The sequence below is a fragment of the Cryptomeria japonica genome, chromosome 3 (assembly GCF_030272615.1).
Source record: "Cryptomeria japonica chromosome 3, Sugi_1.0, whole genome shotgun sequence".
NCBI lineage: Eukaryota > Viridiplantae > Streptophyta > Pinopsida > Cupressales > Cupressaceae > Cryptomeria > Cryptomeria japonica.
Genome location: NC_081407.1, coordinates 123,730,787 through 123,874,965, shown reverse-complemented (window position 1 = coordinate 123,874,965; position 144,179 = coordinate 123,730,787). Strand labels below are relative to the sequence as shown.

The 144,179-nt window shown below is 38.4% G+C and overlaps 1 protein-coding gene across 2 annotated transcripts; it reads right to left on the bottom strand.

Annotated features, from left to right (window-relative positions):
- Positions 1 to 48,259: 48,259 nt before the first annotated feature.
- LOC131038750 (dephospho-CoA kinase) lies at positions 48,260 to 137,028 on the bottom strand. Of its 2 annotated transcripts, none has more exons than XM_057971288.2 (4): positions 136,519 to 137,028; positions 110,234 to 110,385; positions 109,407 to 109,548; positions 48,260 to 49,033 (listed from the first exon to the last, which is right to left on the bottom strand). In XM_057971288.2, exons 2-4 carry the CDS (start codon positions 110,343 to 110,345, stop codon positions 48,592 to 48,594), a joined length of 696 nt encoding a protein of 231 aa, XP_057827271.1. In that variant the 5' UTR covers positions 110,346 to 110,385; positions 136,519 to 137,028; the 3' UTR covers positions 48,260 to 48,591. The 2 variants fall into 2 exon arrangements, with proteins under 2 accessions (XP_057827271.1, XP_057827268.1); XM_057971285.2 differs by having other exon boundaries at positions 110,234 to 110,346; positions 136,519 to 137,025.
- Between the last annotated feature and the right edge of the window lie 7,151 nt (positions 137,029 to 144,179).

Genomic DNA, 144,179 nt, shown 5'->3' with positions numbered 1-144,179 from the left:
CAAGTTATCTTCCACGGGCCCTTTGGACCTTTCCACTTTTCAGACTCTTCAATGTAAGGGTCGAATCTAGGGGTCATATTTTTTGGATGCTTCGATAACATTGATAGCTCCTGTCTCATCGCCTTTGGGGCCAGTGGAGGATAGTCTAAGTTTTGTTGACTATCCATAGAAGGAAGGATTTGTGGTCATCTTAAACATGCTTGTGCCTCCCACACCCAGGTTTTGGGCACTCGAAGCATTAGGAAGGGTCTAAGGGCAACTTGGCCATCCTTGTTTTGTTAGCAGCTTGTGTTCAAATGTAGCTTCGTTAGCTGCATTTGGTGTGTGATAGCTTGGTTATTGTTTCCCAGTAGGTTGTCTTTTTTGGCTACTGTTTGCTGATTTCCAATTGTGTGCTAAATGTCTCTTGTTTTAAAGGGTTGTAGGCCTCTTCAAAATATATTCTCTCAGTAATAAAAAACACATAAAACAAGTTTCTATTCTTTACCTAGCGCCTTTTCCAATAGAGCAAGGTAAGAAAACAAAAGATAAAGAACAAACTTGAACAAATCTTGGTGATTGGTTGATTGTCAAAGATTAATGTTGGTCACTTAGTCCAACATCATAACCTTGCTTTGCATCCATTTCCTAATTTATAGAATTTGTATGAGAATTATTGATGCAATGTAGGGATGGGGTTGATCCATTGCAAGGGGGAATAAGAGGGTACAAGTGGTTGCAAGGGAGGATAAGAGGGTTACAAGTGCTAGCGTATGATTGACACGCATAATTAGGACAAATATTGGAAAGAGATGGAGAGTGGAGATCTATCTAATCTTGGAGGTCGACAATTGAAAAATGATTTTTTTAAAGCCACGTGCATGTGTTTTTCTTAAACAAAGTGGTGGAGGAATGCACAAATGATTATTTAGTTGTCTAAACTTGATTTGTTTTGTTTATTAGTTCATTTTGTTTATTAGTTCTTGCATCCATTTGATTCAAACTTTTTAATGAATTTGTCCAATCAATGCATAGAACTAAAATTTCGCAACACAATTCTCTAGTCTGTTTAATTTTTATTTTAAATAATTATGAAATTGTCATTTCTTTTTTCTTATTTCTTTTTGGCTAGAGGAAGCAGAAAATTATCTTTTCTATTAATTATTTGCTGAAAACACATTTCAAACTTTTTATTTTTCTTTTTTTAGTTAAGGTTTATGTAACATCCAATAATATTTGAAGATCTTGTTTTGTGCTTTAATTTGATTAAAAAAATAATAAAAAATAAAGATAAAAGAAAATTTAAGATAAAAAAATATTTTACAAGATAGATATAGATATTACAAATATTTAAATATGTTTTTTTTGTTAATTTGTAGGAAACAAATTGTGTAAATGTTTTCATTTGAATAATAAATATGATTAAATAGAATTTAAATTATTGAAGTGATTTAAGATTGAAACATTTAATTGTAAATGACAATTAAAAAGAAATGAGATAGGTTATTGTTTAGCATTTTTTAATTATATATAATTTTAAAAATGTATATTTTATTATTACATATTATATAATAATCTCAATAATTTCAATTTAGTATTATATACTATTTTTATATAATTTTAACTATTAAATTTATTTTTATTTAATATTATATTATATTTATGTTGGATATAGGATATCTTTATTATTTATTTGTGTTTTATATAAATAAGAATCATATTTATTATTATATATCATGCTTAATAATATGCATTAATACTTAAAAATATATTCTAATTTTTACGTATAATATTAATTAAAATATTAAATATACTATTTGTATTATTTATTCATATTGTTTAATTAAATTTAGATACCTCTTTAGCTCTTTTTAAATATTTATTTATAACTCTTTTAAGTCATTTCATGCAAATATCTAAAATGTCATTTGCAACTAATAAATATATTTCAAATAATTCTATAACTAATAATACTCACACATAAACTCTTTGTTTCCCCCTCCCTATCTCTATCTCTATGTCTATCTCTCTTTGTTTATATTTATTTCTAACTATTTCCCTTCTATCTTTTTCTTCAAATGTCTCCTCTCCCTTTCTATCTATGTCTCATTATCTACATATCTCTTCGCTCCATTCCTCCCCTCTTTCTTTCTCTCTCCCTCTCTCTATGTATATATCTACTTATCTCTACTACCTATGTATCACCTCCTATATCTTTACCTTCTATCTCTCCATTTGACCCTCTCATTATCTCCCTCTTTCTATCTCTATTTCTCCACATCCTTTTTACTCTCTCCTTCTGAACACCTGTTTCTATCTCTATTTCTCATCCCTTTTACTCTATCCTAAAAATCTCTCTCCTCTTCTATCAACACTATTGGCAGGAACTTGATGCATTGCGTCCCTTGTTTAACTAATGATGAGGGAGATTTTAGAGGAATTAAATAAAATTATGTGTATTTAATCTGTGCGAATTAAATAAGATAGATTTATTTAATTAAGGTGAGAACTTTAGATGAAATGTTGAATTGGTTAAATTAATTAATTAAATAAAAACAATTTATTCAATTAATGTCGAAAAAAATGTTAGATTGGTTAATTAAATAAATTAACGTTAGAAGAATGATCAAAGTCATTAATGATAAAAATGTTATCATCATCACACCACAACTATCCCATAGATCCACTTCCAATGCCTGATTGGATGCAACATAGGTAGAGACGCATGTGACACAAGTAGAGGGGAAAATCTATGCTAGGAGAAGGATCATGCCAAAGGTTTTTTAGGCTCATAGGGCATGTCACACACACTAGTATATGTGATGAGGGCTTTGAGGGGATGTAAAATATGCACTATAAGAGATAATATTACAAATTACCATGTTGGCAAAACATAAGGAGCCTTCATGTATAGGTTGTACACTAGGGTTTTGATTGTTCTTGTCATCTAAATTGCACTTGTGAAAGTGAAAAAGATCCTTCAAATTCAAATAATACATTTTCTTTAAAACTCAAATGGGGTCTTTACTTCTACCAACATTGTAATTATCATTTAATTAACACACACAAGCACAATTTCTTTTTGCATACCACCCTAGTTTCACACTCACTAATTCCACAACATACAAACTTAATAAAATTCTAAAGACTTTGGTCATGTTTGTTATTGCTCCTAACTTCTTGACTGCTCGCATGCTCCATATTTATGTAATACATTTATAACGTGGAAATGTAGATTTCGAAAGTTCTTATGCAATTGCTAACCACCACGTTGTCTATGCACTCTACTTTTCCCCATCTTCCTCGGAGGAATTTCAGTCATCCGACGGAGACGAAGGTGCAACAAAAGGAGGCGATGGAGCATTCAGCATCCACCTCTCGATTCATAGCATCCAAATAGCAACTATGAAAATTGCAAGCAAAACCACAAAGTTGCTTAGGTACTTCCATTTAGTGGTGATGGACATTGAAGCAAGCACCCTGCACAGACAAAATTAACAAAGGAGTTCAAGTACCCCGCATAGACAACATTAACAAAGGAGTTCAAGCACTCTACATAGACAAAATTAACAAAGAATTTCAAGAAGCCTGCTCAAATTAACAAAGCTTTCACTTAAATTCATCAACATATTTATATTCATCACTTGAATCAACATTGTTAGCATGAACATCATTTTCAACTATCTCTTCATCAAGATTAATAAAAATAGGATCTTTAATTGGAATAGAACATTAACCATCATTTTTCTTAAGCATTTTGTGTCTTGGAGATTTAGGTTGAACTTCCTCCTTAGGGTTAGGCAAAGGTTGGACAAATGGGATCAGGTTGACATATAGAGTCTTCGGGGAGGAAATAGGTTGAGAAGCAAGTTCACAAACTCTAGCATGACGTCTTCATCGGCATTCTCTCGCACAACAGTTTATTTTAGTTTTAGCTAAAGGTTGTGACGGTTTGGGATCAACATGCATAGACTTCTTCTCTTCTTTTAAAGAAGGATGCAAAGGAGAAGGTTTTTTAGGTTGAAAGATGGGAGATGTTGGGTGTTTTCCTTTGTAATATGAAGGTGGTGGAATTGCACCACATAAAGGAGGAGTAGTAGGTGTAGGAAGAATACCGAGTTCATCATGAGGAGGAGGAATAGGTCTATTATGAAGAAGAGGAATGAGATCAGGATCTCTAGGCTTGCTCAAGGATAGGATTATCTCATTCTTCCACCTTTGATAAGATTGAAAAAGAGCATCACTTCGAGGCTTAAGAGGTTCAAATTGTTTAGACCAAAAGTAATCAAGATTAACATCTCCTTACCTAATCGTGGGTTGGTACATGCTATGGTTAGTTGTTATGATTTTGTCGCCAAGAGAGAATTTCAGGAATTTATGAATAGTAGAAGGGATCACTTTCATGGAAGAGAGCCAAGGATGTCCCAACTTCACACGAAATTGTTTTGATGTAGAAATAATAGAAAAATTAACATCTAAAGATTTAGAACCAACCTCAATGGGAAGGGTAATGAAGCCAATAGCGGGACAAGAGAAACCATCAAAGGTCTTAATCACCACATCAAATTTATCATATGTCACTTGATGCAATTGTAAGGTAGAAATATATTCTTCGGTTATCACATTTACCATGCACGCATGATCAATGAGCACACCTCTTGAAATCATGTTTTTGATCCTCACAATGATGTATAATGGGCCATTGGGTGCTTCAATAATCTCACTAGGAGGTGTCGATTTATTAATAAGATTCACCACATTATTATAATCAAGGCCAAGATCACTAGGAGAAAAGGCAAGATGCTCAGTCTCAATCACATTAGCAGAATGAGAAGGTAAACGAGTGGTAAAGATTCAAAGATTTTGATTTGGAGGAGCTACGGATTTGTTTCCTTTGTCATTCACACCAGCTACATATATTGTATTGTTAGCAATAAGGTCTTGGATCTTACTCTTTAGGGAATAACACTTTTCAGTGTCATGACTAGGTTGACGATGATATTAACAAAAAACTTTGGCATCATAATGAGGTGGCAAAGGTTTAGTTGTGTCAGTTGGTTTGATAGGAGGAAGTTTCAACATATCTTTGCTCGACAATTGTGTCATAGTGCTAGGCAAGGATTCTTTAAGGGGAGTAAATTCTTTTCTAAAATACTTAGATAAAGGAGGCACACATGTTGTCGCGACTGCTACTTGGGTATTGTTGTTATCATTGAACTTGATGTATCCTTTGTTCGGTTTAAACTTCGCAAAAGGTTGTTGAGCACTTTCATTCTTATCAATCAGAGTCATTGAAGGAGATGATTCAAATTGATTCATTTGAAGCTGATAGTTATGAAGTATTGGACACAACTGCGCAAAGGATAAGAAATAAAAATTCTTTGAACATCTTGATCAGGCATAGGATAAGAAATTTGAGAATACAAATGCTTATATCTACCAATAAAATCAATCACTTTTTCTTTAACACCTTGCTTACAATGCATTAATTAGTCAAAGTAATCTTAGGACCAATATTAATGTGAGATTGTTGAATGAAAGCATTGGTCAATTGTTGAAATGATGTAGTAGAATAAGGAGGTAAAGAACAATACAATTGCAAAGCTTTATCTTTGTAAAGGGGAAAATTTGATTTGGCAATTCACAACATAGAAAGGAGAAATCACCAAATCAATTTCGCTTGGAGCCTTTATATTCAAAAAAGGGAAGGGAATCCACTAGATTCAATCACAAATCAAACGATTGAATACTGAATGGATTTGTGAATGTTTTTCCTCTCTTTTGTAAGTTGAAATGTTGATTTAAGGTAAGGTGTTGGAAAATGAAAATAAAACTAATAAAACGATGAGATACAAATGCGGGATTGAGTTGGGCACCTGAATCTGAGCAGTATAAGATGAGTTAGATCTGACCCTCGAAAAAGATCCTAAAAACTCAGGACCAGGATGCGGCACCACGGTCCTCCGAACTTTCTGTGCTTCGAAAATGGTTGATTCGTCTCTGTGAATGAAGATTATTCTGAAGAGTACAACTCTATACCTATTTCCTCCTTGTGAAGTTTTTCTTGTCTCCACATGGAATTAGGGTTTCATGAAATAGGATGTTGATCTCCACTTCAATGCTTGAATCTTGACTTTATTGTTGCTTGAAGGCTTGAAGGAAGAGTGAAAATGCTCAATTGCTCTTGAATGCTTGAATGCTTGATCTCGTGTGAGTGTCGGATGCTTGATAGATGTCAAATGAGAGGGAAAATCCTCTTTATATACTTGCTCATTGAGAAAACTGTTTAATTTTTTGACATGAGCCGACATAGAGAGAGAATTCCCGCTCATATTTGAAATGTGAAAATGGGTTAAAAGGGCCCCAAAAATGAGGGGGACCATGGCATGACACCCTGGTCCTGCCCTATTTTGGGGTAAGGATCAAGGATCAAGTGCCTTATGCATAGGAAATGTAAAGAAAATGATGCAATATAGAAGGGGCATGAGCATAATTAGGTCCCAAGCAGGCCACGGGGCGCAAACGCTAAGGTAAGGACCTAATGCGGTCAAAATTGCAAAAGGGTGCAATTTTAGGATGCAACAATCTCTAAATGTTCTTGTAAAAAATTTAGCCAAAAGTCTTTGATCATAAGCAAAGTCACTACACAAAGTTTGAAATGTTTTCACATGAGTCAAATGATTACCTTTGAATTATAAAGCTCCAATTGAGGGGCTTCTACATGTTTAGGAGGAACGACACGAATAATGTCATTAGATAATGGGCTCGCTACATCAAATGTGGGCACATTGTACTTTGATTGGTTTATGGAAACTCTTTGTTCTTGCAAGGATGACACAGTTTGAGCTAGGCTATTAGTGGTTGCTTCGTTGGATGGGTTGGAATTGGACATGTTTGATTGGGATGGAGGAGTAACATTGTTAAATGAAGGAGCTTGAGAATAAGGAGGGACACTATAATAGGTAGGTATAGGAGATGATTGGGTGACAAATGGAAGACTCACGAAAGGATGGATGAAGGAGTTTTGATTATTAATATTTCACCCTTGACTAACATGCGTAGGAATAACATTTTGTGTGGAAGTAGCCATGATATTGGATGTGAAAGTAGCCACACTAGGCATAGAGGTAGGCATGGGAATAAAATGATTAACTTCAATGGGAGGATGAGTGTAACCAAGGGCTTCAACACAACTTTTCAAAGGCATGATATTAGTGTCAACAATATGAGCAAGACCACACTCATATCAATGCCAATTTTATCACTTTGAACCATTCTTTTTAATCCTTCAACCAATGGGATAACCTCACTTTTCGGGTATTGTTGACTCCTCCATTGTCGAAGATTTTCAAATCTATTGTCAATCTTCTCCAATTGGTCAATGGAAACCCTAGTTAGTGATTCTCACCCTCATGAGAATTATGTAAAGAATGGGGATAAATGACATCATTTGTTGGAATAGAAGAACTACCCACATTCTCATGAAACAAGTTATCCAAATTAGGCTCCATATCCTTAGTAATTAAATCTTGGGAAGCCTTAATTCTACAACTTCTTCTCACGAGAATATTATAGGTAGGAATAATACTAGTAAAACTCATGCATAAAGGAGGGAAAATTGAATTTGAATTTGAAAATTATGATTAAGCAATACAATTTTTTGTGAAAATGATTGACTAACCAATTAATTAAGCAATTTGATTTTTGAATTTGAAAGAGAAATGCATCTATATCATTGCATAACATTCATAAAAATCAGATTTGAAATTAAATTGAAATTTATGCAACCCTTGTGCTAAATTTTAGAATTATAAATTAGGGTTTTTGTAAATTCAACCACAAAATTTATATAATTCAATTTGAAAATGAGATCTAGGAAGGAAAATTTGAATTATAAATTAAATGAATAATCAAATCTGAAATATTAAATCCAAATTAGACAACTCACAAGCTCAATTTTAGAATTAAAAATTAGGATTTTTGTGAATTCAACCTCTAAATTTTTTAAATTCAATGAAAATTTAAACTTGCAAATGTAAATTTGAATTTGAAATTGTGTAAACACTCAGATCTGAAAACAATAATCATAATTGCAAGTGTAAGGAGTCGGGTTCACCAAAATGTAATGGTGAAAAATTAGGGTTTCTACCATTAGATGTATGAAAACCACTAATTTTTTGCTTAATCAAAAGAGGGTTCCATCCAATAGATCTAGTCACAAATCAACAAGGATTAGAACTGAGAAATCTGATTGGATTGGAGGTTTTTGATGGATAAACCTCTTTTGTAAGTTGAATTGCTTAAATTAGTGTAAAAGTGCTGAAAATGAAAGTAAAAATGCGAAAATAGTAAGCTATAGTCGTCAAATTGAGCCACGAACCTAGATCTAAGTAATATTAGCTGATGTAAACCTATTCCCAGAAAAAGATCCTAAAAAGAAAGGATCATTTTGCCCACGCCTTGGTCCTCCAAAATTTTCGCACTCCAATAGGGGATTGATTCGTCACTGTAAATAATGCTTATTCTGAAGATCGCATCTCTGTACCTGTTTCCTGCACACATAAAGAAGAGGAAATAGGTTAGGAATAGGGGCTTGTCTAAGTCAAACCCGGGTGTTGGAATTAACCATGAAATATAAATGAAAGATAATTGAATTGTAGTAATGGCAATGCTCTCCTTTTGAGGGAGATGTTGAATAATGGCTGAAAACACAAATTAGATACCTCCTTGTGAAGTTTTGTTTGTCTCCACATGGAATTAGGGTTTTATGAAGTCTTGAACAACATGGAACATGAATATCAACTCCAATACTTGAATCTTGACCTTATTGCTGCTCCTATGCTTGAAGGAAGATCGATTGCTTGCTCACTTGACTTCAATGCTTGATTTGCTTGAATTGATTGACCAATATGATTGTCGAATATGTGTGTGATCTTGGATTGTCCAAATGAGAGGGGAAAGCCTCCTTTTATACTTGCCAATCAAAAAACATATTAATTTCCGACGTGGGCTAACACGGAGCTAGGTTTCCCACTCAAATTTTGAGATGGCCAAGGGGCCCAAAGCAAGGCCCTTTTTGAGAGGACCAAGGCATGGCGCCTTGGTGCTATTAGGGACCAAGGTGCCATGCCTTGGATCTTTTAGGGACCAAGGTGCCACGCCCTAGTCCTACCCAATTTTAGGGGTCCAAGACAAAGTGTTGGATGATGCACAAAGTCATTATGAAGTCAAATTTGCATGATATGAGCAAAATCAGGGGCTCATCAGGCCTAGGGGCACAAATGCTAAGGTGAGGACCCAAATGTGGTTAAAATTGTAAGGGAGTACAATTTAGGACGTTACAATTACTCTCTTTTCACCTTCATAGCGATCAGTGCAACTGAGGGGTATAGAAGACGGAGAAAACAAACTGACAACAAATCACATTAAAGGTAATATCTTGGTTATAAGAAGTTGCACTAATACATTATTGCAATCAAATACAATATTGATTGCATATAGATAAAAAACCTTCTATTCTAGTTGTAGTTACACATGAAAAATGATTATGTCACCTATCTAAACAAGATGGGTTTCTCTGAGGTATTTAATAAATTCTTGGACAATTTACCTATTCTCTCTCATATAGAAGCCTTCTTGGTTAGTGACAGATGTATATAAAAATACATAAATTTTATATTTCAAGAAAAATATAGCATTATCACCATAAACCTAACATGTGCAAGTTGGCTAATAATGCATTTTCATATTAGAGTCAACTCTTGATAATTTGTTTGTTAAATGACGAATCTAATAGTTTAATGATTTTGTAATAAAATTGACAAGTGACAAATATAATAATTATGAATGAAGCTCTTATTGTGTTGAGAACACTACCCACATAATCCAAAAGGTACGAGTTTCTAAAATTCAATAAATCTCAAGTAAGAAATTATCTCTTTCTAATTGGAAGAAGTATGTTATTTTAGCTTGTTTTATAGTCAATGTAAAATAGACCTTAGTTAGGTAACACAAACATGGTAAATTCTATGGATGAATAGGCATAGAATATGATGGAAGGTACACTAACCTCCATTGCCTTGAAGGATGTTTCTACAAATATGCTTTCTCCTAAAATGTCACTATAAATAACATTAATTCAAATAACTTGAAAACAAAAAGGATGCTTAGAAATCCTTTAATAAATTGTTGAACGAGGTTGAATTTTGAAACATCACCATGCTAGTCTCTTGATTTTTTCTTTCTCATAGGTTTGTTTAATTTTTAGCAACTCTACTAGTAGCTTTGTGCTTAATCCACCACCTACACAAAACAATAAACACTAATAAGAATCTATACTCAATAGGGATGTTCCACAAAGATTATATTCTTAATCTAGTGAGAAATATAAATCAATTAGAAGATCTAAAATTGGTTAGTGAGTTTTACTACTCTTTAGCTCTTCTGAATGATTGTTTTTAGAAATAAAATATTATCATCAAATACTTAATTATCTTACTTATAAACTTCCTCTCATTATATTCAATGTTCAAAAAATTATGAGAATGTTCTGATATTTGTTTGGTTCAAACATATTCTATATTTCTTTGGATTTTCAAGAAATATCCATTGATGATTTTTTTTTATAAAATTTATAACTATAATATGTTGAAATACAATATATGCCACTTAGATCTTCTACATGTTGATAGTCATAGAAGGTCTTGCCTACACGTAAATTGCCAAACTTGTTTGGGATAGATCATTTATTCTATGTTACATAAATTATTGTGCCACTATAGTTCATTCAACATGTTCCTAAGCCAACAAAGTGATGCCCTTGGTTCTAACCTTAATGAGCTTTTCAAGGTTTTGAACACGTGCCTTAAATTTTTCCATGAATTTCAACACATGTTTTCTAAAGTTAACCTAAGAAACCAATATTTCATCCCCCCATGCCAAGATTGTATTCCTATAGTATCCAATTTATTCTTTGGCTACTCCACATGCAAACTTAACAAAGAGAAAATAACCTAGCAATACATTAACTACTATTCCCTAAAAGTGTAATGTCCCTTCCCTATTGGGGATATTTCTCAATTTTGCCTTAGAACCACAATTCCAATTAAAAATAATAAGTGTAATACATCTTAGAAGATAAGTTTGCTAATTAAAATACCGTTTATAAAAATTCCTGGTCTAGGTCCCACACACAATATTAGTCACTATAAATTGACATTAAATCATAAGCCAAGATAACATCTATTGTGACTAATCACCTGTATGCATCATGAAATCATATAAACACTACTCACATTAAAGATATAATTAAGGCAATAGCCATTCCAACATGGATTCTCGTAATAATCTCATTAGGAATTCATTGAAATGTTTGCAAATCACAGTCTCAAGGTTGGTTGCCCTTGTACTATAAGAGCATGGAAGGTTGGTCACTCTTCCATACCTTAGTTCACTATTGATCTCTAAAATTGCTTCTAGACACATAGCCTTATGGGAAACACAGTGTTGGGGAACCTGCGAGTTTTCATTGAGTAACCTTTGGGGTTTTAGAAGCCGACGCTTCTTTTTGTAAGAGAGAAAAGGGAAAGAAGGAACATAAAATTAATCTAATCTAAGGCGATGCGCCTGACTTGGAATTCCTATTGAACAATCGACACAGAGAACTTCATATACATGCAATTCTAAGGCACATTCAACAATCTACATGTTTTGGTAAACAATTCTTAAGATATATTCAAATATCCCTTGAAACATGAAGCAAGGCATACATGAACATCTACCAGAATGAATTAGTACATAACATGATTCAATTAGTAGAGTTTAGGCATACATTCCTAGAGTTGAGACTGAATATGAAATTGCATAGAAAACAATAAATACGTATTGAACAAAATAGCCCAAAAGGCCCAAGGCACAATTTGATTAGTTTAATTCAGAAAACAATAACAATCTTGAGGCTAAAATTCTGTCTAGAAATCTTATCTGTATTCTCCAAGTAAAAGTTCTCCCTCCTTGGCTCTTACAAGCATTCCTCAATAAAAAGAGGAGGGCCTAACTACCCGCTACTAGGGAAAATACAAAAACATCATGATAATACATCAACTGGCACAAAGTCATCATTTTGCAAAGTCATCAAATACCGTGAAGGCGATGACTGCTCTCGACCAGTTCTCAAAATGAGTCCACCTTTCTTTAATCAGATCAAAAAGGCATCCTAACTGTTCCTCTACAGCAAACTCTTGGACATATTCAGAACAACATGCCAAAAATGGTACGCAACCATTCATTACATGCTCATACTTCTCGAGGAGAGTCCCGGTTTCTGTTAATCAAGCGTGTGGAGCTTTTGGCAACAGGACAAGGAATCTCGCCTTGTGGTAAAACTATAACCTCAAAACGTCACACGGGGATGCCACGTGTCCTAAAAATATTAATTCCTTTAAACTGTGGACAAGCTCGAAGGGAGGAAAAAAGGCGACGCCGTGTGGCACTCAAGCGAGGCTCAACAACATAGAGGAAAGAAAGCCATTGAAAAGACACGTTACGCCAACACATGGCGAGCATGCATCAATTTTGCAGCCCAAAACTCATTCATCTACTTCGAAGAGAAAACTACAGACTGATACAAAAAGGTAAAAAGGGGAACCCTTGAAGAGGCGGTGTGAATTATAAATTCACATTCACCTTGGAGGTTGGTCATCCATTCCATCTCGAGGTGGCATACTTGATGAAAACATGAAGGTCGATCTTCCTTCACCTCTCATGAATTCGAAAGGCTGGTCGTCCTTCCTATTTGCAATCTATTTCTCTAAATTTAAAATACAATATTAAATAAATCCCTTACATATTTATAATAAAAATAAGCATTTAGATTATTCACAAAAAACACTAATTTTTGCAAATATTACTATAGTATGAACACATTTATACATGCTTATAATTTAACTCGATTTAGAGAATTTATCTCTAATTTATTTGGTGTTATTAATATTTACTTCTACTCTTATTTCAAATCTGATTTTCTTATTTCCTTCTTCATGATCATTCCATGCCTTCTCCTAGTGTAGATCCACCTATTTATACTTCTCAATAGGGATCTACAGAGTCACAAATTTGCAACTCTTTACAAGGGATACAAATCCTTCAAGAGAAGCGTACCTCCTTAATTACTCATTCCTCTTCAAAAACCAATTAATACCTTTTTAATTATGTTTGGGTAAAACACATATCCCTTTTCGATACAACTCCTTCAAGATAAGCACCCCTCCTTAATTACTCATTCCTCTTCAAAAACCAATCAATGCCTTTTTAATTATGTTTGGGTGAAACACATATCCCATTTCATTCTTTTGTCTTCTAGTATCTTTTGTCTTTTAGTGTCCTTTGTCTTCTAGCATGGTTGATGTGGTTTCTCTTATTTAAAACATTTAATCTTCTTTTTTCCCCTTAATGTTCTACGAGAGATGTATGAGGGGTGTTGGCTAAGGCGGTTGGTTAATTTCTTTCAAATTTTAAGGGCATTACAAAAAGATGGATGAAGAATGCAATTCTTAATAAATATACAAATGCACAAGCCTCAAGAACCTTGTGTGTGCCTTGATAGACTTCTAAATTAACACAAAATCCTCAATAGCTCATGCACCACATGAGTGTTGAGAAAACATGTGTCTCAACCTTGCAAATAGTTCCAAAATGTTGCTGGTCTTTTTCTACTTGTCGGTGCCTTGAAAATGAGAATATTAGTTGTCAAAAGATGCCTTGTCCATAGTATATTATGGAAGGCCCATTTTTAGAGATTCTATGACACATCTAATGACAACTGTAAGGGTCAAAAATAGGGGAGAAGACTTTGGACATGAGAGACAATTTTTAACTTGGATTCTTGCCTATTTTGGGAAACACATGTCAAGGAAGTTTAGCACATGGTTTTGTAAACCACAAATGGTTTCTAGGTTGTGAGAAGCCTATAAAATGAAGGCTTGAGGAGGAGTTTGATTCATTGAGTTTTGTTTGCAAGAGTGGGTGCTATGAGAATGCTGCTAGAAATTCCTCCAAGATAGAGTTGAGGTGAAACTCCTGTAATAACTTGCATTGCAAGTGTGTTGTAATCTATTGTTGATTTGATAATACATTATGCAAGTTTTGGAGTGTTGGGTTTTTCTCTTGTAAGGGTTTTCCCCACGGAAATCAGTGTGTTATGTGTTTATTGTTATTTTGTTTATGCTCTTATGTGTTTGTTGAAATCTTTGTAATAGCTATGTTGAAATTTGCATAGTCATCCTCTCAAGATTAGCGTAGGAAGTGTTTCCGCACACCTTTGCTTCCTTACAAGTGGTATCAGAGCCTAGCCAATTTTGGTTCTATTTGTTGGGTACAAGGTTTTTTGAGCTAATCAAGGTTTGAGTGGGAGCTTGTGCAAAGTATTGCATTTTTTATATTGCAATATAGTAAAGATGGCAAGCATATCAAAGAGAATGAACTTTGAAATGTGGAAGCTGAAGATGGAAGATTTGTTGATTGATCAAGATCTATGGGATGTAGTGGATGAAAATGTCCATAGGCCCAAAGATCCAACTTTAGTTGCATGATATGATGCAATGAACATTAAAGCTAAAGGTCCCATAAGACTATGCCTTGTAGACTCAATTATGATAAATGTCCATAAAGAATCTACTTCGAAGAAGCTTTGGAAGAAGCTAAGGGAGATATACCAAGCAAAATCGCTTGTGAATAAAATTCTTGAGGAAGAAGTTCTATTGCTTGAGAATGGAAGAAGGTGGATGAATTTCTGAGCATTTAGAAAGCTTTAATATGTTGGTGACCCAGTCGAACTTAGTAGGGTTGTTAAAGGATGAAGAAGAAAGGTGCCAAATCTTTCTATGTTTGTTGCCAGACTCATTGGAGAGCCTTGTCGTGGTCATAGGGAGCATCGCAATTGTTGTGAAGATGGAGGATGTTGTTGGTTCTCTACTTTTTGAGGAGATGAGAAGGAAGGTCTCTCTAAATGCCAAAAAGGCTTTGAGTGTTCAAGGAAGATCAAAAGAAAGAGGCAAGAACGAAAAGCAACATGGTCGTTCTAAGTCCAAGAATAAGGGGAGATCAAAATCCACTGGTAAGTCCAAGGCAATATGTTATAACTGTGGCAAACCCAAACACTTTCGAAAGGACTGTAAAAAAGAAAAGAAGAAGAAGAAGCAAGATTCTGATTCTGAGTTCGAGAAGAAAGATGTAGATGCTTTTATTGTAGCCTTGGCCACTCGTGCAGGTGACAATGCATGGTTGATAGACTTAGGTGCATCTTTTCACATGACTCCTAACAAAAACTTGTTTAGTAAGTATGAAAAGTTTGATGGAGGTAAGGTGTATCTAGGTGACAACTCTTTTCTTGATATTGTTGGCTGTGGAAGTATTCATGTGAAATTTTCTAATGGCAGAGTTAGACGATTCGATGGTGTCTTGCATATCCCAGGACTAGCAATAATTTTTTTATTTGTTAGCAAACTAATAGATGCAGGTGTGCATGTACAATTTTCTATAGCAGGTTTGAAACTGGTAAGAGGTGCTATGGTGATATCAAGAGGAAACAAATTGTGTTGGCATTGTGTTGTCATTGATGTCAACTGGTGAGTGATGTGTTGGCACTGTGTTGTTGCCAACCAGTAAGCATGTGACAGGTAAGAAAGAAAGGTTAAACTAATGAAGAAGGGCAGGCAACCGGTATGCAATTTGATTGATGACATTCATCAGGACTCCCACTGGATGAAGATGATGTTACCGTATGAAGAGAAGAATGACATAAAGTGTGCTGCCTCAAGATAGCAAGGAAGACAACACAGAAGGTTACCGGATCATATGTCTGGTTGAAGATATGTTTGCTCAAGTTCAGTAAAGTCATATTAGTGCAATGCTGAGAGCAATGTGATGACAACCAGTTCCCACCGGTTATTGGCCAATAGGTGACAAGGATCCACTCCCACCGGGTGCTTGGTAGATTGAGTGCAACGACCCATCTACTCCCATCGGTTAGTGGTAATACTTAACTTATCTCACAACATGCATGGAATGCATCATAACCCTCTGAGATAAGATAGTCAAAGAAGTTAAAGGCAAGTGGTTGAAGGCTTACAACGGATGACCCAAGTGGAACATGAGGAAGCTTCCTGTATATGAAAGCAGAGATATGCACCAGATCAACAAGAGAAGGCATGATGAGCTACCAGGACATAAGAGGAAGAGTAAGTTGTGGTGAGCTTGTCACTTTGACAAACTGGTTGAGATGAGGTCCGAACTAATGATGGAGAAGGAAAGGTTTAGCATTGCAGACATGGTTTCATTCTGGGATGTTGATTTCAACCGGGATGCAGATGGAGATTGGTGTTACCACAATTGGTGGCAGTTGAAGATTGTTTGCATGGTGCTCTCATGGATGTTACCGATATACAGGCAGTAGTATTGTCAACCAATGAATAGGAACGGAACAATGATCAAGCAATGGGTACAGATGATTGGAGAAGATCCAGGTGTTGCGGTTCAGAACATATGTTCATAACATTGGCATGTGTCTGTGATTGCAACCACATCAAATTTGGTGAACCAGAGAGCACGTTTGTATTTGATTGATATGTACTTTGTGAAGAAGAATGAATGCAAATCCGGTATGCAGATAGGTGTTGTATCAACCGGTAAACATGTCCACCGATAAGCATGCAAGGAACAAGCCGTCTAGGTCATCATGACCTATCCGACAAAATGGCGAAGTGCATGGTTTGAAGGTTAACACCGATTGTATGTTTGGTCGGTGCCTGAGCTTGAACCGACATAGTGAACTTAGGTGGATGCCGATGAAGATGATACGTAGGATCCCGATGGATAACATGCAATGGTGAAGAGTGTGTCGGTGAGGTTGTTGCCGTCTAAATCAGTATTAATGCAGACTGCGAAAATCACAGGTACAGTGCAGAGGATCGCAACTCGAAGTAGGTCGAAGGACAAAGATCTGATTCCTTGATGTCATGATTTGGAGTAAGAAACAACGAGATCATTTATGGTGATTGACAAAAGAATGGTCGATGTTTGCTAAATATAGTACAAACATGTATTGGAAGAAACAAACATGTCAGTGCTATTTGATTTGTTGCAGGTTGTCCATCTCAGAGATGAGATTAGATATGATATGATACAGATGGAGTTGGTGAATGAAACCCTAGCGCGCCAAGCTTGAATCTCAGTTTTGGTGGGATAGCACAAGTATAAAAGTGCATATCAAAGATGAAAGTCTATGATGTTGTGGTGCCAGATATTGAAGAAAAGAGTGTGAGTGTGCATCAGAAAGTTAATCGGTCAAAGAGTTCATCGAAGAACATTGAAGTGACTAAGTGCTTGAGAGAACTGGTAAGAAGGGGTTAACCGATAAGTAGTGTAACTGGTAACCAGGTGCATGGTCTGACAGTTCATCTAACTGGTAGAGTCTGAATCGGTAAGGCAACAATAGTGAGCAAAGAAGATTCAGAGAGGGTGAGCAGAGTACCAGTGGTGACAAGTAGCAGTGGGTCAGAGTGATCAGAGAACCGACGGAGAATATAAGTCTGGAAAGGCAGAGAACCGACAAAGAATAGAAGCAGTAAGACTGTGAAGAGTGAAACCAGTAAAGAGATATTTGTGAGAGTTACAAAACTCATTTGTAACAAGGTTATTACCATTGTATTGATTTGATAACACTCATTGTATTTCACTGAGTTGGTGCTTAGTGTAGGGGTTGGTGCTCCATTGGGTTGGTGCCCATAAATAGTTAGGGGTTGGTGTTCCTTGGGTTGGTGCCCTAAATTAGTAGGAGGTGGTGCCCTAAAACAGTAGGGGTTGGTTCTCCTTGGGTTGGTGCCCTAAACATTGTAATACAGTTGTTTATTGTGAGGCTGGATTGGAGCAGTAGACTCCAACAACATTTCTCACCAATGTTTTTCCCACTTTGGGTTTTCCTCGTATATCCGGTGTTGTGAGATTTGTCTTTATGTGTGCTTTCTTATTGATCATTTCCTTTATCTCACCGGTATACTCCCTAGTCTCTGAAATGCTAACTAATACACACAATCAAGTTTAAAAGGGTTAAGGTTTTTGATAACCATTGATTCACCTCCCTCTCAGTGGTATCTTGTGTTCTGTAATTGGTATCAGAGCCTAGGTTCCCTGTTAGATAAGCTTTCTCTAGCTTGGGTAGATTTTGGAGTCTGAACACAATGGTTAAATTTGAGTCAATCACTACATCGGTATTTGATGGTTTAAACTTTTCTGTTTGCAGTTGTAGAATGGAAGTCTACCTGTCCTCTTTAGACTATGATGTCTGGATGTCAGTTGAAAATGGCTACTCTAGTCCTGCTAGTGTCCTCCTACCGATCCTGAAATAGAAAGAAGATATAAGTGTAATGATGAAGCAATGAAGGCTATACTATGTGGGATTTCTAATGGTGTTTCTTCAAAGATGGACATATGCAAATCGACAAAGAGTTTGTGGGATAGACTGAAGAAACTTTATGGTTAAGAGCCTTGCACCGCTGAATCAGATTGTGGAAGCAAAAAGATTTATATAGAAGATGAATGTACAATTGATAAAAGTAGATCAATTAGTCGTTGCAGTAGAGATGAAGAGGAAACTCATCTATTTATGGCACAAGAGACACAAAGTGAGATGCACACATCTAAAAGTGATCACGCAGATCAATCCTACCAACAAGATGTGTTTGGCAGTGATGAAGAAGATGATGAAGAAGTTGAGGCTCAAGTTGATCTTGAAGGGGAGTTGGTAAGTGCCCTAGAAGAGTTGAAAAATGTTAAGAATGAATTTAAGAATTACAAAAAATCAGTTCATGAAGAATGCAACCAGTTGAGAACATGTCTTGAAGAGTCAAATAAAAATATTTGCATATTGACAACTCAACTAGAAAAAGCCAAAGGAATGACTAGTGAATTAAAATCAGTCTTTGATGCCAATAAGAGAAGATGTGAGGAGTTGGAGCTAGAAGTGGAGACAAAAGATAAAGAGTGTCAAAAGCAAAAAGGTGAAATGGAGAATCTCAGAAAAGACCTTGAGAAGTGCCAGGATGAGCTCAAGATGAGGATCTGGTATGATAGCAGCACTGAAGCCTTGGATAAAATGTTGAATCAACAAAGACACCCCAAGGATACCGAAGGAATTGGATGTGATTCCAGTAAATGCACTACAAGCAAGGATACCTCTAACCAAAAAATTCACTTTGTCTCCTCAAGTGGAAATAACAAAGGACAAACCTTCACTGTTAGAAATGCTCCAAAAAGGAAGATAGATCTAACTACAACCGATGAAAACATGAAGATGAAGACTGTCGCTACACGAAGGAATAATGCTGATCCAAATAGAAAAGGTAAGCTAAGAGAAGATGGATTCATCAGAAATGAGAGCATAAGAAGACAACCTAGAAGACAAAAAGATGTTGCTACACACAAAACTGAGAATAGGAGAAGGCCAAGACATATGTCTATTGTAAATGAGCATCCCAGGATCAACAACAAAGGAAGAAGGATTGGAGGAAGCGAGCCTGCAAGATCGCCACATGTCTGGTAGAATAAGTTTGTAAGTCATAAGCCCTCCTTCTCCGGTTACTGTTTTTCATGTAAAGGATATGGCCATAGAGCAAATGAATGTAAAATGACGTCTAGGAATAGACAAAATGTTTTTCCTAGGAATAACAATTTAGTGTGTCAAAGATGTAATGGTTTTGGCCATAGTAGTCATGAATGTAGAAAGAAGAATTTCCAGTCATATGGTAGTTGGTGTAACAGTCATGCTCAATATTGAAGTGGTCATAAAGCATATGAGAATCAAAGACTTGCATGGACCAAAAGGAGGAGTGTTCCTGCAAGATCAAGAAATCTATCGATTCTGAGAGTTGGCTACCATAGCATATTCAGGAGAAGAGTTCCATGTCAGATTAATAGAAGATCTCATGATCATTAGGTTGGCATGAACACAGTATGCTACTACAGTAATGTTCTTGGTCATACTGCAAAATCTTGTAAAGCAAGGGCCAATCAACAGAAGAAAATAAACTCTTCTCCAAAGGCTGCAAATGAGAAAAGGAGTGAGATCAAACAAGTATGGAGAATGAAGCAAGAGAACATATCCTTGGGTAGGTACTGTGCATTCAATGCACATGTGACATCTCCTAAGGCTTAAAGGAGATGTAGGACTTTAGGGGGAGCTACATACCGATCGCATTATTCGCCCCCAAATGAAAAGGACAAATGGAAGGACAAGCTGCTGCCGACACAAGGAAGAAGATGAGATGACGGTGTGTGTAGTTACTGCCTTAGCTACACATTTACATATGTGAGATAGATCATTGCTGCAACTGTCAATGAATGGCTTAAGCTGCAAATTGGCATCAGAGGCTTTTGACTCAGGAAGATGGAGGTCAGAGGAAGGTGTTCTAGTAGAGATATTGGTCCGGTAAAGTAAACGGGTATGTATAGTATGTTACCGGTATGGATATTGACCGGAATTGCAGATTATGTGAGTCAATGTATTCCAGATTCATTGTAGTGACTCTTGTGGCTTGGATTGAGGAAATTATGTTTTGGGCCATATTGGAGAAGTATTGTGTGAAAATGTGTAAGTCCGGTAGTTGACCTTATATGCATGCATCATTTTGATTTAACTGGTTTGGTGGTTGACATAAAATACTATTGCATTGTGGTCATGACTGATTATGTCACAAGTTGTGATGGATATCATGGAAGTGGAAGACCATCAGTAGATCATGTATGCTCAACTCTACCAGTACAAGGTGCAGAATGAAGCCTCGACTTAGGACCTAACAGACAAAGATGACCTGAGATCTATGGTTTAGGGAGAGTTGCCTGCAACAAGGGAGAAAAAGTACTCAACCATTTGTGAACAGAAAGGGAAAGAAGTTCTCAACACATATGTCAAAGGGGAAGATTTGACAAAGAGGGAGAGTTACCTGCATAGGGGGAGAATATACTATTGGTATCATATTGGTATCAGTGTTAGTGTCAGCGAATTGGTGTCGGAATAACTTTCTTCATACCAAAGGGGGAGAAGATGCAGTCCGATCGTAGCTAAGTCAAATTCACCGACACACCTTTCACAATGGTATCAGAGGCATCCGATCGATATCTGATTGGTATATGCAAGTGGCATCAGTTGACATCTGATCCCTCTATCTCAAGTGTTGCTTAATGAGAGGATGTCGAGTATAATGGTGAAATGGGGAGAAGCAACCGGTAGAAAGTTCTATCAGTTCCCTTTTTCATTGTTGTCAAAGGGGGAGAGGAAACCAATAGTATACCAGATACTACATGTGTTGACATCAATGCCAAAGGGGGAGATTGTTGGCATTGTGTTGTCATTTATGTCAACCGGTATAGCATGTTACTGGTATAGATTATCAACTGATGAGTAATGTATGTCAACCGGTGAATGATGTGTTGACAGTGTGTTGTTGCCAACAGGTAAGCATGTGACCAGTAACAAAGAAAGGTTAAACTAATGAAGAAAAGCAGGCAACCAGTATGCAGTTTGATTGATGACATTCAATAGGACACCCACCAGATGAAGGTGTTGTCACCGAATGAAGAGCAAAATGACAGGAAGTGTGCTGCCTCAAGATAGCAAGGAAGACAAGGTGGAAGGTTACCAGATCATATGTCTGGTTGAAGATATGTTTGCTCAAGTTCAGTAAAGTCATATTAGTGCAATGTTCGAAGTAGAGAGAGCAATGTGATGACAACTGATTCCCACTAGTTATTGGCCAACAGGTGACAAGGATCCACTCCCACCGGGTGTTTGGCAGATTGAGTGCAATGGTCCATCTACTCCCACTAGTTGGTGGTAATACTTAACTTATCTCACAACATGCATGGAATGCATCATAACCCTCCGAGATAAGACAATCAAAGAAGTTAAAGGCAGGTGGTTGAAGGCTTACACCGGATGACCCAGGTGGAACATGAGGAAGCCTCCTGTATATGAAATCAAAGATATGCACCGGATCAACAAGAGAAGGCATGATGAGCTATTGGGACATAAGAGGAAGATTAAGTTGTGGTGAGCTTGTCACTTTGACAAACCGGTTGAGTTGAGGTTCGAACTAATGATGGAGAAGCAAAGGTTTATCATTGCAGACATGGTTTCATTCCTGGATGCTGATGTCAACCGGGATGTAGATGGAGATTGGTGTTACCACAATTGGTGACAGTTGAAGATTGTTTGCATGGTGCTCTCATGGATGTTAACGGTATATAGGCAAGAGTATTGTCAATTGGTGAATAGGAACAGAGCGATGCTCAAGCAACGGGTACAAATGATTGGAGAAGATCCAAGTGTTGCGGTTCAAAACATATGTTCATAACATTGGCATGTGTCTGTGATTGCATCCACATCAAGTTTGGTGAATCAGAGAACACGTTTGTATTTGATTGATATGTACTCTGTGAAGAAGAATGAATGAGATCCAGTATGCAGATAGGTGTTGTATCAATTGGTAAACATGTCAACCGATAAGCATGTAAGGAACAAGCAATCTAGGTCATCATGACCTAACCGACAGAATGGTGAAGTGCATGGTTTGAAGGTTAACCGATTAATGTATGACCAGTAGGGTAAGATGAACTGGTAGTTAACACCGATTGTATGTTTGGCCAATGCCTGAGCCTGAACCAACACAGTAAACTGAGGTGGATGCCGATGAAGATGACATGTAGGATCCAAATGGCTAACATGCAGTGGTGAAGAGTGCATCGGTGAGGTTGTTGCCGACTAAGTCAGTATTAATGCAGACTGCGAAAATCACGGGTAGAGTGCAGAGGATTGTGGCTCGAAGTAGGTCGAAGGACAAAGATTTGATTCCTTGACGTCATGATCGAAGCAGGACATCAGGTTGCAGATATGATATGGAGTAAGAAACAACGAGATCATTTATGGTGATTGACAAAAGCAAGGTCGGTGTTTTCTAAATATAGTAAACGTGTATTGGAAGAAACACACATGGCAATGCTATTTGATTTGTTGCAGGTTGTCCATCTCGGAGATCTGATATGGATGGAGTTGGTGAAGGAAACCATAGTGCGCCAAGCTTGAATCTCTATTTTGGTAGGATCGCACAAGTATAAATGTGCAGATCAAAGATCAAAGTCTATGATGTTGTGGTGCCGGATATTGAAGAACTAAGTGTGAGTGTGCATCAAAGAGTTAATCAGTCAAAGTGTTCATCGAAGAACATTGAAGCGACTGAGTGCTTGAGTGAACTGGTAAGCAGAGTAACCGGTAACTAGGTGCATGGTCTGACAGTTCATCTAACTGGTAGAGTTTGAACCGGTAAGGCAGCAACGATGAGAAATGAAGATTCAAAGAGGGTGAGCAGAGTACCGATGGTGACAAGTAGCAATGGGTCAGAGTGATCAAAGAATAGACAGAGAATAGAAGTCAAGAAAGGCAGCGAACCGACAAAGAATAGAAGCAATAAGATTGAGAAGAGTGAAATCGGTAAAGAGGAATTTGTGAGAGTTACAAAACTCATTTGTAACAAGGTTATTACCATTGTATTAATTTGATAACACTCATTGTATTTCACTGAGTTGGTGCTCAGTGTAGGGGTTGGTGCTCCTTTGGGTTGGTGCCCATAAAGAGTTGGGGGTTGGTGCTCCTTGGGTTGGTGCCCTAAATCAGTAGGGGTTGGTGCTCCTTGGGTTGGTGCCCTAAATCAACAGGGGTTGGTGCTCTAAACATTGTAATACAATTGTTTATTGTGAGGTTGGATTGGAAAAGTAGACTCCAACAACATTTCTCACCGAGATTTTTCCCACTTTGGGTTTTCCTCGCATATCCAGTGTTGTGAGATGTGTCTTTGTGTGTTCTTTCTTCTTGATCATTTCCTTTATCTCAACGATATACTCCCTAGTCTTTGAATTGCTAACCGATACACATAGTCAGGTTTAAAAGGGTTAAGGTTTTTGATAACCACTGATTCACCCCCCTCTCAGTGGTATCTTGTGTTCTACAAATTGGGTACATTGTACCAGCTTGATGCATGCACAATTGAGTGCAATAGCACTTCTAATAAGACTGTGAAAAAGACTACTTCATTGGAAAAGTACATGGTTTCTTTTTCAGCAGATGGTCATGGTTTTTGGGTACCCAAGGGTGTCGTGTCTAGTGAATCAAAAATGTCTGCATAGAAGACCATATTATGGCACCAAAGACTAGGCCACATAGGTGAGAAGGGTCTACGGACCTTGAAAAATAAGAATCTTGTTGATGGATTGAATGATTGCAATTTTGATTTTGATTTTTGTGAGCATTGAATTTATACCGCATTCAGTTTTACTTGAGTTCTCATAAGTCTTCATGTGTTTTGGATCTAATTCATTCAGATGTATTTGGTCTAGTTAATGTTTCTTCTATTTGTAAATCAATTTATTATGTTTTTTTCATTGATGATTTCAGTAGAACATGGGTTTATTTTCTTAAGAGTAAAGCTGAAGTTTTCGGTCGCTTCAAAGAATTTAAAGCAAAGGTTGAGTTGCAGACTGGAAAGAAGATAAAATGCTTGAGGATAGATAATGATGGTGAATATTTCTCTGATGATTTTGACACATTCTGTAAAGATTGTGGTATCCGGAGGCATAAGACAACTCCGTATTCTCGGCAACAAAATGGAGTTGCAGAAAGAATGAATAGGACTTTGATGGAGAAAGCTAGTAGTATGTTGAGTGGTGCTGGACTAGAACAAATGTTTTGGGTTGAAGCTATAGCCACTGCCTTCTACCTGATAAATAGGTCTCCTACTTCAACTTGTTGATAAGACACCAATGGAAGCATGGTCGGGCCACAAGCCTTCACTTAGACATCTAAGAGTTTTTGGTTGTGAGGCATATGCTCATGTGCCAAAGGAGAAGCAGCCAAAATTGGATAACGAAGATGTTAAATGTATATTTATCAGATACAGTTATGGTGTGAAAGGATACAAGATTTGGGATCCTGTTGCACAAAAGGTATTTTATTCAAGAAGTGTTATTTTTAGAGAAACTAAGCCTTCTTCTGTTACAATGTAGCCATAACAAATAAAAGAAAAGAAAGATGTGATTCAACTACCTGCTACACCTAAGAAAGTTGAATCGAGGCCCTTAGAAAGACAAGAACTTGAGGAGAGCTCCATGAGTTCTGAATCATCAGAGGAAGAAGAGGAACTTGAACCTGAGCTTGTTCAAAGGTCTACTATTCAAATAAAACCACCTGAAAGGTATGGATATTCTCTTGATTATTGGAGTTGCATATTTGCTTTGAATGCTAATATTAATGAATCGATATCTATAGAAGAGGCTCTTGGTATGAATGATTCAGAGTTCTGGAAAATAGCCATGGATGAAGACATGGCAGCTCTTAAAAATAATGATACATGGGACCTTGTACCATTGCCTGAAGGATGAAAACTTGTTGGTTGTAAACGGGTGTTCAAAAAGAAGATAGGTTCAGATGGAAGCATTGAGAAGTACAAAGCACAATTGGTTGCAAAGGGTTACTCCCAGTTTGAGGGAGTAGATTATGGTGAAAGTTTTTCTCCTGTAGCCAAAATGACATCCATTTGTTTTTTGCTTTCTATTGCAGTTGTTTATGACCTAGAGATCGGGCAAATGGATGTGAAAACAACTTTCCTTCACGGAGATTTGGAGGAAGAAATTTATATGACATAGCCAGAGCACTATGTGGTGAAAGGTAAAAGTCATTTGGTATGTAAGTTAAAGAAATCCTTGTATGGTTTAAAACAGAGTCCTAGGATGTGATAGCAAAAGTTTGATACATGTGTTGAGTTTGGGATATGTGAAGTCTAAATTTGATCACTGTGTATATTTGAAATTTGATGGTGATCATTTCCTGGTTATTGCCTTGTATGTTGATGACATGTTGTTATTGGCAAAGGAAAAGGTTTGATTGCAGAATTAAAATCTCATCTCTTAGCAAAGTTTGTGTGATGGATGAAAATGGAATCAAGTAAACTAAGACCTAATTCCACTCTCATGCACACATTGGAATACGAAAGAGCCCAAGGAGATAATTCACTTTGACTACTTTTTGCAAAAGAGAGAGAGTCAATGAATATATTTAGGGTTTCTATTCCTTTGCTGCCATGAGGAGGAGATGTGCAAAATGTAATGCAATGATCAACTATGCTAGGAGATGAGCAAAGATGCAGATATAAGCTGAAAATACTGAAAATTGCAAATCTGAAACTGAGAGATTGATTACAGACCAAGAAAAGGAACTCAGAGGTGCACCTGTTACTGAAATTTGAGGCTAATTGAGCAAGACTAGGACACCACGCCCTAGTCCCTGATACCACAGAGAGATGTACATCTAGAATTTGGAATATGGATCTTAAGACTCTGAAATGTTGAACTACGAGAAAAAGTTGCAAAACCTAGAGGACCAGGACACCACGCCTTGGTCCTGGAGCAGGGCGCTACGCCCTGGTCTCAAAAAATTGAGATCTGCCTCTAAGACTGGGTCTGCACCTATGTGTTCCATCGGTCCTGAAGATCGTGCATCCATCCGATTTATGTACCTGCACCTGCAACTTGAAAAAATGGTGTCTAGGTGGCTATATAGGGTTTTGCCTTAGTCAAACCCCTTGTTTTGGTGAGTTACACCTCCACAAATAATCGATAATGTACTAAAAATGTGTGTACAAGATCCTAAATGAACAAGAAAGTAAATCTAGAGTTCTACCCTACGCTTGGAGAGTAAACCCTAAATGAATGTAAATGTAAATGCAAATGCTTCAAATCACAAATGCAACAATGGATCTAAAGCATGAATGTAAAATCTGAAAAATGATTGTTATGAAACTCATACAAAGATATGAAAATAAAATGAAATCATACCAAACCCTAAGGTAGAGGTACAAGCCAATCAATAGTCGGTGATCTCCTATTATTCTTCAATATCTTCACAACTTCAATTGATGATGAATTTGGTTGATGTAGACTTGATAGATGCTTGATTTGCTGATTGAAGACTTCACATAAACCCGCACTTTCACTTTAGAAGAGGCTCCTTCAAAATTGCTAGATGGATCCTCCAAATGAGGAAAGAAATGGCTATATCTATGAAACCCTAACTTTGTTTTTGATTATAGGCCGACCTAGAATCAATATAATTTCGTAATCCATTGGATTTAAACATAAAAATACCTCCAAAACATGCTCCCGAAATTCAAGGAGAAAAAGTAGGGACTAGGAGGCATCATCCTGGTCCGACCAACTTGTTCCCAAATTTTTAGGGAAGCAAGGTGTCGTGATTCTAAAGTCAATTCTAGGAGGATGCGACGATTCAAGGTGCTTAGATATGCGAAATCGGGCCTTGAAGGTCGTAATAGGACATAATTAGGACTTTTGATGAATTAATTAATTGAAAGAATAAAATAAAAGGGGGCACACTTTGGGTAAAAGAGCCCAATTTTATGATGTGTAGAGTGATAAAATAAGACTTTAGATTTAATTAAATTAATTAATTAAATGCTTAAAGAGAAATTGAAATACAAGATGCAAACACACTAAGGCGGGTGCTAACCTAAGCGTGGAATTGTACAACCCAAATAAGGGTGTACAATTCACGACGCTACAATTTGAAATGAAAGATCTTGGTGCAACAAGACACATTCTAGGGATGGAGATTAGAAGAGATAGACAAAACATAAAGCTTTGGCTAGGCCAGAGTATGTATGTTGGTACTATTATGAGAAGATTCAATTTGTAGGATTTTAGACCATTGTGTGTTCCTGTTACAACATGAATGAAGCTTTCTATTTCACAATGTCCTACATCCCCATTGGAGATGGAAGAAATGAGTCGAGTATCATACCAGAGTGCAGTTGACAGTTTGATGTTATGTTATGGTTTGTACAAGACCAAACATTGCCCAAGCAGTGGGAGTCCTTTATAGTTACATGTCTAATCCAGGAAGAGCACATTGGGATGCAGTAAAAAGAGTTCTCAGATACTTGCGGGGCACCTTAGAGTACTCTATATGTTTTCATGGAACAAGAAACGAACATTCCTTGGATATTCAAGGCTATGTGGATTCAGACTGGGCTGACGATGTTGATAGCAGAAGATCCACTAGTGCATGTGTTTACATTATTTGGTGGTGCAATCAGTTGGATGAGCAAGCGACATGTTGTGGTCGCTTTGTCCACTATAGAGGTAGAGTATATGGCAACTACGCATGCCTGCAAGGAAGGCATTTGGCTTAAAAGATTGTGTTCAGATATAGAGTTCAAACATGGTGTAGTGACAATTTATAGTGATAGTCAGAGTGCAATCTGCCTAGCAAAGAACCCGACATTTCATGTTAGGACCAAGCACATTGATGTACAATATCATTTCGTGAGAGATATGGTTGAGGATGGCAGGGTAAAGTTGGAGAAGGTAGAAACTTTGGCAAATGTTGTTGATTCATTAACTAAGCTTGTGAGCACAAAGAAGTTTAGATGGTGTTTGGAGTCTATGGGCCTCTCAGCCCCTAGTAGTTGAATTCATGATAGTATGGATCCCCTGACTCTTACAAGGTATTCGACAAGTGGGAGAATGTTGAAAAAACATGTGTCTCAACCTTACAAATAGTTCCAAAATGTAGCTAGTCTTTTTCTACTTGTCGATGCCTTGAAAATGAGAATATTAGTTGTCAAAAGATGCCTTGTCCATAGTATATTATGTAAGGCCCATTTTTAGAGATTCTATGACACATTTAATGACAGTTGTAAGGGTCAAAAATAGGGGAGAAGACTTTGGACGTGAGAGACTATTTTTAACTTGGAATCTTGCCTATCTTGAGCAAAGCATGTCAAGGATGGGCAACACATCTCAAGGAAGTTTAGCACATGGTTTTGTAAACCACAAATGGTTTCCAGGTTGTGAGAAGCCTATAAAATCAAGGCTTGAGGAGGAGTTCAATTCATTGAGTTTTGTTTGCAAGAGTGGGTGCTATGGGAATGCTACTAGAAATTCCTCCAAGATTAAGTTGAGGTGAAACTCTTGTAAGAACTTGCATTGCAAGTGTGTTGTAATCTATTGTTGATTTGATAATACATTATGTAGGTTTTGGAGTGGAATTTTTCTCCCGTAAGGGTTTTCCCCACAAAAATCACGGTGTTATGTGTTTATTGTTATTTTGTTTATGCTCTAACCCGTTTCTTGAAATCTTTTCAATAGCTATGTTGAAATTTGCATAATCGTCCTCTCAAGATTAACGTAGGAAGCGTTTCCGCACACCTTTGCTTCCTTACAATGAGTAAGTTATTGTGTCATCACATGCCATCACATATGACCTTATGTATCATATAACCTTATGTAAGTCATGATTCCATTGCAGACCATTAGATACAAATTTTAGATTTTCAAATATTTTTTACCATAAAAACCAAAAGGAAAAAAAAGAAAAATAGACAAGAAATCTAACTATGAACATAAGAACACATCAAAGATTTCTCAACCATAAAATATCAACATGAAAAGAAGGAAAAATAAGAAAGAAATCTAACTATGAACATAAGAACACATCAAAGATTTCTCAAAAAAAAATGAAAAAGAATGATTATAGAAGCACAAAGACTTTTAGATGAAAATCTGCAAATCAAGAGTGCAGAGGGTGTAGTCTTAAACCGTGATTAATCCATGCTTTAGCAACCAATTAGATTCAATTTTTTCAAAATATTTGTTCTCCATTTGTAAGTTGTCAGTTAAACTGCATTTTTTTTTTAGAGATTATTGTTGAGGGTTTTATCTGGCGCTTTCTGATTGGGATTTGATTTGTCTCCGTAGGTTGTCAGAGGCTGTGCACATGTTTCTATGCGAGAGAACGCACATCTTACAAGGCCTCTAACTACGTTGCAGATTTGTCAGAACGGGATTCCTAGTTAGGTGACCTTTTCTGTCATGTTCCAAAAGACCAAATACTAATAGATAATTTAGCTCCTGAAATTATGGCTCCATGATCATATCATCTCCAACTGTAAAATTCATTCAATTCAAATATGGACAGCATTTTCTCCATGATTTTGGGGAATACTGTCTAGAAGCCGCATTAAACGGTCGCTGTAGATCGTGACCAGCAAATTATTGAGAATTAAATTTCATTTATAATAATAAAAGATAGTGGTCTCCATTGGTTGGATATCTCATCAAGTCTTCTTACTTTGTAATCAGTAATCAAATTTGAAGACCAAAATGGTCACGTAACAATGTTACAAATAAGACAAATCTCATCAAGTCCTTTGCGATACTATATGTTCCAAATTTGATAGTCACTCTCTGTTAGATGAAATGTTTTTATAAGGTTTTGTTCATTTCAGTAACATCTAATTTACGTTTCTTCAAAGTGAATATAAACTATAATATAAAAACTTTATTATATAGTTTATTAAGATCTAATTGATGATTACATTTATCATTAACTATATAAATATAGAAATAAAATTAAAAAGGTAAAAATGTTTTTAAGGGTTTATATAATTGGGTTTGGTATCTAGGGGTTTGTAAAAAATAGTATTAAGGTTCAAATTTTAGTAATCAAGTGGTTCACCACATTTCTCAAAGAATGTAAAGTACCTCTCAATTTTAACAAGATCCCCTTCTAAATAGTAGAATTGGGTAAAACCATCATGCTTGAATTGTCCTAATCATACAACCAACTAGCCTCATGTCACAACTAAGATTAAAACCAATACAAGAAGTTCGTTGCATTTATGACCATAGAGATGTATACAATTGTGTCATATTATATTGCATTTACTATCAACAAGTTTGCATCAATATAATTACAAACCAAAAAATTTAATATCATGTTTATCTAAAAAGAGGGATAATTGCACGAACAAATCAATTCACTGGTTTATACTAAAATAGATGTCCAACCTACCACTAGAGGGAGAGAGGGGAGAAATATGTAGGCCACTCTTTATGCCTTAACCCACAGTTTCAATTCTTGCATACCTCATTTTTAACAAGACATGCAATATCTACCAAACCAATACCAGACTATTCATCATAACAACAAACAAGGAAATTGAAATTTGTAATAGGATATAGATTTACCTCCAATCCCTTTCCAACCCCTTCAATGTCATAAAGAAATATGTTTTGAGTGTCATTGATAACATTGACATATAGATAACCATATAAGTAGATTTAAACATTATTCATCAACCCATAAATTAACAAGGATCCAAAAGCAATTTGAGCATGGCACTCCTAATGCACACACTAAGGAACATAATGAGCACATAACCAACATGCAAGCCATGTCTAGGCTAGGGTTGTAAAATGTCCTGGTGCCCTTAGCAAAGAAAGGGAATGAATTTAATATAAAATTTGATTTGTTGGCCAAAATTTCTAGTTTTCCAAAAATAACCTTTTTCATCTTATGGAATAGGCTTTTGTCAATTTTGTGAAGATATGAAGGAGAAGGTGACTTATGAATTCAAGTAGCCAAGTCTTGGAAGCTTCTTTCAGTGCCTACAAAAAATGGCTTCTTTGCCAACATACACAAAGTGATAGCATCGCAACATTGTAAAATTGGATGCTTCTACATGGTCATGGTGTGATCTACAACAGTCAATAAAATGAACTAGACATTGGATCAAAATCTTATTTGTTGTCTTGGAGAAGGTGACTTGTGAATTCCAAGTAGCTAGGTATTGGAAGCTTCTTTCAATGCCTACAAAAAATGGCTTCTTTGCCAACATACACAAAGTGATAGCTGTTATCAGTTTAACCTGCACCCCTGTTTGCTAAGCTATCAACTCAACAAGCTTGTGACACATGGGAACCCTCCTAGGCCTGCGGGTTGCCTAAAAATTGGAGTGAACCTCCAGAGTAAGCTGGTTCTTTTCAAATTCTGCACCTAAACTAACAACTTCTTCAAGGAAAAGAGTAAGGAGGAGAACATGTAAAACTGAAATCTAAATCTAAGGTGATTTGCACCAGATGATATTTTGAAATCCAACTAAGCAAAAGATACACAGTATAACAGTGATAATAAACCTCTTTTACACTAACCAACAACCCATGATCTTTGCATCAATACTTCATAAGAAGGCTGGATAATCACAATCCTAAGAGGAAAAAACCCCTTTCACAACCTAAGACTGGTAATTACTAAAAAACACAGCTTATGACCTGCAAGAACATATATGTTTCTGTGCAAGGCATCAACAGAAAGTGCAATTTTAAGGGGGGCAAAAAGCCAACCACAAAGAACTGACTAACACTAAAGACACAATAACAGAAAAGATTAGAAGTAGAGAGGGAAGCCAAGCTATTATCCCTGCCAAATAGGTATCACCAAGCTTTATAATTTCTGAAAATGTGTTACAAAAACATTCCTTCCTGCAGAGAGAACTCAGAAATTACAGTCTGCTAAAAAGATGAATGAAGAAGACCCCTAACCAAAATGAAGGCTTCTAGTATATATGCCTTTTCCAAGGCAGTCAAAAAGACTCCACCTCCTCTTCTTAGGTCGAGCAGACTCAAAAAACCCACATTTAGGGCCCCAAACATGTCTGAAAAGGAATGTACTTGGGCCAAAAGGTCAAGCCACCCATTCTACCACCATAAAACCCCTTAAATGCATCATAAATGACTCTGAAATATCCCTGACAGGCCTGCAAGCCTTCATAAATGCAAAAAATATCTCTCTTTGACCTCCTAATAAATGAAAATAAATATCTGTTAAAGTGATTTTAAAAAAAAATTATTACCTAATTGAACATTTGTTTGATTTTTTTTTTTTATATATTAAAGTAAAAATTTTAATAACATAAAAACAATAAAATTATTTTATTAAAGTGATAAACAAAAAAAAATCACTTTAATGAAATAATTTTATTAACTTTATTTATTAAATAATAAATGTAATTTAGAAAATATATTTAATAAAGTGTTTTATTTAACACTTTAGTAAATAATTTCCTTTATTATATTTAATACATTTTTACTTTAAATATAAAAAAAACAAAAAACAAGTGTTTAATTAAGTAATGATTTTTTTTTTTTTTTTAAATACTTAAAAAAAACATTCATTAACATTTATTTAAAATTGCATATTTTTAAAGTGATTTATAATATCACTTAAGAAGTATGCTAAGAGCTTATTACATGGTCTCTGTTTTCACGTGGCATAGAAAGGAGAAAAAATAAAAATGTAAAGGCAAACATGCCTCAAGGCAATTCGATGATATTTTTTAGGGAAAATATAACCCTAAAATTCTCGTTTCACTCCTCATTTTGCATTCGACCTTTGTTGGAAACTTCACTTGGAAGCTCTACTAGGCGCCGCTAGGGTTTGAACAGGGCATGAAAGGAGGAAAATATTAGTCGTTTGTTGTTGCTAGGCGCTGAAATGAGTGCTGGGCCTATGGGGCGCTTGCAACCTGATCTCCCTTCTGTGTATTTGTTGATTTCTGGGCACATTTTGGGGAGCCGCCGTGGAGATTTTCCTGTATTTTCTGAAAACTGGGCGTGGCCTTTTTGATGTCTTCATTCCCCTTGGCAAACTCTATCGTGAAGTAGCCGCCATGAGGGTTCGAGTGAGAATGAAGGGCATTTCGAGCTTTGAAAACAAACACTCAGGCCGCCATGTACATGCCACATTCTGAAGGTTTTTTCGAACTTTTGGAAATGACTTTCTAATTTCAATAAATACTAGGCATTTCATCTTTATTTTCTGTTGTAGTGTGGTCTTCTTGCTGGGCGCCATGTCTGATTTCTGGGTTATTTTTTCCCCTTATTTCTGAACTGGGCACTTTCTTCTTTGGCTGCCATACTGCTGTCTTCTAAGAACGAAAAATCTGCAGATTTTTTCCACCTTAATTGTGATCTTAGGTGCATATCACTTCCTAATTATGAAAGTCGATTCTATTGAAAGAATTTCCTTTTTGAAAAACTATTTCTGCCAATAGTTCAACTTTTATGACTGAAATGTGCTTTGATTTTCTGCGAAAATTTGCTCCTTCCTGGTTTTCATTTGCATATTGTTGTGTATTTCCGCCATTAATGGCTGCTTCTGGAAACCCTCCTTTTCCATTTTTCTGTTCTGGTTCTGATGTTCTGAGCATACCCTTCCGAAATTAATGGTTTTATCTGATTTTTCTTTAAAAAAAATTTGAAAACCATATTGCTGTGTATATCTTTGAATGACTGTTTTAGGAGATTTTCACTTTGTTTCCATTTTTCAATTTGATCTTTCTCAATTCTGAAGATGACTTTTTGAGCATAATTCCTTTCGAAAATAATGGTTTAATCAGATTTTTTCTTAAAAAAAACTAAAAAAATGTGAAAACCATATTGCTGTGTGCATCTCTGAATGACTGTTTGGACTGAAAATGGTGGAAAAAACATTATAAACCCTCCTTTTGTCATCTGCCATTATGTTGTGCGTTAAAATATGTATTTTATGAAAACTGTAGCTGCATATTTCTACAAAATACTCTTGAATCTGAATATCATTTGCAAGGACACAGCTGTCTTGGAATTGTCGAAATATCTGATCAATAATGCCTCTTCCAGTTTATCATAAAAATTTTCAAGCTTAATGCATAAAATATCCTCTTAATGATCATTTGTAAATATTTGCACATTTTGTTCATGCTCCTCGCATGCATTTTCTCTTATACCCTTTGGAAAAAGCATATTAATGTCGTTTGAAGATCCGTGCACTTGCTGTCATGGAAGATACGTAGTTGCAAATAATCAGATAGAGATGCACCTTGAATAATTCATTCATTTCCTGTGACATGTACTTAGCTGTTAGCAGATTATGTACTTCCCTTTGTGACATGAACAGCTCACTGTCATAACTGGAAGTGATGCACTTCATTTCCGCATTTTTATGCATAGATGCATAGGTGAAACAAAGCTTATTGCTCGATATTTTGATGGCTGCTGCTACCTTTGTGAATTGATCATTGTGATTGTATCTTTGATTATATGCATCCCTTCCATAATTGTGTTTAATGATATCTTGCATTGTGTTAGAAAATGTCTTCGTTATGATTCTGAAAATGCATTGTATTCCTTACTATTTGTTGCCTACTGAGTCTGAAAAACTGAATGTTGCATTTTCCATACTTAGTGTACAGCTTTATGTATGCACTGCACATCTCATTAGCATGCATAAATACCTTGTCCACGTCCTTTAAAAAGGACAGTCTTATCATGCTTATTGGCTGATCATGTGATCGCATACTTGCGTTTTGTTACTCTTTTTCTATCACCAGCTCTGATATAACTTAATTGTATGAGGCCTTGCTATTGTTTCACATGAGCTGGGCTGAACCCTTGTGGGAGCCTCATTCATCCCCACTCATTTTTGTTAATTTCATGACCAGCAAGCTGTCCCTTTTCCTAATCCTGCACATGAAGCAAACATGTTAGCAAAAATATGCATATGCATGGTGATTTTCCTTTGATCTGATATTTGCCTTTCGAGATGATCCGTGATGCTAGTTATATGCATCTGATGCATGTAGGGATTTTATATATATATATGCGTGCATTAGTACACATGTTAGGAATGTAGTCAGCCATTGCTTAGAACAAAATGTTCTAACGCATTGCATTTTTTAACTCTTTTGCAGATACTGGAAGGAAAGCAGATAAGGACCAAGGTGAAGCAGCAAGACAAAGGCAACGTCGAGTCTACTTCAACTGTTCCAGTCATTCAGGCAATGACTGGTTCCATTCTCAACATGCCTTCTTCATTTTTTGTACTTGTGTATACATATCTGTATATTTCTTTTTTGCACTTGATGCATGTAGCTAGTCTCACGACTCTTTGTGTGGGACACACGTTTGAATATTAATAAAATACTTCTCCTTTTGATGAGATGTCTCTTTCTTTTGTTGTTACAGACTAGAAGTATTTAAAAATACCATCTTTAGCTCATTCCTTAGTGCACTTGGAAACACAAAAATAGAGAAGTAGTACACACTTGTTACATTTTGTAAAACTAGCATATCTTAACCTATTTTTCAGCTAGAAGCGAAAAATAGGTAACATTTTTGGCGACATCTGCTATATGTTTGCCTGCTAAACATCTTGACCAGCTGCCTTTAGAAAATTCATTGGGCACAGAGTCACTTGTAACCCTTGTGAAAACTGAAAAAACTCATCATAACACTGCAAAACTCTCTCTTTCCCCCTTTAAACCTGTCCTAACCTATTGAGTATAGGTGTGGGGTGACATCTGCCATATGTTTGCCTGCTAAACATCTTGACCAGCTGCCTTTAGAAAATTCATTGGGCACAGAGTCACTTGTAACCCTTGTGAAAACTGAAAAAACTCATCATAACACTGCAAAACTCTGTCTTTCCCCCTTTAAACCTGTCTTAACCTATTGAGTATAGGTGTGGGGTTCATGGAAGTGGTCTTGACACCCCACTATCATGAATTCTACATGTGTATTTGATAGATTAGGACAGGTCAGCAACAAGGCACCTTTGAAACACACTCTCTTGCACTACTGAAACTCAGATTCAAGCTGAAAACTTCACTAAAAGCACCTCTAGAAGACTATTGTGAGCCGTCCCAACTTTATGAGGTGGATATGTATGATGTGTGGCAGTGGAAACATGTATTCACTGTTTCATATGGTAGGTATCTTCTTCATCGAACTATGGCAACTTACAGCAGTCTTACCTCCGCAAAAACTGAAACAACTAACAACTAACTGCGCATGAAGCGCTTAGGGAAAACAAAACAACAACTAACCAACTGTGCAGCAGCACTTATTCAACATCAAGAACCTACTCTATTATATACAAGCTGTAATCATACCTCAAAAACAATGCTTGAGGTGAAACTCGTTGACTGGGATTGGTTCCATGTTGCCATCCAGCTTGGAGAGCTGGAAAGCGTTGTGCTGCTTACATTCAGAAATAATGTAAGGCCCGCTCCAAAACGCATCAAACTTGGAATGTTTTCCAGGCTTGCTTTTGAGGGTGTCCCATTTCAACACCACATCTCCTCCTTGGAAGCTTCTTGGAGACGCTCTTTTGTCAAAGGATCGCTTCATCTGAGCCTGATGCTGCTCTATCTTGTTCATAGCATCCTTTCTAGTCTCTTCTAGCTCAAATAACTGAGCTAATCTCACTGTTAGGGGGCCTTCCTCCAGTGTGTCCAACTGATTTGCCAAGTCCAGTGCTGGGAGCTCGAATGAGATAGGGAGCCTTGCTTCCCTACCATAGACCAGCATAAAAGGTGATTGTCCCATGGACCTTTTTGGGGTGATCCTATCAGCCCATAAGGCTGATTTTAACTGAGTATGCCAAACCCGTTGGTTACCCTCCATGGTTTTCTTAATGATCCTAATCAGATTCTTATTAGTCGATTCTGCCTGGCCATTGCCTTGCAGATAATAGTTGGAAGACGTATTTAGGTAGATCCCTGTCTTGACAACCCAATCAAAGATTTTAAGACCAACAAAAGCGAGCCCATTGTCTGAAATTATGGACTTCGGAACCCCAAATCTGGTAACCAGATCTTCGTAGAAATTTAGGACAACAGTCTCGTTTGCCTTTTTGAGTGCCACTGCTTCAGTCCACTTGGTGAAATAATAAGTGGTTGTGAGTATCCACTTATGGCCAGCGCTGGATGAAGGGTTTATCACCCCAATAAAGTCCAAACCCCACCTCATGAAAAGTTGTTCCACCTGAATTGGCTGCAAAGGTAAAACTGTCAATCCCATTTTGCCAGCAAACAAGGCGCATTCTTTGCACTTTCTGACCCATATGTGTGCATCTCTGAATAATGTGGGCCAATAATAGCCACCCTTCATCACCTTAAGAGCTGTTGCTCTTGGTGAAAAATGGCCTCCAGCTGATCCCTCATGAAAATCATGCAGCAGCCTACTTACTTGGTCAGGCCCAATGCATCTCAGCAATACACCATTAAAATCTTTATGGAACAAGATGCCATTAAGAAGTGCATAAGGTATGGACTGCAGTCTAAAATACCTTCTTTTAGCTCTGTCCAACAACTTAGGACACTCACCAGTTTGCAGAAAATGAGTCATTTCCTGTACCCAATCAGCAGTAGGAGTCCAAACCTCTGCTTGCTCGTCATCTTGCAGTGTTAGAACAGCTTCCTGTTCATGCTTTGGCGAACTAGAAACACCATCAGCAAGCTGTTCGCATAAACCTTTGCCTCTAACCAGCTTGGTAACTTGAATTTTAACGTCATATTCCATCACCTTGGTTACCCAACCAGCTCTCTTGTCATTGAGGTCCTTGCTCAATAGGAACTCTTTTATGCTCGGGTGAGCAACCATTAGATTAATGCTATTGTTAGACAGCATGTGTTTGAATTTCTTCAAACTCCTGATAACAGCAAGCACATGTTTTTCAACAAAAGTGTACCTTAGCTCGTAGTCCTTCAATGCTTGGCTGAAGAAGGCTAGAGGCTATTCCGAGCCTTCATCGTTTTGCTATACCAACATAGCTGAGATAGAATCTACATTACCATAGGCATACAAAGTGAAATCTTTAGAAAAATCAGGATTTAGAAGTGTAGGAGCAGCAACCAATGCTTCTTTAATCAGCTCAAAACTTCTCTTGCCCTCCTTGGTCCAGCTATAAGACATATTCTTTCTCAACATGGCAGTCAAGGGATTCAGCAAATCTGCAATATCAGGGATGAATCTCCTGACGAAATTAATCCTTCCTATGAAGCTCTGCAAACCTTTCTTATGAGCTGATAAAGGAAGGGCCAAAATGGCACTTATCCTCTCAGGATCAATGGTAATACCGTGCTTGGAGACCACGTAACCAAGCAATCTGCCCTCATGGACAGCAAATACACACTTTTTGGGATTAAGTGACACCCCAAATTCCCTGCACCTTTCGAGAACCTGCCTCAAGTGGTTAAGATGATCCTTAGCCTCTTTGGAGAAAACTGTGATGTCATCAAGGTATACTAAAACAGATTTGTACATTAGGCCTTGAAAGGCCATATCCATGGCTTTCTGAAAAGTTGCCCCAACGTTAGACAAACCAAATGGCATCTTCTTGTAAGCCATAGTCCCCCATTTTGTGGTGAAAGCCGTCTTAAACTGATCTTCCTCCTTAACCAATATCTGGTTGTAACCAGAATAACCATCCAGCAAGGAAAACCTCTCAGATCCTGAAACAACTTGGAGAATCTGCTCCATGGAAGGCAAAGGGTGACGGTCTTTCAATGAAGCTCTGTTTAGATCCCGGAAATCTACACACAGCTTAATCTCTCCATTCTTTTTTCTAACCGACACAAGGTTGGAAACCCATGAGGTATGTTTGATAGGGAATATTATGTTACTCTCAATCAGCTTGTTTAATTCTTTCTTCATAAGAGGTTCAAGCTTAGGATTCAATGGCCTTTGCTTCTGCCTGACAGGTTTGGCGTTAGGCTCAAGCTCTATAGTGTGTTGGGCAAAATGAGGATCAAATCCTTTTAGGTCGGTGTATTCCCATGCAAAAACGTCATTGAAGTCTCGGAAAAGCTTAACAAATGCTTCCCTTTCTATTGTTGTACATAACTTACCTAGTTTAAGCAACTTACCTCTAAAGACTTCAATCTCTTCATAATGGTCCTGCTGAACTTGTATGCTAGCCTTAAGCTTTCTAGCTTCATCATCAGTATTGAAAATTGATTCCAAAGTGACCAAACCCTTTGGCATCTTATTGCTTTTTAGCTGAATGATCTAGTCACCATACTGGTGTTGTATTCTCTCCTGGTTAGTATGAGAGAACTCAGCTTCCTCTCTCAGGAAATTTACAATCTGCTAGTCACTCTCAAAAACTTGCCAATGTACGTCATTATCTGGTACAGCAGGCCTAATAATAATCTTTACCATCGCTACCAATTTCCTTGGGAATATCAAACTCTGCTCCTATGGCTGCTAATCTGTCAGCACACTTATTCTGATTTCTGGGTATGGATATCAGATTGAAGGCATCAAATCTTTCTAAGAGGTCCCACACCCTATGCTTATAAGACTTGAGCAAATCATTCTTTGTAAGACAAATGTTCCTTACCTGATTAGCAACTAACTCGCTGTCCCCAGACACTTTCAGATAGTTAATACCTCTTTGTCTTGCCCATTCCAAACCATGGATAAGAGCCTCGTATTCAACAACATTGTTAGTACAGCTAAAGCAAAATATGAAAGCTGAATAGTATCTCTCACCCTTTGGGGAAACAAGCATGCATCCACCACCGGCACCAACTTTGTTCTTTGAGCCATAAAAAAAAAGCTCCCACAGCTCACAATCTTGTTGATCATCACGTTGTTCTAGATTTTTCTCTATATCAGGCATGAAGGGATCAGCCTCAAGTATCATAAAAACACCAAAATCGATTTCTTCATACTGTTCACATGGAACAGCAGCGTGGGTCTGAGCTGCCCACTCATCAAGAAGGATATCAGGTATACCTTCTGTGGGTGTATTGCCTTCTTGAACTGCAGATTGCTCCTCATACTCACTTGCAATCAAATTGGCATTAAGGGGGGGTGGATTGTAAGGCTCTATATGATCTTTGGCTATAGGTTCCGACCTCACAGTGACCTTTGTGCCATACCTGGTCCTAAACAGCATATGGGACCAATCTGAAGATAAGTAACCTCCTATTTTTGCAGTAAAATCTCTTGATAAGCATATAGCGAAATAAGGAGGCAACTCTATAACGTAAATGTCTTGTGGGATAGAGAAATTTGGGCAAGCATGAAGGGTTAAACTCAGGTTTTTAATAACTCTTACTGTGTTAACAGCAGTCCCGTCTAATTGGACAACTCCTTTTTCTAAAGGCTCGTATTCAATCCCCAACCTATCTACAATCTGCTTAGGCATGACCGAACTGCTAGCACCTGAGTCGATCATGCAGTTATGGACTAATTGATCTCCAATGATTAAAGATACGTAAAAGGGTGGGGGTTTAACTTTTGAAGCTTGTTGTTCTTTATCATTTGTAGTAGCATTGGTCAACACAGTCTTGGGTTTATCTTCGTTAAGTTCTTCAAACATATCTAAATTTGACAAGGCTGATTGGAGTAAGTCCCTTTGGCCGGGGATACACAAGGAATCCCACATAGTCATGGATACACTTGCTTTCTTCATATAATCAAGAATATTGAAAGATGCACTTGACTTAGCTTGTATCTTAGGGGCAACCACATCACCTTGAGCAGCAGCTGTTTGGACTGATGGATTAGGTTGCTTCTTGCCTACCAAGGGCTGACTTGTTGGCGATTGCCTGACATTTTCAGTAGTTGATAGGACAGCAGCACTCTGATCCAAGTTCGGCAGCTGATGTATCTGGGTTTGATTATTATCAGATTGTTGCCCTCCTTCTATGGCTCTCTTCTTGGACCTTGTATAGACCATAGCTGCTGAATTAGCTTGGTTAATCCCACAAAATTCTCCTCCTTGCCAATGAAGAAGAGCAGTCTCAAGTTGTTGATCCCCTTGCTACTGTATAGAATCTTCACGGGGCGTATCCAATTGCCCACTTGAATTATTTTGGACCATCAAGGCCTGGTTAATCACCCCATTTGCACAAGTGCTTTGGTTATGGGGCAAATTGCAGGGAAAACAACAGTCAAAGTCCTGTGCCAGATTATTTTGAATGCGCATGAGCTCCTTTGAAGAGCTAGCAGCATTGGGGTTATAAGCTTGATAAGGCCTTGGATTATAGGCTTGCCTTGGGCCTTGATTATTTGGCTGATAAGGCGGTCTATTCGACTGGTTCTACTGATAATTAGACTGAAATGGAGGTTGGTAAGGCCTGAAACCTTGATTCTGCTGCCTTTTCAAGCTTACTATCTCGCTGCCAAACGTTTGCAGCAGTCCCTTGATCTCTTGCAAATCACTTGATTGCGCCGGAAAGTTGTTCTCTTGTCTAACAGACTGAGAACTTGGTGTCGGTAACGCTGGTGCAGCTGGGATGATAGCTATAGGAGGTATTTGCATTGCTATCGATGGCTGGATGGTAGGAAAAATTGGTAGAGCAGGTCTTGGAGCAATTTTACCAGCCTGTATAAGGCTGTTCTCAGCTCTAATAGCTATAGAATAGGCCTGGGGTAAAGAAGTGCCTCCCATCGATTGCACCATCACTGAGATATCGCTATTCAAAACTCTTAAATAGTACAAGAAAGCGTGGTCAGCAGTGGGTCTTATTGTTTGCGGGATTCTATCCCAAGTCTTCTGAAAACGGTGGCTGAAATCTGACATGACCTCGTGGGGAGCCCTCTTTATTGTTGACAGCTGCTCCATTAGCGACAAATGGTCTGATTTGTCCTCGAAGAAACTGCATAATTGGTCACCCAACTGGTCCCATGTCGCTATAGAATTGATAGGAAGGCCTCTAAACCATTGCAAGGCTTTACCCTTCAAAGATGCTGCAAGCAATCTGACTGCAACATTCTCCTCTGTCACATGGTGAACAGCGCATAGGTTTGCAACGTCCTTTATGTGTTCAGCTGGAGTAATTTGATCTTCGCCATGAAAATACGGTAAGCTTTTCAAAGCAGCCACGGGAATATCATCATGTTGTGTTAAATTCAATGGACTGCCTTGGTTAAAGGCAACAAATGGCTGATTTCTGCCTGCTGGAATCATGATTACTGGGATTATCGGTAACACAGTATGAGCCCTGACAACAGGGGGAGTAGACTTGGCTCTCCTGGAATAAACACGGTTCTCTTTTTGTTTCTCAACTACTCTCCCTCTTCTTCTAGGAGGGGATAACTGCAAAAATTCGAAGGATGAAGAATTGCTCCTGGTTTGTATCCTTCTCATAACCAAAAGTGCAATGGCTTTACTAAACCAGAAATCAGAGTCGCCAGGTATGTTGTAAGAATGTCTCTGAAAGACTAAAAGTACTGCTGCACACACCAAACAACACCATAAAACATCTGATAAAAACTAAAAATTACACTCTTAGTCCCATCGGGCGTGCCAAAAACTGTTATCACTTGAACGTGCACCCCTGTTTGCTAAGCTATCAACTCAGCAGGCTTGTGACACATGGGAACCCTCCTAGGCCTGCGGGTTGCCTAAAAATTGGAGTGAACCTCCAAAGTAAGCTGGTTCTTTTCAAATTCTGCACCTAAACTAACAACTTCTTCAAGGAAAAGAGTAAGGAGGAGAACATGTAAAACTGAAATCTAAATCTAAGGTGATTTGCACCAGATGATATTTTGAAATCCAACTAAGCAAAAGATACACAGTATAATAGTGATAATAAACCTCTTTTACACTAACCAACAACCCATGATCTTTGCATCAATACTTCATAAGAAGGCTGGATAATCACAGTCCTAAGAGGAAAAAACCCCTTTCACAACCTAAGACTGGTAATTACTAAAAAACACAGCTTATGACCTGCAACAACATATATGTTTCTGTGCAAGGCATCAATAGAAAGTGCAATTTTAAGGGGGGCAAAAAGCCAACCACAAAGAACTGACTAACACTAAAGACACAATAACAGAAAAGATGAGAAGTAGAGAGGGAAGCCAAGCTATTATCCCTGCCAAATAGGTATCACCAAGCTTTATAATTCCTGAAAATGTGTTACAAAAACATTCCTTCCTGCAAAGAGAACTCAAAAATTACAGTCTGCTAAAAAGATGAATGAAGAAGACCCCTAACCAAAATGAAGGCTTCTAGTATATATGCCTTTTCCAAGGCAGTCAAAAAGACTCCACCTCCTCTTCTTAGGTCAAGCAGACTCAAAAAACCCACTTTTAGGGCCCCAAACATGTCTGAAAAGGAATGTACTTGGGCCAAAAGGTCAAGCCACCCATTCTGCCACCATAAAACCCCTTAAATGCATCATAAATGACTCTGAAATATCCCTGACAGGCCTGCAAGCCTTCATAAATGCAAAAAATATCTCTCTTTGACCTCCTAATAAATGAAAATAAATATCCGTTCCAGTGATTTTAAAAAAAAATTATTACCTAATTGAACATTTGTTTGATTTTATTTTTTTTATATATTAAAGTAAAGATTTTAATAACATAAAAACAATAAAACTATTTTATTAAAGTGATAAATAAAATAAATCACTTTAATGAAATAATTTTATTAACTTTATTTATTAAATAATAAATGTAATTTAGAAAAAATATTTAATAAAGTGTTTTATTTAACACTTTAGTAAATAATTTCCTTTATTATATTTATTACATTTTTACTTTAAATATAAAAAAAACAAAAAACAAGTGTTTAATTAAGTAATGATTTTTTCTTTTTAAATACTTTAAAAAAACATTCATTAACATTTATTTAAAATTGCATATTTTTAAAGTGATTTATAATATCACTTAAGAAGTATGCTAAGAGCTTATTACATGGTCTCTGTTTTCACGTGGCATAGAAAGGAGAAAAAATAAAAATGTAAAGGCAAACATGCCTCAAGGCAAGTTGATGATATTTTTTAGGGAAAATATAACCCTAAAATTCTCGTTTCACTCCTCATTTTGCATTCGACCTTTGTTGGAAACTTCACTTGGAAGCTCTGCTGGGTACCGCTAGGGTTTGAACTGGGCATGAAAGGAGGAAAATATTAGTCGTTTGCTATTGCTAGGCACTGAAATGAGTGCTGGGCCTATGGGGCGCTTGCAGCCTGATCTCCCTTCTGTGTATTTGTTGATTTCTGGGCACATTTTGGGGAGCTGCCGTGGAGATTTTCCTGTATTTTCTGAAAACTGGGCGTGGCCTTTTTGATGTCTTCATTCCCCTTGGCAAACTCTGTCGTGAAGTAGCCGCCATGAGGGTTCGAGCGAGAATGAAGGGCATTTCGAGCTTTGAAAACAAACACTCAGGCCACCATGTACATGCCACATTCTGAAGGTTTTTTCGAACTTCTGGAAACGACTTTCTAATTTCAATAAATACTAGGCATTTCATCTTTATTTTCTGTTGCAGTGTGGTCTTCTTGCTGGGCGCCATGTCTGATTTCTGGGCGATTTTTTCCCCTTATTTCTGAACTGGGCACTTTCTTCTTTGGCTGCCATACTGCTGTCTTCTAAGAACGAAAAATCTGCAGATTTTTTCCACCTTAATTGTGATCTCAGGTGCATATCACTTCCTAATTATGAAAGTCGATTCTATTGAAAGAATTTCCTTTTTGAAAAACTATTTCTGCCAATAGTTCAACTTTTATGACTGAAATGTGCTTTGATTTTCTGCGAAAATTTGCTCCTTCCTGGTTTTCATTTGCATATTGTTGTGTATTTCCACCATTAATGGTTGCTTTTGGAAACCCTCCTTTTCCATTTTTCTGTTCTGGTTCTTATTTTCTGAGCATAGCCTTCCGAAAATAATGGTTTTATCAGATTTTTCTTAAAAAAAAAATGTGAAAACCATATTGCTGTGTATATCTTTGAATGACTGTTTTAGGAGATTTTCACTCTGTTTCCATTTTTCAATTTGATCTTTCTCAATTCTGAAGATGACTTTCTGAGCATAATTCCTTTCGAAAATAATGGTTTAATCAGATTTTTTCTTAAAAATAACTAAAAAAATGTGAAAACCATATTGCTGTGTGCATCTCTGAATGACTGTTTTAGGAGATTTTCACTCTGTTTCCATTTTTCAATTTGATCTTTCTCAATTCTGAAGATGACTTTCTGAGCATAATTCCGTTCGAAAACAATGGTTTAATCAGATTTTTTCTTAAAAAAAACTAAAAAAATGTGAAAACCATATTGCTGTGTGCATCTCTGAATTACTGTTTGGACTGAAAATGGTGGAAAAAACATTATAAACCCTCCTTTTGTCATCTGTCATTATGCTGTGCGTTAAAATATGTATTTTATGAAAACTATAGCTGCATATTTCTACAAAATAATCTTGAATCTGAATATCATTTGCAAGAACGTAGCTGTCTTGGAATTGTTGAAATATCTGATCAATAATGCCTCTTCCAGTTTATCATAAAAATTTTCAGGCTTAATGCATAAAATATCCTCTTAATGATCATTTGTAAATATTTGCACATTTTGTTCATGCTCCTCGCATGCATTTTCTCTTATACCCTTTGGAAAAAGCATATTAATGTCGTTTGAAGATCCGTGCACTTGCTGTCATGGAAGATACATAGTTGTAAATAATCAAATAGAGATGCACCTTGAATAATTCATTCATTTCCTGTGACATCTACTTAGCTGTTAGCAGATTATGTACTTCCCTTTGTGACATGAACAACTCACTGTCATAACTGGAAGTGATGCACTTCATTTCCGCATTTTTACGCATAGATGCATAGGTGAAACAAAGCTTATTGCTCGATAGTTTGATGGATGCTGCTACCTTTGTGAATTGATCACTGTGATTGTATCTTTGATTATATGCATCCCTTCCATAATTGTGTTTAATGATATCTTGCATTGTGTTAGAAAATGTCTTCGTTATGATTCTGAAAATGCATTGTATTCCTTACTATTTGCTGCCTACTGAGTCTGAAAAACTGAATGTTGCATTTTCCATACTTAGTGTACAACTTTATGTATGCACTGCATATCTCATTAGCATGCATAAATACCTTGTCCACGTCCTTTAAAAAGGACAGTCTTATCATGCTTATTGGCTGATCATGTGATCGCATACTTGCGTTTTGTTACTCTTTTTCTATCACCAGCTCTGATATAACTCAATTGTATGAGGCCTTGCTATTGTTTCACATGAGCTGGGCTGAACCCTTGTGGGAGCCTCATTCATCCCCACTCATTTTTGTGAATTTCATGACCAGCAAGCTGTCCCTTTTCCTAATCCTGCACATGAAGCAAACATGTTAGCAAAAATATGCATATGCATGGTGATTTTCCTTTGATCTGATATTTGCCTTTCGAGATGATCCGTGATGCTAGTTATATGCATCTGATGCATGTAGGGATTATATATATATATATATATTAGTACACATGTTAGGAATGTAGTCAGCCATTGCTTAGAACAAAATGTTCTAACGCATTGCATTTTTTAACTCTTTTGCAGATACTGGAAGGAAAGCAGATAGGGACCAAGGTGAAGCAGCAAGACAAAGGCAACGTCGAGTCTACTTCAACTGTTCCAGTCATTCAGGCAATGACTGGTTCCATTCTCAACATGCCTTCTTCATTTTTTGTACTTGTGTATACATATCTGTATATTTCTTTTCTGCACTTGATGCATGTAGCTAGTCTCACGGCTCTTTGTGTGGGACGCACGTTTGAATATTAATAAAATACTTCTCCTTTTGATGAGATGTCTCTTTCTTTTGTTGTTACAGACTAGAAGTATTTAAAAATACCATCTTTAGCTCATTCCTTAGTGCAGTTAGAAACATAAAAATAGAGAAGTAGTACACACTTGTTTCATTTTGTAAAACTAGCATATCTTAACCTATTTTTCAGCTAGAAGCGAAAAATAGGTAACAATAGCATCACAACATCATAGAACTGGCTGCTTCTATATGGTCATGGTGTGATCCACGACAATCAATAAAATGAACTAGACATTGGATCAAAATCTTATTTGTTGACTTGGAGAAGGTGACTTATGAATTCCAAGTAGTCAAATCTTGGAAGCTTCTTTCAGTGCCTACGAAAAATGGCTTATTTGCTAACATACACAAACTGATAGCTTCGCAACATCTTAGAACTGGATGCTTCTATATGGTCAAGGTGTGATCTACAATAGTCAATAAAATGAACTAGAAATTGGATCAAAATCTTATTTCTTGTCTTGTGCACATATGCAGACCTAAAATTGGAGCCAATTATCTCTATTTTATCTAGCATTTTAGTGTGCGGGTTGGTCTTGTATATTTAGCATTCAATTCAATCTACGTAATACGTTACTATAGTATTTTATTTGTTAGGATATCATCCTATTTGTTTTCACTCTTCCCTAATGAACTTGCATATTCAAACTTCTATTTTGTTTGAACTCCATTCTTTATATTGCAAATTTGTTTGAATAATTTAGAGAGCTGCATTTATATGATTTGACTTGCATTATATTTTTTTATTTTTTTATCTTGGATTAGTATGGATAATAATTTCTACCTTCTCCTATGACTGGCAAACATAGATCCATGGCTATTACAGTAAATAATGAGTGCAAAGATGAAATATAAAATTTTCAAATGTTAACATGCATAAGACAATGTGTTGGAATTTGAAGCATCCAATTCATGTTGCTATTCACAAACCATTCTTAACAACCCAATTTTAATTCCAATTTTCTTTTCTCTTTCCTCTTTAACTGTCTTGTCAGCACTTGGCAGGAACTACACTGCAGTGCAGCCCTTGTTTATTATGTAGTGTGATATTATTTGATTTGAGTTCAAGGCACTCTTATTTTCCATTAATACTTTAGTTAACTTGCATGGCATATGACACTATTTAAAGAAGAACTATCTGTCGTTTGCATTGGCACTTTGACAAATATTTTCCTTTGGAATCCATTGTAGAACTGTCTGTTACACCCTGCAAAATACCTTATCTCCTCCAGCAGCAAAAGGAAACACTTGAGACTCCTCAAAATCAGAGGGAGGACCTACGGGTCCATACTAAAATCAGAAAGGCTATCGCACCAGTGATTGTCAGCACCCCTCTTCTTGATCGCATATATTCTTTCCATGTTAATGGACCAGTAATCTTAAGTGAAATATCATGGATTTGATCTTTTGTTGCTTCTAATGAACCTGAATTGTCTATTACAATATCAGCTTTTTCTCGTTTCAAATCCAATGGCATTTGAGAATTTATTCGATTCAATGCCTGTTCTTCAGAGATTCCGTCCCTAGCTATAAGCCGTTGAAGTTGAGTTTCAGGTTCAACCCAAACAACTATAATGGGCTTTGTGAGCCAGTCCATTTTCGCCTCAAATAATAAAGGAACATCAAGAACAATTGTTTCAGATCCCTTTAACCAAAGTTTCGCTATTTCCCAGTAAATGCCAAAACCAATATATGGAGCCAATGCCCTACACAAGAAGACAAGGTTTGAGCCAAATTCTGAAGTAATGTGACTGCTGAACTTCGTTTGTAAGAAAATTACTCTATGAACCACAAAGGCAATTATAAGCAACAAAAAAGATAAAACTCAATCAACCTCAGCAAGCAAACTGTGTATTAGGATGCTTACAGAAGGGTACGAGGCTGGATAAATTCTCAAGCACTTCATATTCAAATAAAACTTTTGCAGCCTAGAAAATGACACCTCTAAAACAAAGGCCCTCATTATGGATTAAGAATTTCTAGAGGAGACTTAATCATTCAGAGTTTGCAGGAACTGATCTTATTCAAGTCTTGGAGACCATAACAGTATCAAAGACCCAATAGTGCTTTCAGTACTTGTGTTCCTGCAAAAGGAGCCTTTTCATAACTTGCACTTTTGTCAGGTTTTAATGTGTTTTGCCTTAACCATTCAGCCAAGAACAAATATAAGTGACAAAAAAGACAAACTCAATCAACGTCAGTAAGCTGACTGTGTACTAGGACAATTCTAAAAGAGCGTGAGGCTGATTATATTCTCAAGCACTTCAGATTCAAGCAAAACTTTTGCAGCAGAAAATGACACCTCTAGAGCATGGTCTTCAATATGGAATAAGGATTTCTAGAAGTGACTAAGTCACGAAACCCTTCAGAGTTTAGAGGAACTGGTCTTGTTCAGGTGTTGCAATCCATAAAAGCATCGAAGCTCAATTCACTTTTGGAACTTGTATTCCTGCATGTCTTCATAATTTACATTTTTTGTCAGATGTGACTGTGTTTTGCCTTAACCATTCAGCCAAGAACCTGGTGACAGATTACTTCTCTTATTATTTGAATGAGACAAAAATCGTTACAAGAACATTAATTTTTAAAACTTCATAAAATAAATACTCATTCGTGAAATGATCCAGCTATCGTGCCTAATATGAGAATTACTAATATTCTCAACACAATAATATCCAGCAACCACCAGAATTATGAAGATAGAGATCAGATTAGCATATACCATACAACAGAAGGTTAATTCATATATTATGCTATGTTACACCAAGTAATGTGGGGATATGGAAAATGTTTGACTGTCGTAGAGACCCCTAGATTCAGTGGATGTGCGGGGGACGTCGGCCTCAAAAAGTGTTCTTAAATTTATGAAAATTCCTGGAACCATTAAATTTGTACGCTATACAGTCTTGCATTATTTTCCCAGAACGATTTTTCTCTACAATGTTAGCTCACAATTATCTGACATCAACTATTTATCTTTGCAATCATTTCTTTGACCATATATGTTTAACAAAACTAACTAATTTAAATTGCTAGATTAGCCTCTCGATTATCTGCTAGCTTTTCTAATTTCTAGTATCGAGCTGACACTTCTTATTGTTTTGTAGTTTTCTCATACCATTGTTTGAAACTATACTAAATAGCTTTTGACAAAAGAAGTATTTTCTCCTAACAATGAAAATTAGTCAAGTCAACCTTTAAGGAGCACTTCGCCATTGTAATTTTATTATTTTTTAAAAATCATCAAATCGTTGGTGGAAAATGCTTTTGATTTACTGCTCTACAAATTAACAGACACCAAAAGGGCGCAATTCTGTGTGTCCAAGACACAAAATTGGACCCCTAGGAGAAAACTGATTTTGGTAACATGCCTCAAAAATTATTCGCAAGTCATTATTAAAGCATGCAGAGAATTAGGCATTTAAAAATGATGATAAAAGCACAAATATGAATGTTATAACAAAAAATCAAACAACTGTTTTTGATATTAAATTTAAAAGCAGCAAAAACTGGGTGCTGGCCCTTACATACAACAGCCCAGAGAGCGTAAAGTCAATCAAATAACCAGTAGCAGCGCATTAACAGCACATTAATCGCAACTACGAAAAACAAAAACAAAGACTAGCAGTGACGACACTTCCACAACAAGACAGGCGAAAAGAAAAACCTGTCAAGCCAAAAACACAACCCCAGCTCAAGGAGAGGAGAAGTACCCAGGCCTTGATACAGAGGGGTTTGGGGTAGGAGGGAAGACTTCCCCTTCTGCCTGCGATGAACAACGGTCCAAGCAATACTATCACGAGGATCTAAAGCAGAAAGATCAGGTGGGGAGATCCTCGTAGTGAAGCTATCCACCATGGAAGTAGGTTGCTGTAGCAAAGTGGCAGAAGATGTCAGTGACAGAACAGCATTGAAAGCAGGTTCAGCAGGAGTAGAACATGGCTGTGGAACAGGAGTGGGGGCCTCAGCAGAGGAGGCCAAAACAGTAGAAGTGAGAGGACCAATAGGAGCATCTACAGCAAAGAGGGGCGCAACCTCCTCCTGGGAGAAGGCATCAACCTCCTGAGAGGGGCCAACCATGACTGTCATGTGATCCACAATAGCATTCTTCTACCAAGTAGCAGCACCCTTATGACAAGAAATAGAACAGTCTGAAGCAAGATGACCTGTTGAGAAGCATTTTCGGCAGTGAAAGGGGAGGCCCTCCCTCATAGTCCAATCATTGAGAATCAAACAACTGTTAGTGAAAGAAACATCTGCAATAACAGAGGTCATGCTGTACTCTCATTATTCATACTTTCCCTTGTTTCTTCACTAGCATTAGTTTCATAGCATCCTTGTCTTTTGGTTGAATTTTGCTTGTCATGGTTGGTTTTCTCTTTCCATCTTTGAATTGGAAGGCACTTTTCCCTGCCAGTAGAGATGTTATTTGTGCAGATGAGAGAGAGTGAGAAGACCTATAACTGCAGTAAAATTGTCGTGTGAGCTACAAGGGGAATAACTTCTAGCTGATTAGGGAAATGAAGTTTTGGAACAGAAGGTTAAAGTATAAATAAGATAACGAAATAGTGGAAAATTTTGAAGATAAATGGATTAAATATTGAATTTTTCTGTCTGTAATTGAATCCAACATGCCATGGTTTGGGATGAGCTGCCCCTTTATATTTCTGAGTTTGCCTCTTTTTATGTCTTAGGCCTTAAGGGATTTATTTGTTTTACTGAGATTTTTTTCCCTTCATCAAGTCTGATTTTGTCACCTTTTGTTCCCTGATTTTTTTCTTTCCACAAACCATTTACCTTTTTGCAATAAGTCCCTGACAGGCCATAAGAGTTTATACAAACTTGAAGGCAGTTTATTTCAAACATTTCAGTTGGATTGAGGATCATTGGCCTAAAATTCATAATCAGCAGCAATAAGTTCATTATTGATCCGTATGGATCATTAAGAAATTTAAATATGTATTTTTTTGAACTGTAAAATGAATCCATGAAGACACGCGGAACATAAACAGTCTGGAATTCTGCAGGGTCATTTTTGACTTGGGACAAATCTGCACCAATCAATTCAAACACACAAATGCAGAAAGGACCTGGGTCAAATCCACACCCACAGGAAGACCTCCAACAATGCAAAACAGAGTAACACTCCGGGACGAACAGCAATTATAAATTTGTGGGAAGGATGTCTTTACTTGGAAGAATTCATTAAATGTTTTATTGATCAAAATAGGGAGGATTCAGCTGGTTCTTTGGTACAAATAAGGGCTGAGACAATTGTTTATGCCATTGGTGGGCTTAGTGGCAGATTGCATCTGTAGCAACTCATTGTACTTGGTAATATTGTGGTAGGAGGGCATTTACCGCTACCAAAACTGGTTTTTCCCTCTTTGAGAGTTTCCAGGGTAAAATTCTTGAGTTCATATTATATGGATTCTTTCATTCCAGGAATGTTATTTTCCTATTTTAAAACAATATCTCACTCTTTTAAAACTGCCATTTGATAAATCAAGTCGAACAGTATATTTGAATATTTAAGGTTCTTGAACTCTACATCAATTTGACAATTAGGGAGAAATCATCCTCCTCCCTATACCTCTACAGATACCTTAAAAGAACACAAGTAATCACAAAACAGTAATTGTTTCCATGCCATTCCATATGATACGATAGATACAAACAAAGAACCACAGGTTAGATGTAGCATACAATACCCCATCCAAACATATGTTTTTCTTAGAAAAACGCTCGATAATTCAAATGAGAGAGCTTCAATTGAACACAAACCAAGAATAGCAGTTAATTCAAGAAATGCAATGATTTTTTCTGCTATATTAGGCTAAGTTTTTTGGGGGATTAGAAATTAAAAACTATGATGAAATTTAAAATTGAAATGTTTTGTCTTTTGAATAATTTTTAGTCTTTTGAATTGTTAGAATATTCATATTTAACACCGATAAAAACAAGAATATTCTTATTTAATACATACTATATGTTGTTATATATTGTGATGTATAATCCAAATTGGGCCATAGAACATTTTGAATTTAGATTAATTGATTCCACTAAGTACACTAACTAGCTTAAATAAAAAATGCCTTAAGGCACTCTCACACTCCTAGGACACCATTTCGGCAAAATAATGGGTTATGTAGGATAATAAATGAAAAATCAAGCATGAGTGAAGGTAATGTGTGATCCAGGCATCCTGGAGCCATAAGCAGCTGAAAACAATCCACACATGATGGATTCAAATTCAGATGAACTTGTCAAGCAAGTTCAACTCAAGACAAACCCACATTACAAAACAGAATACACAGACATGCTTGTACCCATCCCAACCCATCCATATGGAAGAAATCTATCTTTTTAAAAGCTTTTTCCAATTGGGATCTTTCTTCAGTCCAATTGATATGTGCCTTGAGGGTCATCTGATTCATCTTTGCGCAGAGTTTTGACTTTGTATCATGTGCAACTGAGTAGAGTGAATTGTAGAAGCAGTTTATAAAGGAAGGCAAGCATAGGAAACCATTGTCAAAATGTTATCCATTACCCCAATAATCTTGGAGGAATCAATAAGTCAAATTGGCTTGTAAATATTGTTGTGAAATATGGATCGAAGAATAATGACAGCGATTCTGGAAGACTGATTGCCGTGAGTTATTGATCGTCTCCATCATTGAATCCGGTTTAAGTACAAGAGGAAAGGTTGCCTACGTAGGGAAATGTCCATACATGGCAGTTGCCACGTATGGACATGCCCCTACGGAGGCAACTGTTCATAACAATTAGTTTGTTTATGTTTAATTTCCGAACTGTATGCTCTGTTAATAAATCACTCTCCAGATAATAACCGATTTACCATCAGTTAGATTCACGAGGGCTATATCTTAACACTCCCTCTTAGTAGGAGTGGATCTAAGTAATTTTCTTGGGAGCATATTCTGTCATGACTTCCGACACAATTCGGGACAACATTTAATATAGTCTTGTCATGACAATAAACTCAATATCATGATATCCGGCTCAGTCCGGGACAATCACTTAAGAAGTCAATCATGAGATTATCACATACTTTAGGATCAAGATATCCTGGACACAGTCCGGGACAACAACTTAATGTAGTCAATCTTGACACTTGGTCAACTATTGTCAAGATTGTCACCTTGAAATAGTAACCTTAAACATAAGAAGATCGTCATCTTCTTGAACACAGTTAGAATATTGCAATATACATTTTAATTATTTATTCATGAACAAATTACACATCGTAGGAATTTCATCCTAATAATCTCAATTATAATCTAGTCATACCAAGTTTACTTCTGAAGTATTCTATCTTCAATCTTGCAAGTGGCTTGGTGAAGATATCAGCATTTTGTTCTTCAGTATTGATGTACACTAGTTTTATGACGTTTCGATCTACCATATCTCTTATGTAGTGATAAGGGATCTCAATATGTTTGGATCGATTGTGAAAAACTAGATTTACTGAGAGCTTGATACAGCTCTGATTATCACAGTGAATTATTGTTGAATTCAGAGTTTTTCCAAATAATCCAAACAATAACTTTCTTAGCCATACCGCTTCACGAGCTCCCATGGAGGCTGCCATATATTCTGCTTCGGTGGAGCTTTGTGCAACTGCTGACTGTTTTCTGCTGAACCAAGATATCATAGCAGAACCAAGACTGAAGCAACACTCTGTAGTACTTTTACGGTCAGTGGTACTTCCGGCCTAGTCAGAATCAGAATATCCTTCAAGTTGAATCTCAACATTTTCATACTTTAAGCCAAGTCCGATTGTGCCTCGTAAATATCTTAGAATGTGTTTAGCAACCATTAGATGTATCTTCTTAGGTTCACACATGAAGTGACTTAATACATTTGTAGCATAGCAGATATCAGGACGAGTATTTACCAAATACATGAGTGAACCGACGATTTGTCTGTAGAGTGTGGGATCTGTAGGTTCTGAATCTTCTGCCTCAATTTTCAGCTTGTGCAAATTAGTTTCCATTGGTGTAGCTAATGGCTTACACTCCATCATCCCAAATCTAGTTAGAATATATGTGGTGTACTTTCCTTGATTTAGGAAGATGTAGTTTTTCTTCTGCCATACTTCTAATCCCAGAAAATAATGTAGAAGCCCTAGATCCTTCATATCAAATTCTGCTGCTAGATCTTGCTTACATTTCTCAATAAGATTATCCTCTCCTGTTATCAAAAGATCATCCACGTAAAGGACCAATATAATCATATTGCCATTTGAAGTCTTGAAGTAGATGTTGGAATCTGCTAGGTTCTTGGAGTACCCTAGTTTGGAGAGATAGTTGTCTATCCTTGCATACCAGGCCCTAGGTGCTTGTTTTAACCCATAGAGAGCTTTCTTTAGTTTACAAACATAGCAATTTTTATCACGTATGGTGAATCCTTCTGGTTTTTCTATATATACTTCTTCTTCAATTGAACCATTTAGGAAGGCAGTCTTTACGTCCATTTGGTGAATTTTCCATCCTTTGGATGCTACAATTGCAATGATTGTTCTTACTGACGTATACCAGGCAACTGGGGCAAATGTCTCTTCATAATCAATTCCTTCTTTCTAAGAGAATCCTCTGGCCACAAAGCGAGCTTTATGTTTTTCAATGTTGCCATTAGACGCATATTTGATCTTGAATAACCACTTGGATGAGACAACTGATTTGTCTTTTGGTCTAGGCACTATATCCCAAACATCATTCTTTAGTATAGATTGATATTCTTCAACCATAGCATCTTTCCAAGCCTGTTTTGATAAGGCTTCTTTGACATTTGTTGGTTCAGAATTTGTGAGTTCGGTTAGAAGTGCAGCATAACATTTTAGAGTTCTTGTTCTCTTATTTTCTTTGGAAATTTCATTTGGTTCTACATTATTCTCTTCAATCATTTTCCTTGCCCATAAAGGTCTTTTCTTGTTGTTGAGTGTTTCAATATTTTCATCAACAAGAGGTTCAGAAGCTCTTATGATGTCCTCCCTCTCAGTGTCTGAGGGTTCGGAATTTTCTATGATATTCTCCCTCTCAATCTCAGTTATGTGATCTTCTTCTTCTTTAGTAATGTTATCATCCTCAGGTTCTTTGAGTGTAGTGTTTTCTTCAAACTTTACATCTCTACTTATCTCAACAGATTTTTTCCCTGGAATGTAAATGCGATATCCTTTAGTATTTTCACTATAGCCAATGAAGATACCTCTTTTTCCGGTTCTAGTTTTGTCCTCTTTTCTTTAGGAACATGTATATATACGGGACAGCCAAATATCCTTAAATGACTTAAGTCTGGTTTGTTCCTTGTAAAAGCTTCTTCAGGAGTTATGTTTTCTAGAACTGAGTGCGGACATCTGTTTTGAATGTAGACTGTTGTATTTGAAGCTTCTGCCCAGAATGAAGTGTGTAAGTTTTGGTCATGCATCATGGCTTTTGCTGCTTCAATTATGGTTCTGTTCTTTCTTTCTGCTACTCCATTCTGTTGTGGATTATATGGTATAGTATACTCCCTCTTAATCCCAATAGAATTACAAAAGTCTTTGAAGTTGTCAGATGTATATTCTCCCCCATTGTCGGATCTTAACACCTTAATTTTCTTCCCTAAATGGTTTTCTACTAGTGCCTTGAATTCTTTGAACTTAGATAGTACTTCATTTGACTCTTTGCACTTTAGAAAATATATCCATGTTTTTTGAGAGTAGTCGTCAACAAAGATTATATAGTATAAGGATCCAGTTAGGGATGGTGTTGACATGGGACCGCATAGGTCTGAGTGAATTAGTTCTAAAATAACTTTTGATTTGTGCTCGCTTGAGGGAAAATAAACTTTCACATTCTTTCCCAAGGCACATCCTGAAGTAATCTTCTTTATGTTGGATAGAGCACTATATCTTAGGTGTCCTAATCTTTTGTGCCATAATTCATTATTATTTGAAACTTCAAGATTTAGTGCTTCCTTTTGATCACTGCATAGTTTGTATAGGCTACCATCTCTTGAACCTACTATTATGGCATTTTTGATATTTGTATTTTTAGGCCAGAGTAGAACTTTATCTTCATTGAAGGTAACCCGATATCCTTGATCAGCTAGGCCTGAGATTGAGACTAGATTTCTTTTTATTCCAGGTACAAACAAAACATCCTTTAATTGTAGAGATACTCCATTTCTTAGTTTGATAGTACAGGTCCCAATTCCTTTCACAGGATATGTGGAGTTATCTCCAATAGTAACCTCTTCACTTGAGTGCCCGTTAAGTGTTTCAAACTGATTTCTAAATCCAGTTATATGTCTTGATGCTCCACTGTCTACGATCCAAGTGTTTTTATTTGTATTTATTTCGCTTGATAGGGCTAAGAAGAAAAGTGAGTTTTCTCCTTTGACTTCGGCTAGAGTAGCTTGTGTTTTCTTCCTTTCTGGACAATTTCTGTGAGTGTGCCCATATTTGTCGCATTTGTAACACTGAATTTTAGACATATCTCTTTCCTGATGGTTTTTATATCCTCTCTTCCGTTTGGAGAACTTTTTCTTTTTGTTGAAGGTATTTGTATTAAGTGCTTGGATTTCTCCTTCTTTATTTGGCCCTAATCCTCTTGAGATTAGTCGAGATTCCTCTTGAATGCACTCATTCTTAAGTTGTTCAAATTTGGGTAAGGGGGGTGTTCTGCTAATACATTGAATGTAGGATTCCCATGAAATTGGTAATCCTCTTAGGGCTATGAGAGAGATTTCTTGATCATCTACCTCATTTCCAATAGTTTGTAATTGGTCTTTTACTTCAGATATCCTTGAAAAGTATGTAGATATTGTATCATCTTTATTCATCTTTATGTTTAAAAGTTGTTGTTTCAAGGTTAACATTCTACTCGCATTGTTAACTTCATATGTATTTTTAATGGTTTTAAATACTTCATATGCTTTAGGCAGTCTGGCTATAGATGGAAGAATATGATCTTTGACTAAGTCAATAATTATTTTCTTTGCTTTATTATTACGCCTTTTCCAGGTAGATTTCTCTGGTTCATCATTTGGCATGTCTAGATTTTCTTCTATGTAAGACTCTAATTCTAGTTCTTCAAGAATGGCAATGATTCGTATCTTCCAGGAAACGAAATTGGAGGCTCCTTCGAGTCTATCTTCCACTCTCATATTACATGACATTTTGAATATTTTCTTAGTCGGATATATCCTCTGCGTATATAGCCTCTGCGTCGATTTGTTATTTACTTCCGATAAATGCTTATGAGTAATATGGCTGTCTAATTTATTCTCTTAATATGTTGGCTCTGATACCATGTTGTGAAATATGGATCGAAGAATAATGACAACGATTCTGGAAGACTGATTGTCGTGAGTTATTGATCGTCTCCATCATTGAATCCGGTTTAAATACAAGAGGAAAGGTTGCCTCCGTAGGGGCATGTCCATACGTGGCAACTGCCACGTATGGACATGCCCCTACGGAGGCAACCGTTCATAACAATTAGTTTGTTTATGTTTAATTTCCGAACTATATGCTCTGTTAATATATCACTCTCCAGATAATAACCGATTTACCATCAGTTAGATTCACAAGGGCTATATCTTAACAAATATCACATTATGATAGTGGCATGAGGGTGCCAAACTTCATTCTTCTAGAGTTCATTTTGTTTCTCTGGATGATAATTTCTTGAGATAGCTCTGTTTTACTAGCATGTTTCAGCACAAGCCTTCAGCTCATGTATGCACCTCATACAACAATTTCAGCATTTAAGCATTATGATTCTCATTGTCAAAATGCTACCCAGTATCAAAATAGTCTTGGAGGAATCAATAAGTCAAATTCTATGCTCCATAGGGACCCATCCCCTACCTTGTTACCCCCGTCCCCATCCCCGAAATGTTTTGGGGACTTGGGGACTTGGGCACTTGGGGTTCTATTGCCTAATATAGTCCCTTATACTAACAGGGACTCAAACTCGAGCTCCAATTTTGATATAGACCTACCAATTGCATCAGCTAATTAGGGACAACCATATATTTACTATGTTTTTGTCATTTTATAGTTGAAACTTGGAGCCTTTGAGCATTAAGTTCTAATTCTTGTATAATATGTATGCACAACAATGAAAGCATTAGAATTTTGTTAATTTGTTTTTCAATGCTCATGTGAAATCTCAATTCATGTATAATGTTGTGTATTAAGATTCTACAATGTCTATGATGAATGCTTTAACAATGTTATGATATGAATATTGAAATTTCTTTAAAAAAAAATTTTAAAAATCTATTTTTTAATAGTCGTCCCCTACTATCCCATTAAAGAAAGCCCCAAAAGTACCCATATACTGAAAACACATCCCACTATGATGCAGAGGCAAATAACTTTAATCAGATTTCAAATGAACACATTTCATATACTAGTTCAACAATGACCACAACTAGGTTCATCCCAATACACCCTAGACACTAGTGAGCACATGTCCTTCAAATTCAATGCAACACAACCAACCTTGGACTGTTCTGACTCCCTCTCAACACATTTTAATGGTTCACAAACATTCACCTCACAAAACAACACGAAGCACCCTTCCCACTTGGATGCTCCTTTATTTCCTAATCCAAAAATTGCATTTTAGGCCTAATATAAGTGCAGATTAACAACTTGATTCAACGTTTCAAATAATAGGCTTGTAAGGCCTTCTACAATCATGCCAAGAACCTATCACAACAATACTACCATTATCTTAACCCAAAAACACCAATACTTGCATTAAAATCCTCATGAATTGGGTTCTTGACTGTTACACCAACAATTTCAGATTTTCTGTCAAGGATAACTTCTACAAAACAAAATATTAGGCCATTTCCTTTGGAGTAATTGTAGATAACATAAAAACAGAACTTTTAACCAATTCTTAGCAATTTTGGACGGTTAAAACAAGAGATATTGATTTATAAAGCTTGCTGGAAACCCTAGGCAGGGTTCCAGACTGCAGTCACCAAAATGGTCATAACTTATTCAAATCTTAATGAAATTTGATAAAACAAAAAGAATATGAAAATAGACTCATTTCTTCATCTTTTCCCATTGGTTTCCAGTCAATATCAGTCCATACAAATCCATGCCATTCATTTTTGCAGACTGTTAACACACAGAAAAGTACAATCTTTCAACTTGTCTATACAAAAAATGCAATATCTTTCAAAATACTGGATGAAATTTAATGAGACCAAGGGCAATGGAAAGTAGATTCACATGACTTTCAAGTCCAATAGGTCTCGGGTCATTAAATTCACTATACAATCCGTACCAAATGAAATAGCAGCAATATTGCAGGAAAACACAAGGAAAATTGCTCCAAATTGACTCTCATCTTCATTCCAAAGTTCATCAACCCCTGGGGTCGTGGTTACAAGACATATTTATGCCATAACGATTAGTTTTTCAACCCCAACCAACCTATGTTTACTGGTACAACTAGTAAATTAAATATAGGAAATAATAATGTACATGACAATGCATACCAGACACGGTAGTAAAATATATCTTTATTCGCACATTAAATTATTACAGAGAAGAGACCAAAGATGATCGGCCAAGGATTACAATAGATCTGACAATACCATGCCCCTTTCTTGGCAGTACACGACATATTTAAAGGACTCGATGGTTGCCGAGAGGTACACAACCGTCAACCAACCGACACATAACTACCCGAGACTGACAACCCACTCAATACAATTAATTAATACATTGTCGGATAACAAATATTATCAAACATAACAACAGGCAATTTATGCCGACAACATCATCCCCCCCAAAAGAAAAGTCGTCTTCCAGACGACAAGCAAACATCAAGTGATATTCGAGAAGACTAACGACAGACAGCGACTTCGACTTGACACCTCCAACTTGTAGTGTACCTGCCAAATCAAATGGATGTTGGCGGCATTATTGTACATGGGAAAAACATTAGTTAATTATGTGTAATTGTTTTGGTTAGTTGGCAACCGAGGGGTGGAAGTTGCGGTGCGACGGTTGGCACTCGCACCCCCTCGGTACCCTTTTATACTTTGGAATGTAACTTGTAAAAGACACTTGTTATGAATAGAACATCTGGTATACTTTGTCTGATATTTACGGCATTATTCTGCGTTATGTTCTTTATGTCTTAAGTTATTCACCCGAGAGGGCAAACATTTGGCACCGCTGCCTAAACGAACTCGGGAACGGAAGACGCGGATGGCACACAGACATAATGGGCCTACCCGTTGGTGAAGTAAACCCGGAGGCCGACGACGCCCGAACAGAACTGTACACAGGGGAAGACACGACAACGCGAGAATTTTCGATTTTGCTCCAGGTAGCCATTCAGACATACGTTCGACGAGAAGCGGAGGAGGCAGAAATCCCACCAAGTGCCGTGTGGACAGCGCTGGAGGTTAGCCCGGCAGTAAACCGGTTAATGAACCACCTCCCCCGGCTGCTTGCACAGGCATCGCTGGCACAGCAGGCCCACCTGGAGGAGATTGCCCAGGAAGAGCGACGACAACAAATCCTGCAACGCTACAAAGAGAACAACCGACAAGACACGGAAAGAGATGGCGCCAGGCCAGGAGGGAATTGAACTGTGAACTTCTTATTCTCAAATAAAAGTGTCATTGACACGAGTTGTACTTGAGCAGATGAATTAATAAAAGACATGTTTAGATTTAAAAATTGAGAGTTATGGAAATGTGCGACAATTAATGCCAAACCTATTGAATAAAGATAGGAATAGAAAACCGGAAACGAACGAGTGGGAGGCCGCGCAGAGGGCTTTGATTTTGGAGCAACAAGTAGAACGTAGACGGAGGCTGAGGCAACTTGCCGAAGGGGGGCCCGAGGGGAACCAAGGAGGTGTCACGGAAGGTGCAGAGGCCGACGGAAATTTCTACGCGTCGCCAGATCATCGTAGGACGCAGAGCCACGAAGAATTTCTAGAAGAAACAAGGTTACGGCGAAATCTAGTCGAGGAGACTCGGGATCAGTTTAGGAACTTATCCCTCACGCCACGGAGTGAAGATCACCAACGGGAAGCAGGAGTAGGAGCGTGTCAGAACGAAGGGGAGGGCAACAGTACGGGTGTAGGTGCCACACGCGACAGGCAAAACACCGTACCTCCAGGACACACCACCAACACTACCGGAGGTAGCAGCGCAGAGACACAGACACAACCGCCTCTAGGAAGACGACCAGGGATGGCGAGCAAACAAAAGTTACCAAAGTTCACAGGGGACGGCAAGGAAGACCCCTTACGGCACTGTCGTACATGTGAGACCATTTGGTCCGCCAACGGAGTAACAGACCACGATGACTGGGTACAGCAGTTCCCAGCCACGTTACGTGGAGTCGCCATAGATTGGTACTCCGATGTAGATTAGCAAAAAGTGGCCACATGGGCTAACCTACAGAAGGAATTCATGGAGGAGTTTCGGTTGCTCCGTGACGAAAACGAAATTGTAACAGAGATATATAGTACCAAGCAAGGTACTAAGGAGACAGTACGGGCATACAGCAGGAGACTAAAGGAATTGTTGGGTAAAATGGAGAGTCAACCAACTGAGGGCTTAAAAAAACGATGGTTTGTGGAAGGATTGAAATCCTCCCTACGGAAAAAAATGAAGATTGTACCCCCGACGTCATATGACGACGCCTATAACAGGGCGATGGATCTAGAAAGCGAATACAAAACATCAAGGAAGAAGAAAAGTAATAAATATTCATCTGACGATGATGAAGATTCTGATGGAGAGAGCAGTAGCAGTGGCGAATCGAGTAAAAAGGTACACGCGCTCCAGAAGGACATGGAACGAATGCTGAGAGAATTCAAGGCCATGAAAGGGAGTACAAGTAAGACGGAAGAAAATGAAGTGTGGTGTACAAACTGTAGGAGTGACGGACACACAAAGGGTACTTGCCCGAAGAAGGCATTCTGTGAGATTTGCCAAATGATGGGACACTCCACCAAGGAGTGCCCATACAATATGAAAACATGAAGTATGAACCAGGTGTTGTTCACGGAGCAAGCCACAACATCCGCACCAGCGGGTACGGGCCAGTAGACTAACACAACGGCATCATCTGGAGGATACCGGGATAATAGACGCGGCGGTGGAAGAAATAATAACAATAACAACAACAAAAACCGGATTCAGTACGATGCCAAGGGCCGGCCAATGATTCAATGTAGGGCCTGCAATCAGTGGGGACACTTCGCCCGCGACTGCACGAAGGAAGCCAACCCTCAGCACCTCTGTCAATGGTGCGGGCCAGGCGACCATGAGGACGCAAATTGCCCGAAGCCTGGTGTACACCTTCTAAACATAGAACCTACGAAGGCAGAAGTATTGGCAATCACAAGGGCGCAGGCTAAAAAGATTGCCTACCCAAATCCCCACATGGAGACCAAGAGAGTGCGGGAGGCCAGAGACGAGATCACAAAGGAAATGGCTGCACAAGGATAGAACAATCACCAGACAGCAAGTCCACCACGGACGAAGGGAGAAGAGGAAATCTTACGGCAAATATTGCAGGTAGAGGTACCCATGAGAATTCAAGACCTCCTGGAGACTATGCCGCAGCTAAAAACGGCTATTTTAAACTCTGTACCCCCACAAGTAAAAATGAGGGAGGTCGTGAGCCCCACAACCAACCCTGTGTTTAGGGAGGTCGTGAGCCCCGCGGTCGACCCCATGTTGTTGGTAGTCAACAGCGGACGCTACCCGGGGGTGGTAGAAATGGGTATACTAGGGACTACCTTAACAGACACTATTGTGGACGGAGGGTCAGGAGTAAATGTACTCCCAGAAGTGACATGGAAAAAATTGGGAAAACCTACGTTGTGGCCCCCTACGTTCAACCTGCTAGGGGCAAACCAACATGGGATTAAACCCCTTGGTACCCTCATGGGCCAGCAGGTGATGGTCGGCACGCAGCCATTCGTGCTGGATTTTGTGGTAATCCCCCTGAAGCAGAAAGGATATGACGCCATCCTGGGGCGGGGGTGGCTCATTGCAGCAAAAGCGAATCATAACTGGAAGCGGAATACCCTTTCTTTGGAAAACGTCGGGAGGAAGTACGTAATCGATCTTCGTACGCAAATGGTGAGCGAGGAGTTAGCCTCTTCCTCCGACTCGGAATCTGAGGGACACCAGTTAGCGAAGGGTGGAAATAGATGCCGCATGGAGCCCAGTGATGAAGGGGTGTTAGAACTGGAGGCATGCTCAGGGGACGATGGGGACTCCTTGAATGGCCTCTTCCATTGGCAAATGGGAGATTATGAACTATTTACACCCTCGTGCAACGTATTGAGCATCGAAGAAGAACCAGATATATTTCCTCCAGAATATGGCGAGTATAAGGAAGGGGAGGCAGCAGTGAATGAGACGCCGGCACACCAATTCCTGAAGGGGGAGCCTATTAAGTACCAGGAAACCAAGTTAAAGGAAATGAATCTTGGGGAGACAAGTGACCCCAAGAGCATCCTTGTTGGAGATGACTGGAATCCGGTGTTGAAGGCTGCAGCCTTCAAAATTTTCCTTGAATACAAGGATGTCTTTGCATGGACATACAAGGATTTGAAGGGCGTGCCCCCAGAGCTATGCATGCACCGAATAACATTGGTACCGAGAGCCCAGCCAGTGAGGAAGCGGCCGTACCGAATGAACAAAAATTATGCTGTACGGGTGAATGACGAAATTGAGCGGATGTTGGAAGCGGGCATAATCTTCAAAGTGCAGACAAGCGAATGGGTGTCCCCCATTGTGATTTCCCTCAAGAAAGAGGCCAATCAAATCCGGATCTGTGTAGACTTCCGGTGCCTAAACGCTGTCACCATTAAAGACCCGTTTCCCATACCCTTCACAGACAGCATCTTGGAGGAAGTAGCGGGACATGAAATCTATTCCTTCATGGATGGGTTCTCTGGTTACAACCAGATATCCATCGCGGAGGAAGATAAGCTGAAAACAACCTTCGTGGTGGAGGACGGTGTGTACGCATACAACCGAATGCCCTTCGGTCTATGCAATGCGCCTGCCACCTTTCAGCGCATTATCTTGCACATCTTCGACAAGATGTCGGCGGGGAACTTCAAAGCATTCCTGGATGATTGGTTGATTTACAGCGAACAGGACATCCACTTAAAAACTCTCGGAGAGCGCCTAGAGAGGTGTCGGAGGGCACGGTTGGCCCTCAACCCGAAGAAATGTAGATTCATGGTACCACAGGGAAGATTGCTCGGACACATTGTGTGTAAAGAGGGATTGAAAATGGACCCAAACAAGATTCGGGTAATAGTAGAAATGGAACCTCCTACGGACGTCACGGGGGTAAAGTCCTTCCTTGGTCATGTGGGGTACTACAGGAGGTTCATCAAGAACTTCGCTGAGGTGTCCCACCCGTTGGATAAATTGACAAGGAAAGGGGAACCATACATTTGGGCAGAGCCACAGAGCAAGGCCTTTGAAGAGCTGAAGACAAGGTTGATGGGAGCGCCCATACTGGCATACCCGAATTGGGATAAGGAATTCCACGTTCACGTGGATGCCTCAAACTATGCCATCGGGGCTACATTAGCCAAGTAGGAGGACACGGGCTGGACCACTCTGTTTATTTTGCCAGCAGGTTGCTCTCGAAGGCGGAGAAAAACTATAGTACCACAGAACGTGAAGCACTCGGTATGGTCTATGCTGTACAAAAATTCCGTCATTACTTCATGGCCACACCATTCACATTTTACGTAGACCACCAGGCACTCATGTATTTAGTAAACAAGCCCATTATCCAAGGGAGGATAAGTCGTTGGCTATTGCTACTACAGGAGTTCACATTTTTAATTGTGGTAAGACCAGGGCGAAGCCATGTTATCGCCGACCAGCTGTCCCGGATTAAGTCGGGGGAACCTCCAGAGGGAGTAAATGACGATTTTCTGGATGCACACTTGTTCCAAATAGCCGTACTCCCGACATGGTACAGAAAGATTGGAGAGTACCTATCAACGTTCCGATTTTTGGAGGGTATGCCTCCAAGGGAACGAAGAAAGCTCACATTAAGGAGCAGGACTTTTTCGCTCATTAACGGGTTACTCTACAAAATGGGGCCGAACCAGATATTAAGGCGTTGTGTCATGGAAGAAGACGTCTCGAGTGTACTAAGGGAGGCACGCGAAGGGCCCGCAGGTGGACACATGGGTCCAGACACCACAGCCCGAAAGGTGCTTCTCGCAGGACTATGGTGGCCAACGGTACATCACGACGCCAGGGAGTGGGTCGTGAGGTGCGACACTTGCCAACGGGCGGGCAAACCTCTGAAGCGGGACTACATGCCCCTCAACCCGTCGCATGCACAAGAACTCTTTGAGCGATGGGGACTTGACTTTGTGGGACCTCTTAAGGCCAGCCGCACACGACGGTGCCGGTACATTATAGTTGCGACAGAATATTTGACCAAGTGGGTGGAGGCAAGGGCTCTCCAGGATAATTCGGCAGTAAGCACAGCGAAATTTATTTATGAACAAATCATTACGCGATATGGTATACCTATTCAGTTGACCAGTGACTGGGGAGGCCACTTCGTGAACCATTTCATACGCCGGTTGACATCAGACTTCAAGATTTTTCACTCATTCTCAAGTCCGTACTACCCACGTGCCAATGGCCAAGCAGAGGCCACAAATAAAATAATAATGTCGGTGATATATAAGTCTTGCGGAGTGGAGAGGGATGACTGGGAGGAGCGCCTACCGTCAGTACTTTGGGCATACCAAACAACTTACAAGGTAACTACTGGACAAACTCCCTTCCAGCTAATGTATGGACAAGAAGCCGTGGTACCAGTTGAATTCATGGTGCCAAGTCTACGGATTGCCATCGATAATCGCCTTGGCGACATGGAAAGCCTGAGGGAGAGGTTGTACGCGTTGAACAAATTGGACGAACGAAGGATGATGGCTCAGTGGGCGACAGAAACAGCCCAGCAAAGACGGAAGATGTGGCACGACAAGCATCTCCGGCGAATGAATTTTACTCCCGGACAGCTGGTGTTAAAATTCAACGAGAAGAACGAAATTAAACCTGGGAAGTTCAAAGTCCGCTAGTTAGGGCCCTTCCGGATACGTGAGGTCAATACAAACGGGGCGATAAAGTTATGGACGCTGGACGGGAAGGAGATACCAGACGCAGTCAACGGGTCGAAATTAAAGATCTATCACGAACGGAGGGAACCGGGCCCACCCCCCAGTCAGTCAGCTCGCTAAAAAATTGAAAAATTGAAGAATGAAAGAGAAAAAAAAAAAAAAAGAAATGGCCACCGTACGGTGGGACCACCGTGCGATGAAACCACCAACGGTGACACCACCGTGTGGTGGAATCACTGACGGTGACCCCACCAACGGTGACACCACCGTGCAGTGGCACCACCGAGCGGTGACACCACCGAGCAGTGGCACCACCGTGCGGTGACACCACCGACGGTGGCACAACCATGCGGTGGAATCACCGACGGTGACACCATCGTGCAGTGGTCACACCGTGCGGTGGGAGCCACCGAAGGCCGCGCAAAAATATAAAACGCCGCACAAAAACAAGACAACCGCACACCGCACACCGCCGAGGAAAGGAAGAAGACACCAGGCCGCACACCGCTGGGTAAAGGAAAAAGACACCGAACACCGCCGAAGGCACATCACCACGCGACGCGAAGGGTAAAGGGAGAGGCGCCGCGCACGGCACGGCCCAATCAACACGCGCAGCAGCCGCACCACCAAGCACCGCACGGCCAGACCAAGCCCGCACAACCCCATGCCGCCACGCCAAAAGACACCACACAGGCCACGCACGGGAGAAAAAGAAGCAGCCGCACGGCGATAGCCAAAAAAAAAAAAAAAGAGAGGGTCGTTACGAAGGGTGGATTTTTTCTAAACAAATCAGTTACAGCGAGATCCATGGATTCAGCAAGGAAAAGAAGCTGGAAGAAACAGCTGCACGCTTCTTCCAGTAGCAGCCAGAAGGATAGGGGTAGCAATATCAGGATTTTAGCGTCAGGAGTACGTGTTGCAGGCGGCACCATGGATGCCAGCGCTCAACAAAAACAAAAACAGAAAGCACCACAGGCTGCCGCAAGTGCGAAAAACACAGTGACGCCACAGAATGTTACTTTCGAGGGCCTGAATGGATTGGAATGCCGAAAATGGTGGCAGGATACCCCCAATAATGACCTGGTAAAGCAAAACCTCCGGAAGGCACAAGTAGAGTGGGCTATTCGGATGCCCGTGTTCCCCATCCAGGAGTACGAGGGTGCCCTACGCTTCATGGTGGACACCTTCGACAGGCATACATGCACCAGCACATTTGAATACCTCTGGAGAGATGTCACTATATCCTTCAAAGCAGGGGATTTCACGAGGGTATTCGGCATTTCGGGCAGCCAGGGCAAGAAAATAGACTTGAAGGCCAAAAAGATGACACAGGAGGAGGAGGAGCGGTGGATTAAATTAGTCTCTCGGAATTTGACCACAGCGGAGTTGGACAGCGTGGCTAGAGCCACGAAGAGTCACGGAATCCGTAAGACTTTTGTTGCGGAGGGCCACTGGAGATGCATTATGGATGTCATCAAGAGCAGATTGATAGGGTCGGGTAGGGCGTCGGACATTGCTCTCCCTCAGATTATGCTGATGAATGGGCTGATGAATGGCATCGTATATGACTGGGCAACCTTACTGGCAGAGCGTATGTATGAGTTTCTGACGCTCCAGCATCGCACATTCTATATGCCTCATTACGCTATAGAGTTATTCCTGGAGGCCACGCAGGAAGTAGTGTCGGAGGACGAGTTGGAGGTACGGCCGCAGGGGCCGTTGATAGCGGGAGAGCCTCCAATAATGTACTGGAGGCACTTGGACATTGGGCACTCTTCCGCGAAGCAGAAACGGGCGGTGGATAGAACCTCGGCCTCAGGGGAGCCTGACAGCGGGAGGGAGTCCAACAACAAGGAGGATTCAGAGGAGGAAGATGAGGAGGACGATAGCAGTCAGGCAACGGAGGAGCCTATACGAGTCCGGTTTGCCCCACCTCTGTTACCGATGGGCACGACTGTGCCAGCATCTGGAGTAGGCGGCACTTGTATTTTGGCCTTCGGGCAGAGCCATACCCCTGTTACGCTTGGTCCCCTCCAGCACGAGCATCAGGGAGCACCGTGTTGTGACGTTTTCACACATCGCCCCATTGCAAATGGGGACCCTTGCTTTTATTTTTGCTGTTTAGGGTTTGCTTTTTGGTCTTTTAGGGTTTTGTTAGTTAGCCTTTGCATTTTGAGTGTCGCCCAGGTGATCACATGGATAAGCAAGTCCGGCTTGAGTGATGTCTTGATCCTGAAATTTGGCTAAGTCTGGAATGTCCTGAAAATTTGGCTAAGTCTAAAAGTCCTGATCCTGAAATTTGGCTAAGTCTGGAATGTCCTGATCCTGAAATTTGACTAAGTCTGGAAACTGAAAAACCTCCAAAAACTAGATTTTGCTATATAACTCCTGGAGGTCTGAAACCACTCTCAAACATCCTGAAAGTATATAGGGAATATAACTTAAAGTATAAGTGACATTTCCTCACTTATACTTAAATGTTATATTCCATAAAAATTATCCTGATGGAGAGTTCAAAAAGTCAAATTTCGCTCTTGTCCTTCACTGAGGATCCAGAGCGAAAAGCGCTCCTGTCCCTCTCCAAGGGTCCAAGGCGAATCGCTCATGTCCCTCACCAAAGGTCCAGAGCGAAAAAGCTTAGTGGAGTCATTCCTGACCTTGTTTGGACAAATTGAGACATCAAAGGCATGAAGGAGGACGTAATCAACCCATTGAAGATAGTTTTGAAAGTTAACAAGGCATAAATGAGCTCATAAAGGCTAGGGCGCTCCTGTCCCTCTCCAAGGGACCAGAGCGATTTTCCCTCAAGACAAGTTTTTGGCAAAAGGAAGGCAAGTTTCGCGTTTGAGGTGGGTGAAGGAAGACGCAATCGATCTGTTGAAGATAATTTTCGAAGCTAGCAAAACACAAGTGAGCTTATAAATGCAAAATCGCTCCTGTCCCTCTCCCAGGGACCAGGGCGAAAAACACATTAGCTAACCTTCCTCTCCAAATTCGGACGAATCCAAGTCAAGACGCAAGGTCAAAATGATGTTTAAAAGGTTTCACGGAGGAGTGAAGTAACAAAGGCCATCAAGTTGATGAAAAATGGCTAGGGCGCTCCTGTCCCTCACCAAGGGACCTGAGCGAAATTTTCAAAATACTTAATTACCTAGCATTGTGAAATACTATTTCTTGCTTCCAGGACTCAAGATGAAGGGGGGAATGATATTCTACGTCTAGAAAGTGATTCAAGGTTGATACGATTAAGAATTTGTGCAATAAACTAAAAGGCGCTCCTGTCCTTCAGTCAAGGACCAAGGCGATATTCATTAAAACAATCATTTCCTTCCAAGACCACGCCAAGGCAAGGTTGTGCAAAGTCAGAAATGCCTTTAAGAAGATGGTGAACAAAGAAATTACCCCAAGAATCAATAATCTTAGGCTCAAATACAAAAATCGCTCCTGTCCTTCACTGGAGGACCAGGGCGAAAATCCTTAGAAGAGCTCGTTTTGTCTTGAGAGGGCGAATTGAACATGCATAGGACGAACAATAATGACCATTGCCTACCTCACAACTTGCATTGGCGGTTGGAAAAGACAAAAACAAAGGGCAAAAGGCAAAATCGCTCCTGTCCCTCACCAAGGGACCAGGGCGAAAATGGTTCTAAGGAGCATTCGTTCCAAAAATTGAATAGATCAAACTCAAGATTTCAAGTAAAATGCCATTTTGGACGTCCAGGATGAAGTGTTGAACGTGAAAAACAAGAATTGCAAGGCTAAAGTGTAAGGGCGCTCCTGTCCGTCTCCCAGGGACCAGAGCGATCTTGTTGATGTCCATTATCTTGCCATGCCTAGGCGCCAATATCATCTATGACACATTAAATGCCAATTTCGATAAAACCTTGAGATATTTTGAAATTAAATTGACATTTAATAAGTGCGCAAAACATTTAATAATTAATTTATGCCTTTAAAAAATCGAAACTTTAATTATAAAGGCATTTAAAATTAATTATTATTAATTTAAAAATAAAATTGGGGCGCTTGGGGTATTATTTAATGTTTTTATAAAGTCGGCCTCTTCTTTTATTAAATTTTTATTTATTTTTGGCCTATTTTCCAAGTCGGCCTATGGGAAATTGCAATGGTAAGCGCCTATATAGTGGGGGTATCTTGAGCGATGTTAATCCATCATTCACTCATTCACTCAAGTGCGATTTGGAGAAGAGCAACAAGGTGCGAAATTTGGTCTAGGAAGAAGCGATTTTTGTTGAAGGCCAGAGGTGGAGCGAATTTTCCTCAAGGCGTTGAAGGCTAGAGGTGGTGAAGTTGATAGAAGAAGCACATTTTGAAGACTTCGATCCACATTTTGCCTAGCAAACTTGCTTAATTTTGCATCTTTTCTTAGATTTAGTTCTCAAGTGGAGGTATGGCAAGATTCTCCTAGTCTCAATTTTCAATTTCAAGTGGCTTAGTTAAATTTAGGAAATGATAATTCAAAGATTTATCATGAGGTTTCCTAATTTAAAACTTAAATCCTCTTTCTAGTCTATATTTCCACGTTGCAAAACATGTTACTAATTTTGAAATGTTGTGTAGGTATCAAGATGGCGACTCCCAAACTCGAAGGATCTACAAGTCGGAAGGCTCTCATCAAGGAAAATCAAGCCAGATCAAGGACGGTCTCCTCCAGGACGATCAAGCAAGGACAAGGGCGACCTCCTCCAGTCTAGCATCGACAAGGACGGCCTTCTTTGGACTAACGTCATCAAGGGCGACTTCTCCAATCTAGTATTCCAAGGCAAGGTACATCAATCGTCCTGCACATCAAGGACACAAGAAGTCAAAGCAAAGGGTTCATTGAAGAAGTAGATAGTTCCAGATGAATTAACTAAAGCTAGCTTCTCAACAACATTAAGTTGAATATCTACCAAGTTACAAGTGTCAGACAAGGTGGCATCCCAGTCATCGCTCATCCAGTCGAATTGTTCCACCTCCACATGTCCAGATTCAATGTAACTAACTCATGGAAGGTGGCACAAACTTCTATGTACCTACCCCGGTTATTCATTGGTGGAATTTTCCAGAGAGGACATGTGTCCAAGCAATACAATTTTATCATTGGTCAAGCATTAAATGTTATGTAATGGTTGTAACAAACCCTAATTAGGGTTTTCATTATTGAATCTTGGCCATTGATTTCGAATTGATCTAAGCCATCGAATTGTATTGAGGGCATTATATAAGCCCTGGCATTTCATTTGTAAAGGCAATTAGCAATAGTTAGAATATATAGAAGCAGTTAATAGAAGACAGATAGAGAGTAGTTAGAAGGTGATTAGAATAGCAATTAGGGTAGAGTAGAGAGAGAAGGCAAAGATTGTTGCCAAGATGTTGTTGTAAGAGACTTGTAACTTCATTGAAGAAATGGTGAAATTTATGGGTTGATTCGACAATTTGCATGATCTTTATACTTCTCATATTTGATTTCATGTTATTAGATGAGTGGAAGAAATGTGCTTGATTGATGGTGAAATTCGTATATCCATACTACTAGCAGTTTGTTGATTGCAAACTTGCCTTACGTAGTCAACTGGAATCATTCAGCTTAAGCTTAACTTCAATTGTCGCTTCTTTATTGATATGCATCAACCTGATGGTGTCTATGTCGGCAGTGATGATTTGAACATCATAAAGCTTTCCTTCGACGATCGCACTAACCTTGTGGAGATGTTCTTGTGATGTCAAAACAAGACTTAGTTAGAATTTCATCAAAGATCAATCATTGCTCCTACATTCCTTAGTATTAGGATTAGATCCTCTCCTCGCCCTCATCTTTTTTCCTTTTTTTCAAATCAAAGCTAGTAAGAGCCTGTGTTCCAGCAATATTCAAAGCAGATCTGACGTTCAATCATCAAATGTAAGTCCCCCTTGTGATTCCAGCAAATCACATCATACCACAGAGAGCTTATCCACACGTAGAGACCCTACATACAAGAACCTTGAAGTCATCCCGATTGATCCTTTTCGTGACATCTTCAGCATTCGGAGGCTTTACTCAAGAGAGGATAAGGTACCTTTAGGTATTTTATTCTGTGTTTGATAGTGTACAAAATACACGTCAACACACCGTCGGGCCCAACCACAGCGGCACTTACCGAGGACATGGCAGAGTCAAGGACGGAGGAGTCGCCACATCGGGTAGTGGGCGTTGAGGAGCAGGGGCTGACGGAGGTGGAGGATACCGAGCCTCATGTACGGTTGGACGTCGTGGGTAGTGACGTCGTGGTGACTGTTTTTGCTTCGTTGTTGGAGGAGCCAACGACAGCGAACCATCCCCCGGTCACGGAGATGCGTGCTGACCTTGAGGCTATGCAGAGCTGGCTCACACAGCGGTTTCAGATGACACTAGCACAGCCGGAGGGCGCTGTTGTATTCTCACCGTGTCGAGAGACTAGAGCGGAGGTAGTCGACTTGGATGACTCGTCAGGGGAGGCACATGGACTCACAGTTGGGAACGAGGCAGGGGAGGTCGCCTCTGCTGGGCAGGCACCGGGAGATGGTACACCTTCGGTGGCGGAGGCGGTACCTTCACAGCAAGATACAGCAGTGACCGTTCCACCAGGGATTTCCCAGTCTTCGGCACAGACGGGGGAGGATGTTGAGACCTATCTAGCTGACATGGCTAATATGGTGACGCGAGGTAGGCGGGTGGTGGCCACCGCCCAAACGCAAGCATTGCAGCAGGTGGTGGTGGAGCTAGAGCAGGTCTTACAGTTTATGAGGGTGGGCTGCCCGACAGCCTTTGCTACCTACTTTGAGGGATGACCGACTATGGAGACAGAGGAGATGCTCCAGGCTTGGAGGCTGCGTCAGCCTGTTGTGGAGAGTCGGGTGACGGCAGTTGTCCGCGAGATTGAGCAGGTCTACCGGGATGCCTATTATACATTGAGGCGTACACAACAGGAGTCTGCAGTTAGGGAGGCTGCCCGCGTAGCGTTGGAGAGAGAGGTGGCCAGTCAGCAGGCCTCATGGGCAACTGAGAGGGCGCAGTTGTTGGCACAGCTAGAGATGGCCCGCACAGAGACAGCTGAGACACGGGCAGCGAAGGCCGAGGTAGAGACTCGTCTGGTAGCCGAGCAGACACAGTTGGTCTGCGTGACGGAGGCAGTGGATACAAAAGAGGAGTTGCTGGAAGCCGCACACATGGTGAAGACAGCTTTAGAGAAGGTACTGGTGGCGGAACGGGATGTGATTGCATGTACTCAGCAGGTGTATGAGCTCCGTGCCCGCTTGGCGACCCAAACACCGCCATCTCACACTTCTGCTTCAGGGACGCTTTCTCAGCCCCCTCCCTAGTCTTTTAAATATATTGTATAGGTTGCATTATCTCCATTTTTGTAAGTCGCCTGGAGACGACTTTTCTTTTTGGGGGGGATGATGTTGGCGGCATTATTGTACACGGGAAAAACATTAGTTAATTATGTGTAATTGTTTTGGTTAGTTGGCAACCGAGGGGTGGAAGTTGTGGTGCGACGGTTGGCGCTCGCACCCCCTCGGTACCCTTTTATACTTCGGAATGTAACTTGTAAAAGACACTTGTTATGAATAGAACATCTGGTATACTTTGTCTGATATTTACGGCATTATTCTGCGTTATGTTCTTTATGTCTTAAGTTATTCACCCGAGAGGGCAAACAATGGAGGTTTGGGGGCAACGCCCCCAAAGGGGTCAAGGGGCAGAGCCCCTTGGGGGGCTCTGGGGGCAGCGCCCCCGCTGCCAACACCAAATTACAACCTTCAAACCCACACGGAACTCCATGGCGTGCATCAATTTTTTGCTTTTTTAAGACATCAGGAACGAGGCCAATGAAGTCAAAATTTTGATGAAGGCGTATTCTCCCGTACGGGTATTGTGTTTTTTGACTTGTTCTCCTTCCATATGGGCTTATCCTCCTTACATACAGACTTGTTCTTTAGTACAGGCTTGTGCTTCTCTCTTGGTTGTATGATGCATTGGTGTGTGGCTTGAGACTCCCTTCATCCAACTCAACACTTCCACCATACGATACAATACTTTTGTTGTACAGCTCAAGAATTATCTTGTACGATGCAACTTTTCCTTCATACGACCTAGCAATCCTTGCGTACGGTTCAACTTTTCTCTCCCACGGTGCAACTCTTCTTCCGTACAGCCTAGCAATCCTTGCGTACGGTTCAACTTTTCCTCCGTACGACATGTTTATGGTTTTTCTATATGGCCTTCTCTACACTCGCCCGCCGTACGACATGTTTATGGTTTTTCTGTACGGCCTTCTCCACACTCGCCCGTACAATGTACTCACGTACGAACCTTCTCTTCTTCACGTATGGTATACTTATGGGTTTTCTATACGGCCGCCTCCACACTTGCTCGTACGGCCACACAACTTTTTGAGCGTACCACTTACTCGTACGGATTGGCCTAGGGGTACCAACTGTACGGGGTATGGTATCAATGCTCTGCAATTTGGCTCCCTTGACCGTACGGATCTCCAGCACTCTGCTTCTCTAGTTTGTACGGTGTAGCTAGGGCTCTTAGCTTCGTGTGGTAACCTCATCACGTCGACGCAACCTGGACTCTCAGGAGCCAACTTGCTCTTGTCTGCTCTGAACCGTACGACATACGATATGGACTTAGTCAATCGTTCGACAACTTTACTCTCTACGTATGGTGACAATTCTTCAAAAACTTTACTCTTGGCGTAAAGTGACAATCCTTCAACAACTTCACTCTTGGTTCCTATGGACCGTACGCTCCATGTACTCTCGACTCTTATGGGTTGTATGGTCAACTTACTCTAGGCTGATTTGAACCATACGGCTGAATTACTTTCAGCTGATGTGAACCATTTAGCGTATAGTATTAACTTCTTCGGGGCATCTCCACCAGGCTCAACAGCATCCAACTTTTGATCCTCGCCCTATGAATCTTCTTCGTACACCTTAGATACTTGCCCATTCCCACTCAGCGGCCTCTATTCATACGGTACAGGCTCACTTGGCAACTGTTCGTACAGCCCAGACACACCAACGCCGGATGTGCACAGATGAATATCGTACAACGGACTTTGCACTTCCTCATGTTGGCCAATTTGTAGCATGTTACAGCCGGGGTGGAAGACTTCATAATCCTCCATCTGCCAGTGAAATAATCCATTCAGAGAACTCGTCTCATCCTCAGAGCAATCTTCTAGTTTGAGCACCCCTTCATCGTTGGGTTTCATACCTTTCCTTCCTCCGTCCATACCTAACTCTCCACCCTCAGATTCAGAGTCTGAGGGTGCCAGTTCTTCACTCACCGCCTGGTTCCTCAAGTCAATGACATGCTTCCTCCCATCACTCTCGATTGAGAGTGTGTTTCGCTTCTAGTTATGATTCGCCTTGGCAGTAACCAACCATCCCCTCCCGAGGAGTGCATCATACACCTTCTGTAACCGGATGACTACAAAGTCCAAGAAATTTTTTTGTGTTCCAATCATTACTTTTTGTGCCATCAATGTTCCCAACGGTTGGATGTCGTGTTGGTCAGCACCTACCAAGTGGAAGCTTGGCGGCCAAAGATTCGGCTTCCCCATACATTTTCACGTGTCTTTTGGTAGTACGTTTACTCCCGAGCCTCCATCGACAATGGTGTTTGTCAACTTCTTCCCCATTATTTCCATCTCGACGACCACCAGCTTCCTCCCGATGCTCACCATCAACAACATTGGATCATTGGACTCATTTCCTTCGGCTGATGGTTTTCTCGTCAGTTCCTCCTCATGTGGCTTACATTGTTTCTGGGTAACTATGTCATCACTGACTGTATTGGCAATTGCCATTCTCAGTTATGGCATAGTTTGAAGAAGGTCTGCCAACTTGATGGGTACGGTTGTTTGTAGCACTTGTTGGACTATGTTCTTCTCTAACTCCTGCAATGACATACTTGCAGTTCCATTGGAAGTTACTCGTTCCTTCGCCAACACTTGTTCTACTTCATCTTGTTCCTTTTCCGTACCAGAGTTTGAATACATCACCTTCTTTGTTTGTGCTCTTGTGAATGCCAAAACTGCGGCCTCTTGTTCCTCCACGTCCAGCATATTAATACCCTTCTGATTCGGGCAGTTAGTGTCTTCGTGGTCACCTGGTCCACACCATTTGCAAAATAATTGTATGTTGTCTTTCTTGTTATGGCAGTCTCTCGTAAAGTGTCCCCATTCACTATATTGTCAGCATTGTATGATAGGACATCCTCTGGAGTCGTACTGTATTTGGTTTCGCCCTCATTGATTTCCATAACCACTTGGCGATACATTTTGTGATTTCGATGGGATGGACTCTCCCTGTGTGAAGAGTACTTGTGTACTTCTCATCTTCAAATTGTACGGGCACTCCTTGATTGAATGCCCCAGCACTTGGCAAATTTCGCAAAACATATTTCTAGGACAATTACCTTTCGTGTGCCCCTCCCTTTTGCACTCAATACACCATAGTTCATTACCTTCTTTGCTGGTTCCTTTCTCAACCTTCAATTCTTTCATCATTCTCGCCATATCCCATCGAAGGGCTCGTATGGTTTTGGATTCTTCGTCACTACTACCTTCGGTGCTCTCATCATCATCGATCCTCTTCTCTCGGGAGGAGGTTTTATTTTCACTCTCGATGTCCATCACTTGATTGTACACATCGACGTATGAGGACGGAGGCACTACTTTCATCTTCTTGCGCAGTGAGGGTATCAATCCCTCCGTGAACCACCTCTTCAACTCGTCAGCTGGCTGGTTCTCCATCTTGTTCAATAGTTCTTTGAGCCTACGGTTGTAAGCACATACATTCTCATTTTTCCCTTGCTTAGTATTATAGATTTCGGCCACGATCTCATTATCATCCCTCAAGAATTTGAATTTATCCTGGAACGCCCTCTTCAGATCACTCCATCTCGTCTTGTGTTGGGCGTCGAGGCCTGTGTACCAATCAATGGCAATCCCCCGAAGGGTGGCCGGGAAATGCCTTCAGCCAGTAGTCCCTGTCATCTTGGCCATTTGCCTCCCAAATGGTTATGCATGTTTTGCAATGATGTACCGGGTCCTCCGACCGTCTCTCGTGAACTTCGACAGTTTCTGCTTCTCCTGGGTGTTCAACATTGTTCACTCGGAAGGTACGTGTGTATTTGCCTTGTGTGCCGGACCTGGGTGGACTGTTTCGACCGCTACGTTCCAATGCTTTCCCTACACTCTCGGTCACGCAGGCGTCCTCTACACATCCACCTTCAGTGTCCCCAACACTTTGAGTACTTCCAGGTGTGTCGGACCTGAGTGAACTGTTCCGACCGCTACGTTCCTGTGCTTTCCTTGCACTCTCAGACACGCGCGCGTCCTCTACACGTCCACCTCCAGTGTCCCAACACTCCGAGTACTTCCAGGCTTCGACTCGTCTCTGTGCTCCCTCCGGCCGAGGGTCGTTAGATCACCTAATCGCTTGGTCTTGACCACCCTGTGGCCTCTTCTCACCTTTAATGGGATCTATGGACATGAATCACTCAAGGCTGACCCGATTTCTTTTAAGGCAACGGCGCCAAAATGTTTACTGGTACAACTAGTAAATTAAATACAGGAAATAATAATGTACATGACAATGCATACCAGACACGACAGTAATATATATCTTTATTCGCACATTCAATTATTACAAAGAAGAGACCAAAGATGGTCGGCCAAGGATTACAATAGATCCGACAATACCATGCCCCTTCCTTGGTAGTACACGAAATATTTAAAGGACCCTACGGTTGCTGAGAGGTACACAACTGTCAACCAACCGACACATAACTACCCGAGACTGACAACCCACTCAATACAATTAATTACTACATTGTCGGATAACAAATATTATCAAACATAACAACAGGCAATTTATGCCAACAACAACCTACAACTACCCTTTAACAACATATTAAAAAGTTCCATTACAACTTTGAAAAGTTGTCATTACAATTTTGATAATATTTGAACAACTTTTACATCTTTTACCCTATTGGCCTAAAACTTCACAAAATGATCCCATATGTGGTCCAAAATGGCCTTATTTACATCAAACCTTACAAAAAAGACAAAACTTCAAATTTTGGCCCTTGAAGGCATGATAGGCCTTTGGGTGCTCCTGCACCATACTCCCAAGGAAAGAAATCTCAGTTCCATATGAGATTTGATCTGCAAATTTGTCAATGTCTTCCATCTTGGACTCCTTCAACCTACAAATCTGATTTGTTTTGCATTCCTAACTTTCCCTGGATCTTTCTTCTTCTTCTTGCACCGTCTCTAAGTTAACATCTTCTCAACTTCAAGATTCCAAAACTCTAGTTCTCGTTCATATGCCACATTACCACTGTCCATGTCTTCTTCTTCATCATTTGAATACAATTTGTCAGCATATTCATCATCCATAAAATCACAAAATACAACCAGTACCTCTGTTGTTTTTGCAACATCTTCACCATATTGTGCTCCATTTGCATAACAATCTTTATACACTGCATTCACTTCTCCTTCTTCTTAATATGTTTTTCCCTCTTTATCTTCATCTGTTGCACCTATAAACACACACTCACAAATATTGTTAGAAACAAAATTTGGAGTCTCAATGGACTCATTTTCGTCATCTTTTTCCTCTTCCTTGGATGGCTTTGGCTCTTCCATCATCTTGATTAAGATTTTTATCTTTATTCTCAATTGTTGCCTCTTTCTTCTTTCCACAATTTCCTTTATTGGCCACTTGACAATTTTGTTAGTAGTGATGTTCCAACTCCACGCACTTGTTACTATACTCTATATTCTTTCGTCAATTTTTTTAGCAGTTGTTCCGAATCTTGTCTTATCTTGTTGAATGTTGATTTGGTTTACCTTCTCATCTTTCTTTTTCATCTCACACCTCTCTCTTCTCATCGCTTGTTGCTTGCTTGGCAACTCCTTACTCTACAAGTCCCCACGAACTAGTCTACAACTATCCTCTACCCAATAGGATTCTAGAAGATGCATTCTCCAAGACCTCTTTTACCCACTTCCTCTCAATGGAAGAAATCTGCACACCTTCTACCCAATTTCATCACTATTGGAGGATATAAGTCATCGACTCTCTTTCATTCTTGCAACAAACTTTCTCTCACAACTCTCTTGTCCTGGTGCATACCTTGCACTCTTAGGGAAGTCTGATACCAATTTGATGAAGAGGCAGACTTTAAAACAACCAACATCAATCTAGGGTACTCATATAACCCATCAACCTATAATTGGTGAACGAGGCCTTCATTGATTCAACTTGATTTAACTCTTGTAATAACATGCTTATCAATTCTTTTCCAACAGACCAAGAAACTCTCATGTCAATCATACCAATGATCTTTACAAAAATAAACAAGAAATTCATTGAAATCCTCAAACAACTAGACTTTCAAACTGCCATGTTGAAATCTGAAAATAACAGTCATTAAAAACTCACAAAAATGAATGAATCAAACCCTGTCCTTTGGAGGCATTGTAGATAACATCATTATAGACCACCTCACCAATTTTTATGGTTTTCCAATGGTGGAAGGGCAAGTTATGGATTAAAAATTTAAACATGTCCACTTGAAACCCTAGGTAGGGTTCTAGACTGTTTTCACCAAAAATGCAATAGCTTCCTTATTACTTAGTGAAATTTCATCAAACCAACACCATTTGAAAGGTAACTCAATTATCTAACCATTCCATGCATGTGCAGGTCCATAACAGGACGTACTAGGCTGTACAACATGTTTGTGCAGACTGTTATCTTCACCAAAACCTGTCAAACTGGGCAGCCTTCACCAAAATGGCCATATCTCACACGAAACTCAGTGAAATGTAATGAAACAAAAGGCATTGGAAACTAGAAACAAATATCTTTCCATCCATCTGTTATACCACTTGAGATGAGGACATAACAGGTTGTACAATGAAGTGTTTCAGATTGCAAATAGTGTAAAACTTCATAAAAACAATGTAAAAACGCTTCAAGAACAAGTTTCTTCTTTATTCCATCTTTCTTCAGCCCCCAAATTCGAGTTGGCATTACATATTTATGGTTTTACAAGCATTTCCAACTACTCAACCGACCACCAACTGCCCATAACTAAAACAAATGCAACTTTTGCAACTTTTACATGACAACAATTCAACAATTTTTGCAACTTTTACACAAATGACCCAAAACTTTGCAAAATGACCCCAAATGATGGAGATTGGTCAAAAATGACCTTATTAACATGAAACAACCCAAAACAAGACAAAAACTCAAACTTTGCCTCTTGTAGGCATCAGGTCCTGAGGGTGCTCCTGCACCACACTATCCCCAACCGTCCCTATCCCCAAAACTTGGTGGAGCATAGGTCAAATTGGCTTGTAAATCCCTTATCATGATAGTGACATGAGGATGCAAAACTTTATTATTCTAGAGTTCCCACATTCGGTTTTTCTGAACAAGGTAATTTCTTGTGTTAGCTGTGTTTTACTAGCATGTTTCAATTCTTACGCCTTCAGCTCATCTATGCATCTACCATAAACAATTTCAGCATTTAAGCATCATGATCCTTAGGCAATTTATGATTTATTTAAGTAATGTATTTACAGGACAGTAAATACAATTTACTAAAAGAATTATATATAAAATAAGATGCATGTTGATAAGATTGCCATGGAATATTTGAACTTATTACAGATCAGATTGGTTAGCCCAACTTGAGGTTTATTAAAATTTGAGTAATATTAGAAAAGCACAACCAAAAAATTTGCAAGGTTGAAATTGGCTAATCATTCACACAATATCATTGGCTCAAAAGAACCACCTACTTCTAAATGGGGTGAAATTAAGAAGCAAACCCAAAAAGTGATTTTATCCAATTATAATGAAAAGGAAGGTGTAATGTCCCCTACTTGGTTTAGACATGTTTTAACCATAAATAATCTATTTCAATATACTTATGACTCAAGCTAAATATATTAGGTGACATCTCCACCTTAACATGAATCCAAACAGTGATATTCCACTACTCAATCAATCATCTATTAACAAATAAATTGTTCATCTATCATAACTCTTAATGCAAGTGTCAAACCAATTGTAATTTCCCCTACATGGAAACATCTCCTTTCCTAACTTCTTAAACACTAGCAGTAGTAACAAAGATAAACATATTCTCCTTCCTTTTATTGTTTTATGAACTTCTACTGATCACAATCTAATATTACCATTTGTCTGATTAAGACACTATGTATATATATAAATATATAATCTTTATTCTGGTTTGAACATAAAAACAAATAAATATATTATCTTATATTATAAATCATTTATATATTTTTTAGTTACGTATTTATGAACTACCAATTTGTTAATTACCCTTTTGTATAATTCACTAATACCATGTAAGTTGTTAGTACTTAGTATATTGGTGTCTGTAAAGGCAGACAAATCTGATGCACATCAGATCTGGTCTGCCACTATATATTAAATATGACTGTCATACTTATTGCAGTCTAGTTTAATATTACTATTAAATTATATATAAGCATTACCAATCTTCATATAGTAAACATTCTTATTAAAGACATCTCCATGCATACCCCTAAGGACGAGGATGTTACTGTCTGTAACTTAATTGTTACTGCCTGTAAATTAATAGCAGTTCTGATCTAATATGTTCGATGGCTGTAGATAATATACGTATCTTTTTTCCTCCCCTTTATCCCTCTTATTGACTTCGGTGATTCCTTCTCTTCCCTTTATCTGACCGTAACCTTCTTTTTATCTGTCATGGCTTTTTTTTCTTTATTTTACCTCCCTTCCCTCCGTCGTCTCTCCTTAGGGAAGATCGGGCCCCTTTATCCCTATGGAAGAGGCACATTCTCTCTTTGGAGGGTGGCACCGATTTGCCCAAAAGCTGCGTGCCTTTTCTTCACACCCCACCAATCACGTGGGTTGCAGCCCAAATACTTACTAATAATAAGGCCACATAGATAAAATAACATTTGATTATAAATAAGCCTTTGACTTATATTATAATAAATATATGATCACTACCAATTGGAATTTGTAAATAACATTTTTGTAATAACATATGAATTTATGGAATGATGAAAATAATTAAATATAATTAAACATTTAGATTATAATTATGAATAAATATTATATAGGGAGCTATATCTATATTTCAGAATTTGAACCTGTGTTTTTACAATCAAGAATATGTAAATTATGTTTATAATATAATGATTTATTTTTTATTTAAATATTTCAAGAAAATTATTAGTAATAAATAATAATTAAATAATAATATTTAATTAATAAATAAATTTAAGTAATCATTCATTAATAGATATTTTATTAATTAATAATAATAATTGCTTCGTTTAGGTTATGTATAACGATCAAGGAGGGGACATGACAGAAGGTCAAGTAATTGGCAATACTTTAGGCAATGAGAAGGCCAAAGTATGCAAAAAATTAAAAGTGAATCCTAAGAGAAGATTGTCTCAATAGAATAAGATTCTGATTTACACTACTACGATATCTTGACAAAGTACATTAGAGGATTTCCAATTTAAAGAGATCTGTGATGCTAACCAAGCCTAAAGTTATAAATGAGACATGCTCTTGATCCTATCATCTAGAGACGGAAAAGAAGAAGAGTCCATCACCATCATTATCTACAACAAAATAGAAAGGTGGTTCCAAGTCAACAGGAAAAGGTTAAAAAAAAGGTAAGCATGATGTTGCTACTACTTTACAAAGAAGGAAAGGAAGAATCATTGCAGGCATTGTGAGGTGAGTGATTATATAGAAAAGAAATGTTGGAAAATATATTAAGAATTGCATCCTATAAATGTTGGAAATTACTTCCTTGGAAGATTAAAAAAAAAGAGGGAGTGCCTCCAATGTAGATGAGATAATTGCTTGTATTTCCATGCGAAGAGAGGTATGCTTGAGTAACAATGAGGTCAATGATAAATACGAACATACCAAACTGTGTTGTATCAAAATTCAAATTTAGAAGATAAAAGTTGATGCTCTTTTTTATTTGTGTTCATGTTGTCATTTTATGACACCCTTGGTCCATCAGTGAGAACCGATCAGAGATATGTTCTATGGACCAGTGCTGCCTCAGTTGATCAAAGAGAAAACAATGAAATCATGAAGTGTGAAGTGTTGTCTTGTCAGAAGGAAGTTCCTAAGTCTTCCCTTCCTTGACCCCGGAACTCCGAAACCCCCAAGTTCCCAAGTTCCTAAGTCCTCAACCCCGGAACCCCGAAGTTCCCAAGTTCCTAAGTCCTCAGCCCCGAAACTCCGGAACCCCTAGTGTAATATTCCCTCTTATTTTTTTTGGATTTCAAGCACAACAACATTACAATGCACCCGTTAAAGTTAGGAAATATAATTCCAATGCCACTGAAAGGTAACCCTTCCACTTTCTGATCACCAAGAGCCCAATGTGGGAAGGTGAGAGCATACAGTGACAAGGGGTTCATTAGCTTTCTAATCTGTTGGAAATTACAATGCAATTACAAAACTGGGCGGCAAGCCAACCCCTTCCACTTTTCAGTGGGATGAAGAACACAAACTTGGCAGTAAACCAGCCAAGGCAACAAAGCATAATAGAACCAAATCACTCTACCGCTTATACAGCGGGAGGACTTTTAAATGAAACTATCATTCAACCACATATCTCAGCGGGAGGACAATATCACTCAACCACTTGCTCAGTGGGAGGACAAAACTGAATTACAAACATACAGGCGGCTAAGCCATCCTCTTCCACTTAGCGAGAAATACAACATAGAATGAATTGGTCAGTACTACTAAAGCAGTTCTTACAATGATAGAAATGTGAAAGGAGGTAGAGTGAAGTACATATCTTATGAATTCACTAACACATTCTAACCAATAATACTACTTGCTGTTCTGAAATCAAATACAAGGAAAACGCAGAACCAACCATCCCGAAACCCACTAAATTGCTTGTAACTCACTCAAAATCCCATAGAATCATGCCAAATCAGAAGCAAATGAAGCGTATGACATAAGAAAACAAAACAATACCTCGAAACTGCAACTAAAGAGCACCAATAGCAATGCACACATCCCAATGCAATTTTGAAAATGGCGTTTTTGCTAAATAGTTCGATTTGCAACTAAAAATTGGAGAGTTCTCCAAATGCCACGCCAATATAGGAGACTTATCGTCTCTCCGGTACGCTTCCAACGAGCCCTCACCCAGAATGATGCATTCAAGTTTTCAACACACAGGCAACTACGAGCAAAATACACTTTCAGCCGGCACACACCAGCAACACCAAAAAACCAGAAGCACACAAATCTTCACCAACACACCCAAAAATCACCAAAAAGCTCACAACTACGCACCACAGCTAGGAGTGATGTCTCACACTCGAAACCGAAAGGAAGGATCTAGGAGGTATTCACCCTCGAAGAATGTCTGGATTCATTCCGACAGCATAACGATATATTTTCTCTGGATATCCAAATGAGGAGCCCAACCTCTGTTTATATAGATTTTCCAATCTGAAATTCAAATGAAACTGCCTCCCAATTTCGCCTCATTCCAATTGCATTTCATTTCATGGTGGACCCAAAGTAGTGCCCACTTTCCTAAGTCAAAATCACGCCAAGGAGAGGGGCCACAATTTTTGGCATTATAAACTTTTTAAAATATAAAGAATGAAGTCTCCTTTTAATCTCCAAATAAATTGCCCAAGCATGATTTAGGAAAAATATCATATTTTGCACAATTTCCCACAGCATCAATAAGTAATAAAATAATAAAATAATAACCTTAGGATAAGGAATAATATTGAATTAAATTGCTTATAGTTCCAATACTGATTATTAACAGAATCCAGATGAGGCTAAGCAATGAGGATCATTGAATTGTGTTGGGACAGGACCAAATCCAGGACTGCCAAAAATAGAATGCCCCAAATTGCTACTTACTAAAAATAGTAAGTCATGAAATAATGCTCCAAAACTTGTTATCTTCGCAACCAGAGAAAGAGCTTGGCGAGCTTAGCAACTCTGTACCATCCTGACAGCCAAACCCTAACTTACTAAAAATAGTAAGTTCACATTCCACCCCTGACAAGTCTGGTTGGAACTCCAAGGAACATGGAAACCCTTAATTCACCTTTCCACACAACCTACGGGTCTCTGGAATAGGCCAATGGACCACTGAATGCAACATCACAAGGAAAGGGACATTACACCTAGGTTCCCAAGTTCCCAAGTCCTTAACCCTGGAACCCCCAGGTTCCCAAGTTCCTAAGTCCTTAACCTCGAAACTGCGAAACCCCTAGGTTCCCAAGTTCCTAAGTCTTCTTCCTCGGAACTCCAGAACCCCCAGGTTCCCAAGTTCCTAAGTCCTTAACCCCGAAATCCCCCAGTTCCCAAGTTCCTAAGTCTTCCCTTCCATGGAACTCCGAAACCCCCAGGTTCCCAAGTTCCTAAGTCCTCAAGCCCGGAACTCTAGAACCCCGAAGTTCCCAACTTCCGACTTCCGACGACTTTCAACACTTCCAGATGGCCTGATCAACACTCAAAGCTCTTAATGCTCCAACAACTCTTGCGACTTGTACACCTTTTTTCGTCGAGCTACAGGGGCATATTTAATGATTTTTGTAGGATTTCCATCAAGTGGAGTACAAGGCCATGCTTATTTATGGTTACTTAAGTCATTCCTACATGCTCTGACTTTAGAATGTCAAACAATCCACCTTCTGGAAGTCCCTTTCTTCTTGGGATTGCGTTGTCAGGGTATGGCCATGTTGCTTGCATGTACACAATGTCAGGTGCATGCACTTCCCTGCATTCCCTGACTGACATTCCTCTGCACACACAAGGGTCAAGGCTTCTCTTCCTTGACCAATGGTCTCTCCTCTGCGACTAGTTTTCTATATAAAGGCTATTAAGCCTCATGGTAAAGGGTTCTCTCCCTGCTGGCTTGAGCTATTCCTATGCTCTCTCACTTCTCTTGAAGACTTGTAATTATCTTGCATTTCTACAACTGTAAGTTTGGCCATTGGCCTTTGGATGAATTGAAAATATCATTCTTGCCTTCCTTCAACTTATGCATACTATATATGTTTCCTTACTTTCGTCGTAGGTGTATGTTTTGTGGCAATTCTCTCACATATATGTCGTGTTAACTTGTTTTTTAGTGTGACTTGTGGGAAATCTTCTCCCCTTTGACATTCCACAAATTCTAACCTCCATACATGCGTTGGGGTCACTCATGCAACTGAAGTTTGTGCATCTGCTAGGTATTTCGATTGATTCTTTGTGTCATCTCTGGGTGGGGAGAGAAACATCTCTTATCTTGGTGCATCACCTCCTTTCATTTTAAGCATTCCTCTCTTCCCTTTTCCTCTGCAAGTTGTTAGGATAGGTTTAGAAGTAAGATTTGGAGTGTTGAGTTGGTTCAACACGTGCACTTGGATTGAGAAGGAAGCCGACCTTCTCTGGAGATTCAACCCCCTTGCGCAAGGTCCCACACTTCGGGGTTGTTTCCATGCTTCACAAGGTTGCTGAGTTGATAGCTCAACAAGGGTGCAAGCTTTTGTGACAACAGTTCACAAATAAACTTAAATTCTTAAAAGCTAGTAGTCAATCTTTGCTTGATTACATATGACATCCTAATCCTCATTCATTAAATTGGGTGAAACCAAGACTAGAGATCAAAGATTAGAAACACTAATATAAATTTTAAGCTATAGGTAAATGACTAGTCACCCTCTAGACATGCATTTTTAGCATTTACTCATTCATGTATAATTTAGTTTTCATGTGTATCATGCATATTGAATGAACATGGTCAGTCTCACGGCTTATTGTGTGAGACATGCATTCTATCATTTTAATAAAGATTACATTCTTTCCGAAAGACTTGCCTAATCTTTCTATGCTTCGTACATTTATATCAATGAAATACTTTTACTTTGCAATCTTTGTTTTTTGCATTCTTTTGAGGTTATTTCATTTGTAATGAAATGCAACATAGAGAGGCCATTAAATATCACTTGCTCAAAAAAAAAAAAAAACTTAGTGGCTCTACCTGATTGAGCCTGTAGGTAAAAATCTGGTAACATTTTTGGCAATTTCTGCTAAATGTTTGCCTGCTAAACATCCTAACAAGCTGCCTTATACTATTCATTGGGCACAGAGTCACCTGTGACTTTTGTGAAAACTGGAAAAACGCATCATAACATTGCAAAACTCTCTCTTTTCCCCTCTGAACCTGTCCTAACCTATTGAGTACAGGTGTGTGGTTTATGGCAGTGGTCTTGACACCTTACTGTCATGAACCTTACATGTGTAATTGATAGATTAGGACAGGTTAACAACAAAGCACCTCTTCTAAAACACATTCTCTTGCACTACTGAAACTCAGATTCAGACTGAAAATCCGACTAATAACACCTCTTTAGAAAACTGTTGCAAGTTATCCTAGTTTTATGAGGCAGATATGTATGATGTGTGATAGTGAAATCATGTATTCACTGTTTCATATGATAGGTGTCTACCTCATAGAATTGGGTGACTTACAATAGTTTTACCTCCGCAAAAATTAGAAACAACTAACAACTAGCTAAGCTGTGCACGAAGCACTTAGGGAAATAGAAGCTACAACTAATCTACCTGTGCAACAACACTTATTTGGCATCAGAATCTACTCTAGCCTATGCTAATCAAAATACCAAATCTCTTAAACGAAACCATTTACAGGCTTGTTGAAATAGCTACCCATTCTTCTCAACTTACAATGTCTAGCATGTTCATGAGCAGCCATGAAGAGATGAATCTTGGACCGAAAACTGACGAAGAGCTGAAATATGTCTTCAAGATCGTAAACAAGTTTTCTTACCTCACAAATTTGAGCATCAAAATCTTTCTTTGAAGCGAACAAATGGACTGGGTTGGCTCCTCTTTAGTAGCAACTTCATGCTTATCTGCAAGCATGATTGTCTTTTCTGTTTTAGCCTCCATCTTGGCTAGATGCCTGATAGGGCATCCTTGTGACAAAACAAACTTTGAGCTCTCTTTGCTGGTCTCCAGCTGATTGACTAGTTCATGGACATCATCTTGCCGATTGAAATGATTTGGCTCATGCGATGGAAGTAGAAGCATGACTGCCTCCACATCTTGCCCATGCTACTCATGATTTTCCAACTTAGGATATGTTGGTTTTGTATCTAATCTTACACAAAACAATTCCAGTTCTTCCCAAAAATTATCTTCTTCGGGATCCTCCTTGCTTTTGTGCATGAGAGGTCCAATTTTGTCCTTGTAATAATTCTCCTCAAGTCCTCTAGTTTTTAAAACAAAATCATTTTTTAGGTCTTCAACAGAAGATAAAACTTCATCTTCAAACTGATTAGAGTTTAGCAAGGGATCACCACAATGATTTATGTCTCCTTGCTGCTCCAAATCAGTTGGTGATGACATTGACATGCTTTCTTCATCTTGATCAAGGAAACTAGGAAGCCCATCGAACCAAACTATATCATCCTCTTGATCACCAGCCTATTCGCAATCATTCACCTCTTGCTGGTCCAAGACTTGCACTAATGTTAATAGTTGGATGTCCTCTTCATCCTTGCCATCAAAACAGGGCAATTCATCAAAAACAAAAGTGAGGTCTTGATGCTCACAACCTCCACCTTGCTCAATATCCTGCTGTCCTAAATCAGTTAGTAAGTTGGAAAACTGTGTGCTCTCCTCATCTTGTTCAACAAAAATAGGTAGTTGTTCAATCAGAGAGACCATTTCTTCCTCCTCACATATATTATGATCATTTTCAGCTGGGGAAGCGATACAAACAGTAGCAACTTCCTGCTGATCTTGCTGGTCTTGGACTGGTATATGTGGGATAACCTTGTTAAGGTTTGGCATTTTAAAATTAGGATGCTTAGTCCAAGAAGGCTTCCATAGCTGCTCAGTACTTTGATTATTTGGTTCAGGATTTTGACATGACTGAGAATATGGATTAGTGAATTGGTTTGGTTGACTTTGCTCATTCATGGGCTCATGTAGGGGTTGTTCTTTATCATTTATAGGATTGTTACCCCTATAACATGGAATATCAAACCTGGAAGACTTGCTTGGAGATTGAGTAGAAACATCTAACCTGAAACTTGGAATTTTAAACTTGGGAACCTCTTCATTCAAAGAATGATTCATCGTCACAGGAAAAGTTGAACTAAAACTAGGAATGCGAGGAGCTGCCTGGGTCTCATACCTTTGTACTTGTGCAAGCAAGTGCTTTAATTGTTCTTCTTTGGCTGCAACTTGTTTAGCAAGGAGCTCTTGCTCATACCTTTGAGCCGTTACTCCCTATTGACGAATATAAGCTTGATCGGCAAGCTCCTCTTGCTGCATGTTATACTCCTGCTCTCTATCAATAGCTGCCCACTACTCTTGAAAACTTGACAGTATGCCTTTTATGGTTATATTCTCTACATGTTGGGACTGATTATGAGAAATTTCATGATGGCCTGGAACAAAATGACTTTCTGGGGCCTGCCTGGAAGATTGAGCAGGGGTGGGTGGGTGGCAAACATGTGAAGGATGTTGATAACTGGCTGTAGCAAATGTATTTGGGTTAAAACCAGTAGTATAGTTGTTTTGACATGGCTGATAAGGAGATACATAAGCAACATTCTCATGGAATGGAGAATGATAATACATGCTTTCATAAGGACAGGACATATTGGAGTATGTCTATAAGCTGGAAAAACTTTGCAATATTGTAAAACCAAAAGTGATTAGGTCTGATTTTCTACATACCAGCACTTAATCTGCCTGAAACCAGTTGACCAAACCTTCTAGAGTCGCCAGATGTGTGCTAAAAACAAAATGCCTCCAAAGGCAGAAAGTATTGTTGTACACACCAAACAGCAGTAATGCATATTACAAAAGAGACTGAGAAACAACTCTCTGTCCCACCGGGCGTGCCAAAAACTGTTATCAATGAACCCTACACCCTTGCTAAAGCTATGAACTTCAACTGCCTATTGAAACATGGGAACACTTCAAGGTTGTGGGTAACCTAAAACTGAAGTGAACCTCTAGAGTAAGCTGGTTCTTTTCAAAATCTTCACCTAAACTAACATTTTTTCAGAGAAAAGAGTGAGGAGGAGGACATATGAAACTAAAATCTAACCCTAAGGTGATACACCAAGATGGATACTTGAAAACCTGGACAAACTGATTAACACACGAAATAACCAGTAATAAAAAGAAACCTTGCGCAACTCAGAAAATTCATAACCTCTGCATCAACACTTCATAAGAAAGATGTAAAAATTATAATCTCAGCAGGAGAAAAGACGTTTTCTCACAAACTGAGGTTACTCTTACAACTGGCACAACCTTTGACCTGCAACTGATTAGAAAAACTCCTGCATAAAGGTGCTAACAACAACACAATCACAAGGATAAAAGACATCACTTGAAACTACATTAGGACTAAGCACACAAAAACAAGAAATTAGAGAAGGCAAAATATGTATTACTATCAAAAGGTGTTACAAAGCTTATCAAAACTCTTCTGAAAACTGGTTACAAACTCCTTCCTTTCTGCAGAGAGAACTCAAAAAATTACAGTCTGCCAGAAGCAAAAGGTAAGAACCCTTGAAATAATGAAGTCCTGTAGTATATATGCTTTCCAAAAAGCAAATAATGAATAATATAATCCACCTCCTCTTGGGCGAGCAGAACCAAAAAAACCACTTGGAAAGACCTGAAACATGTCTGAAAGGGAGAAACCTGGGCCAAAAGTCAAGCCAACCCATGCTGCAACCATAAAAGCTCTTAAAAGCACCATAAATGGCCCCAAAATATCACTGACAGGCCTGCAAGCCTTCATTAATGTGAAAAACATCTCATTGACTTTCTAATAAAGGTAAATAAATATCTAATAAAGTGATCATTTATTATTATCACTTTATCAAATATTCATTTATGCCATTTTTACAATAAAGTCAAGACATGGATTAAAATTTAATAAAGTGATAACTCCCTCACTTTAATGGATATTTTCTCACAACTATTACTTTAAAAGCCAAGCAATATAACAAGTAATAATAAAGTGATAAAAATTAACTTCACCTTGATGGATATTTTACTTATTATATTTTTACATTTATCATTTTGGTAATTTCACATATAATACCTATTGAGTGATTTATAAATTTTAACTTAATAAATATTATATGAACCAATATTTATTAAGAGAAGATTAAATCAACCATTCAATATATACCATGTGTGAAATTAAAAAATGGTAAATATAAACATCGACCCTCCTAGGCATCTTTGTGTGGCACTTTGAGGAGAGAAAAAAAAATACAATAAGGCAAAGTAAAATGCCTTAGTGATTCGACACATACTTAGGGAAAATAACCCTAAAATAAAGCTCATTCTTCCTCTTTTCGATACTTTCTTCTTCTGCTAGAAACCAAAACGACGGCCATTTGGGTTTTGGAGGTCGAAATGAGTTGCGATTTTGTTGAAACTCGATGGACGCCGCCATGACAGAAAATGCAAGGTTTTATTGCAGACCGTTATTAGTCTTTTGGTCCGCAAATCTAGAAATACAAGCAAACCCCTTTGTGGTGTTTGAAGTGCAGAAATCCGCCACGCCATATATGATCCGCTGTGCTGGGCGTGACTTTTTGTGAATTTACTGGGTTTCTTCTCTAGGAAAATCCACGGACTGTCAGTTTCAGGTTATCATGGTAAGCAACACCTCTCTGCCATTATTGATTTGTGACTGAAAAATGCGCGATATGCTGTCATGATGGTTCTATTTTGATCTTTGTAGCACAAATTTTCTCCTTCATATGGCCGATTCTTCTGAAAGTGATTTTTGAAAATATTTCGTCCATTATGACTGAAAGATATTTCGATTTTCTGCAAAAAAATATTTGCAAATAACTGTAAAAACTTGTTGCTGAAATGCCAAAAAATCGACATGGCTCCCCCGCAAACTTGAATCTATCTGCACTATTGGGGTTGCATACTCGGATTTTGTGATCATGCCTTGGAGGTCATGGAATACTCCCTATGCGTTGGATCTCCAACCTTGGTGTGTCTTTGAAATCTTTAATGGTTTGTTCATTCATGCCCTGACTGTTATAACTGTTGTGTTGTCATCTTTAGGCTGCTATTCCATTATTTTTCTGAGCTCTCAAACCGTAATCATCTTGACAGTAATCTAGTCCATGGATGTGTTACTGTATTTTATCTGTGTATTAGCATCTTCATAGTGATTAAAGTTGTGAAGTCCCCTCTGAGAAGTAAACAGGACACCATGACCATCCTTGCTAATCTTTTAAAATCAGCACTGTATTTGTCCTTTCCATAATAGCTCAAGGGCACCATTACCTTGAGAGTCAATGTGACCTTTTAATTGTGCTAGCTCTTAGAAAAAAGACTGCATTCATGGATTTGAGAGGATAGGACATTTTTAGAATGTTGCTACAAAATTCTGATAAAATGAATGGAATAATTGATACCTTCGGCTTTGATTTTTGTCCAAGACAGTAAGACTGATTTGCTTCTTCCATGCATGCTCTCTGTGACTTTCAATAATTGGACTGTCATTGCATCTTTATAGGCTCTCCATCATGACAATTCCTCCTTTTATGGTTGTTCTTCAAATGCATCATGACTACATCTTTTGTTAGGGACTATATGCCTTTCTTTGATGACACTGTAACAGTGTTGTCTGTAACTTAGCATGTCGGGCTCAACCCTTGTGGGAGCCCATTTCACCCCACATGCTAAAAATGAACATGATCAGATTTGTAGCTGCACATGAAGCAAACATGTTAGAAATAACATGCCTATGTATGATGACTTTCTTGATTTCTCTTGGACAGCTAAAATATGCATCTCCTTTCTTTGCACATCAAGACTGACTTATACATGTATAAGTGAATGCTCATGTATAGTGTATGACCTTTCATTGCTTAGAACACAGTTCTAACCTATTGCCTATTGAATCATGCAGGAAAAAGGAGCACTGAGGACCTCGGAAGCAAGGAGGAGCAGGATGACACCAGCAGATTTATGGATCAGCCAACAAGCGCCAGTCATTCAGGCAATGGCTGGTCACCCTCTAGACATGCATTTTTAGCATTTACTCATTCATGTATAATTTAGCTTTCATGTGCATCATGCATATTGAATGAACATGGTCAGTCTCACGGCTTATTGTGTGAGACATGCATTCTATCATTTTAATAAAGATTACATTCTTTCCGAAAGACTTGCCTAATCTTTCTATGCTTCGTACATTTATATCAATGAAATGCTTTTACTTTGCAATCTTTGCTTTCTGCATTCTTTTGAGGTTATTTCATTTGTAATGAAATGCAACATAGAGAGGCCATTAAATACCACTTGCTCAAAAAAAACAAAAAAACTTAGTGGCTCTACCTGATTGAGCCTGTAGGTGAAAATCTGGTAATAGGAACATATGATGTCAATGGTGCAGGAGCACCAGGAGCCTCAATGTTGCCTTGTGAAGGTTTTAGTTTTGTTTTAGTTGTAATAAGGTCCTATGGACCATTTCATGTCATTTCCAATCATTTGTAATCAGTTCATTTCAATTGTAAGGTCTTTGACTCAATTTGGGTCTTGTAGTCCTACAAGCCCCTGATTGGGTCAACCATGCTCAAACCATTCCAAGGATGTCCAAAATGGTTGTAGATGTTGTTTTTAGTCTAATATGATCCTTTTTGATGTGGATCAATGGTCAAGGTCATGCTTGGAGTCATACTAATGTAATGGTTAAAAGTTGTCAACTTTACAACATTTACACTTTTTGATGTAAATGGGTTCCCAACGGTCACCCACTTTGAAATTCGGTTGGGGATAGTTGGGAAGACCCTCATCATTCTTTATAAGGCCTCTTGTGGGTCGAGGCCAACTTGTTGGTGAATTTTGGAGAGAAAGCAACACTAAAAACTCTGATTTCCTGCATTTTTAACTGTTTTTTCTCTATTCTTGTGATCAGTATGAATTTGTACGACACTGTAAGGACATGAGGGTCACATGTGTTGAAATGATTAGCTAGTTCGGATCATATTTTAATGTTGCCTTGTGGCAATTAAAATATTATCTTATTGTAATAAGGTTAAGCGATTTATGCCTAATAGGGCTGGGCCTAAATGTAACGTGTGGATTAAGCAATTTATGTTTATAGGGCTGGGCCCAAATGTAACGTGTGGTTAAGCACTTCATAGGGCTGGGCCCAAAAGGAAATGTGTCACAAGTTGCAAGTTAAGTAGGCCCCAAATTGGGTGCCAAAGTGCAAAGTGAAATATGTAAAACAAAGGGAATTAGTTAAGGCCGACTTAGAAGACTTGAACATAAATCTTGTATATAAACAAGATTCATTCTACACAACAAACATCCTTATCAAGTGTTGTCAACCTTATGCAAGAACAGTCAGCGAATTTGGCATGGTAGAGAGCGATCCATATCTTCATCCTTGAGCGAATCCATTGGACAACTTGCTGGGCAAGGTGGTGCGCTATACTTCAGTGATCTCCCTCTTCAAGTGGTGTCGATATTCCGCTCTCTCTGAAGACACACTACAGCTGCATATGGTAGGTTCAATCTGCCCTAGATTGGCAACCAAATCAGATAAGTAATCTGATTCATGTAATCTGCTTATAAATAAGGAACTGATCTGAATCTTTGATGTTGGGTTTTTTTTCCTTCAAGAGGGAGGTTTTCCCAGGGTACTTGTGTCTTGTGTTGTGTGCTTTTATTATTATTTCTGCTTATTCTCAGTCTGTTTATAATTTAAGCAACTAGATTAACATCTGATTACCTAAAATCAACAACACGGTCTGATAAAGGGGAGAGTTACCTACCTTTTGGCGTTAATTTGATGCAAAACCAATAAGAGTTGAGGGAGATATTGAAGATTTTCTAAAAGTGGTCTGAAAACCCTCCTTATCTAGGGTTTGGTCAATAAAAAGATGATTTCTCCACATTCCATTGGGGTTAGAACATGAAACCTGGTGGAATGTTTGGTTTTTGTGTGTTCTTAGAGATTTTTAAGGTTGCAGGGCAGGAGAATGAGTTTGGAGGAAGATATTCGAAACCCTAAGTTACATCCCACTTCTGCCCTAGTTGTTTATGTGCAGTATTTACGCCATGATACATGTTAACCCTAGTGCATTTTTGATATACTTGTAAGATGTTTAATGTGCCCTAGTTTCATGCTTTAATTGATGGATATGTTAAGATGATTATGCATATGTGAATGATGACAATTATGCTTTCAATGATGATTTGATGGACTTTGATTGATTAATTGATGAATTTACAGTTAACAATATGATATAATATTTTACTTTTGTCAATGAATTATTAATTGTCAGAACTGGACAAGATTTGGATCTAACTGATTTCATTGGCCAAGTGTGTGTAGGAGACCGTCGTCCTCCACGAAGGGAGGGAAAGTATCATCAGGTCAGGAGGTAAGGGAAAGAAAGAACTCGATGTCATCTGAAAACCCTAACCTGAGTCAGGTAAACTTATGTTGACCTTGTCAAACCTTGTTAGCCATTGCGCCAGGTACCCTAGAGGGTCAGTGCAGAGAGTGTAGGGTTCATAACCCTCGGTTTTGTCGCTTCTCAAGGTAATTTTTAATTATAATTATTATTATTAATTATTTCATTAATTATTAATCAAATTTTACTGTGACTAATGTTTCTTTTTATTGTGTATATATATATGTATATGAATATATATATTACATATATATCTTATGTGAATACCTAGGTACGAGAGTATGTATACATGGTCGTATACGTACTCCGCAGTCAGGTATACATAAGATGTATGGGTTGTTTATATATATATAAATATATATGAATATGTATATTTAAATCAATTAATTATATTGCAAGACAAGGTTTATTTTTTTATAAATAAATTAATATTTAGCCAATTTTAATTGGCAACTCAATAAAGCAAGTAAATGAAATGAAAGGGGAAGACACGTTATTAAATCTCTCCTAAAGTCGCTATGTGAGTTGGCTTGGAATATTTGAAAGTGATGAGGGGAAATAAGTTTTAATTGAAAACATTTTTACCTTATTCATAAACGCTATGATGGGCAAGTTATAATATTTTATTGGGCATATAGGAGGTTTGATTAAAAAAAGAGTAATGCAAATTAAAACCATTTTATCGCCCATCCTTGGTATATGCTTTATCGGGCACTTGAAGGAATAGGGATTTAATTCTTTTGTCAAAAATTCATAACATATCAATATGGAGAAGATATTTTTCACAAGGTATAATTTTTGTGAGTGGGGAAAGCTTCCTCAAGAAGCCAAAATGCTGATCATGTGGGGAAGAAGCGCGGGAATGGCATAACTCTTGCTGGTAAATGAATCCGCCTGGTATTAGGGCGAATGAAGGAGGAAAACGTTTTGTGGAATACATAAGCAGATTGGGAAGAATAAGGACACACTTCACTTCATTCTTCTTTTCTTGGACGGCAAGAAAACGAGGGTTTGCTCTGCGTTTTAGCATATTTCGGTTATGCTCTTCCATCATTTTCCTACTGTGAATCACCATTTTCTGCTCTACGACTTCTAGTGAAGAAGTTGGGCAAAAGAGGGGTGCTGCAAACGACCTGTAGACATTTTCATCATTTTTCAGGTCATGTAATTTGGCTTATACCTGTGAATTTGATATTTCTTTCTTTTCTCTTCTCAATTCAGTTTCAAAAAAAAAAAAGAGGAAGAGCATGATATGCAGAAATGTACTCTAATATGTCTTGAAATTTCTGAATTATTTTTATTCTGTGGTTTGGATGTTGAAAAGTTTTCTAGAATGGGTAAAGGCTAACCCTTATGCAGTTTTAAAAATAAAATACGTACTACAGCTGCATTATTCTATGTTTAATTATAATTACTTCTTGTTGTTGGATGATTAGGAAGTAAATTTTTCTTCCAAATCTGCTCATAATCCATAAAGAAAGGATTACGTAGCTGTGACTGCATTTATTTATTTATTTATCTTATTATGAGAAGATGTAATAGGTTTTTATACGTATATATTTGTATATACATTAAGTATATATAAATATGTGTGTATAAAAACCTACACAACGGTCTCTACAAGTCTGATGTAAAATGTGAAAGTATAAAAGAACCTATACTTCCGATGTTGGACAAGGGTTTAAATAGTTTGCAAATTATAATGAAATTCATATATTATTTTCTGTTGTGACTATGCTGTTAGCTTCTTTTGAACAGCAAAACCCTGTTTCCTTCATAAAAATTGTGGGCAAACTATAGTTATCTGAGTTCTTTAGAAGAACTATAGGCTCTTCATTATATCAATGCTTGGTTATAAAATTTATATTCTCTCTGTTATGAAACCTAAACTATGGTAGCAGCCTTTATGAAAACCTAAGAGTATTATTACAAACCTCTGCTTACGATCTGGCTGTTACGTTGCTTTAAGAAAATTAAGCCTAAACCTGAAGAATCTGATAATACTTAGTGTATGTGAGGGTGCGGGTACAGGTGCATGCTTGTACATGTACTTTGACATATACCGGCAAGTATATACCAATGTGGTTTATAACTGGTAATACTTGATGTATATGTGAAGGAATTTGTACTCGTGTGTCCGTGTATGTGTACTTTAACATGTACTAGTAAGCATATTTCAGCATAGTGGTGCAGACTTATACCATTCAATTGAAGGGTGTTCATACCAGAGACAGCTTAATGAAGAATTTGATCTCATAATCAAGTTATTCAGGAACTTTCTTAGACTGAGAAGCCAGGACAGCTGTAAGATAAAATTATCTAATTGAGATTACCCTCTCTAGTTTAAGAAATTAACCTATACCCTAGCCTAGGAAAGCAGTGGGTAGAAGAGCACCATTGTACTTGATGCAGTTAGCATCACTATTGGGAGGTCACTCTCAAGATGCCAAGACAACAGAGACATGTCCGGCAAAGTTATATTCCATACTTAGGAATTGTGCGTACAATCTGGCGGCTCTTACGTCCCCTATTTTCCCAAGCCAGGGATTTAGTTGAAACATCATAAGTCATTGCAGTCTTGAATGAGAAAGAAATTAACGATAACATTTTAGAGTACTTAAATTGTTACAAATGAACACTAAACACAAGTTTGGACTTAGTTCCCATTTGAGTTCAATTGAACTCCTAGAACCTAGACTTATTGCCGAGAAGGGTGAGATCATTGATAGCGCGTTAATTCATGCTTACGGTGTAAAACCTTGGTCAAGGTGGTGTTGCGTAATGCATGCATTCGTCTGATATTTAGTACCAAAAACACCTCTAATCAGAAGCGTCATACTAGTAGGGAGTTACCCTTAGTGTATAACCGACTAATGTGTGTAGGTCCTAACACCAAGTCTCAGATGGCATTGAGTTCTCTTTTTCCATTACCTCCCTGCGAAGGGTCGGGCCAATCCAGTTGGATATGGCACAGGGGACTAGATAGTCTGTGGTTGGACGGAAAAGCACCCTAATGATACTTTCCCTCCTCACCAGTATCACGACAGAGTTTTGAAGTTCAGAATTTTAGCATCAGTTGAAAAGTACTCTCTAAACCCTTTCTCTTTCATTTCTTGCAATGTTGTTTATTTCTTTATCTTACATATATGTTTGATTTTAGTTCAATGTAATTACTTCCAGTTATCATTATCCTTGTTATAAAAAATAAAATAAAAATTCTCTTCCTTTCATGTTACTTGTAATGATTATGATAACGGCTATATATTGCAACGGTTACATTTGTTTCAGTTAGTTACATTTTTGAATAAATGTTTCTTAAATTTTTTAGCATGTTACCATGGTATCAGAGCACTGGGTTCAACACTGAACCTAGGGCTCACCACATCAGCAAAAACTTAGAATAAGAAAACTAAAACAAAATACTTGGCATTGTCCAGGATGTTTCGCACAACCAAACGAAAACAAGCACGTGACCCGGTTTACCTTCAGCTGTGGAAGGTAATCAATCACAAGTATGATTACTCATACTGCTCTTTGTCGTCTGATGACAAGACCCTAGCTAATGCCCTAAAAAGAATTGTCAAGGAAAGACAACCCTGGACTACTGCCAGAAAGGTAGCAGTACAAACTAAAATATTAGCAAACAAAGCACCGAAACCGGTTAAACCTGCAACTGAAGAGATGAAATATAATACAGCTGTCATTCATCCCGAACCTGAGGAACCGAAGACGATTCACATACCCCGACCTGGTTTCCGATTGGTACCCTTTTCCGATTTTGAGGGGCAAGAAGAGCCCCTCACAGAATCGGAAAGTAGGCCTTAGAGAAAGAGCCTTGTATATAGTGAAGTCTAACCCAAACTATTTTTTTTGAGAGTAACCCTTTGATAGGGTTACATTGTATATATTGAAACTTAAACCTCACTTACTTTTGACAACAGTTTCAGATAACATTTTTCATGATATATATATGTGGATAGTTAGATGGTAAAATTTATGTTTTCTTTTCATGCTCTTATTGTTGAAATTAGATAGAAAACTAAAACTTCATATACTGTAATAACAAGTTTAACAAGAACTATAACATGTCTCATCACTAGGAAGGTGGGGGAGAATCCGGAGGTCCGGAAACATCAAATGATAAACTAGACAAACTTATCCAAATGGTTCAAAACACGCAAAACAGGCTCCAAGACTTGGAGCAGAGAGTAAGTGGCCACACTAATACACCCAGTGTTGAATATGAGTCTCAATTTAGAGACCAGTATACTGAGCAGGAACACACTCGTCAGAGTGGGTTCCAAGAAACACAAAACCATAACCATAACCGTAAGGGAAAACACCTTATGGGGGTCATATCGAAGGATATGAAGAAAGTAAAACCTCCGTAGTATGATGGGTTTGAAGGAGGAGATGCCGCTGAAGCCTAGCTTACAGGCATGGAAAAGTACTTTGAGATCAGAGATTATAATGAGAACATGAAGGCTATCTGGGGAGCCTATCAACTAACCAGAGAAGCTGCCAATTGGTGGGAAAACAAAAAGGCCGAACTTGGCCTGAGATCAGACAATATAACTTGGAGCAAATTTGTGGAGGTATTTAGGCAAAGGTGGCTACCACAATTATTTTTCGAGCAAAAACTGACAGACTTCCAGGACTTAAAGCGAGGAGAACTTTCTGTTCGTGCTTACTGGGAAAAATTCACACATCTCCTGAAGTATGTACCTCACTTCCAAGTAGACGAGAAATAGAAGATCAGAAAGTTTATCATGGGTTTAAATAACCGAATAGGTGGTTCGGTAGATGTTATAGCTCCAACCACTATGGATGAAGCCTATGAAAAAGCTGTTAGGCAAGAACAAAAACTCCGTAAGGACGATTCCATAAGAGATAGAAACAAGAAAAAGAGTAACTGGGGACAGTCTTCTCGAAATTTCAAGAAGAAGGGAGACAGATATGGGGTCAACAATAAAAACAGTAAAGGGTTCCAAGGGGGGCAGCAAAACAACCGTAGAGATAGTAAAGGCTTTGATAAACCCGGGAGGGACAATGGTGGAAATAACAACAAATCAGAAAAGAAGGGACCACCAGGGGGTTGTTTTAATTGTGGTGGCGATCACTACACCAACCAGTGCCCAGCTAAACCATCAGGAGGGGAACAACAGAGGAACCCACTGCCACCTCAGCAGGCAGTTTTCCAACAAAGAATTCATGCAGCAGTTGATAACTGCAAAGTTGAGTACCAGTTCATGCCGGCGGAGACTCCAGGCACTTTATACGGTATTCCCATTACTATACTCATTGATATAGGAACCACTGAGAATTTTATTTCTCCAAAATTGCTTAGTAAGTTTCATAGGAGAGCTAGTTATATGGCTAACTCATGGACAGTGGAATATGCAAACCAATCAAGAGCTCAGGTAGAGCAATGCCTATTTGGGGCAAGAATAGAATTTCCAAACTTTACCACCGAAGTTGACTTGTTTGTAGCACCACTAGGCACGTATGATGTCATTTTAGGTATGAAGTGGTTGGGACAGGCTGATAGGGCTAGGGTCAATTGTTTTGACACGTTTGTGGAGTGTTAGGATGATTATGGCAACAAAGTATTCTTGCAAGGCATCCAACGGGAAATCAGATTACAGCAACTTTCTGCCATGCAGCTGAGCCGAAGCGAAAAGAAAGGGTGTCAGGGGTTTGCGGTAAAAATGGAAGAAATCGGTAATGCAAAGGATGTCCTATATCAGGATGATATGATGATGTATGAGAATTGAAATCATAATGCATAGGAGTTTGGTGAGGTTGAGGAACCAAAAGAGCCTTTTGAAGTGAAATACCCCGACCTCCAAGATTTTCAGGATGTATTTCCAGAGGAATTGCTTGGTTTACTGCCAAAAAGGATATTCGATTTCTCCATCGAATTAATACCAAGGGCAGCACCAGTATCCAAAGCTCCTTACCGTATGACAATGGTCGAGTTAATGGAGTTAAAGGCCCAACTTCAGGAACTTCTGGATAAAGGATTGATAAGACCTAGTGTGTCGCCTTGGGGGGCACCAGTAATCTTTGTCAAAAAGAAAGATGGGTCTCTTCGACTTTGCATAGATTACAGGATGTTGAATAAGTTGACCATCCGAAATAGATATCCTCTACCCCGCATTGATGATTTATTTGATCAAATGTATGGAGCAGCAGTCTTCTCCAAGATCGATTTGCGATCAAGGTATCATCAGTTGAGCTTAAAGGATGAGGATGTTAGGGGTCAATAACACATGTTAGTTTATAGTTGGTTGGTGTGTTTTATGTTTTGTTATGTATGAGTTGTCGAGAGGTTCCCATGGAGTAGTTGGTAGTTAGTGACAGTTGGCAACCTGGCCAACTATCGGGTCTATATAATGTATGGATGGAACCTCGACAAGTTAGCATTGTACTGGCATATTTGGAATCCAATAAAGATATCATCACTCTGCCATAGTTGTTCTGTAATTGTTATCTATGCTTTAATATACATGAATGTTCTTGTTATATGAGTTGTTGGTACGTGAGGAATATCTCTGTTTACCCATGAGTTTACCAACCTCACCATAGGGACTAAACATTTTGGCATCGTTGCTTGTACAAACCTGGAGATAACTATGGCTGCAGGCGGAAGGAATTAATGGGCTGGCCATTCAACCGGCAATTGACTGTCATAGACAACGACACACACGAAGAAAGAATCAAGGAAGAGGCACGAGAGGATCAGTTCACCACAGACTTGGTAGAGTTGTGGGACATGTCGGTCACGCAGTACGTGTCGAGGGAGGCTTAGGAGAGAGCCGTCTCTGAAGGCAAGGTATGTGGTGAACTCACCGTCAACACTCTCGTCTTTGATCTACTCGGGAGCATTCCAAGATTGCTCACCAGAATCTGATTGCACTCCAAGACCGAAGGGAGGAAACTGCATGGGAAGTTCGTCAGCAACAAGTACTGCAAAGGTACAAAGAGCGGAACCGTAGGGAGGAAGAGGAAAGGGATACAAGCCGACACCATACCCTCAACACTTAATGCCCCTATGGCTAAACAGAGATAGACATACCACTACCATCGGAGGAGTAGATGAGGGAACCATACGGAGATCTCTCCACATAAAAGAATAGGTCGAGCGAAGACGACGACTAAGGGAAGTTGCTGACTCGAGGAGTCTTGAGAAATGTAGCAGAAGTCGAAGTGTGAGTCGGAGTCGTAGTCGGGAGAGACAGAGACCGTGTACGTGGAAGGAGTTGGAGGAGGTCGCCCGGAACCTGCCACTTTGAGACGTAGCGGAGGAGGATCTCGTCGACTAGGCCCCACACTCGATGTTGAGTGAAGACTCCAGAGCTGAGTCGCAGAGCAGTCCATCGGAGTAATTTGAACAAGGAGAGGAGGCGGTACAGGATCTGCACGAAGAGATCGCCAATATTTTTGAAATGACATTATCTTGCATCAGGAATTTGTCCTTGACGGAGGAAAACAAAATAGTAGGGTCAGACCCAGAAACCCCGGGAAGGAGGGACTATAGGAGTGAGGGTGACCAAGGCGCGAAGGATAGGGGTGGACGCGTAGAAGGCTCGTGGACGGAGCAATACGGTCCAACCCAGTCAAACGCGGACGGTACCTTCCAAGCATATAATAACTTCCAGGCGCTACATAAAACCCTCCAGACGAAGGCAATGGCACACACTCCAAAGAAACAAAAGCTTCCAAAGTTCAAGGGCGACGGGTCGAGGACCCCGTACGACATTGTAAGACATGCGTGACCATCTAGGAGGCAAATGCCAGGACGACTGGGATTACTGGTTGAAGGCATTTCCGGCTACCCTGCGAGGAATAGCAATTGACTGGTATACAGATTTGGATGCCTAGTATAAAGCATCATGGAACAACTTGAAGAAGGCCTTCCAAGAGGAGTTCAAACTCCTACGTGATGACAATGAAATCATGGCAGAGATTTACAATACCAAGCAGGGAAAAAGTGAGATTTACAACAGAAGGTTGAGGGAACTGCTCAACAAAATGGAGAACCAGCCAGCTGATGGCTTGAAGAAGAGATGGTTTGTCGAAGGACTGGTACCATCCCTCAGACGGAAGATGAAGGTGGTCCCTCTGCCCTCATATGACGAAGCATACAACCATGTGATGGATATTGAAAGTGAAAATAAGACATCCCGAGGGAAACACTGAGTGAGTGATGGTGATCATACGGATGAAGACAGTGACAGGGAATCTAAGACCGTGCAAGCACTTCGAAGGGATATGATGAGAATAATGAAAGAATTGAAGGATGACAAAGAAAATGGCAAGGAGGGAAAGGAACTGTGGTGCACCAACTATAAGACAGAAGAGCACACTAAGGGGAGTTGCCCTCGAAAAGCCTTCTGTGACATCTGCCAAGTAATGGGACATTCCATCAAGGAATGCCCATACAGCCTGAAAATATGGAGCACCCAAGTGCTCTTCACCCAGCCCGACCAAGTCACACCGCCAGCAGCACCTCCGAAGCCGGCAACAAACTCGGATGCCTCTCCTGGAGGGTACCGAAACAATCGCCAGGGTAACAACAGGTCCAACAATAGCACGTCGAGGAGTAGAATTCAGTAGGATGCAAAAGGACGACCCATGATCCAATGCCAAAAATGCAACAAATGGGGTCACTTTGTGCAGGAATGTCAAAATGGAGATTGTGCGGGGAGTTTGTTGCGCAAATGGTGTGCTCTAGAAAATCACGAGGACACAGAGTGTCCAAAACAAAAAGAGGTGAATATGCTGGAGGTAAAGGAACCAGAGGAAGGTGTACTGGCAATCAAAAGATTGCAAAGTAAGAAAGCCAAGTACCATGACCCTCTCACGGAAAAGGAAAGACTCTGGGAGGCCAGGGCAGACATTGAATGTGCAATGGTAGAAGAACGGGGGCCTCGCACCCGGCTGCCAGTACTCCACTTCAATCGTGACCGGAAAAAACTATCATTAAGCAAATGTTACAGACCACTATACTCGTACGGGTATCCGACCTCCTACAAACCATGCCGCAGTTGAGGATGGCCTTGACAAATGCAGCCGGTGACACCACTGCCAACCAGGAACACCGAACGGCGACAAAACCATCTAGTACGGCTCCAGTGACGAAACCTGGTATGGATGCCATAGACCCTATGCTGCTCACAATAAGCATTGGACGGAAACCTGCCATGGTAGAAATGGAGATAATGGGGCAGAAGCTCACAAACGCGTGGGGGATTGAGAAGTATTTGATAGCATCCCGTACACCGTGGGAAACTCAGTATGTCAGTATTGACGTATATGGTGTCCCAATAGTACAAAGCTCTGGTGAATCGTTTGCATCCGGCAGTATCATATTCTGGCTTATGCATGGGAAGTGTTTGAAGGTCCTTGGATAGCATTCTACTACAAGTTTAGCATACGTGAAGTCTACCATCGGCAGTCACAGTTCAACTATCAGGTGCCTCTTAAAAAGATATTCCCTTCCTGCTCCTTGATGGAATATTTAATAAACTGGTATCAATGTTTATGAATAATGAATGTTCAAGTTTGCTATGTTTATCAGTGCTTACAAAAAATAGAATTTAAAACACTATGCGATGAACAAACAAGGAAGATTCCAAATTAAAATCGTATAAAGATGTTCATTCCCATCATTGACCGTGCTGTATAAACAAGTTCCTGTTTAATACTGGTTATACAACTAACTGCAATCAAATCCTAGCTAGGGAATTTTACAGCCCCCTACACATTTCTTCACAGATTTCTTTCGGTATTTGCAGAGGTGTTTAGATCATGCATACTATAGATTTTACTTGCTTGCCCTTGGACCCGAGTTAGGATTGCCTTTGGTCAAGACTCAGAACTAATGACCCCCATTTCGTTTTGCCCTTGCCGGCACAATATCAAGCATCAGTAGGGTCAGGGTTTTCTCGGTATTTTGGAAGGCATGGGAGGCTTTGTGATAACAAAAGAATGATTTTGTTTGAATGAAATCCCAAGCTCTCCCTTGTTTCACCATACGAAGGCAGGTTAAGGCAGACAGGGTCCCCTGAAACAGGGGTGTGTGTGCAGAACGCACAACACTATGATCTGGGAAACTTTGGGCCTATTTTAACTGATATCTGGTTCTAGTTATAAAAAATCCACTCTTGGGCCAAACTGACAGCACAATTTTATTTCCATGTCCCCAGAATGATACTGCATGTCTGTAGCATAAGCACAATAAAAGAACTGCAATTCCGATCTTCATTTGTGCTTTGGCTACAAAACAGAGAGTTTATATGAAAATCTACCATGGCATACTTACAGTCCTATTCAGATTCTGAAACTCCAAACAGCATAACTGTTTTCTCCATAATCTAAATCTGGCACCTTCATTTTATTCTACATATTGTTTTTGGATTGAATATGTAAGGCATTTCTGGTGAAGAAGTTCAAATCATGGAGATATTTCAGATTTTCTAGTCTGTTTTTTTTTCCATAATTCAAAGTACATCTCGTTTGCTTTGGGTGTGCATGGCTTATGCAAAATCTAGCACCAGATGGATAGAAACAATTCAATTTTTTAATCAAAATAAACTACCAATACAAATGCACTTCAATAATCAATTTATATATTTCAAAAGTGGAGAAAATTCGACTTTCATCTGTTGACAATGGTAATGGTGGATTGCCACATCTCACACAAGGCTATACCATGGAAACATCATACCCTATTTAATACAGATGTCTATTAATTCTTAGCAGACAGGTTGGCTTATTAGACGTGAATTCTGAGACAAGTTCAAAACCTGTCAACGCTATAAGGTAGTCAAATCTGTGAAGGTTTATAGTTGTAAACATATTTCAAGTTACTTGATTTGTAAATCACCACTTGAATGACACAAAGCATTCATCATGACTCAGCAGTCAGAAATAAAGGGATCATCAATTTATCTGCGTTTGATTAAAGCACAAGACATGGTAGAGAGAAAGAATTGCCATGAACCCAAAACAAACTAAGCCTAGGTTCTACTATAATGGTAGCAAGTATATGCAAAGGAAAATCAGCTAACTCAAGATTTAACTTTTATATGGATAGTGATTGTTGCGGTCATAGATAAAGCTTCCTCTAGAGATTACCCTTGTGCATACTGCAGTTTTTCATGAAGTATTGATTTTATAGAAGAAAAACCATCTGAATTCAACATATATTTTCTTCTTTGATTCTCCTAATTATTATTAGTATGTTTCTGTTAATTGTGACGGGATATATTTGGGAATATTTATTTCAAATTATTAATCTTGGTTTAGCAAATGCCTATATGGAGAATATAACTACTCTTGGCCTCCCTCTATTGGAGATTGAATCAAGATACAAGAAAAGAAGTATTCTACGGAATTTTCAACATCTATGCATAATTTTGGTTCAAATCAATCTCTAAATCAAAGAGTTCCCCAATTACCCTTTTGACTTTGAATCCAAATAACAGTTTTGAACATGTATGCAAGATTTTGGTTCAAATCACTCCTTCAATCAAAGAGTTCACCAATTACGCTTTTAACTTTGGATCCTAAACTTTTATAAACATTTGAAAGCTTTTATTATTTCATGTAACATCTAGTTTATCACTTGACTTTCATGCTACCATATATCCTGTGTAGAGGAGTGATTAATGTGGGCCAACACGCATCCTAGAATCATCAATTATTATTTATTCTATTTATAAACTGACTATCCTGTTATGAGGTTTTGAAAGCTGTGTAGTGTGTTGCAATAGTTTGTCTGTGTCAAATTCTACAAGATGTAAAACTGCTGAGTGGCAATAGTTTACATTTGTGCCTACATCTTGCTGTGGCCATGGAAAGCACGTAACAAATACCAAGTTTTTAATTTTAAACAGAGAAGTAAATACACAATTTTTAAAACACAGGAAGCAATTGCATTTGCTGTTATACCTGTGGTCAAAGTAGATTTTACTGAACCATAAGCCAGTCGCATATGACAGCCAATTGTAAGTAAATGTTAAATCTCTTGGAAAAATTCACATATCAAAGGCATTGGAGACCAAAATGCTAAGTCCGATCAAGAAATTGAAAAAGTAGCTCCCATTTTTTAATGACTGAGTACTTTGCATGATTGCCCTTAATGTTGAAATTCTCTTGCCATTAATGTCTGAATCAAGAATTGGGTAAAACAAATTTCCACTAAAGAAAACTCAGAATAGAAAAGCAATAATCTAGAAAAAAATTTAAAAAAAATACAAAAGGTGACGCACTTATTAAGAAGTTGTCGTTTTGCAGGATCAGCAAAGACAATCTGACCCAATTGTGCCCGGTCAACTTCCCTATTCTCTTGCAGAATGTCTTGTCCAAAAGTAGCTACTACCTTTTTCCACCCACCTGTGCCTTTTCTCAAGGCTGCCTGCAACATATTTCAAATTGAAATCCCACAAAAAGAAAAAATCAGCATCCCAAGATTTTATATCCAATAAACGATACCATGCGGACCATGAGACAATAGAGGGAATTTATGGAGATTAATATATGGCTAAAAGAGCTATACTGGCAAGATCAAGTTTTGTGAAATAGTTGCTTATAAATTATAAAAGATAGGATATCTTGATAAAATCAGGAAGCAGATGCAAGAAAACGAAAAAAAGTGCAATAGGACTAAACTGAAAATGACAGCCAAATTAAACAGGAAAATTGAATTCATCTAATGGACTTGAATGTCGGCCCTTAATTCTTAATAATTTTCCTTGGTATGTCAAAATTTTATAAAATAAACTATTTAACACTCCTTTAATGATTCTCTAGACATAAATCTCAAATGCCACAAGGAGCACTAAAACTATTAATGCAAAGTATATTCTTCTGTAATTTAGAATAATTGTAAAATAAAATCCAAACAGCTGCACATGGTATGTTATGCCCATTTCTTTGACAAGAACATGTAAAATTAAATGTTTGGTCCAGCCAACAGATCTGATGAACCACTTTTGAGATGTATATTTAAGTCTAAATATCTTTGCAACATCTGACATCTATCTTAGAGAGTAGCAGTATCCTATATATTGTGAAGCAAAGACATAGAAAGTGATACCTATATGAGCTACTTTATCTGCATCAACCACAGGAATACCATAGGAATGAAATTCCCTTGAGACTGTACTTTTCCCAGATGCAATGCCTCCTGTAAGCCCTACAATCCTCATTCTGACAATGAATATTCAAGAAGAGCACAGATAGGTTTCCCTGCAACATATAGTACTAGCAATTACACTTCAATGTGCAATGGGTATGCCAAAGCAATAGTACTATAGAAATCTAAAGTAAATAATGATTTATTCAAAAATTCAAATTTGTAATATCATTGGAATTAGTTGCCACTGCCCTGGTACACATGTATGCAAAATACAGAAGCAGGCACATGGTGCATGATTTGTTTGAAAAGGATGTAAAGCCAAATGCAATAGTTCCAATGCGTCTATGTAGGTGCAGAAATGTTTTAATGAACAGGTGCACCAACAATTTATACAACAATAACCATATCAACTTTTTTAAGCTTGCTATAATAATTGTTGGCACAAAAAAAAATCTTCTAAATAATGTACTCACACAAACCCATAGCAAAATCAACAAAAACCAATCAGAATCCCCTATTGACCTTTTTCATTAAAGCAATGAAGGCATGGCAACTGTAGTAAAATTGAGATAAGATCTCCTGAGTGGTCATTGAACTTCAGTAGCAAATCAAAGGAAAGCCAAATATAAAAATGGGATATTTATAGAGTATAGGTCAACTCATACTTTTGTGTTTGCAGAGCAGCATTATTTACAGAAGCGGATTTTTATTTAACCTTTGTGCTCTTGTTTTAAACATTTTAGGTCCAAACCACAAGCAATCTGATCCTAGAACTAGGAAATCAAATTTCCACCATTTTTTGCCTCATTTTTACATCACCCTAACAACAAAATTGCTTCAGAATCATAAATCAAGATACTAATGAGCTCACTATCATGGTGCTCCTTGGGAAACATTGATCCGAGAAAGGTGCATTGAGTCTGTTTTTATATTCTTTGTATCACTAATTCTCACTCGTTTGTTTTTCAACACTTGTTCTATATGGTTCGGAGCAAAAAGCTAGAGCTGTTGTATAATCCAACTATAAGTGCATTAAATTTAGTATGTAATAATTTTTGGTATCAATCAATATTCCTAATCTGTAGACAGAGTGCCTTCCACATACAAAAGCAGCACACACATATTACACCACTTGACAAGAACTGCAAAAGTAAGTCCTAGGATAAACTGCAAAATCTACAACCATCTCTTTTCTTCTCTTGGAAAACTCATGCAATGCCAACAATGTTGCCATGCATTGCTTAGAGACACTTCAACTGCAAGTAACATAACTTGGAAAGAAAAAGAAGGATAGCACAAAGGCCAAAACTAAAACAAAGCATTTGGAAATAAAGTGGAAACTTGTTGTTTCTAAAACCGCTCCTCATCCAACATTTGTACTACAACTTCAGCCATTATTTCAAAGAGTATCACAAAAAATAGTGGAAAGACTCATCAAAATGGCAATACCCATTTAAAGTATTCAACAAACAAAATAAATTTCTTAACCACAAATTCAAAACAAAACAAGAAAAGTTTCAGTTGACCTGCCTAGCCAATTCAAAACATTTTAGGCCATAGGAAGTGGAATATTATCCTATTCTACTACTTGGGTATTTTCTTTGTTAACTGCCTTTTTTCACATATTCACAATGTTACCCAGAAGTGCGTTTCCAGCCTTAAGGCACACGTTCTGGAAACGGAACCGTTTAGGGGACTTGGGGACAGCCAGAAACGTTTCCAAGCCATCCCGATCCCCGAAAATTTTCAGAAACCATCCTGGAAACTCGGAAAAAGTCAACCCTTTTTCTAGGGACCGTTGACCATCTCCGGGATGGCTGGGAACACCCAAGCCATCCCCTAACCGTCCCGGGGACGGATAGCCGTTTCCAGTGGTAGGGGCAATTAAAAAACAATTATATTTTTATAAAAAATATTTTTCAGTTTTCAGACGCTGCCATTAAAAAAAATTATTAAAGAAAGCAATTAAATTTTTTAAAGAAAATCCCTTATCACAGTGAGTAAATTATTTTTTGATTTTTAATAATTAATAAATATTATAATAATTTACAAACTGTCAAACTCAGTAAGCAATTAATTTTTTTATTTTTTTTTAAACAGTTTCGTTTCTGTTTCACTGTATTTCAATATAATATAATATTGATATACCATATCACATATCGATATCATATAGTATATTAATATATGATATCCATATAGTATTATATCGATATCATAATGCTTTCCCAAACAAGAACATTGCTTGGCGGATGGGAGTAGTTCACAACAGCGCTCAGGAAAATAAAAAAAAATACTGGTGAAAACGTGAAGTCAGAGACTCAAAAGTGAAAGGGTTATTAGAATTAGAATCAAGACTCTAATTTATAAATGTTATTATGTTGCTATGATGAATGTTTACTGTCTTACAATGTTCTATATATATATATATATATAGCCGTCCCCTGCTGTCCCCTATTCCAAAAAAAAAAAAAAAAAGTCTCGGAAACTCGTTTCCCCCATCCCGAAAACTTGGGGTAACATAGAATATTCATATATATTGATATTCCTAATCCCTATTTTATATGCTATGACCCTTGACACTTGCATGCATATATCTTTCTGTTGCTCATACCATTTTCCTTTCTCCTATTTTATCATCCTAGCCCTTTCCTTGGGAGCAATTGTCTTCGATCATACTTTGGGGGCACCACCTCAATTACATGCCTCCCCACCTTACAACTATTTGTCTTCTCCTACGTCTCATTACAATGTTGAAAATTGATTTGATTGCCCATTCATTGGGGGCGAATTTGCACTCTCACTAGGGGCATCTCCTATAAGTCCCCCTTCTCTCCTACGTTCCTCTATTCATCTTGGCAATTTTCCTTTCTCCACTTTACTATGTGATGATCCCAATTTGAAAAGGCCCATCGGGCTCCATGGTGTTGCCCAACACCCATCTCTTGTGAGTTTTGTTATAAATAAATTTGGAATTTTAAAACAAATAAAATTGTTTAAAATTCCCTTATCAGCTTAGGCCAACTTGTGATAATCTTTAATAATTAAATAAATAATTTATTGGGTCGACCTTGGGATGATGGGTACTCCAACACGGAACAAGCTCTTTTTATAGAGATGTGTTGTTTCTTTTTGGTCATGCTTGGAACTAATTAATAAGGTGTGGTGCACTGTGAGACTGTGTAACAGTCAGGTTAGTGGGACGGTACCCCTGCTGACCTTAGTCTTCCATTTTGAGCAGAACTTTACCAGCATTTCCAGATCGAGCTACACTTAGTTGTTGATGGAGCCATTTATTGTATGTGGGTTAGCTTTCCTCCTGTGCGCAGTTGATTGAAGAATCGAGCATACAGATAGCAATTTGATTGTCATAAGGATCGCAGTAGAAAGGAGGAATATTGAAGCATAGGACGCAACCTAGTTGGGTCAATTTTGAAGGGGTGTCAGATATCCCTTGTCATGTCTTCGATAGGCAAGGCTTGGACCTTGTAACTGGCATAGAGACATTCATCAGACCTAGGCATCTTTGATAATCAAAAGAAGAGATAATCTGCGCCAAGATGCTGAACATTAATAATTTCCTATTTGAATGTGTTCTGAACTGCAACACAGATGTGATCTGGGTAACCTTGTATCCCAGCCTCTGAGTTACCTCAATCTCCTAAATATGGTTATGATTCCTTCAAATTGAATGTTGAGTGAAAATCTGATATAATTTATGTGTAGGAAGTCTGTGTGTATTGCTTGTAAATGGGAAATACATTCGGTGTTATAATAAATTGAGTTCATTATGCAATAAAAATATCTATTCTATAAATTTTCTCTGTATTCAAAACGTTGTGTAGAAATCAAGTATTTGACAGTGGTACCAAAGCTTAAATCCTGACAGGTGTGGTGTTGATTGATGAGTGAGAGAGAGCTAAGGTACCAGTAGAGGGAGAAGAAAAGAGTACCAGTATGGGTGATCCGGTCGACGAGGAGGCAAGAGCTTTCTTTAAGAGGTCTGAGGAGCTTCATCTCACCATTTCTAAGACTTTAAAAGAAGTGGCCCAACTATTGAAAGGATTCAAGCAAGAACAGAATGGTGATAGATCTATTAGTGATAAGAGTGAGGGTAGCAATTCAAATAAAGGCAAGGCAATTACAGACGAGGAAAGGACTTCTACCAATACCCGATCATTCAAGGCTAAATTCCTGACTAATGAAGACATTGGTGGAAATCAACCCGACCAGCCCAAAGAAATGGACCACCTCTTAGTAGACTATAGCGCCTTGAGTGAAGCAATCAAGAACAACATGACATATACTGAATATTATGGTCTGAAATCTAAAGACGGTTGTAGGGGGAAAGTGTATGAGGAGGGGAAGGACATTCAGCACTGCTTGGGAAAGATTGCCCTCCCCAATTTTGATGGGACAAGCAGTACTACAGCAAGGTCATGGCTATAGAAGCTTGACACTTATTATTCTTTGAATCCAATGACGGAGGAAGAGGCCATTAAATTTGCCACCCTACACTTAAAAAGACTAGCACATGAATGGTGGTACCATGGCCTAGTAACTCAAGGGCACGATTCCATCTCCACCATAGAAGAATTTAGTCAAAGGCTGATCGAGAGATTTGATAGGACAGACCCGGAAGTCCATTTTAGCAATCTAGCACAATTGAGGCACAAAGGCAAGATCGAGGAGTATGTAGCTGAGTTCCAAAAACTTTTTGTTATGATACCTGATGTGACAGATACGAGACTCACAGTGCTCTTTGCTGAAGGATTAGTTGAGCCTCTAAAAGGATTACTTAAGGCCTTGAACCCTACAACATTCTAGGATGCCATCACCACTGCCCTCAACCTAGAAGATTCAATCGCAAGGGACAGCTTCAACAAGAAGCCAATTCCATCCATGCGGTCCAAAAAGTTGTTCCAAAGAAATATTATACCACCAAAGGTGCCAGCAGCAAAGACAAAACAAATGGATGCAAGTCATAGGGAACTAAGAAGGAGAAAATTGTGCTTCACATGCAAAGAACCTTGGCAACCGAGACATTGATGTTTAGGAAAAGGAAAAATACATTACATAGAGGTAATCTCTGATGAAGATACAGGAAGTAAGGAATTGAATCTAAAAATGAGACTTAGAAGGTAGAAGGACCAGCAAGAGGCACTCTAGCAGCACTCACAGGTGAACCACGTTATAGTGCATTCTGCATAAAAGGAGTCTTAAAAGGACAGCAAGTAACCATCCTTATTGATAGTGGAGCTACTTATAATTATGTCAATGGGGAAGTAGTAAAGAGACTCAGTCTAAACACAATCCCAATTGAAGCATTTGGTGTAAAGGTAGCTAGTGATACAACTCTCTCATGTACTCAGAATAAACCCCAAATGGAGTTGACAATGGGGGATTATAAATTGAAGGATGGCTTTTATTGTGATCGATATGGACATGGAGGTAGTCTTGGGATGTCAATGGTTGCATGCAATTGACAAGTATGAGACCAGCCACCAAAAAATGGAGATCTCTTTCCAACACAATGGAAAAAGGGTTGTACAATGGAAATATCAGCTAAAAGGATGGAACGAGTTTTCTGTAAAGGACTAGTAGCATGGGCAGCAGAATGCTTCATCCCTAATACAAATGTTGCTAAGAAGAAAGGTGTTCCCAATGTGCAGATCCAATCTATCTTGAATAAACACAACAAAGTGTTCAAAGACATTCCCCTGAGATTGCCCCCTAACAGAGGTTTTCAGCATATTATCGAACTTGAAGAAGGGGCAAAGCTAGTAATGATTACTTCATATCACCATCCAAAGGTATATAAGGAAGAAGTTGAAAAGGCAATCAAAGAACTACTGGATATGGGGCATATAAGGCCTAGTTCCAGCCCTTTTGCATCTTCCATAGTGCTGGTCAAAAAGAAAGATGGGACCATGAGGATGTGTATTGATTGCTGGGCTCTCAACAAGAGAACCATTAATAGTTGTTGCCCAATACCACGAATTGATGAGTTAATGATGAGCTACATGGGGCTAAGTATTTTCCCAAGATTGCTTTGCGTTCGGGATACCACCAAATCAAAGTTAGAGATGAGGATGTAACAAGACAGCATTTCAGTGTCACTATGGGCACTATGAGTTTTTGGTGATGCCCTTCAATCTCACAAATGCTCCAGCAACCTTCCAATCATGTATGAATCAGGTATTTATTCTACAATTGAGGAAACATGTTTTTGAAATATCCCTAGCCAATTTTTTTTTTAAAAACTTTAAAACAAGTTGGATTGCAATAACTTAGATGATTGTACGTTTAAGTTAGAATATAATTCCATGTGCTGAAACAACTCTACCCAGAATGCGCCGTGGATGGCGAGCATTGGTCAGAGGATCTTTAAAACAGTTGCTTATGCAGAAAACTCTAACCAGCATGGCACCGAGATGGCGAGCATTGGTCAGAGGATCCCCTATTCTAAAACTGGAATGGGAACTCTACGCCAAGTATGTGCTACCCACTCCAAACGGACAGGGGCGACCATATGACGGAGTGAAAACTATAATGCTTGTTTGATTAGTAATGCAGAAACTGAAAACACTCAACACCCGGAATGTGCTTTCCGACCCAAGAAGGGAGAGTAGCTACCATAGGGTGGAGGATAAACTGTTACAACAACTTTAATTGAAATTGAGAATTACAACCAGAATTGAGCAAGAAATCAAGACTGCCAGTACTACTGTCAGTTTTACAAAATGCGTATTCCTCTGCTAATATCTTGTGAAATTTTTAAAGGATCAGCATTACATTATGAAGAACCATTCTGATTGTAGATAGAAATTCCAAGCCCAAATGCTTCAAGGATCAAAATACTGGATTCCAGGTTCCTGTTACAAATCTGCACATTCAATGAATAAAACAGTAGTCTATGGGACTACTTCACATGCTCATATTCTTCACGTGTGACCTCCAATTGACCAGAAATCAAATGCAATCAACCTTAACAATGGAGATGCCTAAGACATGTCAAAGAAACAAGACCCAAACCCATGCATTAAATCTGTACGAATTCCAATGCACCCCAAATGGTACGGCCCAGCTGAATAGTACGATTTGCTCTTAAAAAAACAATGCAAGCTCCAAAAATTCCACAAACTTGGAAAATGCAACGCCTAGGTCTAGCAAAGACAATGGGTTGATACCCAGAACAATATTTTTGGTATTTTATGATTTATGAATGAAAACATGGATTCGCTATGTCCTGAATGCAGTAAACTGAAAACACTAATATGCCTAAGAACTAACAATGCAATACTCTGAGGGCAATAAGCTAAACAAATGCAACACATAAAGAGATTAAATCACCACTAGTTGTTGTCTTTCAAACAAGAAGCGATGCCTGTGCTAGAAGGCCTTCATTCCTTGAAGCAAATCCTAGAGCCAGACGGCAGCCAGACAAAATTCTGCAAAAAAGATCCCTCCATGACGCACAAGACTCCAATATATAGATTCCTTGGACTCCACGAAACCCTAAATGCAACTTCACCTCAAACCCTAATCTCACCTTCAACATAGCGTCCCATCTTTCCTAGCGCAAAAGTCAAGGTATATAATAAAGTCTTCACCTTGGTAAGTCACGCCTTGGTTTTGACTTTGGCTTAGGACAAAAAAATATTAAATATACTCCATGAAGGCGCCACCCTTAGAAACCCCCTTTTAAGTTGTCATTAAGTCATTTGACTAGGCCAAGGGGTAAAATAACATTATAATTATAATGTTATTTAAAATTGAAATTACTTGACTTCTCAACCTTGCATTCTGGAGCTCGAATCTGTCTATGCCCTTTTGAGTCGACTGAACAAGAAAAGGAGATTGCCTGATGCCACCTGGATACTGCCAAAAATAGAACTTACTAAAAATAGTAAATTCTAAGAATTGCCTCGAAAGCAGAGATGAATATACCGTTGCGAAGCTCTCTGAGCAACCAGAAAGAAGCTGCCAAGGAAACCACCCAATATGAACAAAGTCCTCCTCAAAAATAGGAAACCCTAATTATTCCTTCCGACTGGCCTCCGAGTTTCCAAACAAAAGACCAACAGTCGCAGAGAAAATCAGGTCCAAGAAGGGGACATTACAGTTTTGGTCTTCTTTGATGACATCCTAGTTTATAGCAAGACTTGGGAAGATCATTTAAAACACTTGGATGTGGTGTTGAGTATATTAGAGGGGCAATGCTACGCCAAAGCATCTAAGTGTGAGTTTGGGTTGCAAAAGATATTCTATTTGGGATTCAAAATCAGTGAACATGGAGTAAGTATAGATGAGGAGAATATCAAGGCCATTCAAGACTGGCCTAGGCCAAGTAATCTAACGCAACTGAGAGGATTTGTTGGGTTATGCAGCTACTATAGGAGGTTTGTAAGTGGATTTTCACAACTTGTTGCCCCCTTAACAAATCAAACGAAGAAAGGAGCATTTGCATGGTCTCCATCAGCTCAACAAGCCTTTGACAAGCTCAAAGAGGTAATGAGTCCGTGCCCTATTTTGGCAATACCAGATTTTTCACTTCCTTTTGTTTTGGAATGTGATGCCTCCAATGAGAGGATAGGAGCTGTTTTGATGCAAAGTAAACATCCAATGGCATATGAGAGTAGTAAGCTCAAAGAGGCAGAGCGGAAACTCTCAATTTATGATAAAGAGATGCTAGCCATAATGCATGATTTGACAAAGTTTAGACAATATTTAGTTTGTAACAAATTCTTGGTTAAGACTGATCATAATAATCTAAAACACTTTCTTAATCAAAGGGAACTAAATGATAGATAGAAAAGGGTGAGTAAAATTCAAGCCTATGACTTTGACATTGAATTTGTGATGGGTAAAAATAAAGTGGTAGCTGATGCTTTGTCTAGAAAAGTCCATTTCCAACATTTCTACTAATTGGAGGTCATTAATTACAGCTGATTATGTCAAAAATTCATTTGCTAATGATAGTTTGGAGGGCAAGGTGCAAGATGACAGGTTTAAAACAGTGGATGAGTTGATTCTTTATAAAGGACGGGTATACATCACTCCGGAATCTAAAATGAAGGAAAGGATTCTAAGAGCTTGCCATGACACCCCACTTGCTGACCATCTAGGTTTCTACAAGACATACAAACAAGGGAACGTTTCTCATAGAAAGGATTGAAGAAAGATGTGATGCAACATGTAAGGGAGTGCAAGGAATGTCAACAAAACAAGGAGCATGTGTTCCTGGCAAGGTTATTACAACCTTTGCCTATCTCAAATAAAAAATGGGAGAGTATTTCGATGGAATTCATCACTGGATTATCAAAGGCTCAAGGTAAGGACTGTTTATATGTGGTCGTAGATATACTCACTAAATATGCCCCTTTTCATGCCATACCATCCGAACGTAGGGCACCTCAAGTGGAAAATCTGTTCTTTAGGGAGATTTTCAGACTTCACAGTTTGCGAAAAATGATTGTGATGATACGGACAGCAGGTTCCTCAGATTGTTTTGGCAGGAATTGTTTTATTTGACAAGGACAGAATTGACACCAAGTACTAGCTACCATCCACAAACTGATGGGCAAATTGAAATTGTGAATAAGTGGATTGAAGGATACTTAAGGAACTATGTTACAGGGCAACAAACAACATGGATTAAATGGTTGCACTTGGGTGAGTATTGCTACAATACATATTACCATATGTCTATTGGTATGACCCCCTTTAAAGGTCTCTATGGGTATGATGCTATGTCATTTATGGATCTAATAAATACTGATATTATAGAGTCCCTCAGAGAGAATTTACGGCGAACCCAAAATCAACACAAGTTGTATGCTGATAGACATTGAACCAAAAGGTCATTTGAGGTGGGGGACATGGTGTTCTTAAGGTTGCAGCCCTACTATCAGTCTTCAATCAAGGGAAGTGGAGCAGAAAATCCGAAACCTCATTTCTATGGACCTTATAAGGTGGTAAGGAGAGTAGGACAAGTTGCTTATGAGCTGGAATTACCACCTAGCAGCAGAATGCACAACACATTCCATGTCTCTTGCCTTAAGAAGGCACTGGGACAGCAGATTGTACCTTCCTCAGAGCTGCCACCACTTGATTATGAGGGAAAACTAATATTGGAACCAGAAATAGTGTTGAATGTGAGGGAGACGAGGCTTAGAAACAAAGTAATCCTAGAGTACTTGGTGAAGTGGAAAGGACTTGCAACTTGGGAGGGGATAGACATTTTCGAGCATCCCAATCTAAAATTGCTTGAGGTCGAGCAATTAGAAGATGGGAGAACTGTGACGATCCCGATTTGAGAAGGCCCATTTGGCCCCGCAGTGTTGCCCAACACCCATCTTATGTGAGTTTCGTTTTAAATAAATTTGGAATTTTTTAAGACAAATGAAATTGTCTAAAATTTCCTTATCGACTTATGCAGACTTGTGATAATCTTTTAATAAATAATTAAATAATTTGTTGGGCCAACCTTGGGACGATGGGTACTCCAACATGGCACAAGCTCTTCTAATAGAGATGCATTGTTTCTTTTTGGTCATGCTTGGAACTGATTGATAAGGTGCGGTGCACTACGAGACTGTGTAACAGTCAGGTTAGTGGGATGGTACCCCGCTGACCCAGTCTTCCATTCTGAGCAGAACTTGACCAGCATTTCCAGATCGAGCTACACTTAGTTGTTGATGGAGCCATTCATTGTGATGTGAATTCGCTTTCCCCTTATGCGCAGTTGATTGAAGAATCGAGCATACAGATAGCAGTTTGATTGTCATAAGGATCGTAGCAGAAAGGAAGAATATTGAAGTGTAGAAGGAGGCAAATTGGTTGGGTCGATTTTGAAGGGGTGTCTGATATCCCTTGTCGTGTCTTTGACAGGCAAGGCTCGGGCCTGGTAACTAGCATAGAGACATTCATCAGACTTGGGTATCTTTGATAATCAAACGAAGAGAATCTAGAAGTGGACGTTGAACATTAATAATTTCCTATTTGAATGTGTTCTGAACAGCAACATGGATATGATCCAGGTAACCTTTTATCTCAGCCTCGGAGTTATCTCTGTCTCCTAGATATGGTTATGATTCCTTCAAACTGAATGTTGAATGAAAATCTGATATGATTTATGTGTAGGAAGTCTGTGTGTATTGCTTGTAAATGGGAAATACATTTGGTGTTATAATAAATTGAAGTTCATTATGCAATAAAATATCTATTCTATAAATTTTCTGTGTATTCCAAGCGTTGTGTAGAAATCAGGTATTTTACATGCTATTTACCTTAAATCAAAGTTGCATGGACACGGATACAGATACAAATACGGATACGGATACGGCCATTTTTTAAGATCCCCAATATGGATACAGTTTGATACGTCATTCATAAAAAACACATACACATATATTTAATACAATTTTCTAAGTTATTCGAGGAGATTTTCATTACTACAAAAGCAATATAGACACATAATTGCTACATAAATAATGATAAGTTTATTTAACATTTTACAATATGCAAAAATAGTAGAGTTGCATTGGAAGATAACCCAAAAAAATGGGTCACTGAAATAGAAAAACATTGCATTTGTCTTTCTCATTTGGTGTAGGTTTTGTTAATAACAATTTTTTTTGAAAAAAATGTATGAATGAAGTTTTTTAAAATTAAATTTAGGAAGATTTACGTCAAATTTTTAAAAAAAATCAAATCACATAGTATCTAGCATGGTCGGAAATCAAGGTTTTTTGGGCACATGTGGGTACAATATTCAACATGTATCCAGGCTGTATCAGATACGTATCCATTTCGGAAACAGGAACGGATACAGGGATATGCGTGCCCAAGGAGGGGCAAAGGAGTTTCCAACTACTCTGCCTTAAATTGATCAGTCCTCTACTTTCACCCATCAATTTAAGGGGTTACATATTCTACACGTCATACACACAAAGCCTCCATAACATTATAGTGTGAGACTGACTAGATATGTGTAGTTTCTAAACACCAAGATTAGATGGCAAGATGGAAACTAGATCTAGTCCTTATTTTGCACCCTCGTGAAGGGTACGGCTACTTCCATTTGGAAGGTGTGAAGGAGACTAGCAAGTCTGTGGTTGGGTGGAAAAGCTCTTGATGAAGCTCTCCCTCTTCCAAACTATGCCAAAGGTTGATACAGAAAGTTCCAGTTGGAAAGCTAAATGAATTGTAAACTCTGAACTTTTATCTCTTCCTTTGAAAATGAAAGTTATCATATTGAATAGCATAATGATATATGTTCCATGTTATTGTTCAATAAAAGATTAACTTCCATTCAAATGATCAGTTAGATTCCTATTATGTTGAAGAGTAGTTAGTTAGTTAGTTAGTTTTCAATTTCAGCTGAAGTAGTTATGTTTTATTTTGAAATGCTCAAAGTTTTATCTTAATATAGATAGTAATCCATTTCCTTTTAAGTTTAGAATTAGTGGCATGTTACAAAAGTCCCTTAAATAAAAGTGTGAATAAAACCTAGATGGGAACCAATTAAATAATGTACCCTATTGACACCGACACCCACCCTTAAGTGCAGTTTAAGGAGGAATAAATGCAAGAATATAAAGATGGGTTCTAGCAACAAAGTCATGTTAGGTATTGTTGTGACCTATTTCACACATCGCCCCATTGCAAATGGGGACCCCCAGTTGCTTGCTTTTTAGGGTTTTCATCTTAGCATTGCAATTTCATAAGCCTTTATTTTTCGAAAGTTTGAGTTAGAGTTTTTCAAGAATCATCCGAGCTAAATAGAGAAATCATGCTCCGAACAGTGTCTGAACACCATCAAAGCACTCAAAAGGCCCGAAGGACGAAAATCGCAATTGCTTAGGGTCAATTTTGACATCTTCCTATTTTTGTGGGATTTTGTTTTTGTTTTTTTTTTGCTTTTTGGCACTTTAGGACCAATCTGGGACGCAACTTTTTGGCCTGCTTTTTTTCTTTTGTCATCTTTTTTGAAATCATGCTCTAAACAATGTCTGGACACCATCAAAGCACTCAAAAGGCCCGAAGGACGAACATCGCAATTGCTTAGAGTCAATTCTGACACCTTCCTATTTTTGTGGGATTCTGTTTTTTTGTTTTTTTGAAAGTTGACCTAGGATTGGGTCCCTCACATCATGACAACAGCGTTCACACCTTCAGAATAAAAAATTTGTGTCTCCAAGTGTAAAAAAGCAAGGGAAAATCTCTAGGCAAAGTTTTGTTTCAGATGTTCTAGATAAACGTGAGGTGTGGAGCGAGAAAGTTCATCTAAGTGTTCATGGCAAAAATGGAAGTGACCTATGGCAAGTAAAGTCCGACCTAGAATGGGGGGAGGTGGCATGGCTAATGGTATGCAAAGACCGCCAAGGAAAGAATAAGGGGGGGATGGCAGACCATGTGCCAAGTCTGCCATGAAATGGCACAACAAGGCTGAAGTCCACCATGAAGTGACAACACAAGCATAAAGCCCGCCTACCTCTTGGCATGGCAATCACCAACTCCACCCAAGGTAAGAAACAAATATGGCACAAGAAAGTTGAAGTCCGCCTTGCCATTGACTAGAATTTCCAACATGAAGTCAAGACCGCCAAGGTAGGGAATGGCTAAAGGTTGGCAAAGTCCACCCAAGAAGAATGCAAACTTGGCTTACAAGCTGCAACGTCCACCCTAGCATATGGCATAAAGATGCTAAAGTCCGCCCAAAGAAGAATGCAAACTTGTCTTAGGAGCCATGAAGTCCGCCATGCATAGTGGCAAGCAAACCACAAAGTCCGTCCTGGCAATGTCCAAACTAAGACAAAATCCGCCAAAGAAAGAATAGGGGGAAGATGGCAAAGGATGTGCAAAGTCCAGCCACCTTTTGGCATGCTAATGATGAAGTCCACCCAACCAATAAGTGAGAATGGCATGCAAGTCTTAAAGTCCACCATGCGAAGTTAGCAAAATGGCTAGACGAAGATGAAGTCCACCAAGGAAGGAGGCAAGAGGAGATGGCAAAACAATGGCCAAGTCCGCCCTAGAGTGTCCAAGCCAAGATGAAGTCCACCTAGGCACTTGGAAAAGCGTCCAAACAAAGGCCAACTCCGCCATACATATATCCAAGAGATATTAAAGTCCGCCAAGGCTAGAGTGGACAATGTCCAAGGTGTTATGAAGTCCGCCTAGGATGAATGTGAAGGTGGTTAGCCCAAGGTGAAGTCCGCCAAAGTGAAAAGCAATGTTCAAATGAAGTTCGTCATGCCATCAATGGCAAATGGCTTGGAATAGAAGTTCACCTACAACAAATTGGCATAATGACGTGCCAAGTTCTACCAAAGCATGAGAAATACATAAAATTCGCCATGGATAAAGGTTTGGAAAAGTTAGAGAAATATTCAAAAATCCAACACTTAGAAAAAATTCTCAACACAATTTTGAACTCAAGAAGGATCTAGAAGATTCTACGCCAACTCGCTCAAAGGGAAGATTAAGTTTCCATTTTGGAAGAAATAAAACAAGTCCAAGTTCGACGAATCTAAAGAAAAACATGAAGTTGCTAAAATCATCGAACTTTTCAACTCTATATTAAGTTTAACTTGTCACTTTCAATTCATTCTCACCAAAGTTCGATTGTGAAAAGGTTTTGGCTCTCTCAAGGTTGCGAAAGATAGATTTTTGAGGAAGAATTTTTTAAGACAAAGTAAATTTTATAAGTGGAGGACAGATAATAAAGTTAAATTTCTGAGTTGAAGGACATAATTTCCAGAGAATAAAGCGCTTTTTTCTGAGTTAAAGACAGAATTTTCAGAATTGAAGACAGATTTTCAATCACAAGTGCGATTTCGAAGGTTCAAAATCTGAGTTTGATTGAATTCTTTTATCCTTCTTTGGTCTTATTCACTTATTCTCATGAAATTTACTAAGTATTTAGCCAAATTCTTCCATTTTCAGTCTGATTTTCCACAAAAATTTACCTTTTTGACAAGCTGAAAGTGAAAATTTCGAGCAAAAGGTCCAAAAATCAGAGTTAGAATCTTCAATTTTCTTGAAAGTAATGTCAGATTTTTCATGTTTATTGCAGGTTGATGACAACCAAAGGGGGACCTTCAAGAAAAGCTCAAATGAAGTTCGCCAATAAGGGATTGTAGCCTGAGTCAAAGATCAATTCCAAGTGGAAAAATGTCACAGACACCAACCTTGGGCACATGGATTTCAAAGATTTCAAAAGGAGAATGTATGGGCAAGATGGACTCTTGCCAACACCTATTGCTCGTCAGATGATGAGAAATGGCATTGTCCAAGCGGCTAGATTTCCACCAGCTATGGAATGTGCTGAGCTTATGGTTGAATGTGCCATACACTACAATCCCCAAGAGAGAGAAATTGTTGCACCAAATGGACGAGTATTGGCTCACCTTGGAGAGTTAGCCATCCAAGAAGCATTTGGGATACCAAATTACAACCGGACTTCCTATAAAACAAAAGAAAGAAGGAGAATTTATGAAGACCAATTGAACTCTCCACGACAAATATCAATTAGTCGTGGCTAGAGAAGCCAAGGCCCAACCTCAAGAAAGCGCCAAAAAAATTGCTTCACACAGACTTCAAAGAAGAATATGGTGATATCATTTTACTGCTAAATAGTGTAATGGGCAGCCCTCAGGGTGCGCCATTTGAAACATGGATGCATTATTTTATCGACGAGATCACATCTGGAGTCAAAATGTTCAATTGGTCCAGAATAATCAGCGACAACCTGAATGAGCAGCTGAAGAATTTGGAAAGGACGAAGTCCTTTTACATGAGCTCCTACATTGTCTATCTACTGGCAAGAAACTACAGATACACCAGATTGATTTGCAAAGGCATAGTAGGCAATGGTGAAAATGAATTCAAGTCCTATGACCGCTATCCGCAATTGCAGCTTACCGAGAAGGCCCACTTCAAGCGGGCAAATGATGTGTTCTTGATGTATATCACCAGAACATTGCAAGGAGGAACCCGTTAGAGGCTTACTCAAGAAGTCAAGAGCCTGATAAGCAAGTATGGATCCCAGTTTATCCAGTTTTCAAGATTCACATACATAAGAGTCCACGGATTTACCGGATGTCCTTATCGACTTCCAATCTATCCCACTAATAGAATGATCTTGCTAGAAGTTCTGAGGCAATCAGAAAAATATCAAGGCTTCCCAAGAGCAAAGCAGAAAGCAGCCATTTCCTTTCCATTTTTCATTGGCAATATGTTGGAGTCTTGCCCAACAACACAAGCAACTGAGGGTGCCAGATTGGAAATGGAGTGGTATCCATTCACTTTTTACCGATCCAGGGCTGATTTCGATCCATACAACCATATTGGATCAATAAATGGAGAAAAGTACAAGCATGGAGTTAACCTGAAGATTTTTGGGCAAATGTTGTGGATGAGTTTGATATCACGAAAAGACTATGGTCTAGATTGCCAGTAAGCTTGATCAAAACAAACAAGCTCTTTCGTAAGCCTGATCAGTTGGAGGATGATGGAGAATAAACTCAGCCGCGCTTTGATGAAAATTGGCCTCTTTCTCCTGTGAAATGGTCAGAACCAGAACTAGCAGATCTAACCACCTTGATGCGGCCAGTTGTCAAGTATTCGTAGTGGTGGCTTGACCAGCAAGTCCAAGTGTTGAAGCGAAGAGGTGTGACTCTCACTTACAACTTAATGGGCACCATGGAATCATACTCTTCCAATAAAGAAGCATCTCAAAAAATGCTAGGCCAATCGAAAGCATCAATTCAAGGAAAAGGAAGGAAGCAGTTGATTACCCTTCAAGGTCAAAGAGGAAGGAAGTCGTGAATGAAGAACTTGCTCAAAAGAAGCAGAGATCAGAGCCATCCCATTCTGCTACATCTAGGAATTTGGACAGCCTAATAATTATTGAGGACCAGCCACTTGCTGAAATAAAAATTCCTTCTCCAACCCATGAGGGAAATATTGGTTTAGTCCAGTGAGAAGATGAAGAACCTCCATCTCCTACAAGCACGGAGATACTTGAATCAGAAAATGAAATGGATATTTTAAGCGATGAATTTCAAGAGGGAATGATTTCCGTTCTTCGAGGAGGTCAGGATATTCCGTGTCAAGAAAGTAATCAGGAAGAAGAAGGTATTGAGCAGCCTACGATTCTTGATTGATTGAAGGAAAGATTGAAGATAAAAGTACCTATGGAAGTAGTCCAGGAAGAAAATGACACGAACGATTACTTGGCCAGATTAGGGAAGGTTGCTACAAAGAAACCTGCCGGGAAATTTTCCACAATCCAGAAAGATGGGACAAGTTGTCGTACAGTTCAGATTTATGTACCAAAAGCGGACAAGTCAAAAGAAGATATTACTCATCAGGAGTATGAAATTACCACTTTCGACTTGGGACCAACTACAAAGGGTCAAGACGTGGAAAACTTAGACAATTCAGTCACTTCTATGAAGGAAAGACTGGACAAAGAGGTAGGAAAGAAGAGAGAATACAAGAAGGAAATTGAGTGCCTGAAGGAATACATTCAGCACTTGACCAAGCCACTTAACCAAGGCAATGCAAAAGCTCCTCCACTTTTGAATTCCTCGCAAGAAGCAATTGAAAATTTTGAAGAAGAAAAAGTGACGGCAAGAGAGACTAAAGAATGGATGGCAAGCAAAAGAGAAGAAGCACCCACATTCGTGGACAGATTGATGCTAACATACGAGCAAACCTCCTCTTTACTTTCAACCCATGGCATTGGGCATTGGTTGCATGAAGCAAAGTCTTGAAGAGGGTGAAGGCTGATAGTATTAAGGTCGAAGAGCAGATTAAAGAAATACAAAGCAAAATTTTCCTTGTAACTATTGATTTACTTGAAAAGGAGACCATCTGAGAAAATGATATGCGGCTCAAGAATCTCAAACTCAAAACTCAAGAAATTTTCTTCACCATCACTACACCAATCCTGAAGCAAAATATGACCAAGGCATCGGATTTCTTGTCCATCCGGGATGCCTTCCAACAGCAGGAGATGGAATGGGAGATTGCATTTGCCACTTGTGCAGACGACTTGGACAGATGGGAATACAAGATCAATACACTGCCACATGTCACCATGGAAGAGGTCGGCCCGATCGTGTCCAAGTTCATTGAACACACTGCCACTCGCGAGGATAAGGATGTGCCTTCCTAGGAGATAACTCTTCACGCCACTTGTCTAGCATGCATTTGTCCCTGGTGTTATTTTGGGAAACTCTATCTAGGGTTGTTATGTCTTAATCTCAACTGTTGATCGTAGATCGATCTCGGCCTTTCATTTGTTTCCTCAAACTCTATATCAACTCTCATTCTCTCATTTTGTTGTGTGGAGAGATTTGTGAAATTGTTGATTAGAACTATCTTGATAATATAAGTTCATTCGCAGTTTGCTTTGAAATCTTATTGTTATCGCGTGGTTGCATGGTTCCATATTTTCTTCAACATAGAATAGTTTTGCTTAAAGTAAATTTGATTTCAAAGTTGTTAAATGAATGAAGGATTTGATAGTATAGGTTGGTGAAACTACTGCTCATACTTTCTTTGAATAGATGATTTTTATTCAATGTGTAAAGTTAGTCTAAGCTTGTATCATCGATGCTTAACTTTTACTTTGGGTGAATATTATTCGTTGGATGGTATCATCCGTAGTCTGAAAATCTCAAACACAACCAAAGAAGATTGCACTTACTTTGTCTAGTTGTCCTTAGTGTGGTGAAGCAGAGTCTTGTTGATTGGTTTCACCTAAACTATATCGTCTCCTGAGTTCTTAGGAGTAGCATAGAACTTTTAAACCCTTATCCTTTTATCCTTTTTTAAAGTTCAAAGTTGAAAATCCAAAAAAAAAAAGAGAAAAGAGAGCAGTTATTGTTAAATTTGTCTAAATCCTAGCTTGTGATCAGTATTAGTTGAGCATAAGTCCCCCTTGTATTTCAGCATACATAACCAAGGAAGCTATCCAACATAAAGTCACCCGTTCACACATATAAACCTTGGAGTCGCCGTGTGGTCTTTCTTTGCAATCTTGGCATACGTAGTGATTTTGTTCAAGAGAGGGTAGAGTGTCCTTGACATTTTATTCTAATGTTCACGGAATGATAAAACGTACACCAACAGGAACCCATGTAGAAAAAAGATCTCTAACAAACGAAGTGAAGGAGAAAAACCTATAGAAAAACACCCCTTTCCAAAAGCGAAAAATATGAAACAAACATGTACAAGTGATAAAATAAAGAATCAATATGACCCCGCAAGACCTACATCTATCACAAAAATACAATCAATAACCCCCACATAGAAGAGAAAGAGTGAGACTTAGATCCCCCCTATAAAGAAGTAGCTCCTATGCCATGGTGAATGCAAGAAGATGAATGTTGAAAAGTGTCCAAGATCAGCAAACAACACTTCTCTCCTTGAGAGGAAACAAATCCAATGGTGTATACAAAACAAACTCCAACTCCAAGAACAGAGATGAGGGAAGAAGTCTTACAATAGGTGCCTCTAATAACTACTCAAGTGTCCACATTTTGGAATCAAAGGATGTAACAATGCAATAAAGTTAAACCAATCCAAAAACATATGAAGATTCATGAAGAACAATCTCCAAACACAAAGATGATGTGATAAAAGGTGTGTTGTAATTATCATCAAAGAAAAAATATCCTCAAGTGTGTCCTCCAAATATGCAAGATGAGACTCACAAAGCAAATCTACAATACTTGTCAAGTACTCATCCCACAAAGTTGAATCAGAAAGACTAGAATGATTCTAATGAACCAAATTATTAGAAGATGAAACAACACTGAACTTTTAAGAAGTGGGAATGAGGGGTCTTAATCAATGATTCAGGATTCAATGCAAGTGAAGGATTGACAATTGTCTCTACCAAAGGAGAAGGAAAATATAAAGAAACCTCATCATCATCATCATCATCTAAACATGCAAGGCTTTCCAAAGAAAAAAATTCCTTATTAGTATCAAAGTCATATGGTATATTGTCTAAATCATCAAGAGGTACATGACAATCTAAAACAGAATCATCTGGGAATGGCAAGTCTTAGGATCTCCATATATCTTCCAAAATTTGGAAAGCACAAGCACACTCGATGTGTGCAATGGCACTTCAAGTGTTGTCATCAACATGTAGACCAATCAATCCTCTGACATGATCATTTTTCACATTCTAAACAAATTTTCTATGAAAAGTACCTAGTTGAGGAACAAGACCATATATATTTGACAAAAGATGAAGCCAACATAGATACTTAAATATACCATCTCTCCATTGTTGATACTTTCTCCTTTGCCAAATGATTACATATAGATGAAATGAAAAACCCATAATGAAACAAGATAGATCTCAAAAATTACATAGATATGGAACCCTCAACTAACATTAGAATCTCCCCAATATGATCAATACTGAAAATGAAGTACCACCCAAGAAAAATCAGCCACCAATTTCAATATTTTTTTCCAGAAATGAATTAAAGGACAAAATCTCACCAAACTAAAATTTTGAAATCTAATACAATCTAGAAAATTTACATGGATAGAAATGTATTGCTTAGATATACCTTTCCAATTCCTAAAAAACTCCAAAAGCGAATATCATGGGCGCAAGATATGGCTCAGTGAAGATTACAAACAAATTTAGGCTTCAAACTCAAATATCAAGAACCTACAACAAAGCCTAGAAAAAATACCTAGACCACTTTGAAGTGCTTGGAACCAACTTTCTAGCGCTTATAAAAGTGAAAAAGCAAATACCTTGGTGAAAAGTTATGCCTTGGCAAAAAAATCACTCCTTAAGGATGAATTGAAGAGGGCCCCTCCCTTTCTACAAACAACACTACTCACCTAGGCAACACTCATGGCAAATTGGTTGAGCTGCCCATGGCAAACAAAGGTAAAGGGCAGACACCAAATTGGTGAAGATTTGGCATTCTTCCATTGTGACATTGGGCAACTTAAGCTTCGGCCCTAGACATGATCAAGAGTTCCTGTCCTAGTGACCAAGGGCTACCAAAAAAACGACACAAAATTTATTTATTTTAAATTTTGATACTAACTATACCTCTAAATTCTAATGACCAACCCTAGATATGATGCAAACAAGGGCAATACCTGATGCAGAGGATGATATGCAAACTAACAATGACAATAGATGTACAAACCATACAATACAGATTTCGTACAATACATTTTTTTTCTACATTTTTTTCAAACCTTCCAAAAATGGCCAAAGTTTTTCCACTCCAAACCCTAGTGTTTTATATGAAAATATAGATCTTGGGGTATTTTGGACTCATGGTGAGGTCCATTTACACAAAAAATGCACCAAGCAAAAGTTCTTTCCAAAATCACTATCAGAATTGAAAAGGGGCTTATAGATCTAAAGCTCTAATATCATATAAGAGATACATGATGAACCCAAGCAGCCATGATCACTTGCAAAACCAAATCAGCCTTCCGCAAGAGAATAGCAAGGAATGAATGCTAGATTATACAATGGAATAAGATAAAATAGATCCATAGAGATACATAATGTACAAGAGAAGCCTTGCTTATATAGGCAAATTGAAAGATAGGAGTCATAGGTCAATGTAGGATTATGACAAGTATCACAATCATATGACATGAGACACAAAAAGTAAATAACCTAAAAGTGCCCTAAGTAAACTTAATTGAGTGTGAATAGGATATAGGTCAGAACCAATTAAGTAATGTACCCCATTAACACCAACACTTTGCATGTTTCTAGAATGAATATGAACACACCCAACAGCATTGGGAGATCTAAAGACTCAAAAATACCAAAATCCCAACCTTAAAGAGATTGGGGTCTAAGCCAATATTCATTACATTTGAGAATAACTAGCTTAGAGCTATCACATCAAAACAAAATTCCAATTTTAGGGCCATCTCCATTGTAGATCTAATAAGCTCTATATTGGTTGCCAAAATGTGCAATAAATATCTTTTTCCAATTGTCTAATTAACGAGAGTGATAACTAAAATCTTAAATGGCTTTTAAGTTTTAAGATTTCATCATAAGAATAAGAGCAGAACAAATAACAATATCTAACTTAAAGAACTCAAAATTCCATCTTTAAATTGCTTTGTATTCATGATAATATCAACATACTTGGATAGGATTTTCCAAGAGATGGAGAGGGATCAACCTGCCTGGAGAAGCAGTAAACACTCTGTAAAGTGAAAACCATACCATCCCATGGGATTAGAACTAATAGAAGAAACATCGGCATCATTGGTCTTCTATCCATCCATTCGGTATGTATTTCCACTCACAAGTCTAAAATCCAATAAATGCAACTCTAACCCTGAAGTATCACCAGTGATGTAATCTCCATATACTTCCTCCATATCTTTTTAAAATAAGACATCCATCAATCCTAACTTTGGACATGTTAAACTGGCACTGAATAATAAATTGTTTTGCATTTGATTTATTTTGTTTACAGGGAGGTGGGGGTTGGGATTATGACTTAAATGTCATTGACATTTCAAATAGTAAATGCAATATTGATCAAACCGGATCTTCTAGGAGGCAATTACTTTCATTTTTTATTTTTTTTATGTAGACTAATTCAAATCATATAATTGATTTGTGATTCAAACTGAGAATCTTGACCACAAAAGAAAGGGTGTAGAGACCAAGCTAAATTCCTCTTGCATGGATTCCACACCAAAGGAATTATCTTGTACCCATTCCTGGATAGATCAAGATTAAGGATCTTCATGATAATATAATCTCCTAAACTATAAATCTGACTACCAATAACATGAATAAATTTGAAGCCATTTCCTACAATGGCATATGAATCTCAGTTGGATGAATTCAGGAATGCCCATTTACAACACTCCATTGAATTAAAGCACAAATATGTTTGTATATGAGGCCTTCTCTACATGAAGTGAGACCTGCACCTTAGAGCCTTAAAAACCATCAACAAAAAGATAACATTACAAATTTAGGGTTTGAGACATACAAATAAATTGAAGGCTATCAAATCACCTCTAAGCAATGCCAATAGCGAATCACATATTCTACCTAATTTACCCAATGCTGTGGTGTGATTCTAAACGCTGATGTGCACCTTTTTCTTTTTTAATATTAAAAATCCATTTAAATGGACTGCCAAAATCAAATGTTGTTGGTTTCTAAATTTCCATAAAATACATTGGGAAAATGTTTAGTGTTGGCATTGTGTTGTCATTGATGTCAACCAGTATAGAAGGACAACCGGTATGGGAGCATTGTTGACATGCCGTCATTGATGTCAACAAAGTGTTGCAGGTCACCGGTAAAGAAGAAGAATGTCATTCAAAGGAATGACCATTGGAGTCACAGTTGAGTCACCAGTACACAAGTTAGTGTTTGACTTGTGTGGAAGATATGGACAAGAGACCGGTATGATATAACAACAAGTACATGATGACATTTGTGAGTGGGCATGATATTGAGCTGTTGTTTGTGATGAAGAGGCAGAATGTTACCTAACTCACATCAACACAAGAGGAGAAGTATGTACAGGTCACCAATATGCTGTGTGGATGCAGGACTCCCACCGGATGAAAATGCAGTCACCATGTGAAGAGATGACTGACAGTGAGTGCGCCCCAAACTGGATCACATGTGCCTGTTTGAAGGTATGCTGCACAAATAGGGAAGCCACATGAGTGCATTGCAGGATGCAGATGACAAGGACTCACTCACATCGGTAAGTGGAGCTTATCTCCTATTATGCAAAGTATGCATCTTAGTTCTGTGAGATAAGGAAGAAGAGATAAAGGCAGGTGTTTGAAGGCTCACACCGGATCTAACCGATAAATCAAAGGGATGTCTCAAGTGTATGAAATCAGAGATATGCACTGGACGGACATAGAAGGCATGTTATGCCACCAGGACAGAAAAGGAAGAGTGAAGAATTGATGAGTTTGTCAACTTGACAAACCAGTTGAGATAGTGTTCAGTCTGATGATGAAGAAGGCAAAGTGGAGCAGCTGCAGAGAGAGTATGCAACTGGTATGCAGATACCTTAGATGGAATCAGTTGAAGGTTGATGACATGGTGTCATCAGGATGGCCACCGGTGAGCATGAGAACCAGTAAGGAAGCAAAGAGGCTAAGTGATGTGCTCCTACCTAATGAATGAGCATGCTATGGATAGACATGTTTGGCGAACAGTTAAGGTATTCTACCGGCAAATCAGCAATGTGCAGACATAAAGGGTAACCGGTAAAGTGTGAGATACTGGCAGGGAATGTGAATCGGTAGATGAACCCGGTTGAGTGTTTGGTCGATGATCTTGTCCGAACCGACACAAGGATCTTTGCTGAAGTGGATACCGACAAAGGATGCCATGTGCGTGGTCAACTGGAAATTTATGCAAGCTTAACTTCAATTGTTATGTGTCCATTGATATGCATCAACTGGGGTGGTGTCAATGTTCAATGGTGATGATTTGAAAATCTATACGGATACCTTAGATGATTGCACTACGGTCATGTCAAAATTTGTTCGACTTGATGGTGAGACCCTGCCTAGTTTGATTCCACTGAATTTGTTCATCATTTCCTACATTCCTAGGCTTAGAATAGATTTCCTAAACCCTATTCCTTTTTCCCCCTTTTTAGTAAGTTTTGTTAAAATTGAGTCTAGAACTACGTTGCCATATCCTAAGTTATCAGCAAATCCATTCCGCATATTCAATATCAATGAAGTTAATTCGAACATTTGTGTAAGACCCCAAGTGAAAACAGCAATTCACATCGACCATTGAGTTACCCACTCGTCAAGACCTGACATGTAGAAACTTTGGAATCATTTTAGTTGATCTTACCCTTAGCATCTGAGGTGATTTTGTTCAAGAGAGGGTAAAGTGCTTTGGTATTTTATTCTGAATGTTATGTGCCTAAAACACACATCAACAAGTCCGCACTGCATTAATGTATCCAACCTATGAAGAATGTGTTCGATCAGCCAAGAAAGAATACGATCTGCCAAGTAGTGTATTCGCTCTCCCAAGGAATGATTTCGCTGATGATAATTTAATTCAATCTGAGATATATGAAAGTTGATCTGCTATGGAAGTTGATCTGTTGTGGATGATGAACGAACTTGCTGATGATAAACACGGACTATATATAGGAAATCTTCCACACGATTGGAGTATCTTCAAAATTCACCAAATGAAAGAGGTAGCATCCCTCAAAGGCAACGTGATCCTTCATCAAGGGGTGGCAGACAATATCAATGAGGAGACGTGTCTAACCATGGGCGACGGGTGTGTGTCTTAACCGATGCTTAGTTAAGGACTTAAAACAAAACCGCTTCATAATGTTTATTACCCGCTTTCTCGAGAGTATACACGGGTTCATGATTGTCTAAGGCCGATAGGCCAATTAGACAATCATGTTTGCTATGTCGGCCAAGGGAAGGATCCGACCATAGCTATAACTTCAACATGTTTTTGTTGAATTAACACAAACACATGGGTTCAGAAAAGAAAGTAATAATATCAAAAGCAGTTGGCACCTAATTGTACCATCGATTCTAACCAGATAACCAACCATGTGAGAGGATGTGCCCATCTGGAAAACCAAGCTATCTCACTTAATTAACACATTTTTTTAAAATTGTAGTCATATTGTAACACGTCGATTCTAACCAGATAACCTTGTGATGTTTGGTCTCTAAAGTACAGGAGTTAGTCTGATGGCACAAAACTGTGAAGAATGTACAATGTATAAGATTTGTGAAAAAGAATGTAATAAGTTTTTATATATAAAGATGGTCCAATCCCTACCAATCACTCCATGTGAAAATACCTCTCGCATTGCTTTTACAGCATCACAGTAGTTGCTATCCATTGAATACGAACTTAATAATTCTGTTGATGAAATTGTCATAAAAATAACCTCATGAACAAGGAAAACAAAATAATAAAAAAATTTACAACACCAAATAAAGTTAAAATTTATTTCACACTTCAAAGTATCTTTGGTGAATAAACAAATAGTTATCTAACATTAGGTGTTACAATTATATCATATATGAAAACAAGCTTGGATAAATAACAGAACTAACAATAGAATTGTTTTAGAATGCAATTGAACACAACAGAAATGCCCTGGGAGCATACAAATTCCCAATAAAAATAAAACCTCACTGAAACCATGTCAAGTTACCTCGAGAATCTGCACAAATTGTGCCGTGCTGTCAACGCTGCTGAAGAGAAATGATGCGCAGAGTTTGCAGGAAAAAAATCACAAGACCCTACCAATGCAGAATTTTTTGTAAAATGATACGAACCAAAAGCATTTCCCTACAGCTGCTGATTCAATCTATCCAAAATAAACGAGAGTATGAGAGCTACTAGAATTTTTTTAGCTCGAGACAAGACTTCTGCAATCATTTAAACGAAAATACTGGTTGCGATTTAAAATTTGTTTTCAGGCGTGAGGCCAGGAATGTTTTGAACCGAAGTTGTTTTCCCGGGCGAGCGACAGCTTTCCGCGTGAAAGCTGCTAGAAAACATAGCCTATGGGTTAATTAGGAAGCAAGTAATTTTATCTGTTGGTTTGGATTTAGTGTAAGGATTATAATGTATGATTGTGGTTGGAATTTTTTAAGGGGAAGAGTATAGCAGTAGATATGGCTAACTAAGTGGTTAACTTTGCTTATCTAGAATTATTAACTGTTTATAATTAAGGTTTCTGGGTAGTAATGATGCATGCTGTGGGATCAGTTATGCGCGTAAGGGTCAAAGAGTATAGCAGTAGATATGGCTAACTAAGTGGTTAACTTTGCTTATCTAGAATTATTAACTGTTTATAATTAAGGTTTCTGGGTAGTAATGATGCATGCTGTGGGATCAGTTATGCGCGTAAGGGTCAAAAAGTATACATTTCAAAGTGTTGCCCAATACTTAACTACATATGTTCCAATAACCGTCAACACAAAAACCTATCCGTTGCACTAATAGACAAATGTCTTAGTAGTGATGCACAAATGATAGCTTGGGTTGACAAAAACCTATCCGTGCTATTGGTACTATGTCCACTATGCATACTCTTCAAATTATTAATCTATTATTTTGACCAATCAAAAGTGATTTTGACTTTTATAAAGTTAATATTTAAATTTTAAAACCAGAAATTATTATGTAAAGATTTGTTTTATAAGAACAAATTTATAGGAATAATAGATTTTATAGGCTTGTATTTCTTTATATTTAAAAAATAAATATTTATTTTAAATAGCTTTTTCTAAAATGTTTTTTTTATTAACAAAATAAATCCAATTATTTTGTGTATCTTTTATGATTTTAATTTTGTATAGTTTTTTTGAAATCATCTTATTTTTTAATACTTTTTAAACATTCATAATTTTCTTTTTAATCATTTTAATATATACAATATATTTTTATCATGTAATCATAAATTTAAATATTTTTAATTTAATCGTTACAAAAACTAATTTTATGACTATTAATAGTTATTTTATTAAGATCAGTTATAATCAATATTAAGTTTAAGATTAATTTTAATGATTAGTTCTAAAGCAAGATATATAGCATTCATTGAATTTTATTTTTACATTAATTTTTTATTTTTTTTGATAGGCAATATTTTGAATTATTATTATTATTATGTTTGATTAGATTGACCCAAGACCTTCTTCATTTTTACATTAATTTAATCAATCAATAAAAAGAATTAAATTTTTTGAATAACAATCTTAATGTCTAAGTTTAATTTGTATTACACCGAAAGCATCTCTTATATGAAATGGACAAGCTAACTTTTAAAATCAATGGTTGAAAGTTCACCAAAACTTATGCAAGACTATTGAAGTTGTCTTGCTCGTTGATTTTCACCTAGTTGTTTTGCCCGTTGATTTTTGCCTTCTTTATTATCACAGCTCGACACTAATTTTGCCGTTCCTTTTCTTCTCGTTAACAGCACGACACACTCTCTATTCGTCCACGGTCTGGAAAAAAATTATGTGCCCTTACTTGTAAACACAAGGGAGCGAATTTGTCTGACAACATTGCAACTGATTCGATGCCCATGCCCTTCACATCAGTTTCATACCTTCTCTGTTGACTAGTCACAGTCTCTGTCAATACATTGCAGGCAATGAATTAAACCACAAAATTTGTAAATACATACTAGCAGTGTAGATGCGTAAATCCGTTTGTCCAAATGACAGATGTATTCCTACTTTTAAGAAATAAGAAATATAGGTATTTTTAGTGGATAGGTTTCATAGGTGGGCTTTAAAGCCCGGAAAGTCTTTTTTTGCTGAGAAACTGTCAGCCTCCCGGTTGCTTTCTTTTCCCAGATGGTTTACGTGACTGCACCACACCTCGTCCTACCGAAGTTCAAAAGGTTTGGATATTTTACACGTGGATATTCGAACTCTATTGCCTGCGGTTGGAAGACGGACAAATCAAAATGAATAGATCAAAAATAAATGAGAGAAGATATGTATGTAGTAGAAAAATGTTGAAGAAAAAAAATATCAAAAAAAGTAGTTATTAATTTCAAATGTGTTTTGTGGTTTCTATGTTTTTGTTCAAATTAGATGCATGTTTTTTTCGAAATTAAATTAGTGTAGTAAATTAGATTTTTCTTTACAAATATTTAGATGGTTGATAAATAACAAAGTAGAAGTCATAACACTCCTTTTAGGTCAACAAACTTGTTCACACTTAGACATAAAGAAGATGCAAATAGAAGGACAATTTCATATTATTATAAATGCAATAAAAAAAATGGATTGAGAATAAGAAAATCAACAAAATTGAGAAACGCTTTTTTGCCCTGACCCAACAAACTAAAGGCTTTTACAATCCAATAGGTTTATACAAAAGGGAATTATCATGCACACATTGACAACTTTAGTATTGATCATGGTATAGGGCTTTTATCCAGAGATACCTTAAGACTTTATATGTGACAATCTCCCTCTTTATTTCATGACAATTCATAACTGCTATGAAAGCTAACAAATCTCTACCATGGCACAAAATGATTATATTGGAAGTGAATTTATTATCTCAACCTTTATGGTTGGTTTTCAAGAGCGAATTTCATTGTGATATGACTAAGTTGATTCTATTTTGTAGTCTGTATGAATTGTGAATAGCAATGCATATTACCTAAATTTTGACTACAATTATATTTGTGTTCATTATATTGGACTTGTATTGCCATCTTGAATATCCTCTCAAAAAAAATGCACAACATTTACCATGAACAAAAGGCTGAATATTTTGTATATGAATGTTAGTTTATTAGAGTTTAACTAATGTCATACGTATGGATACCACTAGTAACAAAAATAGTATGTATACAACAAAAAATAATGTTATAAACTTGTTCTTGATTTTCATTATAAGCTTTAGGATATTAGTATCTATAAGTATGACTAAAGTTTTCAAACATGGAAACATCTACCCATTATTCTACTATTTGTCAATTTGGTCCACTAAAAAAAAAACCATATCATCTCTCTCCCTTTGTCTACGTATATATATCTCTCTCTCTCTCTCACTCTCTCTATATATCACTTCTATTCTTCATCTCTCCCTCTATCTCCAGACATTATCCTCTCTCTCTCTATCCATGCATCTCTCTCCCTCTGTCTACGTATATATCTCTCTCCCTCGCTCTCTTTGTATATCACTTCTTATCTCTCTCATTCTCTCCTTCTCTCTCCCTCTCTATATATTTATCGGGTAAAAATACAAACTTGTGTCTCACTTTTATAAAGGAAAAGGCTAACAACAACAAAACAGTTCAACTTCAATGGCACAAAAGTGATATTTCTATTTGGTATTTGAAGATGATGTAAACTGATGAAATGTGTAAAACTAGATGAAGTTTATGCTTTTTTTTTTTTAATGGAACGAGAATTGATATATTTTTTTAATTATTAAAGTCAATTTTTCAATTATTGAAAAATACTGCAAATCAGGGGTTTCACCTCCCACCACAAAACTATATGTAAATAATCTTGTTTTCCTCTGATTTTGAAATATGTTTTAGATGACATCCATAGCCAGTGCAGAAAAAAAAAATCTGATTTCGATGTATATTATCACCGTTATTACAATTCAAAGTCAAAGTTTCCCGAAATCGACAGTTTTCGTCTCCCACCAAATTTCCCTTATCAAAACTATAGCAATCCCCAAAAAAAATATGTATTCTTGAAGAGGACTCTCTCCTCTAGTGTTATATATATTTTTGAAATTTTTATGATATGATTTACTATTTTTTTTGTTTTTCCGAATCAGAGTCTTCTCGAATGTTAATATACCTACCTGTAGTATTTTATAATTTAAATATACTAATTCTAGTTGAAATTCTATAAAAATTATATGTCAACGTTCCTCACTCCAAGCTCTCGAAAAGGGTATTTTTAGTTTTGTTTTGTTTTTTTTTAAATTGATGGTCTAATTCTTAGCAAAACTTGAAAGTTCTGCAAATTGGGGGTTTGGGGGAGGGGGGGGTTTGCTAAGTAGGTTGCCATGTGGGATGCCACATAGGCAGCCTCGGTCGAGTCCCCCAAGCAGTGGGACCCTTCGCGAACGGTCGCGTGGCCCACCCTTTCCCTCATATATTAATGAGGTGATTTTTTAAATTTTTAAAAACAAAAAACAAAAAAACAATTCATGAAATCTTAAAAAAAAATTCTAGGAAGTTGATTTTTTTCAAGGAAGGAGGCGATTTTTTCGAAGGAGGTGATTTTTTCTCAAGGAGGTGATTTTTTCCAAAGGAGTTGATTTTGTTCTTAAGGAGTATTCACTTGCGATTTTAGGAAAGCAAATTTCAATACTTTGTGTAATGGGGAATAAAAGAAATAGAGCAAAAAAATATTGATCGTATAAGGGATGATTCAATGAAAGGTCATACAAAACGTAATCAAGAGCAACCTGTTGATGTTGAAGAAGATCCTGTTGATGTTGAAGATGATGCAACTGAAGTAGTGGAAGAAATTGGTACTAGTCAAGGTCATGAGAAATTTGATGGAGATGAATGAGGAAATTCTCTTTTCAGTCAAATTTCATCTGAACACATGGTACCTAAGAGCACAATTAAATTGCATTGCAAAAACATGTGGGAGGAATATTTTTTTTAAAAATCTATGGTCGAGAGAGCATAATTATTTGTAAAGTTATTCAGGAAAAGAGAAACGACTCCTATTTTGGAGTTGTTGGGTGTCGATAATAGGAAAAGCTCAGGAGGTCATGTCAAAGAAACAATAATTGAAAATTTTCAAGATGCAATGAACCTTATTAATACCACAAGTCAAGGAGCTGATTCAAGTGTTGCATGTAGAGCGTTGATGACTACGATTCCTAGTAAGAGGTTGTCAGATAAAAGACAAGTTACTACAATTTCTGGATTACTGCATATATCTAGAAAAACTATTCAAAGATATATTAGGAGGAGAAATATGTTATATGAAAACATTGAAATGAATTGGGTAAATATTTGTAGACTTCCTCGAAAAGACATAATTTCTAAAAATGTAAGAAGACTTTGTTGGCATTCTACACTCTTATGAGAATAGTTGATGTTGTCATTGATAGCAACCAACTGGCAAGTCACCGGCAATTGGTTTCTACATGCCCGGCATCACAAACTTCATACACCGGCAGACACCGGCATTCAGATTACATCGGCAACAAGCATACTGGCACTCCAGCCAACATGGGATAAATTTTTGTTTATATGAATTGTTTTGTAAATGTAATTATCTTTTGTAGGCTGACATGGTATATTGTAAAAGACTCATATATGTGTGAGATCATATAAGTCATTTTGGTGTGTGAGAGGAGACATTTTTATGGTATAAGGTGATATAGTTGACAACGAAGGTTTTGGTTATTGACTAAGCTTAAACTAGTACTGAACTTGGCATTAGAGATGTTATTTTGAGCAGTACATTGTATTGGATTTGATAATCCACTTTTGTAGTCAGTGTGACTCTTTATCGAGCAGTGAGCTCTAGGTCGTTGGCCTCCCTGCATGTGCAGGCCCCTTATTGTAAGTAGTATTTATTCATTGGCCAGTGAGTAAATATTGTGGGTCACAAATCCCACCGAGGTTTTTCCCACACTGAGTTCCCTCGTTAAATATCTTGTGTTATGGTGTGTTTCTATGTTGTCTCTATTATTTCTGTTTACTGCATTAATTCTTATTTACCGGTACACTGTTTTGGGTTACAAAGTTATAAATAAGTTTAAATATTCTGTTAACCGGTTAGACACTAATTCACCCCCCCTCTCAGTGTCTTTGGGACTGTCATTGAATCTAACAGACTGGTCATTGAATATTGGACCAACCACTCTTGTGTTTCTTCCAATAGAAGGGACACTATATAGATGAAAGTTGAAGAGACCGGTGTGAAGATTTCACATCCTAAACATTTTGTAGATACAACATAAAGTGAACTATTTGAAGCATTCAAAGAAGAATTTTCAGATGTGAAAATATGTCAGAGAATGTTTGAGAGGTTGTGCCCTTGCTTTGTACACATAAATAAGGTATGTGAAACTTGTTGTTGTTGAAATCATGTTGAGTTTCATTTATACTTAGACTCATATAAAAAAGCTATGGCAGAATATAGTCATCCCTGGAAGTACGACACAATTTTTGAAATCAATTTTATGTGATAAATCAGAAGATTTAGATTACTTCAATCTATAGTGTAAAAAAAGTACATGCATTGATTATGGAGATTTGCAAAAATTTCCATTACAAATTGAGAATATTGATGTTTCAATGCTAGTTGTGTGGAAGAGATTTAAATATGAGACATATCGAACTAAGACAGGAGATGAATCCAAAAAAAATGCATTGAAGGAGAGTGAATTGCCCTACCTTGAATTTATGATTAGATTGCGTACTATGATTTATCCACACATCAAACATTGTCATGGTGCACGATGGCAAGCTAAACAATTTCATGATTCCAAAAATTGTTTTCCAGCTGATTGTATTCTTTCAATTGTAGATTTCTCTCAGAACTATACATTTGCTCCTCAATCGCAGATTCAAGCTCAATATTATCATTCTGATCAAGTTACAATATTTGTGCAAGTGACCTATAGACATGCACAATTTGATGTGGATGGGGTAGAAAACTGTACAGATCCAAATGAACGCATTATCATCAAGGAGGTTCATTTCTATATCAACGATGATAAGGTTCATGATAGGAGCTATGTAGCTCATTGTTTTGCAATGTTTTTTGAAGATCATGCAAATCGCGAGATAAATGTTTCACAACACTGGATTTGGTCACACATGGTTGTGCAGGTGAGTACATAAGTTTCAATTCATTTTTATTTATATGTAAATTTGTATTTGATTTCAATTTGATAAACTTTATTTTAAATGTCCAGTTGTACATGTACATGACGTACAATTTTACCTGGAGCAGGACAATTTAAATCTGCAAAAGCCTTTAATTGGCTATCCATGGAACATGCTAGACACAATGTTAAGTTTTTGTGGAACTTATTTGAAAGTGGACATTGAAAAGGAGAGCACAATGGAGCAGGAGCATGTGTGAAGCGTGCACTTCGCCAACATGAACTTGTAGGTACTGTTAATTTCTTTTTCAATTTGTTTGTATCTATTTTTTAATATAATTTCATTTAAAAGGAAGTGCACATAACAACATCTCTAAGTTTTTTTATGTAGGTAATAGCATAGAGAATTCAAACAAAATTGTTGAATGGTGTCAAAGTCATTTTTCTAGTCGATACACGCCATACAACAAATGTTATTTTTGGGAAGTGAAAGGTAAAATATTTTTGTTCTCAATAATT

Bases quoted from the DNA above. Each gene is read 5' to 3' on its own strand.
- LOC131038750 (XM_057971288.2), bottom strand. From the start codon at position 110,345: ATGAGGATTGTAGGGCTTACAGGAGGCATTGCATCTGGGAAAAGTACA. The intron at 109,549-110,233 runs GTATCACTTTCT...TGTTGCAGGCAG, and splicing joins AGATAAAGTAGCTCATATAG to CCTTGAGAAAAGGCACAGGT. The intron at 49,034-109,406 runs GTGCGTCACCTT...CTTCTTGTGTAG, and splicing joins AAACGACAACTTCTTAATAA to GGCATTGGCTCCATATATTG.